Below are 120,000 nucleotides of genomic sequence, written 5' to 3'. Positions count from 1 at the left end.
ATCAGAACTGCTTGGGGGGATATTTTAGGGTGTTTGCTTTTTCAATTTGTATTACTTCCCCACTAATGTGTATATATATATATATATATATATATATATATATATATATATATATATATATATATATATATATATATATAAAGAAGTCTGATGTTTAACAAGGCTGTATTTATTTGATCAAACATACAGTTAAAAACAGCAAAATTGTGAAATATTATTACAATTTAAAATAACTGCTTTTGACAGTAAATTTCTTAATATTTAATTTATTCCTGTAATGACAAAGCTGAATTTTCAGCTTCATACTCCAGTCCTCAGTGTCACACGATACTTTAGAAATCAGTCTAATATGCTGATTTGGGGCTGAAGCCACATTTCTTATAATTATCAGTGGTGAAAAAAGTATTGCTTAATATTTATGTGAAAACCCTGATATATATATATATACATACATATTTATATATACATTTCTCAGGATTATTTGATGAACCTGAAGTTCAAATAAACAGTGTTTATTAGAATTTTTGTGTAACAATGTAAGAGCCAAGCCAGTATAAATTTGCAATTGGCCTGGCAATCTGATAAGTGCTATGTTGTGTTAGCATTAAAGATATGACACACCTCACTTAATTCCTAAATTTCTAAAGCTTATTTTAATGAAATTAGTGGCCAAATATATATATAAAAAAATAATGAAGGGTGGTCCCCCACCAGTGATGCCTTTGTTTCCTAACAACCAAAGTCAACATTCTCTCAATCTGGCCATTTTAACATAATTACTGTACTTTGGTTTCTTAATTAAGTTTCTTGTATCTAATTATTTCTTATTTTGTCTACCATGGTTTGGCCTTCATCTTCTGCTGATTTGTCAACAGGATGTGGGAGGGTTTGTCAAGTAAAAAAATAAACTGATTTGCCAACTTTGTCTTTCATAAATGTCCAGATGAGCACAAAGCATCGTCGTAAACTCAGAGAATAAACGGATTTGTAGTAATAAATGTCAAATACAGCCACTTGACATTTAGACTGACTCCCACAGTAAAACAGTCTTGCGTCTTTGACCAGCATGGTGCCGTATTTTGTACTTAGTGGTCCAGTGCACAAACTTTCCTCAATAGCAATTTGTCCAAATGAAACGCAAGTTTCATATTTTATTTTAGGCGAGTCTTGCTAAATTACAGAGTGGTCACTGGTGCCGAAACAAAAATGCTGCTTTTTGTGTGGTAGCTGCTTTTCTCAAACCTCTGTTGAAATGCATTGCAGTTTATCTAATCTCAGATCTCTGCGCGCTTTCTCCAATCATCTAAGTGAGTGATTTGTACATACGCCAGTTCATTCAACTTCCCATGAAAATGTTTACTGAGCCATTGCTAATCTTTGTTAGGTGAGTGAGCTTTATTTAAAACTTGGAAAAAGCAGTCCTGAAACATCTGAAGGAATGCATTTGTGGATGTATTGTCCATGTATGATTTATATTTTGTATGATAATCTTCTGCACTCATAGTTTTCCCATTGTCAAGTGAGAAAGTGCCGCAGTTTTCATACATTGTGAGTGCAATAATCATCCATTATGTTTCTCAAAAGTGAAATCAAAACAAAACCATTGTCTGAACGCCTGCTTAAACATCCCTGAATGCTGAGTGCGTTGTTTTCATAGCATGGATTTGTAGGAATCACAGAGCTGGAGCTCTTCTTAGGAGAGAGGATTAGAGGAAGAATGCGATGGCATTCCAGAGGTGTTGCTGTAGAAACTGAGGAGTTGGCCAGTGTAACGGGTCAGTAGTTTCTGGACAGGTGATGTGCTCACACAGCAGCGAGGCCCATAGAGACTCTGAATCCCAAAGTACACCTAGCTCTAACAATGGCCCACAAAGTCACGCATTTACCACAAGATACCCCACCCGGGGTGAAGGACGCAGCATCATTGGGAAATTCAATAATGCAAGGCAGCGTTTGATTTGACGGTTGACGGTTATACCTCCTGTTGTTCTCTGTTTCTTCAACTACGGGTGCTTTTATGTCCTGGGGTTGATTTCTATTAAAAATGTTCTTTGTCATATGATCTTGGAAACATTTTTTTTTCTTTTTTTCTTTTTAGATGCCTTTTATGTTTTGATTTTCTTTCTTTCTTTCTTTCTTGTTCTTATCATTTTAACTTTTTCATATTTTATCAGTCACAAATCAGACTTTTTGTCAAAGTATGAATTTTTATATTTTCATAAAATTGAAATGATTGAATTTCTTTGTACTCTGATAATCTACACTCAAATATTTATATTGTAATTTTTTTCTGTTGTGTCAGTATGAGACATTGCATAAAGAAAGCAGAAAAATCGAGGTAACTTTGACATAAGGAAATAATATTTTTGTTGTGCATTATTTCAAATAATTCAGTCATTTTGTCAAATTATAAAAAGTGCGCAAATGTCATTAAATGTGTAAGAAATGATGCCTTTGCAGGTAGTTGAAATAAAAAGGTTATAGTATGTTGAAATGGTTTTAAAATGGTTTTAATTTCAGTTTAAGTTTTAATTGTAGTTAACTACAATAACCCTGATGATAACTATGAAATTAGACCAATGTTTCAAATGTAATTCCCACCACATATCAAATATAGTAAATAATCTGAAATGTATTGGAATGACATTTGCTAGTTTAGAACAATGATCAAAATAAATTAGTGATAAATGTGGTGGTTTATTGCCGTACAAATGAAATAAACTAATGAGAGAGTGTAAAACATTTCTGAAAGTCCACATTGCCAGTAGTGCCCACAGTTGAGGGAACACCCAGCCTCTTTTCACTGGACAACAGAAAATGTCAAAGAGAATAATCTGGGATGTGTTTGGGAGGGTGAGGGTGAAGGTGGGGGCAAAAGTTTGGAGTTGTGCACGGTCTATCTGTCCTAGGTATTAATATGGGATTGGTGATTCCCAGTATTGTGCACCCCTCCAGAGCTACAAGATTAAAAGTGTCCTGCTCATTCAGCTACCGCTCAGGAGTCAAGAAGAGCGAGGAAAAAGAGTGATTACACTTTTATGGGAACTGGACTCTTCAACCTTTTGTTCTCACAAAGAAACTCTGCCTCCCAAGTCTGTACCTGGGGGCCCGGGAGACGGAGGGAGGTACCTGGAAAAAAAGACAGTGTATCTTGGCTAGCAAAACAATAATGGGAAGTCCAGTGTGGTTGTCCCTGTTAGGGGTCTTTTTCATATTACCAAAGACAAGGGCAAATAACAGAGGAAGTAAATTGACTTTCGCATCCTTCCTAGTGACAGCTTCATATACATTCTAGATTGATTTCACTGCGAATATGATTCTTAACAGTGAGAGCAAAAGAAACAATGCTCATTTACTGGAATCTGCAGAAGGGCCGACAGCTCACAGGAAGCCAATGAGGATGTTTCGACAGCCTCTGCTAGACTCTGATTCACCATTCCCACGCGGTTCAGTTGTTTAGGTGGGAACGAAGAACACATCAATTTGGGTTCCTGCTGTATGTACCTTGACATCAGCATTAATGGCCCTTGGCGTATTGCACACTAAATCAATATACTTGAAGATCAAAGGTTTACTGGAGGTGTAACACTCACGCTGTGTTTAGAAAAAGTGGTTTTTGCAGAGACTCGTCGCTAATGTGACAGTGACGTCCGGACTGGAGCTCAGGGGAGCACGGGTGCGGTCAGGCCTGCTTATGTTTAGCTTCCTCCCGAGTTGTCTCGATTCATGTGTACTCATAAACATGTGCTGACAAATAGTCTTGGCTCTGGACACATTTATGGGCGGTTTGTAGCATTTTATTATAAACAGATTGAAGACGTTTGTGTCAGATCAAGCTGAAAGAACACGGAAGATCTAGAAGGAGACGCACATAAATAAGCTTTAACAGTTGTTTGATTCACTAAGCAGTGGACCCAAATGTATTTGGCAATTCAAGTCACACTTAAATCATATTTACACGAACAAATTATTCTTTTTTTTTTCATGATTTAATATTTTATGTAATGCAATCAAACACAAATCAAATCAAATTTAAATGTTCGACTCATGCTCATGAAAACTGCAATTATTTTACCAAAAATACAGTAAAAACAATAATATTGTAAAATACTATATGAATTTTAAATAGCAAATTTTCTATAATATACTTGAAATGTCTTTTATTCCTGTAATGGCAAAGTTGTATCCTCTGTTATCATTGCTCCAGTCTTCAGTGTCACATGATCCGTCAGAAATCATTCTAATATGCTGATTTGCTGCTCAAGAATTATTTCTTATTATTATCAATGATGAAAACCGTTGTGCTGCATAACATTTCTGTGGAAACCACACATTTAAAAAAAATATTTATTTATGAATATAAAGTTAAAAAGAACATGCATCGAAGATTTAATTTCTTTTTTTCTTTAAATCTAACTAGGTAGTGTATGTTTGAAAATATGAAATGTTAAATGGCGCTGTTGATGTTCTTTTGTACCTAACATCTGAAATGTGTTTTTTTTTTAGTGTGTCCGCCAGGGTTGACTGCAGTGGCCTTCAGAGTGGGCACAGGGTTTTTTGATGGGATTTACAGTGAACTGCAGGTGTCGTGGCCCTGTGGGCTGTATGGTACTATTGTGAGAGGAACAATGGCGCAGAAAAGCTTGGGAACCGCTGCTTTGCTTTGTTCTCGTGTATTGTCTGTTCCCAGGATGTCCTTCAGGAAAATGACAAAAAAGGTCAAGCAACTGACACTCTACATTACCTTCCCAAGACGATGAAATGATTGGCAGGGGAAGACAAAGGAATATCTTGATTGTTTAATCTCAAGATTTATGAACGTAAGTTTTATTTCTGAGAGAGGTACACTGAAAAAATTTGGTTTTAAACCATTTACATGTTGAAATTGTTAGTAAACTTCAAGAAACAGCAAATAACATGTTGGAAAATATATAAACTAAAAAAAAAAAACTAAATATTTATATATATTCATTGATCAAAACTAACAGTAAAATATGTTTTATAATATTTTTATATTTATGTTTTATAGTATTTTCAACATTGACAATAAAAAGAAATCAGCATATTAGAATGTATATGTTTGCGTTTCATTAGACCAATGCAGTGTCCCTTAGTGTGACACTTAGGAATCCCTCAGTGTCCTTGCTTTTGGAAGTACTGAGCATTGTTAGAAGACCTTTATTTATACCGTTCTTCCATTTCTTTCTCCAAGGGAAATGATGCTTTTCACTCGTCAAAGCTATTTATGACTGTGACCGTTGCATGTTGAGGAAGGCAATTACAACAGGATGTGACCCGTGTCCACGTTTACAGTTCTCAAAGCAGGGCAGAGAGAGGCTCAAATGAATCAAAACAGTCCTCCCCAGTAACAAGTGCCTGAAACCAAAGCGCAGAGACTGGGACTGGGGTCAGAGGTCAGATGTTACAGTAAACAAATTTGAGAAGCTCATTATGAAAGAAAATGATGAAACATCAACTTCTGGGAACAGCTGACGGCACACATTTCTCAGCATTTTAGCATGGGATGTGTTACTGGCTGTTTTTTTGACCAATTTAATAATTAAATGAATAAATTCATTCTGGTTTTTTTCTTAATTAGTGTGTTTGTCCAAATATCTAAACCAGATATATATAACAGAAGATACATTTTTGAAGCTTAAATTAAATTAAAAGCTTGTTTTAGAAAATACATATTTAAAATATTTGTTTGATATGAATATGAAATGGAATCAGTGTCTGTTTTGTTTGATCCCCCTACAACAATTTAAAAACAATCATCCAGAATGCTATGTGTGCATAACGAAAGCTTGTGTAAAAGTTTTTATTATTATTTTTTTGTTATACAGCACTATGACCTTTAGCTTATTTGCACATTGCTGTAGACCAAAAGATGGCAGTCCCTTATTCAAGCACAAGTCATAAAACTGAAGGGCAAAACAAACATGAAAAGTTGTGGGCGACTGACCTTGCCAAACATTTAGGGAGAGACAGCTGGAACACTACTTGATGTCGTTTCAACAAAACCCCTTTAATTAGAAAATAGCAGCCTAAGAAACTGGATGGGGACATGGAACGTGAGCTTCGTTTTGTTTGAGGTCTTACGGGTTTGAGACAACATGAGGGTAAGTTATTAATTACATACATTTTGATATCTGGGTGAACTAACCCTTTAAACATTTCCTCATCGTGCATTTATTTTTGTATATTAAGTAGCACTAGGTTTCCATTCATAATTGTAAGGAAGGCTAACACGACAAAAGCATAAAACCTTAGTGGAAATTGATGCATCGGCGCCAAAGGCTGATGGGAATGCTGGGATACGCACCTTCGTCTGAGCTCTTGTTTGTGTCTGGCTATCATCAGTATCATTACAGTGCAGATCTGGGTGTGGTTGGCAGGAAGAGACTCGGCCCAGTGTACCCAAAACAAAGACTGGAGCAGCGAACCCTCAGCTTCAGCAACTTCAAAGCTGAAATCTGTGCGGTTGATGGGTTATTCCAAAACATTTTCTTCTGCATGCTTAAAAATAAAGCTTCTTAATGAGAGGTTTAACAGTCGTGCTGTAGAAGAGCCATTTCTTCTTGGTGTGAAGAACACGTCAGAACCTTTCCATGGATGTCAAAAGGTCTTCATGGAACTACCCATGAAGACGACAATGTAACATCAGAACGACATTGCATTTTGGTTAAGAATGGACGTCAGTATTTGACGCCAATTTGATGTGGATTACATACACAAATTAAAAACAACAAATATCAGTGTCAGCTGATGTCGGTATTGGACATCAAATTAACATTGACAATAGACGTTGATTTGGCATTGGATTGTGGTCTTATGACGTTGTGTGCCTTCTTGCTATGAATGCCATAACCAGAACTATGGATAAAGGACCTTTATTTTCAAGAGTGTAATGAACTAGGAATAAAGATGCTTGCCTAAGTGAATTTAGAGCATAGACACAGTTGCACACAGTTGGCCATATTATAAGATCAAATTATGGTAAACCAGTATAAATGCTGAAAATAGACAAGGAAAGGAGTCTATTGCAGATGTGAGATAAATGCTCTTCCTCTGAACGGAACTCATGGGATTAAAAGAGACATATTTCTGGTTTGATGGCAGAGCCAAACCCTCAGAGACAAACAGCACACCAAAAAAAAATTCAACAGCCTGTTGCACTTCCTCTCAATCTTTGCAGTCAGAGGATGAAGGGAAATTATGTATTGAATTCATGCACGTTCTACTTTTCAACTTCATAAATCTAAAGTGTGTTCTTTCTGCCATCACACGTCTTTCATACCCTGTGTTTTCTCATCTTTGACCCTTCTTTTCTTGATTTTTCAGTTATTCATGTCACTTCAATGACGTATGAAGGCATTCAATTTAAACAAATGCTGTTATTTTGAACATAACTTAGTATCAGTTATAAGTATCAGTATTATCAACAATAATATTAAGCAGCAACATCGATTTTCAACATAATAGGAAATGTTTCTTGAGCACCTCTTTCCTTACCACTTTGTGATTGTTTTCAGTATGATACTACTAAAGAAAAAATATTTCCCTCTGCTTTCATTAAAATAACAGCGATAACACTGTATCAACATGATAACATTGACATATTGGATGTTGTTTCACACAAGGGAGGCATGAATCAGACTTCGTAACATCCAGCTACATGACATAGTCGTCTACCTTGGAAACCTCCAAGGTGTATCTCAAAATCATTGGTCATGGCGTTCACTTTCATTTGCCTTCAAGAACATAGCTTAGACATGAGTTTGCCAAATGGTTACAGAGAGAAAATACCTTGAAAGTTAATATCAGTTCGTACTGATCTACTAAAATGACTTTTGGCAAACATGACCTTTGTGTGCTGTTGTGCTGTGAGTTGTGAAAACAGTGTGTCTCTGGTGGGGTCTGGCCATGATCTGACACACTGGGGAACAACACAAACCTCTGAACGTCAGAATTGCATTAGCTCTTAATGGGCCGAATTTAGCAAATTACTTATGGAACAAATGACAATAAACAACACAAGGTTCTTGGTGGTAATATTAGTGCAGTTAAGACGTCATGTTATTGTGCTATAAACAAATTGAAAAATAATTGAATTTAGATTTTATCAGTGAGGAAAACTTGTTCTCACCCTACTATCTCATTTCCAGCGTTGTTCTGACTTTCCATTGTGATTTACATGTGGCCAGGAAGGATTAAAATGAATAATTCTCCAGCAAAAGTCCTGTTTATTTTATTTGAGTGTATGCAGAATATGAAATATGAATGGGATCGGGGCTATTTTAACTCAGCACGTAACAGTGGTGTAAGCTCTTCAGTCACCAAGTTGTGTTCACCTCTTATTAAATCAGTACATTTCTGTGTAATTGGCAATTGGGACAAGCAAAATTTGATTAAAGTACATGACTGAAAATTAAATCATATAGCATTTCTTGGCTCCGTGGTTTACCTCTTCATACAATGGTACAGGAAGTATCCTGTAAAAACATCACATAATAATCATTTGAATTGAATCATTTAATCATTTGGAGTTTAACACGGAGTGGTTTTCTAAATTGTTCAGTGAAATCAAGATAAACTATCACAGATAGATAGATAGATAGATAGATAGATAGATAGATAGATAGATAGATAGATAGATGTAAAGAACAACAGAATGATAGACAGAACATTAGAGAAAACAATAGCTTGAACAAACAAACGATGGATGAATAGAGAGAACAATGGAATTATGAAACAGAATGAAAATGATGGATTGATGATGGATAGAAAACAATAGAGATAATGATGGACAATGGATGGATGCACAGATAGAGAAATGATGGATGAATGAATGGATGGATGGAAATAACAATAGAATGATAGATGGAACAATAGAAAACAGACTGAACAAAAGAATGAATGATGTTTGCCTAGATGGATGGATGGATTGAAAGAACAATAGAATGATAGAGAGAACGATGGATGGATGGATAAATGGCTAGATGGATGGCTAGAATTATGATGGACATAGAATGATGGATATATGGATGGATGGATGAATAGATACACAGATAGAAAGAAGTATAAATTGATAGAACAATAGAACAAAGGCTGCATGGATGGACAGAACAAAATAGAGAGAGAGAGAGAGAGAGAGAGAGAGAGAGAGAGAGATGTTAAGACAAGGACACAAGTTCATTTATCATTTACAGAGTGTTGTTCTCGCTGATGAGGGTTTGAAAAGAACAAACTAATAACATATAATAACAAATAACATAAAACAACATCAAGATTATTTTTGCCAATTTTCACAGGCATATACTAATTAAACTTTGCTCAGTTACAGTAAAATGGCAGGAGAGTTTTCCTAGCACATCAAATCTCAGAGTTTAATGAGTTTATTCCTCCCCCACTTTCTCTTTCTTTCTCTGTTTATGATTTCTGGTCAGTGCCGTGGAACTGTGTACATACAAACGGTTAATGTGTGGTGTCTCCCACACACGCACACGCACACACACACACACACACACACACACCAAACATAGCAAAGTGTGTCTGTTTGCTGTGGTAAGGGAGTGCTGACGTGTGTGGCACCAGTGTGTGAAGGACAGTGGGCTGAGTGTAGCCGTTCCAGTCAAGTGCGTACGAATCTGGGAAGGTAATGATGTGTCTAATTGGTGTTGTGTGTGTGTGTGTGAGAGTGCAGTCCAGCACGTTTAATGTACATTGTCCCTAGTGCACTCCTCTACACAAGTAGTTCAACTTCCTGCTACTGCTCCTCTGTGGGAAGAAAAATAAAGCCCTTCTGCAGAAAAGGCCATGGGGGATCTCGGGGTTAAAGACAGACCTTCGGGTTTGTAGGAAAGGTTGTTTACACATGCACAAGCATCAAGGCCAAAAGAAAGCAAATGCTAAACATTTGAAACTGTTCTTTGCCAATTCAATCCCCCAGTTCAAGTATTTGTTCCTCTTTTGGTGTTTTTTACAAGCTTTCAGAAGAGCAATTAAAATATTTGTTTAACCACTCACAATATAATTTAAAGATACCAACTTTCTTGTAGTGGTATTTTTGCACAGCAGAGTTTGAGGTTACAACTAATTGTTTGTCTTGAATTAATTTTGCTCAAAGACAATAAAGCCTGTTCTTAGGCCTTTTTTGTTTCTTTGTTTGTTTGACATTTTCACGATATTCAAGTATTTTTGCATTATGGTACTAATTGATGTTCTGCCCTTAATTTATATTTTATTTTAATATATTTTAGAAGATGAATGAATGAATGAATGAATGAATGAATGAATGAATAAAAATGTATTGTATTGTTTGGTTACACTTTAAAATAAGGTCGCATTTGTTAACATGAACTAACATTGAGCAATGTATGTTTGACAGCATTTATTCATCTCTGTTAGTTAATAAAGATACAATTTGTCTTTGATTATTCATAATAAATCACAAAACATTATGTTAACAAATACATAATGAAATTAACATCTCTTGAAACTAACATCATTAACAATATAAACATTTTTATTGTAATACATTAATTAACATTATTAAACGAGAGTCTGGATTTAGAATAATGGGGATTACAATAAATAAGTAAATAAATAATTGTTAAATTAATGTAATGAAAATTTGGCTGGATAATTGCACTGAAAATACAAACTCGATTCCAAAAAAGTTGGGACACTGTACAAATTGTGCGTAAAAAAGGAATGGAATAATTTACTAATCTCATAAACTTACATTTTATTCACAATATGTTTATCTGTGTTTGTGAATGCAGGGCATTTGTTGGAGAATGTTATCCCAGGACCTGTGAGGAATGGGGTGCTCTAGTTGTGTCTTTCTGTCCCCCATGAATTTAAGTGACATCTCTAGGGAAAGGCCATTTCAGTGCACAACCGTTTTGCAGATTTCTGCAGCACAAGCAAATGAAACCACAGTGAACAGACACAGAAATAGAACTCAAATGTACAGGCGAAAGAAGCACTGTCATTTGAAATCCCTGACAAAGCACGCCTTTAAACCTCTTCCCTGAAGCAGTCCAGTAACATTTACACAGACATCCCAAAGTCATTCCTGGTGAAAAAATATGGAGGCTTATTTTGGCCACCAGACCTTCTTGTCAAACAGTGAGCATGTGCACATCCTCTCTTATGAGGAGTGCTGGCGTAACAACACGTTGTCACTTCACGTTCCAGCGAATGTCAGGCATTGACATTGGCTTAGTTTCCTTCCCATTACTCAGAGAAACCTGATCCCAGGTCAGGTGCTGAAGGGAAGACGTCAACCAGAGAATTTGACATGCTCAGGAGATCTTGGCAGGACAAAAGTGTGTTTTCGGGATGCTAAAGCATCAACACTGTCACCCTTCTACTTTGCAACTTTTATATGGGACGTGAAATTGGGCCACGTATGTGTAGACAAGCTGTAAAGTGAGATCCAAAAGTCTTTTCCCTAGTGTTGCTGTAGCTTTATTAACATTCCAGTTACATTCTGGGAAAGTGCAGTTATTAAATGCTACCCATTAGTCGTGGAGGCAGGAGCCGAGGACTTTGCTAGTCTCGGCTGTTGCCTGGAGACGGCGTCTCCCGAGCAGCGGAAGCGGATATCATGCATGCTGGGGTTCGGTGTCAGACATGAGAGGGAGAACCAACACTAATTCTCTTCCTGTTGATTCCACTTAGGATTCCCAAACTGCCTCTTCCCACGTTGACACAAATACTTGGGCCCATGTGACATCCTGTGTGGAAGAGGTGAACAATAACGGACTCCTACGTCAAGACATGGGAACTGCTCCGTGAGAGACGTACCATCACACCTCAAACACATCAAGCCAGTTCCGCACTCGGCTCTTCAGTGTTTACTGTCTCGTCACCAAGGTTCATTTCCCGCAATACTGGAAAAAAATGTGTCAGTGCTGATCTTTTTTTTTCTCTGTGAATACTTCAGTGCAGTATTAAAAAAAATTAAAATAAGATAGAAAAGTGTATTTATTGTTTTACTTTGTAGTTTTATTTTTCAAAAAAAAAAAAAAATGTTTTCCTTACAATTTACTTAGCCACAATTTTTTTCTAGACTGTCTAAAGATATTAAATAAAATTAATAAAATAATTAAACATATTAAACAAACCTTTAGTAAAAAAAAATGTCAATAAAACAAATAAAAATAAATATAAATAAGATTTATAATATAAATAAAACATTTGAAATAATGTAATGTTATTTTTTCCTTCTGGTAACATGGGAATAACGTTGAATGTCAGAGCTCGACAAACAATTTGTTTAAGAAATAAGAAAATGCAATGAGATTAACTTGTCTTCACACCATGTTGCATATGGTATGACTTTAATTGCATAATACAGAGACAGGACAGGCCAAAATTAACATTTTTAATTTTAGGTTAATTTAATTGAATTGGTTTAATTGAATTGGTCATATATATATATATATATATTGCTTTAAAAAAATCATGGGACATTGTATATCATAATAATGAAAACTGCCAGGTGCATTATAATCACTGTAAGTTGTATGGGTAAAAAAAGAACAGATTTTATGCCTTAGTGATTGCTGAAAGTGTTAAAATGGTGAAAGCCACAGACCTTAACTACCCCTCACTTGTTGGTACATTGCTTAATGCACTAAAAACGTGTTAAATAACAGTGCTGGAGCCAGAGTACTTATGCAGTAGATTTTCTCAGGAGCAATTAGCTTTTTATGCTAGATTTGCCAAGATAAACAACCTAGTGCTTCATTTGTTTACAGTAGTGGCAGGTTTCTTTCTAGCCCTCTCTCTCTTTGTCTCGGATTCTCACTTTCTCTGTTTTGCTCTTGCTGTGCAGATGGAGTGGAAATAATAGCGCTGATGATTCTGTTGTATTTATTGAGACTGACTTCACCTTTGACCTCTGATGTCACCCATAATAATGTCAAAACTCAGGTGCTCACTCCGTATTAAAGGAATGGTTTACTGAAAAGATTCTGTCATCATTCACTCACTCGTGTTGTTCCAAACCTGACTTTAGTTTCCCTGGAAATTTTTTACATAATGTTCCTGCTGTTTTTTCCATTGAGAGCAATGCTGAACATTCACAACATTGTGAAATATTTTTTTTTTTTTTTTTTTTTTTTCATGGAAGAAAGTCATTCAGGTTTGAAATGACTTCCTTGCAAAACAGCACATTTCGTCTCAGTCTTATATTCTATTAATTTTAACCGCACTCCCATATTATACAAAAGGTAAGATTTATTTATTTAAAGACTTGTCCAAATAATTAGATCAGTAAAAATGCTAACATTTTTTTGTTTTTTTTTTCACCCCAGAGTCTTTTTCATCATCACAGCATGTCACATCTGAAGAACATATTAGCATCAAACAGCTCTACCCAGATCTGTTATCCAGATTTGAGTTGGCCTGAAAGAAGCTGCATTGCGTTTTTATCTTCAGTGTTGGAACATGATAAGTGGAAGCACATCTCTGCAGTCACGTCGTTGCAGAGTGAAGATGTGGCTTTTGGCTGCGATTCAAACCTCTGGCAGATGCAGATGACGTTGTCATTTTACATAACATGCAATTGCATTTCCTCATACTGGTATCATTTTGTAAAAATATGCTCTTTATAACAATGCAGTGGTGCCAAAAATTAGATGCTTTTGGCCATGACCATAAAGATGATTAAAGTTGAATTCCTTGGGAGCACATGTTAAGCATAACTCCATTGACTGCAGTTCATTAAATTATATACTAGAGTAATTAGTTCTAAGAGAAGCATCACTTTTTCTATTGCTTATACTTAGGGTTAGAAATTTCAACAAACCCTTAATTCTGAGTATTAAACTTTAGTGCATCAATTGTGGTGTGGACATAAAATCATGTGGCTTATTGGCAAGAAGTATTTTGCTACTTTTCTATGTTAAAACTGCTGATTGATAACACAGTAAACGATCCATTAGACTTACATTAATGGGGGGACTTGAAGCATATTTAGTGACTACAATATCATAAGCAGAGTTGCCATGTATTATGCTAGTTTGGCAGTAGTAGAAACACCAGGATTTAAATTCATTTTTAAGGGTTTGTGGTTCATTGCCACAACTTAAATAAATACAAAAAATAAATAAATAAATTCACCACATTTACTGCAATGTTGCAATAAGTTTGCATTTTTTAAATCTCATTTTATGCTATTAAATTAAGCTCCTCTATGCAAATGATGTTCTTCTAAATCAATAAAGTTTGTTGTAAACATAATTTAGTTAGCTGTTGCCATGAATCAAAAAGATTAATGTAATGTTGAATTTATTTATTTATTTATTTTAAGCCAGATGTTAGTGTTTATACTTTTTAATTGCTAGGAATAAATTTATTTACATCTACACCTTGAAAATGTATACATATATTTTTAGTGCCGTCAAACGATTAATCACAATTAATCGAATCCGAAATAAAAGTCTTTGTTTTAAAAATAAATCTGCATTGTTTATCCTTTTGATCTTTCATTCTAACTATTCACAAAATTATAACCTATCAATGAGGTAAAACAATTGAAAGTAGGTGGAAAATCTCATTGTGAAATAAATGCTTTCTCTAGTTCATGTTGGCCACAATTTTGTCCTTTTCCCAAGATAACAGCTTTTCAGAGTCTTCTCTTATAATGCCTGATGAGTTTGGAGATCACCTGGTAAAAGATCAGAGAGAATTCCTTCATCCAGAATCTCTCCAAATCCTTCAGATTCACAGAAACTGGTGCTTCTTCTCTTCAGTTCAGCCCACTCACTTTCTACAGGGTTCTGGTCACAGGACTGGGACGGCTGTGGCAGAAGCTTCATTTTGTGCTCAGTGACCCATTTTGTGTTAATTTTGATATTTGTTTTGGAATACTCACCTAAAGGAAGATCCAGACATGGTCGATTATACGATTTCTAATGGTGGCAGCCAGGTTTTGATTATTGATATCTGATTGAATCCATTATGCCGTGTGTCTGAACATGAGGTCCAGGACCTCCGGCAGAAAAACAGGCCCAAAACATTAAAGATCTAGCAGTATATTTAACCCTGGACGTGGGGTACATTTTATCCCTGTTTGTACTAAACCCATCTGGTGGGTTTTCTGCCAAAAAGCTGTTTGAAAAAGGGGCTCTTTGATATTTTTTTTTTTAGGTTTTCTGACCCCAAGACTCAACTACTCGCTGCGATTCTCCAGCTGTGATCCTTGGAGAGTCTTTGGCCACTCAAACTCTCTTCCTCACCGTGCATTTGGATGATATTGACACATGTCCTCTTCCAGGCAGATTTGTAACATCTTTAGTCGACTGGAACTTAGACTGGAATTATTGCTCTGTTGGAGGAAATGGGGATTTTCAATGCTTTAGTTGTTTTATAAAAGCCACTTTGTATTTTGTGAATCTAATTAATTAACAACAATCTTGTTCTGCACATCAGATCTTTATTTCTTGTGATGGATGATTAAAGGAATTTGGCCTTTGTGTTCCTTATATTTATAGTCCTGTGGAACAGGAAGTCATGGCTGGACAATTTCATGCTCCTAGTCACCCTTGTGTTTTAACAAAATGTAAATATGAATGGGAATATACTGCAGAAATATTTTACTGATAAGAATTTCTAAGGGTGTCAATAATTGTGGCCAACGTGCATTGGAGAAAAACATTTATTTCACAATGAGATTTTCTACCCACTTTCATTTGTTTTACTTCAATGATAGGTTAAAATTCTGTAAATTATTTAAATGAGAGGTCAAAAGGATAAACAATGCAGATTTATTTTCACAACCTCCTTTGGTCAAATTTACCAATAATAGTGGAAGACACTGTCTATGTGTGTGTACTGTGTGTAATTATTATGTATATGTACATACACACACATGCATGGATATATTTAAGAAAAATATGCTATGTTTATATATTTGAAATATTTATATATAATATCAATATGGAAACACATGTAAATATTTTCAAAATATAAATGGTATGTGTGCATTTATATATAAATGATAAATATACACAGTATACACACATACAGTATGTAAACAAAAACCTTTATTTTGGATGCTATTAATCGTGATTAATCGTTTGACAGCACTAATACTCGTAAATTGCTAGGAATGCATTATTTACATTAATTTAAATATGCTCTTTGAATGGAAACATAGCAAATGAGCAAATGCACTGAAAATAATTGAGTGCATAAACAATTATCGAAAATTGCTAGTAAATTTCACAAGTCATTACAAAGAAATGGCAAGTAACAATCCTTTTTATTCTTCAAATGTCATATATACTTTTCATTTATAGCTAAGTCTTGCATATGATAGTTCCTCATGTCTGACACAAGCTTTCTTGCAGTACTAGGTCAAGTTCTTCCAGTGTACTTCTCTCCAGTTGTGAGTGGACACCAGTCGGCTGGGAACAATCAGCCCAAGTGGTCAACAGCAGTTTGTATTGTGGTTGTTCAAGGGGCTTGACCCCCTCAAACCACAACAGCTGTTCACCTCAAATGTCCCTTCATTCCTCCATTCCAAAGCGAATGAACACAAGCACCAACAACAATGCTGTGCATTTCAGGATAGACATATAATCTTTTTATCCTGAGTACAATAAAAATGTTATTTTTTTTCTAAAATACAAAGCTGTAGAATGGGCTTTTCAAAAGAGTTTTGAGGAATAACATGCACATTTTCCCCTCACAGTTCTTTGTATCCTTGTCCTGTAAACATGGCAAAAATAAGCCTTTGATTTTAGGTTCAAAGTGAGAGGCGTACTGGACACAGTCTCTCAGCACCCACCTCAAGCCCACAAGCTTGGCATTAACAATAAAGGGAATCTACTCATAGCTATACAGTTCAAAGTTAGAAATGCAACATTTTTCGGTTTAAAATACCACAGTCTATTGCGCAAAGTGCTTTTACAGTAAAGGAGAACAGAAATACACAATCTGACATTACCAATTTGATCACGTTAATTAGTTTGGATTTGCTGAACTTCAAATTAACTTCAGTGGCTCTCTTTTTGTGTTTGAGTTCAAAAAAGCTCGTGAGGAGTTCTTTAAAGAACAGGAGATTTAGTGTTAAGATTGAGGATTAAAGCACCTCCTTCTGTCCTCCCGCCCCCCTCAGATACACTTTCAGACTGGCCCAGTGTCTACTGAACTGTTTCTTTTAAGAGGACAGAAGCGGCTTCTATTGCATGCATAGTACAGCAACATGCCTGAAGCATTGATTGTTTAAAACTAATAAGCCTATAGAGAAGACAAGAGTTGCGTGAACCAAATCAGTTGATAATATGGTTAATGCCAAACTGTTGTGAACACTGAACCTTACATGCTGAGTTTATGAAAGGAAATATGTTTGGTGCTTAAGAAACGTTTATTATTATTATTATTATTATTATTATTATTATTATTATTATTATTATCAATGTGGAAGACAGTTGTACTGCTTTATATGTATTTGGCATTGTGCATTTTTTTTTTATTGATTGTAATCTTTACTGTCATCATTATTTTAATGCATCCTTGCCAAACTAGTGTATTAATTTGTTTAAAAAAGCCACCTTTCTTAAAGCTTCAATATTTCATTAGTTATTAAAAGGTATAATGCACTATATATATATATATATTATACATGTAATTATACAGAATTTAGATCCATTACTCTAATATAGTCTATAAGCATTTCAAGAACACTGATAAATATAAGAATACTGTCACTGTCAAAATGATTAATCAATCAATGACTCAATCAATTCATTCAAAAGCACTTATTCACTGGAAAGAAACTGCGTTTATGAGCATGTCATTTAACAAAAACATTGATTTTGGAATAAAATCAGTGACTGCAAGTGACTGATGTAGTTGTTTTTGTAGAGTGAGTCATTAAATGACTGACTTTATGGAATTTTTTATTTTTTATTTTTTTCTGAAAACAGTGATTCATTTAGGAACAAAACATTATGCTGTGTTTATGCGTGGAACTATTCTCATGGACACAGCTAAAAGAAAACAAAGTAACTGTTGATACCGTGTCTAAAAGTCACTTAATATTAACTTTTTCATGAACTGTCGTCTAAAAGCAATATCACATACCAAATAATCACACTCAGAAATGTTTGATTATCATTGGTCAGTCACAGCATTCTGTGGTCAAATATTTTTGTGTGATGACCTTTATACGTGACCAATTTCCTAGTCACTTTGAATGGTCCTAAACACCCTGTCTGCGTTTGACTGTCCAGTTTCCCTCCCATAATTATAACCCAACAAGACCAAAAAATGCTGCGTTTGGATGATTCAGCAGCCAGCGCTGTAAAGCTCTCATAGCTAACATGATACTCCTCACGGTGTCAACCTTTAACTCTCTCTCCCACTTTTTCCCTCTCTTTCTCTCTCTTTTAAGCACAGAGCCCCTAGAAGGGGGATCACAGCCAATCCAAGTTCTTTTTATTTTCTGCTTGAACCACTGCCTCCTGTTTTAGTGACCAATTACATCAAGGCTGGATCAGCAGAAGTCCAATTTGGCGCCCACTTACTTAGCCTCGCATGTGAGGACATACTGAATAAATATGACTCTATGCCCAATTATAAGGCCAACTTTATAAAAGGATGCTTCTGAATGGTATGAGAAAATACCTTTAAAATCCCACTTACAGTATATCATCATCTGGGACCCTGGAGGTTTTTTGAAGTATGCGTTTGGAGTCACGAGGACGGGTGCTTTTAATTGTTCGTGGTCATTCACCACAATCCCAGCCAGGCCTGTTAGCCATCCTCTTTTTACTGTGCAGAAACGCTGGCCTATTGTTTGTCTCCAAGCTCTGGAAATTTCTGATCAGTTTAGATGAATAAGCACCGAGCAGCTCTCGTTCCCTATTGATTGTCGCATAAGCCAAAGGCAGTTAAAAAGAAATCCCTGGTGAACCAAATGAGGTGCAATTTGTTTGTTTCTCTTGAAGCTTGTAAAGTGGAACCATGTGAAACAGACTTATATCTCTGAAGACTTCGCAAATAATTGGAAGTCTCAGTTCCTGGTTACTATGTTTCAAACATAATTACTAGTTGCAGGCATAGTTTTTTTTGTCTGATGTGGTTCTTACATTTGCTTGCTGCTGTTTTCAGCCCCGAAATCAGCATCAATAAATTCAGTTTTTCATGTTTTATTTGTTTACCCAACATAATGCCATGGCATAAAACTAAAGACCAAACAAAAGCAACCTTTAATAGCTCACATAACTTACAACACACTCTTGAAATGCATGATTGCACTTTAGTATATTTTCTGCCAAAGAGCCTTTTGGTTGCCTGTATTCATACTGTGAGAACCATTAGAGAGTGAAATGCAGCACACAGAATTGCTTTCTGATTTGGTGCTTGAGCAGAAAATAGTGCGATCAGGTGGTCAGTGCTGACAGCAGTTGGGATGTAATGATGCAGAAGACCTGGAGCGGATGTTCTCCTCTTGAAATGAACGCTGTCATTCATAAAAAGTAAATTGACAATAGAATAGAATAGAATAGAATAGAATAAAAAACTGCATGGTGAATAGAAAACTGCATGGTAAATAAAACTGCAGCTTTGCAATATTCTAGAATAATTGTAAATGCATGAAACGTCATAATAGAATAGAAAACAATAATAGAATTTTACTATGGACGTTGCATGTGTGTTTTCAAAATGAGAGAATGAAAAGAATGAAAGAATTTGCCAATGATGATTCAAACGTAGCGCTTGTTGTTTGTAATTTTCCGATCACAAATACAGACATGGTTTCGTGTTTGCGTGGCGCAATGCAAAGCGTAAAAAGACAGTATAAGTCATTATAATCAAAAATTATGTTCTCACTGGATGCGACAAATGCCTGGTTTGTAATGGGTTTCATTGTTTTTGTCAGGAAGCAGCATTACAGTATAGTAAGGGGTGCTAAATTTCAGTCACGCTTGAGGTATTCGGCCAATCACCAGCCAATCAGCATACACCTCGCTTTTCAGAACGATGAGCTTTGTAAAAGTCTACTCGTTTCAGAAAGGCAGGGTATAGAGGATCAACAATAATGTACAGGTTGTGGAAAATAATGTGTTTTTGAACTTTTAAACACATTCATTACATCAAATAAACAAAATAATGTTCTTTTTAAACAATGTCATATGGCGCTTTAAAGGGATAGTTCAAACAAAAATGAAAATTCTGTCATCATTTACTCACCCTCAGGTATGAGTTTCTGTCTTCTGTTCAACACAAAAGACGATATTTTTTAATAATGTTGGTAGCTAAACAGTTGATGGTAGCTATACAGTTCCATAGTATATTTTTCCACTATGGCAGTCAATGGCTACTAATTTTTCCCTTGGTAGCTAGTTAATAGAAAATATGTTTCAATTAATGTCGATATCAAATAACAAAAATAACTTTTATGGTTTTAGTTATCTATAATGACCCTATTATATATAATATTAGTATATATTTGTATAATATTATATATGAACCCCACCCCATCATCCCCTTCCCCACGGTCTGTACAATCGAAGTCACTTCGTTGTATGGATAAAAATGCTTGAACAATTCTTCAACAGGAAAATAATAGAGTCATATAGGTTTGAAACAACATGAGTAAATAATGACAGAATTATTATTTTGATTGAAATACCCTTTACGTCAGAAATTAATCAGTAAAAATGGATAGTTACTTCAGGCAACAGTAGCTGGTTAGTGAAACATCATCATTCTTTAGCAATGATGCTAAAGTTTTCTAATGAACGCTATTTAAGGATCTAATAATGTTCATCAGCATTCACCAGCTAGGTGACTGCAGGCTTAAGATAAACGCCCCTGACAGGCTGATGGATGGTGTCTTTTTTCCTCAGAGGTTTCCCTCAACACAGGAAGAGGGTAATGGTGTGTGCAGCAGCCAGCGGCACTTACTGAAACCGATCATTTTCTTTGTTTCAGCTCCATAATGACTGCATGCAGGACAAACAGAGATCAGCTCTATTAAACAACCCCATGACCTTTTAGGAAGGTGTTCTGCATGAAACTCTGAAACGCAGCGATAGGCATCGGCCCCAGCAGGCGCCGAAACATTCTGCATCTCTGTCCTGAAACTGGTGGCTTACTGGATATCTCAGATCTAAGAACAAGAACTGCTCTACCTGGGTCCTCTAGGAGCTGTTTAAATCAGTTCACAGGGGACAAAGCAAAGATATTGGGATTTTTCTGTTGTCTGCAACATTAGCGGAGATTGCGTGTAATAAGGCCTTGGATGGCTCTGACAATCAGAGCCTGATTGCTTTGGCTGGTCATAAGAGTGCCAGTGCTGTTTGATGTGCTGACCGAAAAAAGGCCGGAGCTGCTCTCTGATGCCTTGCCTCATCACGATATGAGCGTTCAGCAATGTAGAAGTAATGGGGAGCTCTTGTCTACCAAGCCTCCAAAAGATAGAAACCAAAAAAAAAAAAAAACAGGAAAAAGTGACTTCTACATAATCTTTAGCTGTATTGTTACTGTATGCTGTTGTTGAAAGCATATAGGCATGCCTTCTGAGAAACTGCACGAGAGAAAGATCTTACTGGTGCATACAACTAATTAAAAATGTCAGGCTATATAGAGAAAATGTTTCTATCCACAAGGAAAATCCAGGATCTTGGCCAAAACGCAATGCCACACAAAGAGTTTGAGGGAAAAAAAATAAATGTTTAACTGAAAACAGATATTTGTCTCTGTGGCATCAATCAAATGGTCTGCACATATCCATGAGAACAGAATAGAATAGAATCCTAGAAAATTGCAGGGTAACATTTTACAATAAGGTCTTATCTGTTATACATTTAACAAATGTTTAAATAAGGAATGGTTCGCCCAAAAATGGACTACACAATCTCTTTCATTGAGAAGTTGCAGTAAAACAGTTTTGCAGTACAAAGTTGGTGTCATCTCATGGGCTCCCAAGTGTCTATGGTTTCCAAGAGGAATGTCTACAACAAGCAGAAATGGCTCCTCAAACAACATAATTCTTATTTAAAGGGCAGATCTCTTAGAATCACGAGGAAATGTATGTGTGCCGGCCCCAGTCCAGTTTACTGGAGAATCAAACATATTTAGACTATAAATCTTTGAGAAAGTCTTTGCATCTTTGTGTGTGCTGATGGATTGTGAGTGATTTAGGCTGCACATTTCTTAAATCAAGTGTCTCTCGAGCTTATTGTGTTGTGTTTCAAACAGACATGCCCTCAGTCTCTGCTGACCACTAATTTACAACCACATAAATGATGCCTGTAACGTTTAATCAAGCACAAAATAACTGCATTTAAAGAAAAGGCAAACTAACCCCATATATTTTGTAAGGATCCACTATTATAGCAGATTAACACATAGGCTTTTTTGGCATGTGTAACTATAGAGAAGCTGTTGTCAGGGGTTTTTAGCTTTAGTCATTAGTCATGTTCTTGACATCATAGTGCGTAATATGCTATTATCCTGTATTGCATAATTGTATGTTAGTATAGAAGCCAAACCAGGTAGACGTTACGATAACAGCTTTTAACTGTTTGTCTGGTGCCTCTGACTGCCCTGATTACTACTGAATAACAGATGGGAGTCTAGGGGAGTAAGACATTGTAAGCTGTGCCACTTTCTTTCTTTTTTTTTTTTGCATAAATTCTCCTTTAGACAAAGAGAAAGCTGCCATGCCGAGGGAACAGCTGTATTATATGTAAATAATTTCATCTAATTCATCTAAAATACTTAAATGAACATAAATGAGTTTATGCCAAAACTATCCCAGTCTAACGTGTAATTTAGCTAGACATTATTTGCCTTTCCTTAAATGTTCCCGAACCAGCCAGGAGATGTTTTAAAATTCCAAAACGCAGTTGCCGAAGAACATGTTTGGTTTTAGCAAACATAAAATGTTATGTAACTTTATGGGTCCTGATTCTTAGAAAACAAATTAAGAATACAAATTTAGAGTTTTACTGGATTCAATCTAAAAGTGCTGTGTTTCCACATTCTCACCAACAAGGTTAAAGGGGAATATGAAATGTTGATCCCTGTTTGCATTTCCCCCAACTGAGTGTGTCAATACATCATTTTGTGGGAAACAAATCCTTGGTTATTTACTTTGAAAGTTGATTATTTTCTTTGAAAGGTGGGACTCTCTTCATCTGCTTATTTATTGGTACTTCAAAGTGATAAGGATTCCGTTTCAAGTTTTTTCAACGACACCCTTGTAATAGTATCACCTGTATTTTGATAAAAAAAAAATCTTACCATCACTGCGAGTTAAGCCACTGACACATTTTACTCAGATGCAACTTTGACACACTTTACTCCATTTTGGAGAGAGAGAAAAGTTTATATGCAAGAAAAAAAGTTTTTTCTTTATAGCATTATGTGTGTGTATGAATATATATATATATATATATATATATATATATATATATATATATATATATATATATATATATGCACAAACACATACACAATTATGACTTTTATGATTTGGAGCCACTGTTGATTTTGAGTTATGAACACAACCAATATTTCGTTTTAGCAATTGTTTTAGCCACTCTTTACTTGCAAATAAGCATTGTATTCTGTGTTTAAATTGTAGTTTTGAAACCCATTTCCTTTCACATAAATAACACGTGCAGACAAGAATAACCGAACAAGCGTTTTCAACAGCCATCCGGTTTGCAAATGGTTTAACATCTTTCAAGTTACCAGCTTTCTCTCCAGTTGATATTCATTTTACATTTCACACTTTATAGCCATTTTATGCAGGCTAATTCTGCAACAGCTCCACAATTAACTGTTCAATCAATAAAAAGAGCTGTGAGGTGAGACGTGCCTGAGGGTTGACACACGGGAAGACCCGTTGTGGGCTGACGGAGTGGCATTCAATATTCCCAGCCTTAATTCTGGCTGGCCGCTTTTCCAAAGCCCAGCTTTCCCAGCAGGTGATATGGGTAGCTACTGTTTATTAAGCTGTTTTGTGGGCAGTAAAATGCAAGAAGTGGCCTATTAGGCCTTGTCTATGTCTGACAGACTGTGGCCAAGCAGTTCACTAATTACTGCTTATAAACGCTTTAATTTCATTACATATCGCTGAGCCCAGCAAAAAGGAAAGACATTATTTGTTCAAATCGACCAATACCAGTCATGTAAATCATAGATTACTCTCCTTCCATTTGTCCAATTAGGCACTCCTGGCTTGTGCTCAAATGACAAGCTGAGAAGCACGTTTGCCTGCTAACCTGTGTTAACCTGTGTTAAGTCCCATTCTTTCATAAAGATTTATTTTCCATGATGTGATGGCATGAGGCATCATCTGTTATTTTTAGTAAATGCATGGGAACTGCCAGATGACATGCTCATGCGTGTGTATGCCTTTAGACCCATTTAAATGTGTTTTCGTCAAAACACGGAACACCCAGAAAGTCACGTATCATATAATTTAGGAATTATAACTCATTTCATTTTGTCTGGGTTCAAGTGATTTCACTTAATTGTTTATGATTATAGCACAACAGCACATTACTATTAATCAGAAGCAAATGTTGTGGTTATTTAAGGGTTAGACATCAGCAAATCTCCAGAACCCACAAGGTTTCATATGGCATATTATATTCCAATAATTACTGTTGACGTGTGAGGAACTTAATCTCCTTTGTGTGCCAGACTGTTCTTGGTTGACTGAAACCGGATCATGCTTCAAACTGGTTTCCTTTAATTTTCATATTTATTGGGTTGTGGTTCAAACCATAACCACACTTTTTTTTTTGACTGACAAAGTCGTATTAACCACATTTTATGATGCAGAAGGGAATTCATGAGATTAATCATAATTATTCCGTTCGAACTGACAGTCATGGTCATTAGTGGTATAGAAAAATCACATTTAATATTTTACTCACACAGTATATTTGGGACTTCATACGTGAAGTTATCTTGTTTTCATTAGATTTTAATAAATTGTATGTCAGCGCATAATATTAAAAGCAAGCTCTTTAAATTCTCTGCAGTCATATGCAAGATGACCCCTTTGTAAAAAAAAAAAAAAACATAAATAAATAAAACGTGGATACACAAACATGAATGTAGCGCCTGTTTAAATTTTCGGACCGATATGCAACATAGCATTGAACGGCAGGGTATGGTACAAAATCCCTGAAGGCCGAGACTGACCAATCAGAGTTAAGTATTTTGGAGCAGTATAATAAAAGCATGTGAAAATGTTTTCTGAATGCAGCTTCAAAATGCAATTCCTGATCATTTGGACGATGGTTACGAGTGGAATTTGAAAAAGCACAACATAAAGAGAGTTTCTTGAATAGGAATACTTTGCATAGAAAAGTAATGTAAAGTAAAAATGTAAAGTTTATTCTGGATAAGCTAAAACGTTTTGGTCATGCTGCAGATTTTTGCCTATTTCATATGCCAAAAAAAAGTGCATAAAATGGTCCTATGGTGATTTGTCAAACCAAAAAAGACAAACTCATGTCCAGATTTCCAAATAAAGAATGTCATATAAAAGTATTCGACTTTGAAGAGATCCACACAAAGATTTTTTACAGACAGGAAGGAAGGACACAACATTGGAAGTAAAGGAAGAGCCAAATTAAACACTTGTCTGGTGCTGTTGGATTTAGCTATGGTAACAGAGGCTTTGGGATCATATCCACAAAAATGAGGGCTTTATTATAAAAAAAAACAAAAAAAACTGTACACAGTACATCCAGACTTCACTCGGACGATAAGAGTGTTTCTTCATGGGAATCTGTTTATACAGCCCTGTAGACCAACATCTCAATGGAGGTTGTTCATTATTAAAACGTTCTCCCAGGTGAGCTCATGGCTTCAAATGATCATGACTCAAACACAACACTTCAGGCATCGGCAATGAAATGATGTCAGCATCGAGCTGTGCATCGAGCGGACTTCATTGCTTCTGGGTTGCCTGTCTAATAGCCTCTTTAGCAGAAATAATTGCAATACAAATAGGCTGTGCTGATGAAATACATACTTTTGCATTTAAAGGTGTTTCTTTTAAAGCCTTCATAAAAACATCCAGAGCTTGGCACTCTGTTTAAGTACGTGTCAAACTCTTTGTTGCCAGTATTACAGAGCCAAACTCAGAAACGTGCAAAGCAGAATTGGGTTGCATAGGAACTGAATTCCTCCCACGGACTCATGTGGTGAAAATTTGAAAAAGCGTTTAGTTGTGTGGGTTGGAGAGCATGTCTTTTTGATGTTTTTCTCTTTGTCTTGTGTTGTGCAGCATTTAAAATGGGAGCACTGTGTATATAGCGAAGCTTTTTTAAATTTTCTTTCTCCAAATGCACAAATTCACCACCAGAACAGTGACACCGGTTTAGCTGGTATCGTTTGATTATTGGAGGTTTATCACTATTGCTCTCATTCAGGCACATATGAGATTTTAGACATTCATTATGAGCTCTGAAACTTGTGATCAAATGAGAGGTCAGCTGAGGGCAGCGCTGTACTGAAGGCTTTTTCTTTCAACTGTTTGAGCCCATAACCCTGTCCTCAACACAACCCCGTGCAAGCATTTGCATCAAGCCTTAATCCAATGTGTGCCGCACCAGAAGCTAAGAGTGCTTCAAATAGCACCTCTTTTCTGCTATTTTCGTTGGGGAAAATGGTGGAATTATCTGTTCTGGCTTGGATCATTAGCTTAGCATTCATCTTAAAAAAAATTTGCGCTCTTTGTTGGTTAGTAGCTCTTAAACGTTGTGGGAATTGCAGATTAAAAAGAAAAAGCTGCGGGGATATCAAAGTCCGCTCCGCTTAGCTCGATGCTGTGCCATGTCCAAGCTCCTAGTAAGAGCAGCCCGTTCCGCTGTGAGCTGATTGCTAATTAGCACCCTGTTCATTTTGTTTGTTGTTTTTGCTTGGCATGGTTACTGTGAGTTCTTTCTGCTTTGACGATGCAGAAACCTTTCCCAAATTCTCTTGTTTGGTTGCACTTAAATGTTTGCCTGCTAACAACTGTAGGGTTTATTTATAACATTTTTGCATCCTTCTCATCATTTTCAATTTGAAATTGTGTTGGGAATTTTTGCACATGGGGCTTCCAGGAAATTTAACAACCCGAGGCACCTTTTTTGTTGACTTGGACAAAACCAATCTAGAGTCTATATTGTGAAATAATTCCATTCATAACTGACTCTCCTTTTCATTTCCTCAGTGATGCATATCTTTTATCCATCTCTTTTTTTATTCTTCAATGTCTTTAATGTAGAAGCCTATTTTCTTTTCCCCCCTGTACAGATTGGCATTTGGCCAAAATTCTTGCAATCACGTAAAAAAAAAAACTAAGCAAAACAATAACATAACATAACATATATAAAATAAAATATTACATACATACATACTGTACATACATAAATTAAAGAACATGTAGTTGATTTATCATTTTTTGATTTAACTGAACCTTATTAATTCAAATTTGACATTAGTGACCCTTGAACACAAAACCAGTCTTAAGCTGCTGGGGTATGTTTTAGCAATAGCCAAAAACACATTGTATGGGTCAAAATTATCGATTTTTCTTATATGCCAAAAATCATTAGGATATTACTGTAAGTAAAGATCATGTTCAATGGGGATATTTTGTAAATGTCCTACTGTAAATATATCAAAACTTAATTTATGATTAGTAATATGCATTGCTAAGAATTCATTTGGACAATGTCAAAGGCAATTTTCTTAGTATTTAGACTTTTTTGCACCTCAGATTTCAGATTTTCAAATAGTTGTATCTCGGCCAAATATTGCCCTATCCTAATCAATTATTTATTCCGCTTTCAGATGATGTATAAATCTCAATTTTACATTTAAGACTGGTTTTGTGGTCCAGGGTCACATTATTATTCTGCTTTCTGCTGGTTGAGTCAGTTTACTTTACCAAGTTCCCTGCGGGTCTTTAAAAAGTCTTAAATTCAGTTCAGGTTAATTCCAATCAAATTTAAGTCCATAAATGTTTTAAATATATTTTATTTAATACCTTTGGGGACAGAAAAAAACAGGAATCACAATTTGGCATAATGTGATTATTAAACTTAAAAAAAGTTGTGATTAAATAAATGTTCTCCATGTTCAAAGTCAAAACATGGATTTGTTGGTTATCGCATTTCTTTAAACATATTTGACCCTTGACAACAAAACCAGTCATAAGAGTACATTTTTCGAAATTGAGATTTATACATCATCTGAAAGCTGAATAAATAAGCTTCCTATGGACAATATTTGGCCGAGAAGCAACTATTTGAAAATCTGGAATCTGACGGAGCAAAAAATAAATAAAAATAAAATCTAAATATTGAGAAAATCGCGTTTAAAGTTGTCTAAATGAAGTACTTAGCCATGCATATTACTAATCAAAAATAATTTTTGTTAGGAAATTTACAAAATATCTTCATGGAACTTGATCTTTACTTAATATCCTAATGATTTTGGCATAAAAGAAAAATCGATAATTTTGACCAAAACAATCTATTTTGGGCTATTGCTACAAATATAACTGTGCTACTTAAGAATGGTTTTGTGGTCCAGGTAACATATTAATATTGTTGACCTTTAATTTCTATGCATTGATATATTACTACATAAGCCTATGTCAATACTGTAGGTATAGTGAATAAAAATATGTCTTGAGCGTTTTAAACTTGCAGTTATCATGTATTGCTGACTTGCTGAATGTGTGTTGAAGCTTGTTTAATTAACTAAAAAGAATCTAAATTATATACATTTGTTTTATTTTGAGATATATGGGTTTGCTCTGTATGGACATCTAATATTAATTTCACTCGTGCAAGTCTTTAAAAAAATATTTAAAACTACTTAATTAAATTAAATTAAAATACTTTAAAACATTGTAGATACCCTGTTTACATTGGAAATATTTGTGTAAAATAAAATTATATAACATATTTCTGTTTAATGGTTTACCAGTGTTGTTACAAGCAGCTCATGATTTTAAGTATTTAAACTAGCAGCAGTTTCATCTAAAATTTGAATCAGTTTATCATTTCTTTGTGATCAGTTCATTTACTTGAACAGTTCAAATGAACTGATTCGCTATGCTAATCAGGCTAACCATTGCTACATATAAGAGCATTCTGGAACAGCATGCTCGATTTTTGTGATGTGATAAGAACATTCAAATTTAATGAGCAAGTTCATTTAGAGATCAGCTTCTGAATCAGGAGGAAAAGGGAAACTATTTCCTCTCGTGTGAGCAACAGTGGCCCCTGCCTATACGACAGTTTGAAATCTGCAAATTTGCAGAAGAGCAATGTGATCTTCAGACGGAACAAATGTGCACCTGTGTACAGAGACAGTTTAGATGTGAGATTACGCAGACGTTTAGAAGACAGCCGAGGAAAACTGTGATTCCTCATGAGCTTAGCAAGCTGCAGTGTTACATAAATGAGGAAACCCTCTGTCAGTGAATTGCAACCATCCTCAGTGCTCAAACAGCCATTCATCAAAGCCATGTTATATTACAATGCACATTTTGATATATAATCAAACACACAGTCAACACTGTCTGTTTTTACAATCACACCGGTTTGAGAACCTTGTATGTGCTAGCAGGCAAAATTAAACAAGAACAGTTTAGGAAGTTTGTGGACATGCACTTACGTTTGTTTGTTGAATGTGTCTATAGCAGTTAAACGAGTGCTATGTCATCCTCCCAGAGTACTATTTTTTATTTTTTCATTTCTGTCTTAGCAGCTTGCATACGCCTGAGGAGCACACGTTTCTGCTGATTTCAGAGTTCCTCAGCATCTGAGAGCCACTACTGCCTTGCCAAGTGTGCAGCCAGCAAAAGCGAACATACAAAGCCTAGTTTTTAACAAGGTTGTTAGCTGCTTTAGCATTCCTGATGCGATTGTAAACATGCTTGTGAACTTTTCTGGAGATGGAGAGGCAATGCAGTGGAGGTATGATCAAGGGCCGCATAGCTTAGAAAGAAAACCCAAAAGCGTATAGATTCTCACAGGGCTCAAATGTCCTGAACAGCAGTAGTGCAGCACGTCAGATAACAAGAATAACATTATTCTGAGTCCTGAAGTGTCCACAAATAAGAGGGAAGATCCCTCATGTGTGCATGGTGTAAATCTTAAGTGAAGTTTGAATTTATTTATATTTTTAAAAAATAAAATAATTTGCATTAGCATAACAAATTTGCCATCGAGCAAATTTGCCAAACATTTTGCATGTTTATCACACTTTTATTTACAATAAGTGGAATATAAATGCAAAATTTATATATATATATATATATAATATTATATATTATATATATATATAATTATATATATATATATAATATTATATATTATATATATATATATATATATATATATATAATATTATATATTACATATATATATTTTTATTTATTTTTTTTTTGCATTTATATTCCTCTTTGTGATACAATTACACAATTATTTTTCAGTCCATGTATTCCCTGAGAATCATGACTATGCTAGTGCAAAACACTTTCCTAACAATAATAATAATAATAATGATAATAAATGCATTCATTATCCATTAATTTAGATTATTATGAAAATGCAATCAAATAAATACATATAAAAAGACATTAGAAATGATCAAATTTAAAACAAAAACACTTTAAGCTGCTTTGATTCAATATGTGTGGTATTCAAAAGTGATACAAAATAATAGGGATGACAACAACAGCGACAATAAATTAAAATCAATTCATTACTTTTTAATGAAGATTGTCATGAACAGTCAATAAAATAAAATTAAAGTTTTGTGTAGTTTAGCCTACACAAATTCTCATTGCTAAGGGTTAATGCTGTTAATGGCATTTTATGGAGAGGTCTGCTTTAACCTGACCCACTAACTCCTGTAAATCCTCCTTGTTGCAGATGCTCAGATCTTACACTACAGTATGTTCTTTCCCGCTTAACAGCTGTTTAAGCATCTACAGCCCTCTAAAATTATAGCTATGGCAAATGCATATTGCCAAAAGAGCAGTGCTGAAAGTGATTCAGATTGCTGCATTCTTTGAATAGATTCTGGTTACAGTCAGGCGAATGAAATATATCTTATTCCCCATTCTTAGAATACTCCTGGCTTGATTTTCCCGATTTGGACCTCTCAGTGGAAAACCGGGGAGCATCTGGCTAAATTTAGAGTAATGACCATAGTCGAAATATTGGACGTTTTGCCGTAAGTGAGAGCTGGTGTGGAAGTGAGGGGAAAAAACGCAGAGTGCTGTTTTGGGGTGATGCATGGAAATATTTTGCTTATGCCAGTCAACCTGCTATTGACTTTGGATGTGGGCTGCATAGTTTCTTCTCTCCTGACCTCTCCATAACCGATGACAAGTCTTGTAATTTTAGCTTCGTTATGGACCCAGCGTGCCCTTCTTTCCGAACCCCATCCACCTCAGTTAGAGGTATCTTGCAGAGTCCTGGTTAACTTTGAAGTCTCTTGTTGAGACGCACAGGAGCTGGCCGCATTAACAATTTAATGGCCTTGACACTAGGACAGGGGAGCCGTAGAGCTAGTGCTATCAAAACAAAGGTGGCGCTGGGTTACAGAGAGCTGAGTGGACAGTGGCCGGACCGCTGTATAATGCATCCCACATGGCCGACATCCTGCTCCAAAAGCGACACAGACGCATGAACCTCATGTACCTTGAAAAAGAGACTCTGTATCTGTTCTTTCATCAAGGCCTTTGCTGATTCACTCCGGACAGACAGGAATATGCTGCATGTGCACATACGTCATGCAATATTGTTGCTTTTTCCCGCTGCTCATGTTCTGGATTTGCACTTCTTCCTTCCTAATTCTCTTCATCTGCCTCATTTAATTTGCATGCATTCCAGTGCACATCTGTCTGCTTTCTGAAGCCGTGCTCTGTTCTTGATATCTTTTACCGAGATATCAGCTACTCTTCAGTGTGTCTGATTTTTAGTGCTTGTGCTCATTTCCCGTCTTCCATTTCCTTTTTTTGTCTGTGTTTTGAGTCAGTCTCTGGTCTTTTCCTCTGTCTGAGCTATTGAGGGAGCTGAATCTGTCTCTCTCTGCCTTTAAATGTCTGCAAGACAGCTTTTAACAATAAGTGGTTTATGCGCCCTGAAATGAAGGAACATAAAATTATGGCTCTGTGTGTGTGTGTGTGTGTGTTGAGTGAGAGCAAAAGTATACAGATGAAATATGGCCTGTTGGAGAACCAAACTGCTTGCAAGCAATCAGCAGTCAGTATTTATATACCGTTTTTTTTTTTTTAAGTCACATGATATTTTAGCAAGATAATTGAGCAACTCCACTAAAAACACAGGTGCTTCATACTGATGACTTTTGAATGTAATTGGAAAAGAAATGAACTAAAGGATAAAAAAAAGGTTGAATAGTGCTTTCATAATCAGAAACCCATGGTACAACTGTGAGCTTTAATACTCTGCCTTGTTTTGCATGGAAGGAAATGGCAAGGCCTGGGGTCACGTGCCTCAGGTCTTCCTGCAGACTTCCTGTGAGTACTACAGAGGCCTAACCTAGCAGGGAGGAGCTCACATGGCCTACGGGCAACATGAATGCACTTTGAATAAACAGCAAAGGAGTAAAACAGGGTAATATATAAGGTGAGACTGAGACTCCTGACAGTGTCAGCTGATGATGCATTGAGAAATGAGAGTAGGAGAGAGTTAAATCCTCTTGCTGACAGAGAGAGTCTATTAGTGCTGAGTTCCTCTGACTCTGTGCATGTTCTCCAGCTTATTAGACATGTTTGGGAGCTGCTCGTCCATGTTTAATAAAACCACAGCTTTTCTCTCAGCAGTCCCGGTCCATCCAGCAGTGGAAAATTTCAAAGAAAAATGCGATGAGGATGAATCCAATTTCTAACCGCACGGAAAGCTGAGACACCATTTGGGATTGGCAGCTCTCGCCATAGTAAAATTGGAAGCATCCTATTGTTTTGCTTTGCTTATGCTTATATAAACAGCAGGGAATGGGCAGATCTCTCAGGAAACATGACTGTGCATGATATCCACAGTGCCTGGAAGTGCAACGCGGCCAGTCCGTGACTGCTGACCAGCTACAAAGTATTGCAGATTTTTCACACCCTGCACGTTTGATAGCCAGCATTCCACCACTCTAGCTGAGCTCCAGGAAGAGCCGGACCGTTTGCAGGAATCACATGTGATGTTTTAATATACCTATACCTGGAACTGCTGCCATATAGCAGCAGGAGAGAGGTGCATGCAGATATTGAATCACAATTCTGATCTAAGTGCTCTCAAGAAGATAATCATCACACAAACGATGCCTTTTAGAATTACGGCTTAAATTCACCAGAACATTTATTGCAATTTTGCTCTGCATGGCTATCGAGGGGGAAATGGTTTATTTCAGATTGTGAAAGACGTGTCATTAAAAATAAAGTCAGGCGGGTGTCCAATTTAAGATGTTACAAGAGAAGCACAGCAGCTGTTTTTATCAAACACGGGCGACGTTATATTAAAACGTCCATTGGCCATTTTTAGTCAAACTTAGCAGCTTTAACATGGATTCCCAGCACCACCCAGGAGTTGTGGTCTGGGTGGCAGTATGCGCACAGGAAATGTAACTCACACATCGAGCTTTCTAGTAGTCTGTGGGCACAAGCCTGCTGTGTGTCGATTTTGACACTCTTTACTTATGTCCCCATCTTCCTCTATGAAAAAAAAAAAACTGTACCTCAGACATGTTTATCCATCCCTTGAGCGGTTTCTCTGACGTCCCTTCTGTTTTATTGTTGAAGTATTTTGTGGTTCTAATTGTGAAAGCATAAATTGTGTAAAGGGAGAGAGAGAGAAAAATCTTTCTTTAAAATGCACTATTATTATATTTTTTACATTTTTTTTTTATTATGGTTTTCGTAAAAGTATTAAGCAGCACAACTGTTTTTAGCATGGATAATCACAACAATTTTTTCTTTAGCAGCAAATCGACATTCGACAAGGATCATGTCACACTGAAGACCGGAGGATCGATGCTGAAAATTAAATTAAATTTTAAACTATATTCAATTTTTTTTAAATAATTCACAATAATGCTGTTTTATAGTGTTTATAACTTTGAATGGTAATATATGTTTATAAGACACTGGGCTTCAAGTCCTTCTTTTTTTGCATCAGCTGATACTTTTCTTTTATCTTGTCTTGATGAAAACCTGCAGAATTGATCAGTTCAGCCTCTGGTATATGCAAAAGCACTGTGTGATAAATCTGGTTTAAAAAGATCTGCATTAATTAGCACTAGATCAAAGTCTCCTGCTTTTTTTTTTTTTTTTACGTTCTTCTGCTCTAGCCACATGTGGTTCACAGACTCAGCCCAGGCATATGGTTTTATTTAGCTTTGTGGAAAGGTTAAATAGGAAACTTGGATAAGAGAAAAGGCACTGAATCTTTTTATATGATGAAATTTTGAAAGTTTCTGGGGCATTTTAAAACATACATGTAAAAACTTATCAGTCTTTTGGTTTGCAAGGTCTTGGCGTAGACGGATCTTGGCTGTTACACTGCGTTTGCCTCTATTAGCTGTTTAAACACAGTGGTTTGTGTAGGGCTAATTCTCTTGAATAAAAAGCCTGCACCAGACTCCTTTAGATACTGGCACCAGACAAATTGCATTGCATTTTGTCTTTTTTTTTTTTTTTGTCTTTTCTGATTGTGAGCCACTCACAGGGTGCAAACAGAAAATACTGAAATGAGTGAATGTCTATTAGAAACACAGTTTGAGCATTAGTTTGGTCAAATAAAAGAGTTTGACTGAGACACACCAATACAAGATGACAAAGAAAAAAACCTTTATTGGTTAAATTGCTTTTTCACAGATTTTGATTAATGTCTGTTTTTGTTTGATAGCTCGGTTTTTCCACTGTCATGCGCATTGTACAACATTAGATTCCCGTGGAATTACATTACATCAGTTTTGTTCTGATTTATAACCCAATTTGCACTAACTTACCAGATGCAAAATCTTGCCTTAGCCACTCAACATTCCAAACCCAAGGATTCTGTGAGAACACTGTTTAAGTGTAGCGATTTTATGCCTCGTAGTGTGTTGTAAAATAAATTAGTTACGTGCATAACAGAGAACTTTTCGTCATTTTTTTGCATCAAATAACACCCTAGCCAAAATCTCAGTGCAAACACCATTGTAGCTGAAAAATCCATGAGCCTCTGCAAATGAGTACCAATGAACTATGATGCACAATTTGAAAAATCAAAAGAAAGAATGTCCATAATGAAATTTAATCTATTAGTGTTTGGTAGTTGTGGAGCTACGCTGGCATATATCTCTTAATATAACTGACTAAATATTAGTCCAGCTCTAAAAGCAGTCTTCTAAAAAAAAAAAAAAAAAAAAAAAAAACTCACATTTGTGACATGGTTAGCTTGATTTACAGTACTAAAACTCTATCTCTCAAGCAGCAATGATTACATTGAGTTAAAAAGGTCATTCACTTCAGAGTTAAGACGTTAATTCTACTTATTCTAATTCAAAACTAGTTCATTCCGTCTGCCCTCCAAAAAGAAACAAAAAGGAAATTAAAATGGATTTTTTTTTTAAGAGAACAAAAACAAGGCCTTTCTCTCGCACACTATTAAAGAAAATTTCATTAAAAATCGAAATGCCAAAAAGAAAATGAAGCCGCGTAACAGTGGGTACAGCAGCTCAGTCCACAAATAGACATTTCTGTCTCATACCACCACCCAGAAATCAACAAATATCATCAACTAACAGAAACCAACACCACATAAATTCAAAGTTTATCAGGAAAATGACGGTCCACTATGATTAATCAAAAATAAATGTATTTGCTGATGAATGTATTGCTGAAATTTGGATTATTGTCAATAAATATGCACTTGGATGGTATTAATTATGTAGCCATGACCTTGAGTAGTAGTCAATCTTCATCTAGTGGTGGATGTCCTGTTAATGGTAATGAATAAATAAATATTAATTTGTGACTGTGAACACTCTGTTGGACGATGTGGATTTGAGGTCATGTGATGTAATAACCGGGATGGCCTGTAGGGGGGTTAAAACACAAATCTACAACTAGTGCAACTTGTTAAAATGGAATTGTTGTGTGGCATTTTAATAAACCCAATACTAGTAAGCACATCAAAATCAATCACATCACCAAGGCATATTCTGGTGGGCAGAATTGAGAGATGCGCCAGGTATGGCCCCGTTTGTGCCCCTCAGAGTCCCCGCTGGCTGTTCGGTTGTTAGGACATGTTAGCTCTGCTAGTTTCAACATCATTATTAATGAATAGTACCTCCAGCAGTGTGAGTAATTTTATGTCTCTGTATCGACTAGAGTCAAGAGTGAGGAACTTGTGCGGATGAAGCCCCACCCCCTCAGTACAGGAAATGAGCGTGTCTCATTGCCTGGGTCAGTCCTCTAGTGTCGTGATGTGGCACAGCTAGACGTCCAGGTCATCAGGCCTCGCTCGACTGCTCATTCGGCTGCTGGCACGGCTGCATGGCCGCGCGTCTATCAACGCCAGCGGCTGCAGCTCGTGGCCCGGTGTCAGTTTCTTGTGCTCGTGAGTGTCGTCAGGGTACTCGAAGGCCTGAGCGTGCGAATTGGAGATGGTGCTGCCGTTCTGGCCCAGACGGTTCTGTTCTGTGCTGTAGTTGGCCCAGTTCTGCTCGTTGGCCTGCTTGTTGTAATTGCGACAAGAGTTGGTCCGCTCGCCGGTGGCTAGCTTGTAGCCCGGAGGCGACATTGGCGAGAGTGGCGCGGTCGGCGAGGAGCAGCCGTTGTAGTACGCGTATTTGGTCGTGGACAGTTCCTTCGGCGTGGGGCTCAGGGTGCCGGTGGGGAACTGGTTTTGGCGGCCTTTCACGCGGTCCTTGATCCGTTTGAAGAGCACGTAGACGAGCTCGATGATGTTGAGCAAAAGTGACACGAGCGAAACCACCAGCATGAAGACAATGAAGATGGTCTTCTCCGTGGGGCGGGAGAGGAAACAGTCCACCCGATGGGGGCAAGGCGAGCGCTCGCACGTGTACACGGCGGCCAGGCTGAAGCCGTAGATGTACCACTGGAGCAACAGGAAGCCCACCTCAAAGATGGACTTGAAAAGGATGCTGACGATGTAGGTGCGCAGCAGGGCACCCTTCATCTTCACCTTGCCGTGCTCCTCCAGGCCATGCTTGAACTTCTTGAGCTCGATCTTCTTGAGATGGAGCTCGACGTCACCGCCGTCGTTCTGCACGGCCTTCAGCTCCTCCTCCCTGCGGTTGAGCTTCTCCTCCTTGCGCATCAGATAGAAAACGTGCGCCAGGTACAGGAGCGTCGGCGTGGACACGAAGATGATCTGAAGCACCCAGAAGCGCACGTGCGAGATGGGGAACGATTTGTCATAGCAGACGTTCTCGCAACCGGGCTGCTGGGTATTGCACTTGAAAGCCGACTGCTCGTCACCCCAGGCCGACTCCACTGCCGTTCCCAGAACTAGGATCCGGAAGATGAAGAGCACAGAGAGCCAGATTTTCCCTCCGGCTGTGGAGTAGGCCTGCACCTTGTCAAGAAGTCTTCCCAATGCACTCCAGTCACCCATCTTGAGGGAGTTCTAGTGGAAAATAGAAAGCTGAGATGTAATAAAATGTATTTAGACACTTTTGGAGACTTCAGTGACACTTGTATGCCTGAATATCATCGCATTAGATGCAAAATACCAAAGTGACATGTCTGAACGGATAATATTTCACTTTGATTTTTTTTCTGTCATTTTTAATCAAACAGTCCATCACTTTTAGTGGATGTCATATTCGTATATACACACAGACACACATACACACACATTTGTTTCTGTGAATTGAGGTGAATTTCCATAGACTTCTATTACTTTTATACTCACCAAACTATATTTTTATCCCTTAACCCTAAACCTTCCCCTTACAGAAAACCTGTTTGCATTGTTACACTTTCAGATAAACATCATTTAATATTTTTTTTATATTTTTCCCTCCCTCGTGGGGACCGCAAAATTTCAGGTTTTACTATCCTTGTGGGAATATCCACATCCATTCGGTCCTTAAACAAGCACACACACACACACACACACATATAGTTATGTAATGCAAAGCAAGTGGCCACATGTAGTGTATTTTCCTGTATATGAAGCACATGATGAAAGTGTTAGTTTCAGCACCTGCTGAGGATGTTATTATGAAAATAATCATGACAGTGACCTCAAGATTATCATAATATAAACTACACCTGGTCTCAGATAGCTCAGATAACAAACATGTGGCTCACACACGGAGGGGTTCGGTTTGAGGTTGTAAAGATAACTGCCAGCAATGCGAGGATGTGCCGTCTTTTGCTTTGTGAAATACAGTATCTCAAGCAATTGCTACCATGACAGAAAGTGGCTCATTAACTGCTGATCAAAACCTTTTAAATGCCATGAAGAAAACATGACTAAGCTTCTAGGAAAACTGAGAATTTAAAGATCCTTGTTTATTTAGCAAGATGTTGGTCCCTCCAGTCACATCAGAGATGTTTAAATAATGAACAATAACATTCACTTGAAATCTGAATAGAATTGGGCTGCAAGTCTTTGATTAAATCCTCTGCGCCGCATGGAAAATCAAATATCATAAGGAACTGTTTAAAAAGTTCTAAAGAACCGCCTGATTCATGTGGTGCAGGCATGAAGCAGAGCATCACTTCAATATCCTGGACAATTTGTGGGTCTCGTGGCACTAATAAAAAGTTTAAATGGGGTATGTGGAATGTAGGCTATATTATAACAGTGTTAAAAGTACATAAAGACTTTAATATGTGTCTTCAATAGCTCAATGTCACATTCTAATGAATTTTGATCTTTATATAGTAAAGTATATAGAATAATAACTGTTTGTTGCATTTATTTAAACACATAAAAATCAAAGTTGTCATTACATCCACTGCACAAAATAATGTAGGAATGTTTGGGACTTATAGGTTAAAGTCCTGCCACAATCAAGCCGCTTAACATTGTATTGAGGGACTGAACAGCGCCCCCTACTTGGCAGCTTTCAGGCGAAACGGATCGTTTTTTTTTCACCAGAAAGTCCTATTACAGTTCTAAAAACAAAAGAAGAAAAGACCCACAGTTGTTTTTCGTCGTATTTTATGAGACAAAACTGTTGTTATAATTAGTTCCTATTAAATTAATGGTTTTGATTCCTGTTTACGTTTTTCTTCAAAACTTTTTGCCACACACAAAGTTTTTCTTTTTTTAAATATCTGTTATTTAATATTTTTTTTTAATTACTGAAATGCCTTTTAAATTACCTATATGAATAAAATGCGAAAATATGATAGATCGAACCATGTCACTATAATTTATTTTCATAAGATTTACGATAATCACATGAACTTCTGAACTCAAATGTTAAGTTCAAATGTAATATGATAAGAGGCATTTAAAACGTAAAAACTCTTTAAAAGTAACTTTCCATTGTGTTGCTCAGTTCTGCATATTAGTGCCGCTATGAATAAATAAATAAATAAATAAAAAGTTCTGAAAAGTCTTAAGACTTTCTGTAAAAACTTACATGGAGAGCAGTAAATAGAGGAGAGCCCTGTTATGGACTTACTCCGTCACTCCGAAGATCAGTCACCAAATCCAAGTAAGCGACTATGGAGAAACTGAGGAACACTTGTCAAACTTTCCCTGCTTATAAGAGACTCAGAGGGAAGAGAGTGGAAAGCAGACGCACAAAAAGTTTGGCAAGGTCACATGACTGGGTACGTCACAAGAAAGAGTTTTTGGATCCTCCTCACGCACTCTTTAGCTTGGTGAACTCAGACGAACAAATGTTTCTCTCGGAAAACTTGTTTTATAAACAAAAATTGACAATGATGATACAATATAAATTGCATATTAATAAATATCGCATACTATAATGGCATTTCTAACGTGATTGAATCTTTAAAGCAGGAGCAGTCGGGAATTTCTATGATTATCCGAATTTAATAATCCCTAAAAGGGAACATTTGATAGCCTACCTTAGAGAATATAAATATATGTCTATAAAAAAAAAAACATTACTTTAAACATTATTCTTGTTTACTGCTGTTTTAATTTGACATATTCAGTAAATATTAAAAGTAATTTAAGTGTTGTAATATGAGAAATATTTAATATAAAATATATTATAAATAAACTTATAGTGTTAAATATTACACAATCATGTGCGTGTGTATTTGCATGTTTATTAATAATTTAATATATTTCTTCTTGATGTCCCTTCTGTATAAGAAAACAACTGATAAACATTCATTTATTTAGTTATCTTACAATGTTTATTCTTAGTGCACAAAATAAAAGGTTGTTTATACATATTTCGTGTTGCATTGCTAAAAAAACATTAAAAAGGAAAAACTCAGACAAAAAAAAATGGCCTTGTAGTGACAGAAGTTAGGGGTTAGTGAGTGCATCTCAAGAAGTTTACAGCACCATCTAGTGTTCTTTTTAGCAAAAATTACAATCAACTTTTTTTTTCTTTTTTTTTTTTCATAAGCTCTGTTGGATATACAAAGTTGAATATGTAAGTTATGTGCATTTCATGTTACCACAATGACTTCTTGCCCTATGGCTCAGATTCTGCTTCATCATGGCTGCCTTTGCTTTGAGCCAATCTTTTCTGAAAGGCCATGTTTAACTCATTGTGTCTCATAGAATGAGCCGAATCAAGTTCTGCTGAAAAAGGTGAAGGATAATGGGAATCACCAGCATACGTTACATTTCTATATTTCTTATTTCTCCCACTTATCCTCTTACAAAGCAAATAGAAGATTTCTAGAACATTTAAGGCCAGAGACACACATGCCACCACCAACATGAAGATAATGAAGATGGTTTTCTCTGTGGGTCTAGAAATGAAACACTCTGTCTCCACCGTACATGGCGACTGCTTACAGTGGAACTTGCGCTCCATAATAAATCCAAACAGATAATACTGGCCAACGATGAAAGCCACCTCAATAATGATTTTTATAAACAGCTGGGTCAAGTAACTACCCAGCATGCTTCCTTTGATTTCAACCTTCCCTTTTTCATTCGTATATTTTGGAGACTTTGACATCGGGTTTCTTTTCTGCTCCTCTCTCAGTTTGTTCTCCTGGTGGATGACGTGCACCACGTGGCCCAGATACACCAAAGTTGGAGTGGAAACGAAAATGATCTGCATGACCCAGAAGCGAATGTGAGAGATGGGGAACTTCCAGTCGTAGCACAAGCTTTCGCAACCAGGCGTGTTGGTGTTGCACACTAAGTTGGATCGCTCATCACCCCACACGTTCTCCGCTCCTGCTCCCAGCACCAGGATCCTGAAGATGAAGAGGATGCTCATCCAGATCTTGCCGATGACGGTGGAGTGGGACTGTACTTTGTCCAGTAAAGCTGAGAGGAATCCCCAATCTCCCATGATTGTGTACTCAGTTGCTCAGGGCTTCCCTGGAGGATAAACAGCAGATTTACACTGAAGTGTCCACAATAGCTTTCTACATAACATCATGGAGATCAAAACAATTTAGAGGAGTTTTTTTTTCCAACTTTTTTGTTTTTTATTCCTCGTTATGAGCAATCTATGTTCTTGTTATAGTCAAAAAGGCAAAGGAATATGGAAATTGTCACCTTAAGACCACCATGAACATTACAGAGCAAATCAACAATACAGACCTGATCAAATCTATAATAGCACTTACAGCAACTGAGATTTTTTAATAGACTACTGCACACGGACCATTTTGCTTCTGCTTTCACTTTGCCAATATATTTCTACTTTATTGAAAGAGCTTGCTCTACATCTGATCTCTTAAACTTCATACTCACCAAATAATATTATGGAGAATAAATGCTGTCTTGTAATCTCAGAGTACTGTATTTGTTGCCACCCTATAAAAATATAAAATCATAATCACGGTTTAGAACAAGATCTCTTTTTTCAGAATCTTCTGAAATCAAAGTTTCGGTTTATTGACAAATTAATGAATAAATAATTGAAAAATAAATGAATAAAAACTCATTCCATTTAAGATCTTAAAATAGTTTTAACTGTAGAATATTTAAAATGTATTTCATTTGATAAAAAAAAATAACTTAATCTGAATGATTTAAATACATTTGATATTTAAGACTCAATAATATGAAGAAAAGTTACTTTTGAGTGATGTTTCTAAAACGTATAGGATTTAAAGATATAAAAGAATGCATATCTAAATTCTTTTATATATAAATATATTTAAAGAATTTAAGGATAAGATTGGGAATGCAGTTACTTACTCCAACAAATTCCAAAATATTCTTACCTGAACAAATGGATCCGGACGGTAATTTCCCGTAATGCTCTAACTGCTACAAATGATCCTAAATATTATTTAAACATTATTTATAAGCATGTATTTAAATTAACAAACTTCCTTATTCAGCTTCCTGAAATTTAAAATCAATTCCAAAACAAAACGAGATCACATGCAGACTCTCAGACAAGACTTAACCGTTTCAATCAATCATCTTCTCTCCGTGAAATGTGATTAACATATATGTGAAGGGACACTGGATGCTCCACCCATCTGTATGATAAGAAAACCAGTAAATCCAGACATTTCCACTTCTCTTTTCTACATCATGACCAATTCAGCACTTTATTTTGGAGTACACTTTCACACACTTACGAAATTCAGCGCAATCGGCAGCTTCGTTTACATTATGTCGCTAAGTGGAAGCGGCGTCTCTACGTGATGGTGGTGGTGTAGTGGCAACAGATCAAGCCTGGTAAGGTTGCTGGGTTTGAGTCCCATGAGTAACAATCACTATGGCCTTGAGAAGACACTTAACCACTGCTTTTTTTCTGTCCTGAACAAAAAAATAAAAATTTAAGCTAAATTAATGCAAATTAACAATATGTTCACACTTTTACATTTACATGCTTTATTGATAAGTATGCAAAATAATTTATATTTACCTTGATTTTCTTAAGCTCTTCATTGACACAGTGTATGGTGTATGTACACTGATTTTTTTTTTTTTGTACAAAAATAAAATAAATAAATAAATGAGGTGATCTAACTTTTGAGAAAACTGGTGCCAAACTTGGTAATTGTGTTGAAACTGGTGTTACAACTGAGTAAGAGTCATAATTTGTGAAATAGAGTATATATTTCACACACACACAATTGAACTCTTATCAATTTTGATCATTTTAAATGACATATGTTATAATGAAACCTTTAAATCTGTTAGTTTTAATTAAATGACAATAATAAATCAACCTAACAATTAAAAGGAATTTTAAATAAAAAGCACCATTCATATTACTTTGCCTAATTAGAAACACGCCTTTATGAATCCCAACATTTAATTCATGAAATATGGAGGAAAACATATATTTATAATTTTCTGCACAAACAACTTGACCCTGACAACCTCTTTCAAGTGAATCCCCCCAGTAAAAAGGAGTTTTATTTCTCAAGAATTGGACTTCTTGTTTCATTGTGGTAACTGTGGGAGAGATATTTGTGGATAGTCATCGTCACAGTGAACTTTTAGTCTGTCTCGAGTCTCTGAGTAATCTTATGAAACACTGAAGTGAGATCTAGGGGACAACTACGGGACATAAATAACGAACATTTTTACACTCGGGATCTGAAAAACTTCATTTCACCATATGCACACATCCATACCCAGCACAAAAATGTTGGAGCAGTTATGATCATTTTTGAAAATGTATGTTTGTGAGTTTGTGCAGTTTACATTGCAGAACAAAACGTCAACGTATCATCAAGTTATGTTTATCACAGGCTTTATTTTACTAAAAAAAAGGAAAAACCCCATTTTAAAACCCCATAGGCAGATCTCGAAGGAACCCGCAGCAAATTAATCTTCTGGGTTCTGAATTCATAGTTCCCCCTACTCTATTATCCTTTGCGGGCAACTTGATTGACAGGTGATCTGACCAATCATAACCCATAATTTAACATTTTTGTCTGACAAACAAACCAGACCAGACCAGAGAGATTAATGTCAGTGAACTTGAAAAATGTTGTGTATTGTTGCCTTTCCACAGACATTCCACATGATACCTTCTTATCATTCATGTTTATTTCATGCTACAACTAGTATAGAGGAAGACGTGATCACTTCACGTGCCGCTTTAACTGAGGCACTAACTTTTCTAACTATTCGAGTCGCTTAAGGCCATTTTTTGTATTTTTATTCATCACATATTTTCTTAATTTCTGTATAAATTAAGGATTATTCTAATATGTCCTTAACAGTTAGCCTATTTAATGTAATTGCAGGATATTTTTTCAAGTTTGAGGTTGTCACTAAATCATGAGTAGCTAGACTGATAAGTTACAGGTTCAAAGTAGCTTCTCCAACACATGGTTCTTTCAGATGCACAAACTTGGTCAAAAATGGATGACAACAACAACAACAGCAGCAGCAACAAAACAAAAGACATGTCTCATTTAAAATTAAAATCCCTGTTGCACCACACCCAAACTACATCTCCCATGAGTCACTGCATCACAATCACCTTGCCACACCTGCACCTCATTCATCAGCCAATTTCCTTGCCACACCTGCACCTCATTTACACACACATATTAGCACCACAATCACTCTCCCTCACTGCGAACTCTTGTTTAGCCCTGTCTACATTTCTGAGAGTTTTCCCCCTGTGTTTGTTATTTTTGTTTGGACCTTTGGACTGTGTATTCCGACTCTGATTCTATGCTGCCCGTCCCGATGTCTGCTTATTTCTGGTTACGATTCTGGTTATCCCTGACACACCTGACGCCATTCCTGATCAATTGGAATTGCAATTGGATCCGAAAGTCTCTGACTCTCTCTTCGTAACAATAAGACTCCACTTGAGCAGGACAAAGCAATCATTCAGTTATGATATTTAAGATGATCTGGGTGATCTATAAATGGGTGGTGAGGAAATTTTTAGTGCAAAATTTGTGTTTTCATGTGGCGTTTCTGTGTTTTTTCATTCAGTGGGAACAACCATATCTACACTGTACAACACCACTTCATAGAACCTCAAGAAAAGAATCCTGTTTTTCCCATTTTCTCCTATAATTATGGTTTCTGTGGAGAATGTAGGAAATAGCTGTGGTGTAACTGTACATGATAACTGGATAAAGTTCAGACGTGCATGTTACTTACGTTTACACTTGTAAACAGTTGCATTTTAATTTATTCATTTAGCAGATTAATTTATCCAAATGATTTCTTTGCTTTTGTATCACAGACGTTTATATTGAAATTAATACTACAAAAAATGCCATATCTGCGTATTTTTGAAACAGTACATTGTATGAACCTATGACAAAAACCAGCATAAAATATTGTAATGATCATGGGCTTGGACTGCATCTTTAATGCTTTGTATTATATAAGATATTTTAACAAACCGAATTAGCAAAATGCAAACTGTCTTTCCATTTAACATTGAGTTTATGTGTTTTCAAAAAGAACTTTCTATGGAAAATGTTTCATCACAGAATCTCATGCTCATGTTAAGTGGGAAGTGACTTAACATTTCTTGGTTTCGTATATTGCAACATCTCAAAGCTGGACAATGTAAAGGGTGATGTGTTGTAAAACTGTTTGCGTGATTTTGGACTGGGTATGAGTACGTGCTCAATGACCCGAAGTGATTTTTTTTTTTTTTTTTGTGGGTGGACACTAAATGAAACCTACACTTATAAAAATTACAAAACGCGTTGAAGGTCAGATCTTGAAAGACTGAAAGCTTTGATATCATCTTTTCATCTGCACACAAATAAAGAACAAGTGGACTTGTCATCATATAAAAGGTTAGTTTACTTAAAAAATGGAATAACTTAAACTGTTTTGATTATTGAGTATTGGAATTATTTTTAGAGGGGTGTGGTTGACTGTTAACTTTGATTAAGAATATCTCTTTGGATTTGAAACTTTAGTCTTTGCAACATTACAGATCTTCTTTATGCACCAATACCTTGTAACACGCCAAAGAGAAAGGAACATTTTAAATCACATAATCTAACTCCTTTAATATTCATGTAACTCCAGTTCTCCAATGTTCTAGTTTTCTTCAAAAGTCTTCTCATTTCCAGGTCAGCATGGGCGACTGGGGATTCCTCTCCAAGCTTTTAGATAAAGTGCAGTCTCACTCAACCAATATTGGCAAAGTGTGGCTGTCGGTTCTTCTGATCTTCAGGATAATGGTTCTTGGAGCTGGGCTGGATAAAGTCTGGGGAGATGAACAGTCCAGTATGGTCTGCAACATCAGAACTCCTGGTTGCTTGAACGCGTGCTACGACCACATCTTCCCCATTTCTCACATGCGATTCTGGGTGCTCCAAATCATCTTTGTGGCCACGCCAAATCTGGTCTACCTCGGCTACGTTCTGCACGTCATCCACAAGGAAAACAAACTGAGGCAGCAATTACAAAACGAGGCAGAGAAACGGGGGGTAAAAATGCCCAAATACACTGATGACAACGGGAAGATTTATTACAAAGGGAGTCTGCTTTGTGGCTATATGTTGAGTCTCATTGTCACCATTTTGTTTGAAGCAGGGTTCATTGTGGGCCAGTATTATTTAATTGGCCTTTGGATGCCCACACAGTTAGAATGTAAGGTAGATCCTTGCCCTAAGATCGGTCTGCATTGTTATACATCCCGCCCAACTGAAAAGACCGTCTTCATTATCTTCATGCTCATTGTGGCGTGTGTGTCTTTAGTCTTAAATCTAGGAGAGATGTTCTACCTGATGGGTCGTAGAGGCGAACACAAGAGGAGGACATCTGCAAGGTCTGAGATGCAGAAATTAACCCCCACCGAGACATTTTGCTGAATGAATCTTATTTACCATAAAACTTACTGTATCTACTAACTTTACAATGTCAGCACTTTTTACTTGTTAAATAAACCATATTTTGTATTGGTTTAAGGAAACAAATTATGCATTTACTCTAATCCAATTTTAACTGTTTACAACGACTATAAAAATGATGCATACATTTCTAACTATAATACCGGTGATTGTAGCAATTATTATAAACCCGCACAAATACAAATCCCCACACATTCTGAAAGATTATTGTTTTTCAAAGACCCCTGGATGTCTTCAGTCCCACCATAACTGCAGGTTGGTACCTTTTCAGAAGGTAGACTACACCATTTTATACCGTATTATGGTATAAAATACCATATTCTGCCATATTTATCCATAAAAATATGTGTGTTAAATGTTCATATTAGTACCTACATTCTTAAAAATAATGGCGCTTAAATGGTTCTTCACATCGATGCCATTCACTCAAATACTCTTTAAAGAACCATCTCTGTCTTACCTTTTTATAATCTGAAGAAGATTATAAGAGATTATTCTTCATGGAACCATTTAGACAAAAAGTTCATTTTATGGCATTGTGAAGCACCTTTGTTTTTAAGAATGTAAATGGTACGTTTTAGTACCTAAATGGTGCAGTATACTTTTTATAAGGTAGGCCTAAAAGGCCCAGTGACAAATTTTGTACTTTTTTTTCTGACAATGCAGCAATTCCTGCCATTATTGTAAATATATGTGAACATGTCATGTGTGCAAATATAAATAAAACATCAACCAAGCCTGTTGTTTGTAAGATGCATGAGAAATTACTAGGAAAAGTCTTTCCATCTTTCCACCACACGAGGGCGTATGAGGATTACAAATATTTCAAAGCTCTGGCAACTCAGACACCGGTGTATTTTCAATGCATAAAACATAACACTTCAGACAGATTAATACAATATTTATAGCCGTGATGAACTGAAAAAAATATTTTTTTAACATTTAGAACATTACACCATTTTTTCTATTAAAAAATATTTTAAAGATAAATGTAAAAAAAAAAAATCCTTACAAGTGTAGAAACTTACTTAAAAGTGTTTCTTTCTTCCATAGACCCCCAAAGGGAAATATTAGGCCAGTAACAAGACACCCGAGAAACAGTGTTGGCTTCATAATGTCAAATCTTCAGTGACTCGTGACACCCTATTTGAATATTTATGAGTTAAACCTTAAAATATGCACATATTCAAATAGGATCAATTAGATTCCAACAGCACATGAGATGTGTGAAGTGCTTTATGTGAGGAACAATGTGAGGAAAAAGGTGCCAATATATATGTTTGGATGCTCCTTTAATTTTTTGCTAAAATTAAGGAAACTAACAATTGCTGATATAGGCCTACACGTCGATCTGCACTACTCAGCAATACTTTAATATACCTTAACAAGAAAAAACATAGTAACATTATTTCAATTTTTAACACAAATAATGAAAACAGTTCATGATTAAAGCACAATGTTGTAAGTGATAAAATTAGCGTGAGCTATGCTTTTGTAAAACAAATAATATCATATACTAACACTGCTCTCATATAGTTACATGTGGTTTGCTTTAACCAAACATAGAGAGGAAAATATGAACATATGTAAATTTACTAAATGAACAATTGTCTAAGTGTTTTATGACAATTCAAAACAAATATAGTTTAACAAAGGTTTATAAGAAGAGATAAATAAGTCATATGACAAGACATAACTTTAATAAATGTTAAAGTTAAATAAAATTACCTGAAATGCCCTGCGGCACCATGCAGATGTTCATCAAAATTCATCCTGGTCAAACATTGTTCAAAATACATAATCATTTGACCGCAAAACAAAATGATCACAATGAATCTGAATACCCACACCCTACATTCATTAAGCTATGGACAAGCTTACAACATCAATCTTTGCAGCCTTAAGTTTAAGTAGACTTTAAAGTTCCTGTAATGTACATCTTAGATCCGTTTAAACCTGCCGAGAACGTGCTCATCTGTTTGCTACGATGTCTCTTTGACCTGCGGCATATCAGGTAGAACATCTCGATCACGTTCAGAAGCAGAGAGGTACACGACATCACCAGCATGAAGATGATAAAGATGGTTTTCTCTGTGGGACGAGACATGTAACACTCGACCGTATAAGGGCAAGGAGATTGGGAGCATTCTATCTTAGGGATCATTACGAACCCGTAAATATAATACTGGCCTACGATAAACGCAGCCTCAAGCAAGATCTTAGCAAACAAGCTTGCTAGGTAACTACCTAACAACTGGCCCTTGATTATAACTTTGCCATGATCGTCAGTGTATTTGGTATGTTTGAGGCCTTGCTTTTCCTCATGGCTTTCAATCTGTTGTCTCAGTTTCTTTTCTTTGTGGAGGATATGCAGAACGTGGCCGAAGTATAGAAGCGTTGGTGTCGACACAAAGATAATCTGAAGAACCCAGAAGCGAATGTGGGAGATTGGAAAGGAGTGATCGTAACACACGTTTTTACAACCAGGTTGCTTAGTGTTGCAGATCATTTTTGATTGTTCGTCACTCCACACCTTTTCAGCCCCGGCTCCGAGAACCATGATCCTGAAGACAAAGAGGACAGTGAGCCACACCTTCCCAATGACCGTGGAGTGAGACTGCACTTTGTCCAGCAGCTTGGAGAGAAAGCCCCACTCTCCCATGCTTGTGCCTTTAGTATCTTCTCTGCCTGGAAAACTAGGGGAGAAAAGACAGCATTTTGAGGTGCTGGGTTTTGATATATATATATATTATCTATTTGACCTATAAATGGATTTATTCAAAATCAAACCCCTTATGCAGTGAATAATAATAATAATAATAATAATAATAATAATAATAAATAATGATTTTCTTAGTCAGTATGTTATATGTGTTATATGTATACATATACATACATACATACATACATACATACATATATATATATATATATATATAGATAGATAGATAGATAGATAGATAGATAGATAGATAGATAGATAGATAGATATTTAGATATTTGTTATGAAAAACAAGACAAAAAAAAAAACTAAAAAGGAAATTCTAATTTTAGCAATGTGTTATTAGTTTTCAGTGAACTCAAGTAGAATTTTTATGCATTACGCAACTCCAAAAAGGAGGGATTCCCATCAAGGATAGTTCACTCAAAATATTAATGTTTTTTTAACACTGCATGGTTTTCTATTTTCCATAGGCAAAATTTTTGTGATTATTCAATGACCAATGCTTGCTGATTGCAATCAATTATATCATGAACTCAATAAAGTCATAAATATTTTGAATCTTCACACGGCCCACAGAGTATTGGTATAAAGGCAAGATTATCAGCAAATAATTAGATAATTCTGTATACCAAAAAAAAAAAAAAATACTTTTGTGGATTCTGATGTTCAGAAGATAAGAGCGTTCAAGATACAGTGTTATAAACTTAAATCACATTAAGCAAACAAAATATGAATTTGAATTGAACATCAAAATATGCTTAGAAAGAAATTATGAGTTGCACTTCAGTGGACAAAATCAAAACGACATTGATTGCTGTAATATATATCCTCAAGGGCTCTTTGACAATGAGGAATAGAATATGCAAATAATTAGCAAGCAGATGATTCAACATCAGCCTTCAACATAGAAAATGTTTTAACAATGTGAATGACTGACTTTTTCAATCTAGCATTCAGTTTGAAAGAGTGAATGGTTAACATTCAGAAATCACCAAAATCCGTCTGTATATCAGTACAATTTAACATGTTTAAATTATAATCAGTTTTGGTACATATTTAAAATACACAAGAACACATATAAAAGAAATACAGAAGAATTTTAAATATGGAAATTATATATTTTTACCTGTGACAGCTTGCGTCTCAGTGCGGAGCTTATTGACTGTGTTGCTCAATGATTAAATGAGATGTGTCAGGTGTAAAGATTGAACTTCAGTGCACTGGATTTCACAATGTCTGTTTTTTTTTTTTTGGCTGCCACCTTCCTCTTGACGTCTGATTAAAGTTCCATGGCCATATTTAGGATAACAGGATGAAATTGAGTCCAAAGTTAATTATTAATCTTGTTAGAGAATCTACGAGAGATACGTGAGACAAGATCCCTGTACCTTTATATTATCATGTACTCATGCATATAAAAGATACAGATAAATCCATCCAAAGGGGTTGATTTGTCATCACTGTGATTCATAACATTACTGAAATTTCTGAACACAATAAAAACTGTGAAGTAAAAGCCACTCTGTTTTGAATGTTTCATCATAAGAGAAGAGAACAGAATAAATATTCTCTTGGCATTCACAAGAGAAGGAGCTTTTATAACATAATGAATCTTTGCGTTTTAGTGCTTTAGGCTATTCATCTTCTATAAGATGCAGTTATTCTACGCTGAAGAACAGTGATAAAAATCAGCAGCGTGGTCATATTTGAGATATGCGAGAACAACACATATCAACGTAAAGATAACGCAACTTGCAGAGCAATACAAAGAGAATAACTAAAAAAAATGCATTTTTATGTGCATACAGTACACTCTCAGAAATAAAGGTACAACAGCTGTCACAGGAGTGGTAACTTTTCAAAAGGTACATATTTGTATCTAAAGGGTCCATGGTTGCACTTTATTTTACAGTACGTGTACTTACATGTACTTACAGTATGATGTACTTAAAGTGTATTTACAGTGTATTTATCTAAGAAAGTTCTGGTAACACAAGGTAACTACATGGGTTAGGGTTAGGTTTAGGGGTAGGTTCAGGGCTAGTACCTAGTTATTACATAGTTATTGTAATTACTATAATAAGTACGTAAATGGGGAACATGACTGTAAATTAAAGATTCATATTGGTACTTAAAGTGTACATATTAAAAACCTAATAGGTACAAAGTGTACCTTTTGAAAAATAAGTAAAATAAATAAAAGCACCAGCACTGCATTCATTGTTTGAATTTGTACAGAAATGTTAAAAAATTCTGTGTCTTTAAGGTAAAGAGCAATTACTAAGACAGTTATAAGTTGTTAGCAATCTTTAATTGTTCTTATTATTAGTCTAATTAAGAAATTGTTAATTCCTTAATAGTGTTATTTTCCACCACAAGGCAACAGGTTTTAAACAGGAGAAGATATTTTGCGGGGGAAAAAAGAAACTTCTGCTGATTTAAAAGTTTTATTTCAAAGAAGGATATTGTCATCATGCTCTCTAATGATCACAGACGCCAGTTTACATTCAGAATACACATTAACACAAATTAGTTTCTTTGTAACCTAAAATATGGCCAAATAAAATGACAACATCACACAAACAGACAGTGCTTAAGTCGCTTACTGACTCTTAATACATATATTTACACACAATATATACAATCATACAACAGTGAGTTTTTATATCAAAACTATCCAATTAAAAGTCAAACATGCACTGTGCACAAAATGATAAAATAATTAAATAACACTCAGTTTGAGGTGTATTATACTAATACTTCCTTTTTCAAGTGTGTAAATAATGGACCATAAGCTAAGGGCTACAAAAATCTAACTGTAGATATGTTTCTCTAAAAACTTGGCAGATTGGAGAAATTTCGGAGATCAAGTCTAAATCTAATTGTCTTCCATCAATTGTTTATCTTCTTTCGCCCCATCCAGGCTTCCTCCAAGACTCTGCCCGCTCTCGTACTGTTTGTTCAGTTTGTTTTGCTTCAGCGCATCTTCAGAGGTCATCCAGGATGATGGCAAACTTGCGGGGTTTTTAGCCGAAGTAATATTATGTGTGCGTTTCTTGCTGCTCCGGCATCCGACCCTGGTGCACAGCAGGTAAAACACCTCTATGACATTCAGTACCAGAGAAACACAGGCTACCACTAGCATAAAGATGATGAAGATGGTTTTCTCTGTTGGACGGGACATGAAACATTCTACAGTGTAAGGGCAGGGGGATTGGGAACATGTAAACTTGGCTACCATCACAAAGCCGTATAAATAATACTGTCCGACAATGAACGCAATCTCCAAAATGATTTTAAAAAACAACTGGGTTAGATAGCTGCCGAGCAGGTTTCCTTTAATTTTGACGTGGCCACTTTCATCTGTGTATTTGGGGGCCTTCAACTTGTGGCCCTCGCCGAGACGTTGTATCTTCTCCCTGAGTTTGTTCTCTTGGTGAATGACCTGCACTGCATGGCCCAGGTACAGCAAAGTTGGAGTGGATACAAATATGATCTGCAAGACCCAGAAGCGGATATGAGAGATGGGGAACTGCCAGTCGTAGCACACGTTCTCGCAACCGGGTTGCATCGTGTTGCAAACCAAATTGGATTGTTCATCCCCCCAGACGCTCTCCGCCGCTGCTCCCAGCACCAGGATCCTGAAGATGAAAAGGACGCTCATCCATATCTTGCCGATGACGGTGGAGTGAGACTGTACTTTGTCTAATAATGCCGAGAGAAAGCCCCAGTCTCCCATGTTTGCCGATACTCAGACTTTCCTATAAAAAAAAAAGACATAAGGAAGAAAAGGAAGATTAAATACAAAGTTCATTTTAGACGTAACTTAATCAATAAACCTTTAAATGATGTTCATCATTAATGGTATGCTCTTAATAGATTAATATACTTAATCATTAATAACTCCTTCAAACAAGTTGTCACTGTGCCCATAAAGTAAAGCAAAACATAAAAAAGGTTGTACGGTTAAAAGAGGTTTTATTAAGAAATGTAATAAATTAATAACAACAAACTTTAAATAAAGTATATATTTTATGAAACTATATAAAATGCATTAATGATTGTAATAAATTAACATATGGTGCAAGCATCTAAACGTACTACACAGTGTTTTTACTGGATCATGGAAATAACTTATTAATAATTATTTCTGAATCTTATTCATTGACTAAGCATCCGTGGCTACTGGTAAATCTAAAATACTTAAAAATGGATTTACATGAAATACATGCTCAATTTATCCTCTAAAACTTCACTCTGTCTATAAAACATTTACTGTATTAAAAAATGCAATTACTGAAATTGACTGATTGGATATTAGTAATTAAGCACCTAGCGTGATTAGTTGGATTCTAATGTTTTGTGTTTAATTAATTCTTAAATATTGTCTTTTCACTCCACAAGACAAACAGCTTTTTTATATGCTACATTATAACTATGTAAACTTGAACAAAAATGTACAATGTAGTATTGATTTCACACTTACCTTTAGTTAGTTGTACCTCTTCCTATTAGAATCTAAGCCGCATACCAAGTGATAGCTGAGAATAGTTGAACCTTGATTTTTGGGCTTTGCTAAGTTTGCGTAATACCTGAGACTGGCCTGCTGTCACGTTGTCCAACGGTAAAAGAACAAGATCTTGAATGAAAGTACGCAGGAGTGCCACATTAATGATTGAAAGGCTTTTGAACAATACTTAAGTCTCTAAACCAAACAACTAACATTACACTGTATTATATTTTTTTTTATACGTGTATATGATTTTAAGGTACTTTAATACTTTTATTCATCAGATATTCATAGAATTGATCAAAAATGACACTAAAGACATTACATAATGTTACAAAAGAATTATATTTCAAATATATGCTGTTCTTTTGAACTTTATCAAAGAATCCTGAAATAAATAATGATTTCAACAAAAATATTAAGCAGCAAAACTGTTTTCAACATTGATAGTAATCAGTTTTTTTTTTTTTTTTTTTTTGAGCACCAAAGCAGCATATTAAAATTATTTCTAAAGGATCATTTGACAGTGGAGTGGAGTAATGGCTACTAAATATTCAGGAATAAATTGTATTCTAAAATATAATAAAATAGAAAACTGACTTATTTATCAAATTGTTGTTGATCAAATAAATTCAGTTTTTATTATTTCCACCTTAAAAAAATATTTTTTCCCCTAAATACAGAAATGGAGCAGAAACAACAACAACAACGTCACAGTTTGATGCTTTACTTTTATTGAACCTTTCTACAGAGTACAATTTCAGACTTAAATGAGAAAAGAAGAAAAACAAAAACAGACAAGCATTTCCAGCAATACATTATTGATTTGTTAAACATAGAGAGAGTCATAGTGTGCTTGAAGTTGGGGGGTCTCGACCATGCACGAGTCTCTTGGATCAGTGGCTGTTTGCTCAAGTTGACCGTGTGAAAGCCTTTGTGTACAGAGACCTGCTAAACAGATATGGACTTTTGGCATGTCAGCACTGCGGTTCTCTGAAGCCACACTCTTTGCTGCCTCATTGTAAGCTCCCTCCTCTGAAGCTTTAGCTCATGGTGCATCAAGTATCACATGATCTGTAGTTTTGAAGTCCTTCCTGTTTACAACCGGGGTCACAGGAGTGATGGCATAGTCCTTTTTGCAACTGAGACACTCGTTGACATAAAGATATTAGATCTCAATCACATTAAGGAGTAGAGAGAGGCAGGCCACCATCAGCATAAAACCAAATGACAATGGTTTTCTCAGTAGGCCTCAACAAGTAACAGTCCACCTTGTGAGGACATGGAAAACGGCCACAGACATATTGGTGCTGAAGAATGAAGCCATAAAGGTAGTACTGGCCTAAGATGAAACCCATCTCTAAAAGAATCTTGCAATGCAAACTCAGAATGTATCATCTCAAGAGATGCCCCTGAAGGTTGACCTTCCCATTGTCCCTGCTGTACTCAGGAAATCCGTGGCCCAGGTAGGTCAGAGTAGATGATCTGCAGTAACCAGAAGCGGATGTGTGAGATGAGGAACACCTGGCCATAGCAGACCTTCTCGCAGCCCGGCTGCTCTGTGTTGCACGTGAAGTCCGACTGCTCGTCAGTATCATGTATCACAGTATCATGGCACCGGCGCAGAGGACTACAATACTAAACACAAACAGGAAAGTGAGACAGAATTTTCCCACCACCATTGACTGCGCATGGACTCTATCCAGCAGTCTTCAGAGAAAGTCCCAATCACCCGTCTTAAATGCTAATTGAATTCCCGAAAGAAAGGACAATATCGTTTATTGGACATTGCAGTTCGGCAATTTACATGCAACGATGCTCATAATTGGTTTTCACACATTTTATGCAAGCACTCTTTATGGATTCAGAAAATACTGTGTTAAAAGGTCTGGAGGCATAAGTTGAACATACATTTTCTTTTTCTTCTTCTTTTTGTTTTAACCATTTTTGCCATTCAAAAGTTTTGGGTTAATAAAACTCTTTCATGTTAGTGGAATAAGTCTTATAGTAACCAAGGCTGAATTTATTTGGTCAAGTATCCATTAAAACAGTTACAATATGAAATATTGTAAGAATCTTATATATTTAAGAATTTATTTCATTTCTGTGATGGCAAAGATGAATTATTCAGCATTATTACTCCAGTCTTGACTATTATCCACGTTGAAAACAGTTGTGCTGCTTACCAAGTTTAATAAGACGGAGATGAAGTTTCACCCGCTCAGTGAGGGCTCCAGGGAGATGGTGTAACAGGTTTTCTCAAACCCTCCTTTTCATAAAGAGGCAGCTTTTGAAACAATTATGACATTATCAGTGTGTGAACTACTACCAGTTTTCAGCCTTGACATCTGGAATTGGAAGATTTAGTCATGTATGTTCTAATGGGTTTTGTATGTAAGTTTATATGACATGCATTATATAATAGCTTTTGTTTTATATATTGTACTACACGTCTTTACATTCCTGCACTACTCCAATCTTAATATTGTAAGTAATTGTTTTCAAAAAGGTTTTCTAAACATACTCCTTTGCTCACCAGTCTTTCAGCCGCAAAGATCGGCGCCCCCTCCCCTCCATCCTGGACATTTTCACGGTACACAGTGCTCTATTCACCGTTTACCCTGAAATACCTCTTTTACACAATGTCATGTACAGTATTTATGTAAAGTACTTGTATTGTTTGTCTTAGATTATGTATAGTCAACTATTATAGTATACTGTATGTATAGTTAGATTACAGCTTTCAGTAGGTTTGCTATGTACTGCATAGGTTCAAAATAGTTTCTTACTTCTATTGTTGTATGTTCATATTTGTGTTTAATAATCTAGAACCATGGTCCTGTCAGACATTTCATTCCACTGTATGTCCACTCATAGCAGAATAACAATAGAACTTTACTTGACCTATGTTAATATTACATGAGTAAAGTGCATTACGTGTTCTTGGCAGTAGACTTTCTACACTTTCAAAGATAATACTGGCTGTGTGAGCATGACTGGAGTTTATACAATGGATTGTATAAACTCTTGTCATGCTGACAGCATATATAAATCTTGGACCTTTTATCTATTACGAAGTAATTTTACAACATTGATTTGATCTATTGCAAAACGCTTTCATGTAGTTTTAAACAGCATTACAGTTAATGAAGACGATATCAGAATTTAAACATTTGAGCTTTTTATTGATAATTTCATAGTTGCAACAAAGAAATTAGATACACTGTAGTAATATATACTCAATATCTACTGTATTGAGTATAGCCAGTACACTCAAAAACACTTGGAATCTAAAATAAATATTTAATTTAAAACTTCTTTTTTTAATATATGAATCTGACCTTTGCAAATAAATAAAGAATGGATTAAAGAAAAAGAAAAAAACAGTAGTAAATAAACATTATAGATTTGTTATCACGTTCCAACCTCTCGAGCAACTTTTTTATATTTGTGCAAACAAATATACTGAAAAAAATGAGGCATTTCACTCAGAACTCAGTATAAGGCGGTAAAGGGACTGGGTGAGTAGTTGATTTTCAGTTTCAACCCTTTCATCACTCATGTTATTCTGAGTCTGGTCAAAATCAACTTTGCAAAATCAACTTGGTCTTTCACATGGAGGGGAAACATCCCTGTTAGGTGGCCCTCGTGAATATGCGTGATCCCAGCATCCATACCCACTCTGGCATGCACTGCACCAGTCGAAACTAGAAAAAGAAAAGCACAGAAATACTAAATACACACATACCTTATAATATAGAAAGTTGTCTACAATGATTGCTTGACTACCTGTATGGCGTGAGGCCAGTATCCCGTGGTTCGGTGAGAGATGCCTAGAGTTGAAAGAGCATGGCTGGCATACACTTGTGGGCTCGGCTCCAGCCAGCCAACAGGACTGTAACCCTCAGATGCTTGAGATGAGACTCTAAAAGGCAGCAAACTCTGCACAAAGACTCCTCGATGGCCATATTCATAGTGCAGAGAGCGACTGAAGTTATCAAGAAAAGCCTGTGGGGGATTTAAAATGCGAGGGAATCATAAGACAAATTAAAACAGTGTACTGTATATAGAGTGCTGCAGAGATGACATTTTGGTAGGCTAAAAAACAACAACTCTGGTTCCATTGTCCTGATTCCTGAAGTAAAAGGTCATCATGCCAAACTCATCTACTCACTAGTCAACTTTTACAGTCTCACTGCGTTAATAGTCCCACTATAAACTACTCCAACTCAAACTTTCAGAGAAAAGAGCTGTTGTTAAAGTCATGTGATAAAGTCATGTGACCATGGTGTAGTTCTGTAGTTTAAATTCTAATGTGTTCATTTGTGAAGATTATCATGATTATCCAAACATGGAGAATCACTTTTTTAGTCACAGAGCTTATTTTCTGCAATAATCCAAAATCCTGTAAAATCCCGTTGGGGTGTTGTCAAGAAAACCATGGTAATGCTCACTTCCTGATTGGTCTACAAAAATACATTGTCATGGCAGGAAAACGAGTAAAGATCTGACCGTAGATGCAGAAAGAGCAGCCTTTCTGGAAGTCGGACACAAGCAGCGCCCATCAGAAATGTTGACCACTGCTCCTTTTCCCCTTTCCACCATATTGGGCAGTGCCATACGGGTGACAAGAGTGGCAGCTACTATATTTCTATTGATAGTGTCCCACAACATAGACTCAGATATGTCCATAAATCCTTGAGAGAGGTCCAGAGATCCATCCAGACTGTTAACAATAACTCCAATATCTTTACCGCTAATGGCATCTTTGATAGGTTTGCAGGCTGAGTGGCCCTGACTGAAATCAGCTTCAATTAAAATGGCCTCTACCCCGTATGTGTCTGAAATGGCTTTGGCAGTGTCAGCTAAGTTACTGGTGTCACTGCTGATCAGAATCACACAGATGCCATGCCTGGCCAGTTCCTCTGCATATGCCTTTGCTATTGCCTCTGAAGCACCTATTGGAAGAAGGGGTCATTTTTGTCAATTTAAGTTTGGTAAATATCAGTATGCAGTATTATAACACCAAGTTCAATGCATGAATTAGATAATCAAACATGATGATTATTCGCTTTTAAACCTACCACATATAAGAGCCCATTGTCCATACTGCTGACTAAGATCTCTATGGGAGACAAGACGAGGAATAAAGTGAAGCCTTATCAGACTATAGCAGTCCCTCATAAATATCACAGCCTTGCTGGCTGTGTAACACGCACCCACGAGCGCCAGCGTTTCCACATAACAACTGCACGATCTGGCAATTTCTCTATACAAAAGCTGGAAGCTGTCAACAGCAGCCATTATAAGCTGAAATGCTTACAATTATTTACTCTATATGAGTTGCCAACGAAAAATAATAATCTTTTTAATTCAACGAGTTAGTTTGCACTCAACTAGCTAGAGTACGTTTGTTAATACGAGTACTATTTCACCAGATTCTCCTCCTTGGATTTGTCACACAACGTGAATCAGGAAACCCGGAACATTTAAAAGTCACGTGATACACTCGCGTCACGTGACCAACGCTGGTGTTTTCAGTCAGCGTCACACAAATGCAAACATCACCTTTATTCGTATTTCTGCGGTTTTATATTATTTATTTTTTACAGTATTCGCTAACGTAAACGTTTAGACACCGGATATATTCTTACGGTTGCACTGTGAAGGTAATGTTTTGCAAATAACGGGTGTTTTAATGCGGATGATTTAGCTCAGCTGGGCTTGTTTCCATAGAAACGTGTAGTGCTAACAGATGCTAAGCTGATTTATACACAGCGCCGTGCTTTATGAAACGACTGATTATGAAAGATTTTTAATGTTATGGAAGCGACGTAGCTCAGCTGTTTGGACATGATGTGAAATTATTGCAGGTAATGTTTGAAACTGTGAGCTGTATGTGTAATCTATATTTCTTTATGAGAAAATATAAGCTTAATACCAACAGTTGAATTCTGAACATCTCAAGTTTAAGTACTTACATGATATTTAATGACATGGGATGGGATATGATGTAGCCTAAATGTTATTATCAGTGTATCCATGTTTGATATTATTAGGGATATTAGGTAGCCTTGTGTATGTAGATAAACCAATCAAATTTGAGCACACAAGACATGATTCTATGTTTCTTAAGATTTGGAAATGGCTTTCATGTTTGAAATTAGTTTTATAGACAAATGCAATTTGTAGCTACATATTAATTTGATCTTTAAAAAGTATTGTTTATTTTACTGTATTATGGAATGTGTCCGATACCAAAGGAAAAGCAGCAAACAATCCTTCAAAATCATTCCAGGAATCTAAACTTTGTGGGAATATATAACGCATAGATTGTCTATACTTCCCACCATTGTTACTACAGGTCAAGCACACCTTACTTAGCACCTTGTTTCACAAGGAGACCCCCTGTAGAGAAGAGCTGATCACACCCCTGAGAAGCGATGTCTCAGTTCTCCAGCGAGGATGAGGCGGAGCTCCAGAGCCTGCTGCGAGAGCTCCTGAAAAGTGTCAAAGATAGAATCTCAGGAGCACCATCAGTAGAATGTGCGGAGGAGATTTTGCTTCATTTGGAGGAAACTGACAAGAACTTTCATAAGTGAGAGACCTTTTTCTTCCAGTACATGTTAAGCCTGATTGTGATTACTGTTTGTTTGATCTGTTTTCATGACCTCTCTCTGTTTTCCAGCTATGAATTTGTGAAGTACCTGCGGGCATATGTAGAGAGCAGTTTAGGAACTGTTATTGAAGAAGAGACTGAGAATTTCACCAGGGGTGATGGTCATGCTATTGGGCCGGGACAGGACACCCTGGTCCACGCTGTTACGAAGAGGACTAGGGAGTCCGCACAGTATGTGTTTTTATGACTCTGGTTACCAAGTGTTTATTTTTTATAAGATGTTTTTGTGGATGTTTGCTCACTGCATGATGCAAACATATCTGAACCAATGCAACGGAGAAAGTAAATATTGTCAGGAATCTTTTGAAAATGAAAATAATGATGTAATGCTGTGATGAAAGTCAACGTACCATGTGTTTTCCCGATGTAACTAATAAGATGTTTTCTTAAACACTTCACTTTCTCATTTCATGATGCAAAAATCATTTCACATAATTTTCTCCATAAATATTTTCAAAGCTCTTTCAATAAAAATTCTAAGCCATGAATCAGACTAGCCATCTTCCGAATAAATAACAACATTACAGTCACTGATTTTAAACAGAGAACAGGCTCAAGACTATGTAAATAATGTCTTATAGGATAAAATTAACTATGGATCCCATAAAGCATTGCAAATTACATAAATTAATCTGCCAACAAGAGGATATATATATATATAAGTACAATAAAGTTAGGGGTAGGTAAGAAAAAAAAAAACATTTGTTCTTGTGCTTGCCAATCATTTACATAATATAAAAAAGGTAGTCTGCGTTAGTACATGATGTAACTACAGAAGAGTCAAGTTTTAAATAGGAAAACTATTGAAACTCTTTGGTCATTTTTGAGCTAGATGCTAACGGTCTAATCAGATTCAATGATCTATGCTAAGCAAGAAGTACTACCACCAGACCCAGAGATCACTTGAATGGATTCAAAATCGGATAAAACTCAGCCTATAATAAAAAAATAAAAATACAATACAATACTCAAGTAAATGCATTCCGTTACTGTCGTAACTTGATTATGATATTATGACTGATTCATGGGAGTGATTTCTGTTTTTATTGTTTCGGCGATATCTCCGAGTATGGGTAGTTAAGTACATCGTATGTGTTTTTTTTTTTTTTTTTTTTTATCTGTAGGTATAAACAGATGATGCAGACTTTGAAACAGACCATGATGGTGGTTGTGGAATCACTGATCAATAAATTTGAGGAAGATCAGCTGAAGAAAGAGGAAATGGACAGGAAGAGCCAACATGAGCAGTCAAGCAGTCATTACACTGACAACTGCTCTGACAGTGACTCTTCATTCAATCAGGTTGTTGTTATATAAGTTCAGATATGTTACAGAGGCTTCTATTGTTTCTTGGACAAGCCTATCATTGTGATTATCTCAGCCTTTTTCACTCTATGACTGTACATTCATACCATAAACTTAATCACTAAATGATTTCAACACGCAGAGCTATGCATTTATCAAGCATGAACAACTTCAAGTCATCGCCGAGAAGCTTGACCCCGGTAGACCACGAGAGGTGAAATCTATTGACACACCCACTTCCCATAGTTTCAATTGTAGAAAGAGAACAGTCATTCTGATTCAGAGGTGATGTGGTCATCCTGGACTGTTTAATTGCAGGTTCGCTTGGAAGCTTTGCAGTCTTTGTGCTATGCCCCTCCCTCTGATGTCCTGAGCTGTGAAAGCTGGACTGGCCTGCGCCGAAATCTCTCTGCTGCACTCACTGACCCTGACCCTGAGCTCAGCGTAAGAGATAAGTGCTAAATAAGCACTGACCTTAGCCATACCCTGAACAACAAAACAGTTTCCTTAGCTGCTTAATGTGGAAATACAAGGGCCAACATTTACAAGCAGTTGACAGAGAAGAGGTGTCATGTGAAAATGGGAGGCCATGACCTATTCTACTAACAGTATTACTTTAATATAAGTATTGTGAACCAGGGTTGTTATAATCAACTAAAACTAAAAACATGTAAAAAATCATTACTTGAAATAAAATAATTAACTGAAGTAAAATAAAACTTATTAGAAAAAAAATAAACGTTTTATTTAAGTTTAAATTGGTGTACTCCAGTAACTGAAACTAAGTGAAATATATACTATATACATTTTATTAATAATATAAACTATATAGAAAAAAATAGAAACACATAAAGAATTAAACTGTAATAAAATGTGATCAAAAATAAAAACAAATTCAGAATATGAATTAATACATATTATCAGGATGATCCTAAATAACACTGTTGTTAACATGTTGTGCTTTCACAGGATAAAGTCCTTCAGTTTTTTGCAAAAACATTTTCCTCTTCTCCATTAAATGTGACTAAGGATATCTACAGTACCATAGGTAATAGATTAACCTTATTTTAGCAGTATGAAGTATCTTTTAATATTCAGTATGTACAGTATGTGAACGTCAGTCCGTCAGTGTCAACGGTGTCAACATCTCTCTTCAGCTAAAAGCTTGGAGGCTCATTTCCTCTACCATAAGTTGAGTTTTCCCAGCGGCTCTACAAGTATTGATGCGAACAGACCAGATATGGCCCGTCTCCTCAAACAAGTATGTGACATTTCCTCCTCCTATGAATGAAGGGAAGTAAAGTTTAGCTAGCTTGGATACAAATATGAATAAAGTTTTGCTTGCTTGTATAAAGATGAGCTTCTTTCTGGTCATTCTAGATGAGATTAATAAATGACTTTCAGAAGGAGGTGACAACATTTTGGATACGCCATCCTGAGAAGTGAGCGTTCACATTTCCCAAATATTGTATGCTGTGTCTTTATTGTGTCAGATTGGCTTAAATAGAAATGATTTTTGTTCCCCTTGTGCTCTAGGTACATGGAGGAAATCATTGAGAACACCCTCTCTCTTCTCGCTCTGCATTCTGAACAGGGCATGAGCAGCCCCGGCTCAGAAAAATCCCTAGAGCCTATACACTTAATCTCTCTGCTAGATATCAAAGCCACCTGGTTTAAGAAATGGATGGTGAGCCAAGGTTTTATCAAAGAATAAACAAAACCAAAAAAACTAAACGCACATACCATTTTCGAAATAAGTATTTTTGAATTTTAACTTTATTTTTTTTTCATTAAAACAAAGGAATATATCTTGAGTTGATTTGTCTTATAACAATAACTACATTAGTCATAATGTTTTAAGGGTCGTTAGTGCAGGAACTCGTGGCCTAGTGGTTAGAGAGTTTGACTCCTAATCCTAGGGTTGTGGGTTCGAATCTCGGGCCAGCAATAACACATCTTAGGTTCCCTTGAGCAAGGCATTAAACCCCCAACTGCTCCCCGGGCACCGCAGCAGAAATGACTGCCCACTGCTCCGGGTGTGTGTTCACGGTGTGTGTGTGTTCACTGCTCTGTGTGTGTGCACTTTGGATGGGTTAAATGCAGACAACTAATTCTGAGTATGGGTCACCATACTTGGCTGAATGTCACTTCAATTTTAATTATTTTTTTTTTTTTTGCCTGACAATTTTGTCGTTATAGTCTGTATTTTAAAACTTTGAGTATTATTTATTGTTCTTGGTATGAACAGGTCTTTTACACTTAAAACAGGAAAACATTCAGTTTAGTTTACTCTGAAATTCAGTTTTGCTTTTCAAGTATATTTACCTTTTTTCAGGTTGTTTAGGTACATTTCCTGTAAAATAATGTATACAGTATGTAATTCTGTTAAAACGGATGTCAAATTATTGTCTCCTAGCATGGCTACTACAGCAGAACTGTTGTCTTAAGACTTCTGGAGAGGAAATACAAGACTTTGGTGAGTTACACCATGTAGTTATACCATGCAGTAAAAACTATAGTAGACTATAAAAAAATATTACACTACATTGTTGTCACGTGATTTTATGAGCATGTTTTAACGATGTACATCTAAAATATGCAATAGCACAGTATTCATTCTGTACATTGTAGAAATTATAAGTTATTTTGTCGTATTATAATTTTCTATTCCGAACATAATCAACATTCACTGTCTTAAATTTCAGATTAGTTTAAATGTAATTGGTGAAATGGACAGTTTTTCTTTCAGTGCTAATGATATAATGTATTCAAGTAATTAATAATGGATTTTATGGATCCTTTTCCCCAGATTGTTAATGCTCTGCAGCAGTGCATTTATTACTTCGATTCCTGTGATGCAGTTAGAGAAGAAACCTTGGAAATTATCCACAGCCTTGAACATCAGCAGATTGGTACGGCTGAACTTTTACCCACAATGTGCACATGGAGTCTCATACTTTATCTGACAGATGGCTTATGTTCCCCTGTATGCTGCTACAGACTGTCCTCTCATGGTCAACTAGCTAGATTATCATTGCCAGAGATAATTCCAAGAATTTGTGGATAGTGAAAGAGCTTTACGAGAATTCTGATTCTGTATTGTAGTTGGAAAATTCACATGAAAAACAAAAACAAATCACCAAAGCAAGCACACAGTATGTACTTGATCTTCTGCTGTATTCACCAGCCATAGCAATCAGACTTTCAAACCACCCACAGCTGTAAAACATTCATAACACATCAGCAGTATTCAAAAGATGCTTATCTAGTTTCTGTAATCAGGGTCAGTTTATGTTTGTTTCACAGTCACTTTAGTTACTCGTATAGTATTACAACAAATTTCAGATGTCACATTTCAGTGGAATCAATCTACCTTATCTTTAAAAGGTCAAAACACTTGTAAAATATCTAACTGGTGAATATCATAGAAACATACAGATGACATTTAAATAAAGGAAAAAAAGATATTCCATCATTATCATGGCAATTCAGCACATTTCCATTCACAAATTCTCAGTTGTTTAACGTACAGACATTTTAATGTTGCTTGTTTAAATTTACTTCTGCTCATAATGAGGATTCCGATTAGATGATTGCAGTTTATTTATTTTAATCAGCATAAATCAAACGTGGTATACCATCATATATCAGTACTCAAAAATCATAATTACGGTTTGGAGAATAACTTTTTGGCATTATGGGAGCCATTGGAGGAAATGTACTTACTGTAATTTGTCATGAGAATTACATTAAAAAACTCAGAATATTTTTTTATTTTATTTAAAATTAAATTAAAAATATTTATCTTTATGCTTTTCTATTTACAAAATATTATTTAATTGGTTTATAAATTTGAAGCAGTATTTAATTTCTTTCTTCTGATTATGGAATTCAGAAAAATAATCCTAACCACTCCACTTGTTCTCTAATGCTTTTTAAATATTCAACCTTTCTGCTCTCAGGTTTTTTTTTAAGATTTCAGTGCTAATTTAGAAACAGGAGGTCACATGCAAATGACTGAATCCATTTAGAGCATGCTCTAAGAATGAGATGTTCTTGTGTTTTGCCCCTCAGGCCCTGCTCGGAGAACTCTCTACACTTCTAAAGAGCTGGAGTTTGTTTACTTCATTCACTCGCTGTGTGTGCTCGGGAGGCTTGTGATGTACACTAATGGAAGGAAACTTTTTCCCATTAAAGTGAAGAAGCGGAGAGGTAGGTTCAGAGGGGAGGAAACATACTCAGATTGTGGATAATGTTTGAGAAGAACAACTCTGACTCACTAAACTATCTCTACATTTGTTGTCTGTTTCAGATCCGGTAACTTTGACCGACTTGGTGGTGATTCTGATCAATATCATGTACCAACACCCAAAACCATCCTGCGGTGAGATGACACATGCAGGTGCGTTATAAGAATACTAGAGAAATCAATTCTGATCGACTCTAGCTCAGAATCAACCACGCCTGTGTCTTAAAGTCTAAGCATGGGATCTTTATGACTTTTTATGTAGATGTTAGTGCTGATGTGGGTGTGTCAAATCAACCATCTCATAGTGACATTACTGTTAGTGCCAGGATAAACTTTTATTATATCTTCTTCTGGTTAATGTCCCTCACTTCTCTGGGAAAATAAATGACTCAGTCTTATCAAGAAAACTTAGTTACAGCATATTATTATGTGGGACTGATTATTAATTAGTTAAAAATATTAATCTGTCATCGTTTACTCAATCTTGTGTCATTCCAAACCTATATGACTTTCTGTCTAGCATGGAACACGAAAAAAAAAAATGCCTTTTTGAATAATATCCATGTCCCTTTTAATGTTTGAAACCTTCAATCCCCATCTATTGTAGTTGCATCGAAAACATTGACCCTCAGATTATTCAGCATTTCTCATTTTGGGTTCCACAGTGGAAAGAAAGTCTTACAAATTTGGTGTATATGATGATAGAATTCTCATTTTCAGGTGAACCAGGCTTTAACCAGGTAGCATAAAGCACAAATCACATATTGAAGCACATAATTTTTTAGAGAGAGGCTATGTTTTTTTTTTTTCCCATTTCTTTTTCTTATTGGGCAGTTTGTGCAGTACTTTAAATCATTCATTAACTGAGCTCTGCAGTAACACTTAAGGCCGATAACAAACAAGGTGTCCTGAAGCTCCTAACAAGTTTTCACAGACGTGTGTATGTGTGTCTTTGTTTGTGTGTATTCTCTAGACTCCCTGTCCCCCACTAATCTTGTGATGGAGGTGTTAAGGACCCTGTGTGACCGCACTGAGTGTGCTGTGGAGTGTCTCTACCAGGTCCCTGTCATAGAAACTCTGCTGGCTCCTGTTATCTCCCTGCTCAAAGGAAAGCTGGTCAGCACAACGTGAACACTCCCTTCAGCACGTAATCAAGAGTCTAGACATGATTATGAAATCATTCTAAACTAGGCCCTACTCTACAGTTTTATATAATTAAAAAAATTACATTGAATTGACATGAAAAACGCAGTCTTCACAAGTACTGTAGTTCACACTCCCGCAAAAAGAAAAGTTGCTGAATACTTTATAGCAATTGAAATACTAACATGGGAAGAATTTGTTAACATGACATCAGTTCCATTGGATTTTATTAATCTATTTTAACATTGAAACAACAATTTCCTGTGTAGCCACAGTATATACATTTAATTCAGTATATACATATTAGAGTGCAGCTATAACATTTTTTTGTTATTGGTTGTTGAAAGAAGTCTTCATTATCACATTAGATCAATTCAATGCATCCTTGTTGAATTTATTTAAAAAATAGAACAAAACAATCTATTATATATAATGTAAAATAACACGATCGATTCCATGCTAACTTTGTGACAGCACATATAAGAAAGGAGCTGATGCCATTTCCATGATGTATCTTCAAGGAAAACATAAACATACATTTTAATTTTTTTTTTTTTTTTAGATGTAGCACTACAGAAGAAGCCTGTTAATTTAAATATTGAAATAAAAGAGTAACCTTACATATAACATCTAATCAGAGACCTCATCTGCAGCCTTTTATATGCATTATACTGTTCACCCCCAGGATTTTCAATTTGTCTTTTGTTGCAGCCCAAATTAAATTCCCTAGAAAGTGCCTTGACTCACATAGCAGACACGCTGGCGAGGATCGCTAGCACCGAACGAGGTTTATCACTCCTGCTTTATGACAGAAATCTCGTCTCGGCCGAGGGTGAAAGGTAAGTAAATCTAATATTGCTCTCAGGTTACGTTCATTATTTCTTCTTCCTGCTAGTGTCACCTCGAACTAGTCGGCACTTGTGCCATATATATCATCAACATGCATAGATGAAAGAATGAGTTTCTTAATAAAAGAAGGGAACCTTTGACACCTGTGTCTTCAGTGAGATGAGTTGTAGCATACTTTGTAAAAGAAACAAAATGTGAATAGAATAGCATAGCATAGCATAGCCCAGGTTGTCATTGAATACAGTTGTACCACAATTCATTTGGAAAAACCAATTTCAGCAGTTAAAAGTGCAGTTTAAAACTATTCAGAGGTCCAAGTATTTTTAATATGGTATTATATCACTGTTTTGTAATATTTTGTTATTTTCACAGTATTTCAGCAGCACATGTGGTGGTACAGTTTACCCAGAGGCTGCTGGCAAAAGAGCTGCATGTGTTCAGCGAGCTGGAGATTCCTCCTGGTGTGAGCGGGGCCTTCATCTTTGTCTGTCGGCAGATGTACAACACCTGCGAGGGGCTGCAAGTCCTACGGCCATACAGCCTGCATGAGTGCATCGCTAAAGCCTGGAGAACGGTGACCTTTATACACACTAGCAGCCTCACTTATTCAGTTTACTCTTTAGTTGACTGTTCATTCCAGACTTACAATAAAATAACAACAGAGGTAGACCCTTTCAATTAAAATGGAGTGGACTGTCATGCCCTTGTGGGCTTTAAACCTATAGATGTTCGGTTATCCCGTCAGTGATTATAAAAAATCCAGAATTTCATCATATTTAGTCTTTTGGTGCTCTGTGGTTGTATTAATGTTATGGGGTCAGTGGCACAGAGTTTTTGGTGACTTTAAAAAGCAATCCTTTAACCGTAAAGTAACTTGTGTAATCTGTCCTTGATGTTGTCATGCTTATCACTGACTGGAACACATCATCTACTAAATTGTCTGATGAATTTTTGTCTGGGAATCTGACCCCTCCCTGTCTCATACTGACAAATGCACTGCTGTTCAAAATTTCCATAAGATTTTTTTTCAAATGATTTTAAAAGTCTGCTTTGTTCATCAAGGCTGCATTTATTGAATCAAAACAATCACCCGATGTGATTATTATCTTGAAAACAGTTGTGCTTAGTATTTTTGTGGAATCAAAAATAAATACCAAATAAATGGTTCAAAATAACAGCATTTATTTGAAATAGAAATTTTTTGTAGCATTATAAGTGACTGTCACTTTTAACAAATGGAATGTATGCTTTTTGAATATGAAATTATTTTCTTTCTTTTTTCTTTAAATAGATAAATAATAATGGGAAAAATTAAATAAATCAAAAACTTGCTGACCCCAAACTTTTAATCAGTAGTGTATCTCTTGGCACACAGCTTAAAACTTAATTTGTGTTCAAATATTTTTTTTTTTGTTTGTTTATTAATTCATAATAGCATTTCACTAAAACATGTTTAGTGAGACAAAACATGGAAAGTTGCCTTTTCAACTTTGTGTGGACAGCAGATTTACAGCCTACATACAGTGTATGTTCCCCAAGCAAAACAGTAATCATTTTGGAAGAACTACGTCCTTTTCTGTGGGCTGTGTGAAGAGGATTTGTAGAATACATAAGAAGCAGTAAAGTGATGCGCCGTCAGTAATGAAACCTCCCGGGGTTCCCCTGCCTTCATAAGGGCGAGTTGGAGCGGTGTGAAGAATCAACTTTGCATTCAACGCGTCGTCTTCATTATTTAGGCGAAGGGTATAAATGGCGTGTAGCAGTCCAGCCTGACAGTAAATTCTCTTCCCCCGCAGACAAGCTCCGTGTCGGAGAGAGTTCCCACTCCTGTTCCTGGAGCTCCCCCAGTGATCACTTCCCAGGAGCTGCAGAGCGTGTGAGTATGCCTCCATCACGCCTCCAGTGTTCTCTTGTTCCTACACAAGCTGTTTATTTCTGTGCTAAACTTGAGCTTGGCCTGCCAGCGCTGTTTTGTGGAAATAAATCAACAAGAACAAGAAAAAATGTGCATTCATGCTGAATCTTTTGTCTTTGTTCTGCAGGGTGGCCTGGGAAGAGATGCTGTTGGACAATCTGCTGAATTTCGCTGCCACACCAAAAGGACTGCTGCTCCTCCAACAGACCGGAGCCATCAATGAGTGCGTCACCTACATGTTCTCAAGATTTACCAAAAAACTACAGGTATTAAAACCAGATGCCACTTTCAAAAGTGCTTTATTCTGATATTAAGTGGCTAGTGATACGATAGTCCACCCAAAAAAGATAATTCTGGGATCATTTACTCACCCTCAAGTCCTTCAGTTTCTTCTAAAAGATGTTAGTGATAAAACAGTTTAATTTCCCATTGACTTTGATTGTATGACCAAAAAAAGTGTTGTCAATTTGGAACCAAAATTGGTTACCAAAATTCTTCAAGATGTCTTCCAAAAATAAGTAGAGGTTTGCAATAACATGAATTACATTATATAAAATAAACAATTTTACCTGTGATAACAATACATATTTTTGTCTATATTTTGCTGTTGGATCTGATGATGATCATGTGATCTCAATATGGTGGTCAACATATTGTTTTATCTTATAATATATGTAGCAACACTGCAAAGTGCCCTAGTATAGTGGTAATGAGTCTTGCATGTGCAAGCATTACTTATTTTAATTAGGAAAATACAAATCTGGTAAAAAAAAAAATGTATAAACAATTTGTAGCAAGCATTTGTTTTATTGCTTGTGTCTACTCGGTTGTCACGGGGCACAATGAATGTCATTATTATTTGAGAAGTTGCTAGACTCAGAAAGATAACCTATTACTGTGTATTTCCTCCATTCTTTCTCTAATGTCTAATGTTCTCAGGTCAGCAGGTGTGAGAAGTTTGGTTACGGTGTGATGGTGACCCAGGTGGCCGCTACAGCCCCAGGCATCACGGCCTTGCAAAGCTCAGGTAGCTAGAAGACTCATTTATGATCAATTTAATGTCCATCTTGAGAGTTAAGAGCAGCATCTTCTACATTTTCTCCTTATAGATTCAAACAGCAAAGGTCATGTTAAACATTTTCTGAATGTATTTTACACTGTTAGTGTTTCTGCAATCATTACATTTCCTGTTACTATATTGATTTAGGGCTTGTACATGACATTATTTACTGAGACAGCATTGCTTAAAACAGAGGCTAATGTTTTAACATGGAAATTAGGATCTGATGCTGTTAAACTAGTTAAACTTTGAGCGGATTTACAGGATTTGTCCAGACGATTGTGGTGGAGCTGTGGTCAGCCTTGGAATGTGGTCGAGAGGATGTAAGGGTGGTCCATCCAAAATCTACTCCAATGGACCCTATTGACAGGAGCTGCCTCAAGGTTATGACTCCCCCACTATTTACCTTGCAATAAATATTCAGTAATGCTTTGCTATTTACAGTTATTTAGAAGCAAATGACATGCTTCATTGAGATTTTATGGATTTAGATAAGGCTCTGATTTCCAGTTTCCACAGTGTGCCTGTAGAAGCTACACTGAGTAATTCCATAAATAAATCATTTTAGGAGAAGTGCACACAATCAACCACCGACCACTTGAAAGTCAACATGAAATTGCATTCACAACTCATTTTACTTGATTAACATTAACCAGTGGCAAATTAATACATTTTGATAAAAGCTTATAAGCCTTAAAAAAAAAAAAGTAAATTCCTCTTACATTATTTGGCCGAAAATATAAATAATATATTTTTTAGAGTGTCTATTTCAAAGTGGTTATGAGTGAGCTGTAGTAATTGTTGTGTGTGTGCGCAGTCCTTCCTCTCTCTAGTCAATCTGCTTTCTTCACCTCACGCTGTGTGGGAGCTGCTGGGACATCAAGCGCTTCCTAATAAGACCGAGTACAATCTGAGAGAGATGGCCACAGCAGTTATAGTGAGTACAATAGACTGGACAGTCTGCGTCTCAAACCAATACTGGCCTACATGTCTAGTCTCAACCCACAATCATGAGCCGTCCACAGTCTGTTCACTGATCTTGATTTATTGAGTGATTACTCAGTACAAGCAGACTAAAGGTAGAGAGTTATCCATAGTATATATACACTACAATTAAAAAATATATATATTCAGAATAAAGTGAATATTAACTGATGTTACACTGATCAAAAGTGACAGGTTATAGAAAAATCTGCTTCCAATAAATCCTAATCTTTTGAACTTTCTATTGATCAGAGAATCCTAGTAAAATGTTTCACTGTTTCTACAAAAAAGATAAAAAATAAAATAAATATGCAGCTGTTTTCAAGTGTAGTTAATAATAATAATAATAATAATAATAATAATAAAAAAAAAAAGAAAAAAAAAAAAATATATATATATATATAATATATGTATGTATATATGTGTTTCTTGAGCACCAGATCAGCATATTAGAATGATTTCTAAAGGATCTTGTGCACACAATAATGTCTGCTAAAATTCAGCTTTGCCATACAAGAATAAGTCATGATTTAAAATGTATTCATATATGTAATGAATGTGATTGTTTAAGCTCAGATTTTCTTTATTTGCAGTTCTAATTATGACAGTTTGAGGGCAGACTTTGATCTATGATGTACCACACATCCCAGGACTAGCTGTGGTCCTTGTAACAATTATTTTGAAATCATGCATTTTTGATAATCACTCACTCACTCTTCCCGTCAGGACCTGATGGACCGCCTCATCATTATTAACTCTGACGCAAAGATTCACTCCCTTTTCAACTATGAGCAGTCCCACACGTTTGGCCTGAGGTAAGATCAATAGTTCAGTCCTCTCTACCAGTAAATGAACAGGAAGGGCACAGAACTGATAGAGGGTCCTTATAGAGCTCTATTATCTGATTAGCCTTTTTTCTCTGGGGATCAGTGGCTGATTGATTCAGCCCTTTGTGTTCTCTGTGCTATGATTATTCTGAATTAATGCCAGACAGGGTGATACCAAGATATGAACAAGTTCTCAGGCTCTCAAAGGAAGTAGAATTGAAAGACTGGTGTAATCTACCTACTCATTTAAAAGGAGCACTGTTGATGCATTCGGTCAGCACGTATCAAGGAATTACCGTAGTTTAAAAATAAATTCTGTTTTTTAAGAAACAGAATGGGGTTAGCTCTTTAGATCACTTACCACAGGCTGAGATCAGATTTACATAGATAAACAGTGCTGTGGCGATTATTTCCCTTACCAGTGGTATTTATATTAAAAAGGATTATGTCAATATCACCACATTTCATAAAGAGCCTTTTTTAGAAACCTGAATCTAGGACTCTAAAAAGAAAAATTATTTGAGTATAAGGAACAAGGTAGTAGTAAAAATAATGTATTAATATTACCATGAACAGCTCAACTATATTATTTATTACATGATAGAACCTGAATTTTATATAGGCTCTCTTTTTTGCTGATTCACTGTGTGCTCAGATCCTGTTGTTTTTGAAAAACTCATCAGACTTTCAGTGGTTTCATGCTGGTTTCTCATTAGAAAAAACGCATTGTGGTCAGCGTAAACCATGTTTACGCTCTCAGTTAGTGAGCTTATTTATTTTATCGTGTTTTAGTTTGTCTCGTGTAGTTTTATTGGTGCTTTTCATGGATGAGGAGATTCCAAAGCAACCTGCCAATGCTGGCATCTACTTAATTAGTCCAGCGCCAAAATACTGTAGAGGTCAATACGATGTATGGCCTTTGACAGCAGAAGTTATTATTTGGTTCAGCTTTGTTTTTCCCTGTTGAGAACCACTGAGGTGGAGTACAACAAGTTTTTTCAATCTCAGAAGATTAGGTTATCTATTTAAATGTAAAAATGTAATGGATACGAAAAGGTGTCTTTCTTGAGTATTCAAATCATTTGAATTCACACTGTGGAGCATGACAGCTGAGATCTTGGATTAACATCTCAATTTTGATTGAGATTTTAAATAAACATTGTGTGTGTTTCTTAGCGTGTGTTTGTGTTATTCCGCCTGAATCTAAATCTTTATATGGCATTTCGCCTCAGTGCAGAGGAAGTTGCCTTTGGCAATCTAAAGATCGATTGCGATGATGAAACTGAGTGCTGTTCATTTGTTGCTGTCATGTTAGTTTTGTTGTCTTTCCCTTAATAAAGTCAAGATGTAAGGTATGAGATAGACCAGAGTGAGATCCTCAGGCATATTCTGGTAAAAATATATGTAAATGTAGCATTTTCATAATTACCCAGTTTATCTAGAACAGTTCATAATAATGCATTCAAAAGTTAGTGAGATGAATTGAAGGAGAGTAATACAGAGAAATAAAGAGGAAGTATCAATTACTAACTCGATTTTCTGAAGAAAAAAATGTGTGTGATGATGGTCTGGTCCTTAGATAAAGGTGTTGTCACATTAGTAAAATTCCATGAAACTGAGTGGGGGTGGGGGGGGGTGCCTTTTGTCAATAATGATGTATGAAGCACAGCTAATACAGAGATCACTTTCAAACCAAGCAACTTTCCTCTGTTCAGTGTGGTGAATCCACATGACCAACTTGAATACGTTGCGAAATCTGCACAGGGAAATCTTCAAGTCTGTTTACTAAATAAGTAATATTACCATTCCCCAGCAACCTTCCAGTTATCTGCCCACATCCACTAGGTTACATCATTCCAGAGGAAGGAAGTCTCAGAAAACATCCACACAGTGTTTGATCAGCACATACTGCAAGCTAACCAGCAACCAGAAATGAGTCAAGGTTCATTCTTTTGAATTCTTGTCTACTTATCTAAGATAACTCTTAAAGTAACCGTAAACTGTGATTTCCGCTAACAAGATTAAACGGATGACATTGCCTGGAGTAATGATAACCACAGCCAGATTTAATACAGTTACTCATTATACAAATAAGAAACCATAAAACAGCAAAACACAATATAACAAAACAATTGACTTGGCTAGATAAAAGCTATTGAAAAAAGATGTTAATTCAGTAATTAATTTAGTGTTAATTTAATAAGAAGCTGGTAAATTGTTCCATAGACTAGGACGAGTAACAGCGAAGGCTCGATCTCCTCTGCAATGGAGCCTCGATCTAGGAATAGGAGACCAAGATGAATTTTAGGGACCTATTTGGTTTATGAATCGAGATATCTGGCTGTTGGCAGGTGAACAGGCACATAAAACAACATGAGTTCTTGGACATGGGTCGGTGACTGTTGTGTCTGTGGAGAGAACCACATATATATGAACCAATCCCACACTCTTGTGTTTGCGAAATATCAGCATGCTGCTCAGTTACTCCGGGTGTGTAAATCGCCCCCTTGTGTCAGATTTGAGATTATGCAATATTAAAATATTTGTGGTTAACCAGTTTTGTTAGTTATGTATCCGACCTGTAAAGGTGTTAGATTTTTCTTTAAGATAAAAATGTAAACATTGATGTAGTAACTGAGTAATGGGTGCTGAAAATTCTGCTTTGCCATGACAGGAATATATATTATCTGATGTAATTATATATTATTATAACCTATGTTAATAGATAATGTATTAAAATCTTTTAATATAGACTGTAGACTGTCTATAGATTCTTGCAGAATCTGTGAAAATGTGAGTAATTTTAACAAAATAAGAGAGATCATACAAAATGCATGTTATTTTGTATGTAGTACTGTCCTGTCTAAGATATTTTACATATCAAGATGTTTTCTTCACTAATATTCTTGAAGGAAACACGATGCATTAAGAGCCGGGGGTGAAAACTTTTGAATTTAAGGATACACATAAATTGTACTTAATTTGTTTTCTGGGAAACATGCACATATCTTCTTTTGCTTTCGAAGGGCACTACTAAATGGAGAAATAAATAGAAAAATATGGACATCTTCATCCTGTTCAAACGTTTACACCCCCTGGCTCTTAATGCACCGTGTTTCCTTCAGGAGCATCAGTGGATGTTTGAACCTTTTTTTAGTAGTTGTGTTTGAGTCCGTCAATTGTCCTCAATGTGAAAAGATGGAGCTCAATATCATACAGTCACTGCTGGAAAGGGTTCAAATATGCAAGAGATGTTGGAAAACTTAAGATTCCAAAGGAAATGAAGGATTTTTCTGAAGAACGGTGCTCAGTTTAACTGTTCAGGACAAACAAGGGACTCATGAACAACCATCACAAAACAAAAAACTTTCATGGATCATCCAGGTAACCATACACATTAGAGGGTCCACAAACTTTTGAATGGGGCTATTTTAATTATTTTTGTGTCTTGTGGACTAAATGTAAACATTTTATGTAAAATAGCTTACTCAGGACAGTACTAATAAAAAAAATAACATGCGTTTTGTATGAGCTCCCGTTTGTTAAAATTACTCACATGTGATGTACAAATGTTTAAATTTTAGGCTTATTACCACTGCTGATGTATTTCTGACACATAATAGATTATCGAAATTCGTTTCTCTTGCAATTGTGAATCTAATCTAAAATCTTCTGGCCTTTGTGTTGCATCACAGAATCTTTCATCAGTGGAGCGTCAATACATATAGCATTGCCCAGACTTTGAAGAGCTGAGTGCTGTTAGGATTATCAGTATCCAAACATCTGACAGTTATTATGCTTTGGACAGTTCACTCTTGTGATCACAGCCGCTGTCCATTAGCAGAGAAGAGACTGCGTCAAGAGCTAAGGCTTAGCCAGAGGTTTTGTCTGAAGGCACATCTCCAGTTAACTGGTTTCAGGCATTATAACATCATGTCTAATGATCGAGAACAAACGTGAACTTTAGACATAGGTAATGTCTACTAATGAGTCATGACGTTTATGAATTAATCTACTCCTTTAAACATGCCATTTTTGCTCTTTCCACCTACCTGCAAATGGTTTATAGTTGGCTATGCATTTTTAAGCTGAGATAGGAGAATTTAAACATAAAAAAATGATTTATGAATTTTAAGGTGCTGTAGCAAGGTTATAAAACAGTTGCATCCAGTCTCAGTGATACAGTGTGGTAGTATGCTAATACTTGAACACTGCATGCTCAGTATTTATTTTCCAAGGTGCATAGTTTTGGGAATAGTATAGTATGCAAATAGGCACACAGCTAGAGTTTCTACCTTTACAGTAGATGGAGTTTGTATTAAGAAAATGTAGATTGAAAACGGTTGTAGTTTTTAGCTTCAAACGAAGCGCTGATGCTGCACTGATTCAATCTCTGTCACAGTACAGTGCCATTTAATGGCTGCATTGAAAACCCTCGACAATCAGCTTTGCTCAGCCGCATTGAATCCCATCATTAGAAACCATTAGAGAGGAAAATCTGTGTCACCTCACCATTCTAGCAGCTCAGTCCCTCTGGCTTCTCCAGAACGGATGTGTGTCACTATACTGTTTTCCACTCACACCGAATATCTTCATCTCATCAGTCCAGTGCAGGATTTCATGATTTATTACTCTCACAGCTTTCATGCTAATTTCCCTGGTAATGCGTCATGGAGTTTAAATGTAATATTCTCCAATAGTGTACACACAACTACTGCTGGCTGTAAACTTGATCTGAATTGACATTAAAATGATGCTCCACGTCTGATTTTAAAGGCAAATGTCATAGTTTTTTGCTACTGTCTTGAAGATGGATTGCTAAAGATTTTGGGAGATGAAAAACAAGCATTTTTGCACTTTTCAGCTATGTAAAATTGAAGTAATGTTGCTTGTTAGTTGTTTTCCGGTACACACTTCTCTGTTTCATCTGTGCTCTTTCAGGCTCTTGAGCGTGCTGTGCTGTAACCTGGATTCTTTTCTTCTGCTGGAGTCTCAGTATAACCTCTCTGAGTTACTGCTGCAGGGTCAGAGGGACAATGTTACAGAGCCGCCCTCAGGTGAAGGGTGAGTGACCGTCTCTCACTTTCCTTTATTTACTTGAATGTAGTTCAGCACGACACACTAATTCAGAGTCAACCAACAGTCACTTTCCAAAAGTAATAGATTTAAAAAACTTTTTTTTTTATTTACTGTAGGCTACTGTACATCATTTGAATTAACAATGTGAGCATACTTTAGATACAGTATATATTGATTCTGTATATTGTTTGTTCTTCAGGGAATTCATCATTGATGGACTGTCTGTGGAAAGAAACCATATCCTTGTTCGAATCGGTACAGTTGGTGGCCCATCTGAGAGGAGACTTCCTCCCAGAGCCCTGCAGAGAGTGAGAGCATCTCCCTTTTCCTTCCTTATCTATTGTATGTATAGTACAATAAACTGTGTTGAGTTGATCATGTTGTAGATATAATACCACGGAAGCAAAATGCCACCAGATGTAATTTGGTTGCAATACACATTATTTTACTATTTAAAAGCAGTTTTATATTGGATATTCAGTTCGGAAAAGGTATGTGAAATGAGATTTAATACGTTACTGAATGCAGGATGCTTTTTACAATTTTGCGGTCATTGTAATAGGCCCCAGTCAATATTCTAGTTTTAGATGCCTTATCTTCATCCTATGTTTTGAATGTGAGAAAACTAAATAGGGTCTAATATATCAGTATTCATATATCAACATAAACTCCATGGAGGGGTTTACTGCTGCATTGGCAGTTGCCTTATGTAGAATGTATATCAGATGTCTCAGGATTCATGTGAGGAAACCAAAATTATGCTTTTAAAAAGAGCTTTGCAGATAAAGCCTCTCTTGTAATGTAAAGAGATTTGTAAACAAGGCAGTAGATGCGTATGTGAAAGTTTGAGTGATGACAGAATATGACATTCATGACATATAGGATAAGGCTCTGGTTGATGACTCAACACATCTTTAGGTGATTGCAACGACTGGAGCTAAAAATAAACCTGCACACTTTTGTGTTTGACAAACAGGGCCCTGCTATTCCTTTGTTTTTCATGTGTTTTATACTGAAATTAGACTCTTGATTTGAAACTGCAATAAATATTTATTATTGTAAGAATAAAAAAAATGTGGTTTGGCACAATGAAATGGAATGCTTTTAGAAAAACAATTCCCTGAATAAGCTGTCATCCGGTGCTAGTGTCTGGCTTGTTTTAGACCGAAGGTTAGTGTGAAGATAAATGTGTTTTCTCCATATATTCGAAAAATGTTTATGTGGTAACAGTGTTGTGCTCACAACTATGATACGGCTACTGTATCATGTTTTACCAAATTAAAATTAAATTAAAATAATTTAAAATCCACTACAGTTACTACACTACAATTATTTTTTTTTTTTTTATGTTTTTGAAAGTTTCTTAAGCTCACGAAGGTTGCATTTATTTGATCATGAACGGTAAAACAGTAATTACTGTATTGTGAGAAATATAATTTATTCCTGTGATGGGAAAGCAGAATTTTCAGTATCATTAATCTAGTCTTTACTATTTTTCTGCAACACATTAAATAACAGTTCAACATAATATGACAAAATTACATTGTACAAAGTTATGTTATATACCTTAATAGCTTAAAAGTTAATAAGACCATGCGATTGTGCCTCCTGTAGGTTAAAAAATAATTATAATTGGAAACCACAGTATACCATATTTATGGAGAGTGCCCCATCTTTCCCATAGGGGAATGACCCTTACCCATGGCCAATGGTGTCTACATACCCCCTGCCTAAATATTACATCCTCGACATGCCCAAGACTCTACGCAATAAACAGGGTAAGAACAGTCTGTTTAAAGAATTAGATACTACTGTATATATGAGTTATGTGATATTTATGTAATTTATGAAAGCAATTCTCTTATTTAACTGTTAGTTTAATTCAGTGTTTTACATGGTTCTGCTTTGTAGTAACTTCAAGGACACATTCTCTCTTTATGACAGACTCATTTCTCTTCTTTACTGTTACAGCTATACATCTTAATTTCAATGTGACAGCTTTTTCCAGCTCAATAAATAGAGTCTAGAGGTTCTTAACATCTAGAAAACACCCTTCCTTCAGGAAGAAGCATCAGTATGTGGATGAAGGCCTATTCAGTGCCTCAGTGGTGTTTATTTCGGCCTGTCTTTAAATGTTAGGCTTGAGACAGTGTATTGTTATTTTGAAGGCCAAGAAGTTATACAGTTAGTAGTTACAAGTCAAAGTCACAGATTGCCAAAGGGCATGTAATAAGTAAATGCATTTGTTGTGTACTTTTGTTCAAATGTTTTTGCCAGAAGACAATCATTTCGACTGTTAAAAATGAACACGGTTTCTTCTCAGAGTCAGAGATCTGTGCTTTGTTGGCCTCGTCTAAAGAAACAGAGAGAGATGCTAGCTGGATGGAAGACTGCAGGAGACAGTTCTGCAAGATCATGGCTACAAAGTCAAACACCCTCACTGGATACGGTATGACCCACATTCAGCTCTGTCTGAAATTCACAGCAAGATGCCCAGCTTCTCTAATCTTATACTGAAGTTTTACTGCATTTGAAGGGGTCAAAATGAGGAATAAGATATCTGTTTAAAACAATATGTTTGGCCGGTCGCCGTGAGGGAATAAGGATGATATAGAATAACCAATAAGAGGGTCTCAGGCCCTGACCCTTCTTCTTAACGCCAGAAGAATGAACAGTATCCCATCCTTTTCAGCAGCTATCCTGTCCTACTACAATCCTATTCTTTTCAGCAGCAATTTTCAGAGCAAATTGTTTCGTGATCCTGTCATAATGCAATGCAGGCTTTGCTAAGAGGCTGTTGTTGAAGGATGGGGCTTGCACAAACTATATTGAGTTTGACAGCAAAGCCGCAGCTCGTGAGTCAGTGTTGTTACTCATTTCACATGCAAACAGGGCATTTACATAGAGGACCTAAAGGCACAACAGCACAAAACGGCCTGTTTAATTTTAAGGGTCAGAGAGATAGTGGAAAATAGTCATGAAAAAACTAAATTATGACTGCTGGAGGAAAAACAAATAAAATGATAAAGAAAAGCTCAAAACAGCTCTGTTGCATTATATGTTCCAACTTTTATTTATTTTGGAAAATAAAACTTATCAATTTATGCAGACCAATTTCTGTAAATTCAGAATAGATAATTTACAATATGAAGTGCACACTTGTTTTTAGAACAAAGTGATTTGAATTAATTTTTTTCCTTGAAATTTGCCTTCTGATTTCCACAGACTTTATAGACAATTGTTGTTGTTTTTTCAGTATATTAATAATAGAGCTGTAAAACCCTTTGAATGTGTGTTTTCTGGATTAAGATAGTAAAGTATTTCAAGGACTTTGTTATATTTTGAATGTTTACCATTGGCCAGTGTCTTAGTACATGCTGTTACTGTATGCCTGCCAATCTCTGATTCAGTATAACACTGTGTTAGGCTTTTCTGTCTTAATTAAAGTGATATTCAATTAACAGTCACTCATATTTTCTCACTGTGCAGCCTGAGTTTTAAGCATTGCTGGAGTTATGCATTTCAACAAACAGGAAAATACGTGCAACACTAAAGAAATTAGATTACAAGTAAACTTTTTCATGAAAGTAAACTCAGTGTACTGTAGCTCAAGACATTCTCTGATTTCTCTAGCATCGTCTCCTTATATGAAAGAGGGTCTTTTGCTGGAGATTTGAGGTTTGATTTCAAAGGAAATTGTCTTGACGGTTCACATATCTTTTCTCTCACAGTTCTTGCTGATTTTTTGGAGAGGGTCGTGCTGCATCTCTCGTCTTCATCCACTGACTGCTTCTTTCCACCAGCAGAATATAAAGGTCAGTCAACACCACTTTAATGTTTATTTCTTTTTCTTTTTTTATGTGACCAACTTGTAAACAGTTCACAATGAGATCATTCACTTCAGAGGGCATATATGGAATAAAAAAACACGCAAGGATATATATATATATATATACAGTATTGTTCAAAATAATAGCAGTACAATGTGACTAACCAGAATAATCAAGGTTTTTCGTATATTTTTTTATTGCTACGTGGCAAACAAGTTACCAGTAGGTTCAGTAGATTGTCAGAAAACAAATGAGACCCAGCATTCATGATATGCACGCTCTTAAGGCTGTGCAATTGGGCAATTAGTTGAATTAGTTGAAAGGGGTGTGTTCAAAAAAATAGCAGTGTGGCATTCAATCACTGAGGTCATCAATTTTGTGAAAAATCAGGTGTGAATCAGGTGGCCCCTATTTAAGGATGAAGCCAACACTTGTTGAACATGCATTTGAAAGCTGAGGAAAATGGGTCATTCAAGACATTGTTCAGAAGAACAGCGTACTTTGATTAAAAAGTTGATTAGAGAGGGGAAAACCTATAAAGAGGTGCAAAAAATGATAGGCTGTTCAGCTAAAATGATCTCCAATGCCTTAAAATGGAGAGCAAAACCAGAGAGACGTGGAAGAAAACGGAAGACAACCATCTAAATGGATAGAAGAATAACCAGAATGGCAAAGGCTCAGCCAATGATCACCTCCAGGATGATCAAAGACAGTCTGGAGTTACCTGTAAGTACTGTGACAGTTAGAAGACGTCTGTGTGAAGCTAATCTATTTTCAAGAATCCCCCGCAAAGTCCCTCTGTTAAAGAAAAGGCATGTGCAGAAGAGGTTACAATTTGCCAAAGAAAACATCAACTGGCCTAAAGAGAAATGGAGGAACATTTTGTGGACCGATGAGAGTAAAATTGTTCTTTTTGGGTCCAAGGGCCACAGGCAGTTTGTGAGACGACCCCCAAACTCTGAATTCAAGCCACAGTACACAGTGAAGACAGTGAAGCATGGAGGTGCAAGCATCATGATATGGGCATGTTTCTCCTACTATGGTGTTGGGCCTATTTATCGCATACCAGGGATCATGGATCAGTTTGCATATGTTAAAATACTTGAAGAGGTCATGTTGCCCTATGCTGAAGAGGACATGCCCTTGAAATGGTTGTTTCAACAAGACAATGACCCAAAACACACTAGTAAACGGGCAAAGTCTTGGTTCCAAACCAACAAAATTAATGTTATAGAGTGGCCAGCCCAATCTCCAGACCTTAATCCAATTGAGAACTTGTGGGGTGATATCAAAAATGCTGTTTCTGAAGCAAAACCAAGAAATGTGAATGAATTGTGGAATGTTGTTAAAGAATCATGGAGTGGAATAACAGCTGAGAGGTGCCACAAGTTGGTTGACTCCATGCCACACAGATGTCAAGCAGTTTTAAAAAACTGTGGTCATACAACTAAATATTAGTTTAGTGATTCACAGGATTGCTAAATCCCAGAAAATTTTTTTTTTGTGCAAAATAGTTTTGAGTTTGTACATTCAAAGGTAGACACTGCTATTTTTTTGAACACACCCCTTTCAACTAATTGCCCAATTGCACAGCCTTAAGAGCGTGCATATCATGAATGCTGGGTCTTGTTTGTTTTCTGACAATCTACTGAACCTACTGGTAACTTGTTTGCCACGTAGCAATAAAAAATATACTAAAAACCTTGATTATTCTGGTTAGTCACATTGTACTGCTATTATTTTGAACAATACTGTATATATATATGAATATAACTTTGCGTATCATAGTCCTGCTTCTTATACATTAAACATGAAATGTTATCTGATTGGGTGTGATCGTGAAAAAAAAAAATTAAAAATAGCTTTCTGCTTGAAACTTTCTGCATCCCACCTGGTTAAGACATGCTGTTAGTTCTCCGTTGTATGCTCATTGTAAAAATCCATCTGGACAAGATTTGTCAGCTTTCCATTCGCGCAAGCAGAATGATTTAGAAAACAAGCAAATAGTTGAGCCTCTGTGGGGTTTTCATTTATTAAACATAATGGTTCTCAGAAATAACATTTGGTCATGCTTTTTGTTTAAATCCCAGCTGCAAGGAATATATTCTGGCTTGCGCTTGAGTAGTGTGGCCACTTCAAAAGAATTATCTCAACCTATTAGTGTTTTAATATTTTATATACCTTTAAATGTATTATTTTGCTTTGTATTTGACTCCATGACATCAATTAAACATCTTTCAAAACGTCTACCCTATCAAAACATCACATTTTGTATTCCGTTTCAGAGAGTTAAAGTTTTTCTACTTTGAAATTCTTTGAAAACTCGTTTATTAAGTATGGTGAGGGTCAGGGGTCAGTTAACTCTGGAGATTATTAGTGGTTTTGGTTGTGGTAAGCTCATGAACTTTTAATTTAATGACAAGCATCCTCTTTCATTTATGAAGTCCGGAGTCGGAGACTACGAGTAAAAAATGTTTCTCTTTTTTAAATACATTGGTATTGAGTTTACTATAGAAAGAAGACATAAAATGTAGCTTCTGGGTAAAGTTTTGAATGATAGATTAATTGATGAGAATTTAGACAAATTAATCAGACTTCTCAATCGGATTTATGGGTATATTTATGGATGCCTGACATGGCAAGTATTATTGTGTCATGTTAATTTAGCATTCGTTTTCTCCTTTCGTCTGCCTCTAGGTCTGTATCCTCCCCTCTCATTTAGCAGAGGAGTAGGGGTGACTTGTCACACTTCATCTCACTTAGCCGTTCATGTCGTAATCACTGACTGATGTGAGCAGCAGGAAGTATGATTTGTCATTCCGCCTAAACCCTTCTCTCCTATTGGTTCATTTGCCAGCCAGTCAAGACCAGTCACTTCACTAGGTGCACATCTTTCTGCATTATGTCATCATTACAACCCTGATATTGTTGTTATATTAATGAGGATGGAGGAATGGCCCCATAATTATATCAGTAGGCCCATTTCCGTCTCACCAAGGGCGTTCACTCAATTAAGGCCATTCTTAAGCATGACGAATGTAGATCACGCAGCTGATGTTGATTTGTGGGTAAGCCGATGCTGAAATGAAAATGTATTATTTAACAGCACATTTTGCAGTGCTCTTTTGCTACTCTGTGCTCCATTTACTGAGATGAAATGGGTATTTGAAGAGGAGGTGCAAATGGGATGTGATTTTCTTTTCTATTTTTGGTTTCAGTGGTGGACCACAGTGTAAAGACTCGAAGCCTGTCGTCTGTGGAGCAGTTAGGTGTGGGGATATCCCTCAGGTAATATGCCATATCCAGGCTAAACGTAATGCTAGTGTTAGAGTTTGTGAATCAACTTTGAAGTCCTTTGTTAAAACACAAATGTATACTTAAAAAATATTTTACAATAGAAATGTATATTATTAAGGCTGGTAAGCGATTACAATTTTTTTATCTAATTAATTACATTATGTGGTGATTAATTAATGTAATTAATCGCACATCAAATCTGGAGAAATTACTCTTAAAAGATAATTTAAAATCATTGTTGTGCAAAGCATCAAACAGAGATTACAAAAAGTAGGTTCAGCAAGAAATACTTTGTTTGATAAAATTTATTACATATACTCTTTTGGACCGTGTGAGTAAATGATGACAGAATTGTCATTTTTGGTTGGGTGAACTATAACTTAAATAATTTGTTTTCTTAATTGTATTTTTATTACTATGAAAATATTCAATTATTTCTTTAATGAAATGATGCTCTAAGTAATAAACTAGAACTGCCAGTTGGTGATGGTTAAATGTCTTCAAGTCATTTATTCATTCGATTCGTTCAAATGTTTGATTGATTCAGGAGTGAAGTAAATGGTTCTTTATGAATGGTTCATTGAATCATTAGGCTTGTTCGACTTGAAGCGGATCATCACCATCAGACCGACCGGTGTGTGAGATCAAAGAAACGCAAGATCATAGCAGACGACTCCTTGTGCTTTTGAATCGCTCTCTCGATTCTTTGATGTCATGTGAGACAAATTTTCAAATGTGCATTCAGCCCCATATCTTGAATTTTAGGGATATTTTCTAGGCCCCATAAAACAGTAAGTTGTTGCCCTGCCTCATATTAGTCATCAATCAACTGTATGAAATGACAGATGATCCACATAGGTGTGGAGCGGAGCATTATTTTTCTCCATAATTAATTAATCTAATTAACCCATCAAATTACCAGCCCTAATTATTATGTATTGTATACAGGGTCTTAAAAAGTCTTAATTCTCCCTTTCACAAATAAAGGCCTTAAAAAAAGTTTTGCATCGAAGCAGAAAGTCTTAAATTCATAGTCATGGCAGTAAATGTTGCATGCATGCACTGCAAAAAACAGTGTTCATTACTGAACATAATGAAGTGATGCTTGAAACAAGAACACACATCTGTCAATGATGAACGAAATGCTTGTTTTCCTTTTGAATTATTTATTAGCCCATAGGCAGATTTTTGTTCTTATTTTAAATTCAATTTCCCCCACTTTTTATTTGAAGTTGTTTTGCTTCTGAAATAAATGTATCTGCTGGAAAACGAGATGAAAAATATGCAGGAAGAACAGCACGTGTTACACTGTGATCAGAATGTACAGTAAAAGTTATTTTCATATTCTGGTTAAGCTATTTGGGGGGGTAAAATTCATTTAAAAAGTAATTTAAATTTGCCTTCATAAATGCAGAAACATTATATTAGCGAGATATACAGAAATATTACATTTATATTTTATTATTATCATCATGAAAGTAAAACAATGTATTTAATATTAAGAAACGCATGTATTTTGCTTTAAAGATGTTCCGATATTTGTACTGGATGACAGGAAAAAAATACTGCTTAGGAAAGTGATTTTTGCAGCGTGAATATTCAGAAATGATTTCAGCTTCACTGAAAGCCACTGGCATTCTGCGGTATGTCAGCGCTCTAGTTAAACTCAATATGAACCCATTTAGATATTTTGTCTTAAGGCAATCCACAATGACTGTAATCAGGCAATGCATTCTAGTGCTCAGCACATTGGGATAATTGTAACTCCCTGTTTCTCAGGGAGAGACTGTACATGTGTGATAAAACAGAATTTAATTCGGTTGCAAAATTTGTTCTTATTAGTCGAGAAATATTGCCTTGAGAAATTTCTAATTATGTAAATGTGTATAAGTTGGTGTTTGGGGAAGAACATTTTAACAATGTATTTTCACCTTTGTTTAGCAAGGTCTTATTGAATGGGATATTAAATGAAGCTGCCATGTAAAACTGTGTGTGTGTGTGTGTGTGTGTGTGTTTGTGTGTGTGTGTGTGTGTGTGTGTAGGTATGGCAAGTTCCTAAAGCTATTGAGAGAAGATTCAGAGCAGGATCTGTGTCTTCTGCTCAAGCACTGTCAGGAGTTCCTCTCTCAACAACGAGTCAGTGTCACTTCTGAGCTCTGTATCCTTCTCATTACACTTTATAATATTAATCAAGCGAAAATTCAGACGTTACATGGGTCTGTGCACAATATTCTAATTTGCTGTAGACCACGTATTGATTTATGTTAATGTGGATGAATCATAATGATCAGCTGAATGCCATTTTAAATGTTTTCCTTTATAGACAAAAGTTTAGTATCAGATATGCATTAATCAAATAGTAGCTCCAAAATCTACCCCCATCCACTGATAGGACACATTTTCTGTTTTCAGTTTTTTTTTTTTATTACATTTTGAATAATTAGCCCAAAACATAATTGCATACGCAAGCCATTAAAAAAAAAAAAAAAAAGTATGAATGTATAAATGTCACTCACTTGAGATCATTGACTTTTATGTCTAAATACTTTTTAGCCAGTATTTTGCCATTCTAGATCAGCCTCTAGAATGTATTGAAGATTCCTTGACCCGACTGTCAGCCTGTTTTCAGGGTGGATATCCTGGTCACGATTGGTTTGCCGCCTCAGTTTTTCTGCTCATGCATGGCGACGTGGGTCGTTCTCTGAGTCTGCTCTTGCGTTTCTCCCGTCTGCTGCCGTCTGCCTTCCTGTGGCCCCCAAGACTGCACAGCTCTGTGAGTTACAGCCCGTTTCATTTCTCTCTTCTCATTCATGTCAACCTTTAGTACATGCTGGGGTAGCTGTCATCAAAAGAACCCTGGAAAAAAAACATCTGTTTTTAACATTGCAAATAATAAATGATGTTTCTTGAGCAGCAAATCCTTCATTCTGAAGGTTCATGTCACACTGAAGTCTTTATAAGTTGTTTTAAATTGTAATAATATTCCACAATATTGCAGTTTTTACTCTATTTTTGATTAAAGCAGTCTTGCTGTGTTTTGGGTGAACTATTCCTTTAAATGTCTTGCACTTAGCCCAGGTTGCAATTTTGTACTACTTTTAACAGCTGCATCCCTCTCATGTTTACTAATGTTCTGAATTTATATTATGCACATGCTTGTGTAGCTTTCATATCCATGTGCCGTAAACAAAACTCAGCATTTTGACCTGCATTATAATTCTAATCTCCATTTGCAGAAAAGTTAATACTGGGAGGAAATGCTGGATATCATGATATTACTGGGGCAATAGTCATTACAGTGGTTCCCATAAAATTTGGATGGAGCAATCTCTCTCTCTCTCTCTCTCTCTCTCTCTTGGAACAGCGGATAGTAAACAGAGCTCAGTTAATAGAGTTTCAGCTGTAAAAGTATGTGCGGGATATGATAATGCCCCCCCCCCCCCCACACACACACACACACGAGTTTGTCTGATTACAGTTCTGTATTTCTGTGCTGTCAGCGTGGCCATGCATGTAAATCATTTAGCTGAGAGACAATGATGACAATCAGGAAAAAGAGAAGACGCAGCCCTCACATTTGTCTCAGTCCTCTCGTGGTCCTAATGGTCGAGTCATTAGCATGTGTGGTGTTCTGTTGTTTTCCATGGTGGCCAGATCTCTTAAAGGAACAGTTCTGTCATTATTTTCTTTTAATCCAGAAATGGGCAGAAAGCATCATAAAAGTGGTTTTGTGTTTATGTTCGAATCTGATGAAGCGATATCATTGCTTTGTGTCAAGAACAGACTAAAATAGTCATTATTTACTGAAGATCTTGCCCTTTACAGATTTCTCAAATTTAACTTGCACTTCATGATCAGTCATGACACGTAAGAACTAATGCAGGAGCATAATGTCACTCCACCTTGCGCAATGCATCTTCATACTTTAATGGATTTTTTTTTTTTCATGTTTTTAGGTACATCTCCCTATAGAGATCGCTCAGTCGGGCATTCATCCCATCTACTCTTGCACTGCTCATTATGTCGAAATGTTGCTCAAGGCCGAGGTTCCTCTGGTTTTTTCTGCCTTCAGGATGTCTGGCTTCACTCCCTCTCAGGTGCTGTGTTTTAAGTTCTTCATTTTAAAATACTTCACACCAATCATCTCTGTTGGTAAACAACCAAGCAGACTTGCCAGTGCCAACATGCATTTTGTGTAGCAGATCTGTTTTTTTAGTGTTCCAGAACAGCAACCTTCTTCCCAAATTTGTAAAGAGAAGAGTTTATCAATTCATTGTTAACAAAAAAGAAGATTTAAGGTTTACATTTAATCAAAGCATTGCCAAAAAAAAAAAAAAAAAGACAAATAATGTTCAACAGCATGTCCTGTATTTAAGATCATCATATGTTACTTCATCACAAACCTCTGTGGTAGTTAAATCACTGATGGTGTGAATCGTGATCGCTCAGTGAAGGAGTGCAACACTGCCAGGGTAGGAATATAAAAATACAAGGATATTCTGCTTTGACCTGACTGACTGGCAATCTTCATAGACACATTCAGTGATTACTCAACACTGTGCTCTCTCTGGGGTTTATATGCATGATCTCAAATCTTTGCCTCAAGTCTTCTGTCTGATTGAGTCAGATATGACCTTTTTCTAGCAGTCAAGGACAAATATATTGAAGAGTAACTGTGTTTTCTGCATTTAGTTTATTTATATATTTTGATGCTTTATCCTTTGAACACTTTCAGTAGGCCTGGATCTTGTATAAATCCTCTGACATGACTAAAAACGTATTTCTCTTTGTGCCTGAAATTCACTACTGTTGTTAGATTGAAAGATGCTTTTAGTAGCTACATATATATATATATATATATATATATATATATATATATATATATATATATATATATATATATATATATATATATATATATATATATATATATAGTATTGTTCAAAATAATAGCAGTACAATGTGACTAACCAGAATAATCAAGGTTTTTAGTATATTTTTTATTGCTACGTGGCAAACAAGTTACCAGTAGGTTCAGTAGATTGTCAGAAAACAAACAAGACCCAGCATTCATGATATGCACGCTCTTAAGGCTGTGCAATTGGGCAATTAGTTGAAAGGGGTGTGTTCAAAAAAATAGCAGTGTCTACCTTTGACTGTACAAACTCAAAACTATTTTGTACAAACATTTTTTTTTTCTGGGATTTAGCAATCCTGTGAATCACTAAACTAATATTTAGTTGTATGACCACAGTTTTTTAAAACTGCTTGACATCTGTGTGGCATGGAGTCAACCAACTTGTGGCACCTCTCAGCTGTTATTCCACTCCATGATTCTTTAACAACATTCCACAATTCATTCACATTTCTTGGTTTTGCTTCAGAAACAGCATTTTTGATATCACCCCACAAGTTCTCAATTGGATTAAGGTCTGGAGATTGGGCTGGCCACTCCATAACATTAATTTTGTTGGTTTGGAACCAAGACTTTGCCCGTTTACTAGTGTGTTTTGGGTCATTGTCTTGTTGAAACAACCATTTCAAGGGCATGTCCTCTTCAGCATAGGGCAACATGACCTCTTCAAGTATTTTAACATATGCAAACTGATCCATGATCCCTGGTATGCGATAAATAGGCCCAACACCATAGTAGGAGAAACATGCCCATATCATGATGCTTGCACCTCCATGCTTCACTGTCTTCACTGTGTACTGTGGCTTGAATTCAGAGTTTGGGGGTCGTCTCACAAACTGCCTGTGGCCCTTGGACCCAAAAAGAACAATTTTACTCTCATCAGTCCACAAAATGTTCCTCCATTTCTCTTTAGGCCAGTTGATGTGTTCTTTGGCAAATTGTAACCTCTTCTGCACATGCCTTTTTTTTAACAGAGGGACTTTGCGGGGGATTCTTGAAAATAGATTAGCTTCACACAGACGTCTTCTAACTGTCACAGTACTTACAGGTAACTCCAGACTGTCTTTGATCATCCTGGAGATGATCATTGGCTGAGCCTTTGCCATTCTGGTTATTCTTCTATCCATTTTGATGGTTGTCTTCCGTTTTCTTCCACGTCTCTCTGGTTTTGCTCTCCATTTTAAGGCATTGGAGATCATTTTAGCTGAACAGCCTATCATTTTTTGCACCTCTTTATAGGTTTTCCCCTCTCTAATCAACTTTTTAATCAAAGTACGCTGTTCTTCTGAACAATGTCTTGAACGACCCATTTTCCTCAGCTTTCAAATGCATGTTCAACAAGTGTTGGCTTCATCCTTAAATAGGGGCCACCTGATTCACACCTGTTTCTTCCCAAAATTGATGACCTCAGTGATTGAATGCCACACTGCTATTTTTTTGAACACACCCCTTTCAACTAATTCAACTAATTGCCCAATTGCACAGCCTTAAGAGCGTGCATATCATGAATGCTGGGTCTCATTTGTTTTCTGAGAATCTACTGAACCTACTGGTAACTTGTTTGCCACGTAGCAATAAAAAAATGAAAAAAATGAAAAAATAAAAAAAGAGCATTTTTAAATTACCAAAGCACACACACATACTCATAGACTCATCTAAAAATATAAAAATACTTAAGCAATAAGCTTAAAATCTTCCTGAGCGACACGTTTTTCTTCTCCTTTTATTGTTTTGTAAAACAGAGGATGTAAGATTTATTATTTTATTTCACATGAGTTCATGAGAGACACTACTTGAACGATGGAAAAAAAAGTCTCTTTATATGATATATAAATGTTACCATCTGTTTAAAAATAAACATGACAATCCATGACAGAAGTTGTGACGGGAAAATGATTTATACCAGACCGAAGTATTGATCTGGTAAGGGCTGCAGTCGATATATGATTGAAGGTCATCAGTGTGGGATCTTTTACACAGCAGTATAATGCACAAAAACACTCTGCAGTTGCTACAAAAATACGTAAAGTTCTAAAACTTTAACTAGTTTTGAATGGGCAGAAACCGAAGGAAAGAAGATTTTCTGTTTTAAATTGAGTGTCACCTCCATCATAGAGGGCGTCCGTGTCTGTGCACTCGGGGAGAGTGTTTCGAATTCTAGACAAAGCAGGAAGAGTGTCTGAAAGAGAGACGCCGATGCTGTATAAATTGCCTGCTGGAGTTGTCTGAATGTACAGGAGGCATGTACGTGTGGCAGAACTGGAACCCCATCTACAATACCCCAGAATAATTGAACAGCTTCTAAGGGAGGATTATATGACCTGAACTTAGTTCACTGCCACAGAAACAAAACAGAAATGCATCAAGCCTGTAGATGAAAGGGATATCTGAATTATGATTTAAGAGACTTGATTTTTTTATATATATATATATTATGTCTGATCTCAAGAAACATTTTTCCTGTTATTCATACAAAGTAATTTCTTGTCTTGTTTTCCCGTGAAAATACTATTATAAGCAGAAACTAAGTAATTTTGTTAGATTTATATTTAAAACAAGATGGAAGTCAAAAATAAACTTTGGTACTGTTCAAAGGTTTGTGCTCAGTCAAATTTTCGAATGTTTTTGAAAAAAAAAAATTCTCATCAGGGCTCAAAATACAGTAATGACATTAATATTATTACAATTTAAAATAACAGTTTTCTTTGTAATATATTTTAAGTGTTACTTATTTATTTTATGGTAAGGCTGAATTTTCAGGAGCCATTATTCCAGGATGCTTCAGAAATCATTCTAATATTCTGATTTGCAGCTCAGGAAATATTTCTTATTATTACCATCAATTTTGATGCCCTTCTGCTTTAGATTGTTAGGTTTACTCTTTTATGTTTCATGTTGTATTTATACAATGTTATGCTCAGTATTCTTTGATAAACAGCATTTATTTTAAGCAATTACTTTTGTATCAATATTAATGTCTTCATTGACACTCAGATTGAATGCACCTTTGCTGAATAAAATGGAATATATCAAAAAAGAATATACACTTAAGAAAGTGATGCAATGATTTGGTTTTTGGTTTATTATGGCTCTTAACAAGTAATAGACTGCATCAGACCTCGAGGGCATCATGTTAGAGTTCGATACTCAGAAGTTTTTGATCTCTCATTTTATTTTTCCAACATCTCGTATCGATTGATTTAAAAGATTCATGGTGCAAACGTTGCTTCTTTTCTGTCTCTCTCTCTCTTTTCCTCACTCTGTTTGTCCTTCCACCTGTTATGCAGATCTGTATTCAGTGGCTTGGCCAGTGCTTCTGGAACTACCTGGACTGGTCTGAGATCTGTCATTATGTAGCCACATGCGTCATCATGGGACCAGATTACCAGGTGTACTTGTGCGTCTCTGCCCTCCGTCACCTGCAGCAGGATATTCTGCAGCACACACAGACACAGGACCTGCAGGTCTTTCTTAAGGTGCAGTATAACTTTTTAAAATGAAAATATATAATTTACTCATCCTCAGTCCAAACAGGTATGACTATCTTCTGTGGAACACAAAAGAGATGTTCAGCTGAATGTTCACACTGCTCATTTAATGAAAGTGGAGGAGGATCTGGGACAGTCAAGCTCCAAAAAGGATAAAAAGGCACCATATAAACTCATAAAAGAGCCCTATAGAGGAAAGTAAGTTTATTTTGAAAGACATGAGGGTGAGTAAATAGTGATAGAATTTTCATTTTTGCCTGAACTAGTCCTTTAAGGTGAGAAAATCCTGAGCCGGTGTGGTTTTAAAGGATACAAGCGTGTCTGCAGTAAATCAGATTAAACACTCTTGTCCTTGTTTCACCCTTAAAAGTTTCAACTTTTCAGTCTTTGTTTGTGCATCGGCGTACCCTGTACAATAGTGAAAGCATTTCAGACAATCCCTGAAAGGTTTCTGAGGATTTGTACATATACAAGATTACAAAACCTATCTGTATTTCATCTAAATTAAAGATCTGGAAGGAAATTACTCGTGACAATCGCTCCCGATGTCACTCTGAAGCTGAATGCTAGAGTAAATGTACAATGAATCCATTTTGGATGATTCAACACTGCAGAAATCAAACCCAACTAAAGTCATTCTTTGTTTGCAGGATTTCAAAAGCAATTGTCTGTCACTGCCGAATATCTCCAACACTTTGAAAACCATGACACAGTCTGGCTAGTGAGTTCAAAGCATCCTGCAGAACCATTTTAGGCCTTTTCTCTTTGTTTTTATCAGTAACAATAGGCAGGGGGAAAGTTTTAATGTCTTTAGATAATGGGTACTTGTAATTAAAATGTCATTTTTAGTGTTTCATTTTAAACACACCAGTGTGCAGCCATTTTCTAGTTTTGAATAGCTTTGTGGGCAAATTTTCTAGGGAAACATCTGGACTTTTCACAGTTTTGCTTCCTAAAGGCTCTGTGGTTTTATGTAGTTGTTTTGCTACTCCACAGCCCCCCCCCCTTCCTTCATGTCATTTCAAATTTCAGTTTTTGTTCTTCTACACATTACAAAATTTGATATTTAGCAGAATCTCCAAGCTGCTTTTTGACATACAAAAAAAGCCCAAAATGTAATATTCAAATTTCATCACACCAGGTTTGACATAAGGGATACTAAGCACCTCTGGTACTGATGTATCTAATTTTGTGTTCCTTGAAAGTAAGAAATTCTTTCAAGTTTGGACTGGCTTGAAGGTGAATTCATTTTTGGGTGAAGTATTCCTGCAAGTTCACCATAGAGTTGAGCTAATATTTTATGTCACAGTAGGTCATATGTAATCTAATTGTGATTGAGAAGATAGCGTACTGTTCATGATCTTTATTTTTCTTTAGTTTACTTTTTTCACATATTGTCAGTTATTATCTGACTATATTCAGCTGTACTGTATATAAATGCTTTGTATTAAAATGTATGGCATAATCTAGCTTTCATCAGCAGTGGAAGAAAGTTTTTGTAATAGACTTTTCCAGTCATTAGTTTTTTGTTTGCTCTTATCTATTTTGTTTGTGATTGTCATACCAACTGCTGTGGTCTGCGGTTATATCACAAAACTTCTTACACTGCAGGCGTATTTTATTTAATGCAGCAAACTCATAAAGATTTATTATCCTTTCTCTCATTTTCATCCATTCACCATGAGCCGAAGTGTCCTTCTGTAACTTAAGGCATGGCTTTAGGACTTGCATTCGCTGACTCATCGTAAACCAAATGTAATTCATTTGACTTTGTCTAAACAATATTATTTATCCCCAGCTAAATGTCAGAGTATATTAGGCGGTCCATTGTTTATTTAGTACCAGAATGTGTAGCCCCATCTCGCATAGCACCTCGTTTCATTAATATATGCCATTTGTTACTATAGGCACAATATTTATAATGTGTAAAACCTTGCATGATTTCATTCAGCAGTACACAATTTTCAGGGTGATTTTAGCCACTCTGTGTACAGGATAATCTGCTCGAAACAGATTGAGCGCAATCTATTCTAAAGCTGTTATAAACCTGTTCTACCTCTTTACCACAAACCGGCTCTCTCAAGCGCTGCTCATCAAATCTGTGCTTCTTTTGCCCACTTGCAGGAGGAGCCAATCCACGGCTTCAGGGTGAGTAATTACCTGGAGTACATGGAGGGGCTGGAACGCAACTACAGATCCATGGTGCTCTCGGACATGAGGAGCATCTTACCAAGGAGCAGCTAGAAGCAAATAGACCACCGAAGATCAGCAGGGACTGAAAGTGCTTGTGGTACAGAATAATACTGAAAATGTTGCAATGATTTTATAACACAACATGCTCTATGTGAAGACAACACTGTTTTATCAAACACATTGTGAATATATCCCACTTGCATTTACTCCCTTTGATAAAGTATTCTCACTCAGGGAATCATAAATATAAGAACACAAACTCTTCGAAGCCATATTGCCACTCAGTGGGATGCATAAAGCATAGTAAATAAATAAGTGCAGGAAATCGGTCAAAATTGATGTGCGAAAAGGATGATAAAGCAAACCTTTCTACATACCATAAGCATTATCAAACTTCCCTCCACACCAAAAAAAAGTGTTACATTTTGTTTTTGCTAAATTATTATATATATATTAGGCTTATATGTGGGTGCATATATAATTTCACATTTATCCTTGTTCTAGTCTACTTTTCCTTTTAGCCTTTTGCGCCTAAAGTACAATTTTCCTGCCCTAGGCTAATTACTGGACTCAAAGAATTTAATGGTTTATTAATCCTTTCCACGAACAAACTTCTGACAGCATATGTAATTTTGTATCTACAGTCCTGCTTGTAACTTCAATGTTGATGTTGGAATATGACACAATTGTGTCAATGCTATCAATCACTGTAAAATCTTTAGGATGTATATGTATTTCTTTTACCCAAGAACTCAGTGGGCTCACATTGTAAAGTCGTAGTAGTAATAGCATTCGTAGAGGGCAGACACATTTAGCTTTGTTCTGTAGTTTTCACTGGCAAATTCCAGTCATTTTAATAAGAATCCACATGATTGGTGTTTTACATGTGGGCAAATGTTGGTCACATGAGTCCGCAATCACCAACAAAAAGCTGCTTGACTTCTGTATGAGCTGTGCTTCATACATTGATTCAATAGATAACGCACTTTTTTGTCCCAAATTTCAATAATGCTGACCCCATGTATAGGTGCACAAGTTGTTTTCCAGTCTCAGTCTGTTTTATGACATCAGTAAATAAGGAAAAAATCTAAGCTTTTGATGCTTGATTGCTGTCTTAATAGACAATCAAACATGAAGTGAATGTGATATGTATATAATGACTTGACGCAGTGTTGTTGTGTAGTGTGTGTTGGATTTTTTATTTTTTTAAGTTATATATTTACATCTGCAGTCTCTTATTCCCATCCTAAGGAAGCTGTATGAGGCGGTATCACTTTGACAGGCCGTCATTAGCACATAGATGCAATCTCTTACCCTCGCCATCTGTAACTCACACAGTGAATAAGGAATTAGATCATTAGAGAGGTGTCTTTCTCCTTCACAAGAACTGCTAAATATTGCATACTGTTTACTCAGTAGGAGGCAGAAGCAGTTATAATTTTAAGTTGTAAAAAGTTCCCTCAGAGTGCATATTTTTTACTTACTTTCTCCATTGCATTACATTTTTTTTTTAAGGATCACCCGTAAACTAATGTGTTTATGCTCAGATAAACAAAAAAAGAATCTGTTGATTTTCATCTTTGTGTAATCATAACGAGCTGTGTGTTAATCAGGTTAATGATTTAATGACTGATTGTTGGCCAACAATCATTTGGAAAGATGTGTGTGTCTTGTGTTGGCTCGTTGTAAATTGACAATACAAGGCTTTTGTGACGTGGATGTTAATGATGTATCTGCAGACCAAAGTGGTAGGATAATTAGAAAAGGCTAATTATGGGTAATTAAACTGATTAACTGATAATTAAGACCCATCTGTATATGTATTAGGCTTGAGGAGTTGCATTAACTTGACTTCCTCTGGTAAATATGCTTTCTTATTCTCCTTCACATTAATTATCTCCCTCCCTTATGACTGCCAAAACCCATCTTTGTGAAGAATCTGCTTGACGAATGGGAGAAAGTCATACGAAAGTGAGCATTACTGCCCCTTACTTACTCTGAAAAGCACTTTAAAGTAATAAGAAGCGTGCAGGGTATTAAGGGCCGTTTACACCAAGGACGAGAGCTAAAGTTTTAATAATTGTCCTCATTCTGTAAAATGACAAAGAATAACTACATCTTTGGAATCAATTTTGGAACACTTTTTTTTTTTCTCCAGCTGATGTACGATAAAAACATTGACAGCCACTCAATCCACTCAACTCAAGCATTTACAGTTGCAACGACAAAACTTCAGTGTACGCTTATAATAAACAATGTTATTGTGCATTAGCGTTGACACTAACAACTAACTCTAAAGGCCCATTCACACCAAGGATGATAGGTATAAACATAACGATAAATAAATACAGTTAAAAAATTAATCATCAATATTAAAGAATAGTGAAACCCACACCTTTCAGAATCACTTTCAGAACGATTTCTTTCCAGCTGATGAATAATAAAAACTGTGACACCCAATCAGAATCCATCCTGCTATAACGAGCTTAAAGGGGGAGTGAAATGCTCGTTTTCACTCAATATCCTGTTAATCTTGAGTACCTATAGAGTAGTACTGCATCCTTCATAACTCCAAAAAGTCTTTAGTTTTATTATATTCATAAGAGAAAGATAGTCTGTACCGATTTTTCCCGGAAAAACACGAGCGTCTGGAGGCGTGATGTGTGGGCGGAGCTAAAGAATCACGAGCACGAGTAGGCTTTTGTGTTGAGAGCGTTTGGAAGCTGTGACTTTACTGTGAGGAAAAAAACATCCAAAACAAACCATGGCTAACAGTCAGATTCAGCCGTATATTTATGATCCAGAATCAGATCCAGAGGCTGAAATTTAACAAGAGCAGCATCAGCAACGACGTCTCTATGTGGTATGTACTGAAACTGTATATATTTGCTTAGCGGTTTTGGAAAATGACTAAGTTCCACTTTGTCATCTTTTTTTTTTTAAGCTGTACATGTGGAAAGTGCAGTTTGATGACAACATCGCATGTTGTTTACTTGATGTGCTTACGCGCCGATAGCTAAGTTAACAACACAGATATTTGAAGCAGTTTTACTCACCGCCTGCGGTTCCAACACACGATCGTGACCCTTTTTCGTTGGGACTGCATTATCCTTAAGAAATAAACGATGTGCAAATCCGGCGTCAAACTGGGCCTTGTTTGTAAAACAAGTATCTTCGAAATGCAGGGAACAAACAAAAACACTTGCACAACTCCATGGATGCTCTGTAAAAATAAACTCCATCCACTGGTCCCTTAATGCTGTTTCTCTTTTGGTAATCTGTGCAGGGTTGTCTTGCCCTGGCAACCAAAAACACACTTCTTTTGTGACAATTCGGTCTCTTGCTCTGATCAGTGAATGTCTGTTGTGCTCTCAGTGCTCTGCTATACGGGAGCGCGCTCTTCCGGCAGAAGTGCCCTTAGGACCCATATAAGGAAATTCCGCTCCATCTAACGTCACACAGACCCATACTCGAAAAAAACTTTCTGAAACTTGTGACAAACCGGAAGAGGTATTTTTGGAACAAAAATACTCCTACAAACGTACAACTTAATTTTTTAAACTTTGTCCATGTTTAGCATGGGAATCCAACTCTTTAATGGTGTAAAAAACTCAGTATGCATGAAATAGCATTTCACCCCCCCCCCCCCCCTTAAGAATTTAAAGCAGCAGACGAGTGTGTGCAAAAAATAAACAGATATCGGTGACTGGTCTATATGCTAATATAGGTATCTTTATAGTTATTGTTCTTGGTGTGAACGGATCTTAAAGATTACTATAAAGATATAGTTCTAAGAATCGTTCCAAATATTTAAGAATAGAGTCAACACTACAGCTATAATGATAAATGCACAGAGAAACGATGTTGTTGGAATCACTTTCAGAATGATTTTTTCCAGCTGATCAATGATCAGAATCAATCCTGCTATAATGATCTCAAATTTAAAGCAACTGACGAGCGTGCACTTAAACCAACAATGTCGTTCACTGGTGTGGATGCTAATTTTGTTATATTAATAATTATCGTTCTTGGTGTGAATGGGGCTTAAGATTTTAATAACTGTATTTTCTGACTGATTGTTTATATCTCAACATATACTTAAAGATGCAGTTCTGTCAGTAGTATTTTATTAAAATAAATGTTAGTCATACTTATTGCTGTAATTTTTGCTAACTGTCCAGTATTGAATTTGTCCTGTACTTCAGGTGAAGCTCTTGACGGTTGTTCTTTAGCACTGATGTTCAAGTGTCAGTCATTGGATATCTGCTTACTTTGTATTGATGGACACAATCAATCTGAGGGTCTTTGAAGAAGATATCACAAGCATTAGCCATCTCTATTAAACTCCAGAATCTCAAGGGGTGAGGGGATGAATCCATTTCTCTCTGTATCAATTCCAATCTGGACTGATTAGCGTGTGATTAGAATGAATGACTTTAATGCTCCCTGTCCGCTTATGCAAAGCCCAGTATAGAATCAACGATAGGTCAGCTAAATGGATGAGATGGTAGAAGTCAATTCTTGGTCCTTTTGGGATAGAATAGGCTTATGGATCAGGCTCAAACTAAAACAGTTAAAATCTACAGACTTTGTGCAAAAAAGTAAAACTCTTTTATGTTCAAAGTAGGCACTGAAGAAAGGAAGCGAAGAGGAGGAGACGAGAGGCAGAAGAAGATTACCACTCGAGCGAAACCCATCCATTCCCTGTCAGAAGAAGCCAATAATTTATAACACACATTATGTATTGTACACACGCTTCCTCAGTCATGCTGGAGCGCTGCTTTCATCACACACCATCAATACCACCCTTTTGAATCGTATCGCGGTTCTGCAGTAGCATAACATTGTCCTCTGGCTCCTTTCCTGATGTATTTGTAGACTCTTCTTTTCAGATATTCTCTTTTCGCTGTGATCTAAACCCATAATGACATCATCAGCACAAATTTCCCCTCAGGCCCACCTGACGAGACCATCGGGTTAATTGCAAAAAGTCTCATTAGCGTTATCATACAGGCAGCCATTTGAATTACCAGAAACACAATACTTACCAGAGCACAGAAGGAGTCCAATGAATCGAATATGAGAGTGTGATGATCAACTAGTGCAGATAATCCAGGCAAAAAAAAAAAAAAAAAAAACGGTATTATTCTTGAATGTCTCTGTCTTTAGAACCACAGGAACAGAGATTGAAGATAGTGTTTGAGTGAAGCTATCACAGCACAAGTGCATGTCAGAGCCAAGAATACGCAACTGAGGTGAGAGCGTTCCATTCTGTCTGCTGTCACACACTGTACCATTCATATCTATCTAGCTATCTATTTGAGTTGAGTTCAGTCATCCCTAAGCGTGAGAAGGATAAACGAGAGTCTGTGAACAGTAGAATCTATCAAGCTGGTCCAACTGGCCAGATTAATTATTTCAAGAATATTAGATACTGTAGTTTCTGCTGTTTTGGATTCATCATCGGAAACCAAAAATCAGTTACATTTTTCATCAGTCTTTATGATAATGTACTAATTCGTTTGATACTTTTAGACAGATTTTTCTTTTCAGTTAGCTTGAGGTCAAACTGGTATCCCACCACTTAACTGTGAAAAGGAAACAAAATCAATTTCAGTACAAAGAACAAGCCAAATGGAATTGTGGGTGTTGAAAAAAATCTGTACTGTCACATTGCGTGGACAGCTGAGAGATTTTTTTTTCATTGTCTCCTGCCTCCTTTATTAGTGTGAAGTGCCCATTATATTGGTCTTGATTTTACATAATGTATTGACACCTGTGTAGTGCATACACACGCGGCACAAACTGATGAAGCCATTTAATGGTGATGTGAGTTGGCATCTTTCCTTGCAAAAGTTCATTTCGTTCCTGCAGATGGGAGCTCAGTCAAAACACACACAGGTGTTACTGAGTGTGTTTTGCAGTAGATGGATCTGTTGTCTGATTGCTTTTTGCCTAGAATAACCCGTTGCATATTAATATACAGTATACCATTCTCTGGACTACAAAACAGGGGGAAAATGTGACTGGAACTTCCTGCCACAATTTGATAGTGCTTGAAGGTGTCGTTTCTACGTTATTGCTTATTGGCCCATATCAAAAGTGCCCACCCCCAAGACCTCATATCAACAATATATAGTTAAAAATAAACATGAGTGCTTAGAGACCGCATCCAAGGAAAGATAAGTGATGGGTGTAAATTTGTATGCCAGCAGCTTCTGTGGCTTTCTCCACTGAGCAGAACAAACAAGCTTCTGCTTAATGCTTTTCATTTATCAATACAGCACCATCAGCAGACAAGCAACAATCTCAATGGAGTGCTTGAGCTCTGAAACATTAATGACAGGCATCACCGCAGAAAGGTCTGAGACATGGCAGAGCTGCTAACAGAGATCTTCGGGATCAGACTGACAATTAACCCTGGTAACTGCACACACATCTACACTCCAGTAGTCATTTCAGTCTTCTGGAATGAGACAAAGTCTTCTTGGTTTTGATTTTAGTCCAGTTTAAAGCATTTTATACTATCAAGCAGACACTGATTCTATAATACTCTCTTCTGTTTATATTCATACATTAAAACCAAGTTGAACAATTTATAGAAAACAATAACAGCCATACAGTAACAATATTTTCTGTTTCTACTTCATTACCACTAACTGTTGTTCTGCTATTATTATGAATAGTCAACTCCTTTTCAGATCATTAGTCAGCAAATTGGCTGTAAACAGTGCAAAGTGTCATGAATGGTCAGAGGCGTTACAGATTTCACCAAGCTGAGTCATCGTTGCTAATATCAACTCAAAGAGTTCAAGTTCATTTGGAATCTAAAATCATGTCAAGTGAGTTAGTTGTTAACTTGGTAATTGGTCCATTTGAACCGATTTGACATTTTTTCTAGCTGATTTGCAGATTGCTATTATTTTTCTACACGCTATAAGAATACGGTTAGATCTATAAACTTTGGTGAGAGAGAGACCGTTGTTCCATTTTCTCAGAAGGATGTCTGTGATGAAAATACACTCCTAAATTCTTACAAATGGCCTTCTTGGTTATTTGTGACCGGCGTTGTTGTTTATTTCCTGTTGTTGGTGCCACGATACTAAATCATCTGCGGTTATGAAATCCTTGGGATATAATCATCAGAGCATTCTTTCAGATTAGAGCTGTGACTCAAAGAGCAATTTACTCTTAGTAAAAACTTGAGTAGACCTATAGCCTTGTACTACTGAAGCAGAAAAGACTAGATGGGAAAAGATTGTGGGATATTAGCCGCCAGATGTGCTAAGTATAAAACCTGAAATACATCAAATATGAAACTGTCATACATTCTCTAAACTGATGCATCTTTTCATTCCCTCAGCAGTTGGAAGTGATGATGGTTATGAGATTCAGAACTATGGTGCTTCGGGGGACAATGACAGTTGTTCTGTAACTTTCAGGTACAACGAGGCCTTGAAATAGATTCAACATGAGTTTAACCTTCAGAGACCTAAGTATTTATACTGATGATATGTTTCATTTTTGATGGCCACGTTTTATGCATATTTTGTTTTGGGGTGAATTATTCAAAAACGGTGCACAACATTGCAATACTGCATTTTTGAAGTTGAAAAATATGTTGGTTAACCTGTATTTAGTGAAAAATAGGTTTTAGTTAATAGCTTACAAGTGCTGTAATTATGCTTTGATGGGTCTTTAGGGTTAATGGTGGTTTTGAGGAATTTCTTACTTCGATTGCTCAATACATTCTGTGAGGCTGCCGCTTTAGAGATATTTTTGCATTAAACATGACCCCTTTAAACAGATCTGTTGGTGTCAGCTGTGAAACAACACCAGACAGGGCTGACATCTGACACTCAAAGAGTTTTTGGTTGTTGTTATTCTTTATGTTTTTGTGCTTTCCTCTGCACCATTGCCAGAGCTGTTCCACCCAAAAGTTGTTCTAATTTGTTATTCCAAGCATGCATTGCTTGTTCCCCCAAAAAGTGTTTGGACACTGAAGCCACAGAATGTCTCATGCATTATTTTAATAGTTCAGAGAAAAGTTCTATCATCCTATATTTGCAGAATATCCACCTTGTTTTATATTTTCATATTTAATGCGATACAATTCAGACATTTTGATGTGTGGCTTAAATATTCAAGTGCATTTTGGGGTCACTATATATCCTCAATAAAGAAGCCCTTTAAAGTTCACTAGACTCTTTTCTCATTGATCATGAAGGGCTTACTTTGATAACAGAAGCCATTTCTAGCATTTTATGAATTATGGTCCAATATCCAAAAGCGCAAGATAAATGACCGTATAATCTGAAATGTAATCAAAATGAGTCCATCATCAAATAAAATACTAAGCAGGAATAGCCCATTCAAAGCACACTTTCCTTTTGTCCTCTTAATCACATTTCATGAAACATAATCATCAGTCATTTTCAGACAATACTTATTCATGGTTGAAAATACATGAAATCTGTAATAATTGACATACATTTTGGTGCCAGCAGCACAAACCTTGGAAGGCCTGGAAAGGTCAGAGCGGGACACAGATTATTTCGGTGTTAATTAGTGACATGCCCCAGTGGCTGCACAAGCTGTGTTCAGAGTTTCAATGAGCTTTCATTAGCACAGCAACAGGAAATGCACACGCACACATGCACATTTCACAGAACAGGATTCTAACCAGGCCTGTCTGTACGGAAACTGTGTCTGCGGAATTCTGCTGTGCTATGTTTGATGAATTTGACAATGCATTTTAATACTTTTACCATATTTAAATCCATTAAATATTGTTGTTGTCATCATGCATCCAGGTGTTGTTGGTTCGTATGGACAGTTTGCCCCTGCTGGTAGATGTTGTAACTGTCAGGTGCTGTAATTTAATTTCTATAAAGCTGTTTTTATTTTATTTTATTTTATTTTTTCAACTTAATTGAATATATAGATTATATAACTTTTCAGATTTCTTCTTTAAATGGTTCGATTCACAGAGAATGAAATTAACTGAATGCATTGTAAGTTCTTCCTGTTAGCTCTCTCCGGGTATGATAGACATCTCTGCATCAGTCAATGGACTGTTTAAATAAGACTATAATTACAGTTAATGCCCTGTAGACAAAAAAACCGTTTAAAAGTTAAACGTAACTAAAGACCATAAGTCTATATGACGTATTGAGCTGACTTTTCATCTCTCGCAGCCTCATTTGTGTTTGCATCAAAGTAAATATCGTATTTTGAATAAAAGTGTATCGGTACTAACTTCAGTAAAGTGTTTTGTGTAGAAGCCCTTTTTATCATAGACTCCAGAAGTGATCCTCAAGTTTAACCTTAAAGGAAATGACACAGATGGCAATCTCAGAGAATTTCAGACTGCGACGGGGAAGCAAAATAGAAGCTTTATAATTGGACTCATTTAAATAATGCATTCAATGCACAAATTTGCATTTGCACAATATGAGTAATTACTGAGAAAGGTGTGTGGATCATAATTTCAGTCCTTCCTGCTGAATGTCACGCTCTCACCTCGAGGTGAAACACTCATTGAGACGCAAACCCATGTAAGCACTTGTTTCATACAGAGCTTTTCTTTATCTTGTTAGATCAATAATTATGCCCTTGCAGACGCTCGCACATTCATGGCTGAATTCTCAAGGTCTCAGTTGCACAGTAAAAGCCCATATGCTTGGAGAGCGCCTAATGAGGGTCTTTCAGTCATATTTTTCAATGTTGCATGCAGTATGGTAGTTGACTGCAATCTGAAAAGTAATTACGCTGCCGAGAGCCAGAATATGTATTTGTGCAGAGACGGCTTGCTAAACTAAGAGTCAAAAATCACTATTTGATATATTTAAATATGGTTCAATAAATCTTTGATTCAATAAATCAGAGATTGATTTACTTTGTTTTTCCATTTCGGGATTTGAAAACTGGGCGTCACAAGCTTTAAAAAAAAAAATGGTTGAATGAATGTTGCTTTTCAGCTTTCTGTTTTCAAATGAGTTTTTCGGTCTCTCTGTGTATGTGTGTGAGTGCTGTGTGTGTCTAGGTGCAGTTTTTCCTCTGTCGATTGGTGAACGCTGTACTTTCTGTGATGGATGTGTTTCTATCACAGCGAGAGTCTTATTTTCTCATCAGTCCTTACGGAGTTGGAACCGTAGGTCTTTATATTATGCTGAGAGAGTGGGTCAAGGCCGTCCTCTCCAACTGTGGAGGTATATCACTGCATTGTTTATTCTGCACTAAACCACGATAAATTCACTGGTATTTGTATTTTTCTATAGCATTGGATGAATGATCTTCAAAGCAAGTCACCCTTATTTATATACAGCTTTATACAATAAAGATTTTTTAAAGCATCCTAACAGTATTAAAAAGGGAATTAACAGAATCCGTGACGTGAACTTCATCAAATATAAGTAAAATCCAAATTATGCTCTAAAACAGCTAATAAACAACAGTTCATTATTCAATTTTTTTTTTAGTTCAGTGTTGATTCAGTTTAGTTCAGTAACTCTAAAGTATATAAATTATAAATATTCAGTTCAGGTCCACTTAAGACAGTGTTATTCTGCTCGATTCAATTTAATGTTGATTCAGTTGAGTAAAATAACAGAATCAATGTTGAAAGAATTAGTCAATTATGAACAAATTAAATTCAGCTATAAAGCAGCTTTACAGAAGACTCAGTTCAGTATTGATTTGGTTGAGTTCAATATCTGTCTAAGGTAAATCAATTCTAAAACAAGTGAATTTTTTTATTCATTCAGCAATAAATGGCTCAACTGAAGACAGTGACTTTTTATTCAGCTTGAGTCGGTTGGATGTTGATTCATTTCAGTTCATTAACAGTGTAGATGATGCAAAACTCATCAATTATAAACAAATTCGATTCAGCTATAAAGCAGCTTTACAGAAGACAATATCATTATTCAGCTCAATTCAGTTCAGTGTTCATTTAATTCAATTTCTATAAAGTATATCAATACTAAAATATAAGTTAAATTCAAGCAGCTCAACTGAAGACAGTGTCATTATTCACACACACACACACACACACACACACACACATATATTCATATATATATATATATATATATATATATATATATATATATATATATATATATATATATATATATATATATATATATATATATGTATATGTATATGTATATGTGTATATATGTGTATATATATGTGTATATGTGTGTGTGTCATATATCTCGAGATGGTTCAGTGATGATTCAGTATGGTTCAATAACAGTGTCAGTGTTGCAAAACTCAATTATAAACAATATCTGATTCAACTACAAAGCAGCTTTACAAAAGACAATAGTGTCACCCCCCCCCCCCCACACACACACACAAGTTAGTTGTTGATTCAGCTCATTTCAATACCTATAAAGTATATTGATTACAAAACAAGTTCAATTCTGTAATAATCAGATCAACTAGGACAGTTGTGTCATTATTCAGTCGATTCAATGTTGATTCAGTTCAATGTGTCAGTGTTGAAAAATTTATCAATTATGAACAAATCCAAATTCAAAACCTCAACCAAGGTGTAAAGATCCCAAACTCCATTTAGAGAAAGAAATGAGAGAAAAAAACAACAACAAAAAAACCTTTGGGGGATACCAGTGAAATGTCTGGTGAAATCACCTGCAAACTAAACTAGAACTCACCCTTCATTAATAAAGCTGTCGAAACTGCCAGTTCATGATTTTGTTGATTATACCCCATGCTAGATAATGACTGGTCTGGTGGAGCCAATGTCCTGGACTGCCAGGGAAGGCATTAAGCGACGGTGATCGAGCGGGGTTCGGTTTTATGTGAGGATGTTTTTGATTACATCTGGAGTCTCTGGTCTTAAAATATTACTTGTGAGACGGATGTAGAAAACAGGCCGGGTGTCTTCTGGCTGTGATTATGGTGGTTGGGGAGAGGTCTCCATTACTACCATTAATCTGCCTGACACTGATATAACAATACAAGAGTCAGAGGAACGTCTGGCCAGCAGCAACACCCCTGAGATACGGCCATTAATTCACACAACTGCAGACCGCTGTCTGTAATCTTTCCACGTTCCTCTGTAGCTGTGTGTGGTGAAAGCAAAGCAAAGATGTACAGGTCTTCGGTTGCACGGCTTGTTTTAAATTAAACATACATCACAGAGGTAGAGACAATTATTTTTGGACGCTTGGGCTGTTGTGAGACTTACGGTGTTCTAAACAACCCCAGGCAAAGTTTCTCAAAGTTATCATCACTGGCAAATAAATAATGAATTGCGATTCGACTTGGATCAAAAACTTCTCCACTATGGATTGGAGATGAATTAGTCTCTAAGTTGGGTGGATAGTTTGTTTGTTTTTCCTGAAAATGAAAACTTTCTCATTGCGCCAAACCTGTGTGACTGTTTCTTGCATGAAACATTTTTTAGAACTTTTCCAGTGTCATTTTGATTGACGAATCACAGAAAGTGTTTTTTGTCATTATTTCGTAGTCTTATCTTATAATTTTTAACACGAATCATATGAAGTTTTAAGTACATCCATTTAATTTTCAATTAAGAAATGTATTTATTAATTTATTTTAATATTTTATTTAACTACATTTAAAACATTAATTTAATCAACAGTTTTACATGTTTATTAATTAATCCGTTCAAAAGGTCATATTCTTCTTCTTCTTTCTTCTTCTTCTTCTTATTTTTATTTATTGAAATTGATTAGCCTACACATTCCTTCATTTTGTTTTCACAATTTTTTAGCAATACAGTACTCCTTACTACTTTACCCTCAGAGTTTATCTGCTTTTCATTAAGTTACCCTGTTTTCTTTCTTGCTCTTTTGCCTTTCAGAAGTTTAAGTCTCAAGGGATAATATCCAGGTACTGATCTAGGAACAGGAACAGCAAAGCAGATCACCTTGTGTGAGCCAAAATAAGATGATTACTTAGAAAAAAATCCCAAGTGGCCGACCTAATCAGTTTTTCCCCCTTTGAAGCATATGTTCAAAAATTAAATATTAATCCAGTATGGCTTAAACATGTTTTTAGGTCGTCTGCAGCACATTTGATCTGATATGTTGCCGAAAACCTACATGCATTCATATCAGCTCATGTACATGAGCTAAAACTTGCAGCTTTATACATGAATAATTCAACTCTTTTGAAAAAGAGGAAAGAGTTTACTTCTCACCGTTATTAAATTATATAGAGCACTGATGCAGAATAGCTGTGTTTTGCACCCACTGATCAAATAATCCATCTATAACTGCCATTCTTGGACATCCAAAAATACTCATGCTTTCAGCTATTTTATAAAGCAATCAATAATGGCTGATTGCATGCTTGTAGTCTACTGTTTAAGCCTGGATCATTAGATCTTGTCCTTTAGCTATTCAAGAGATTGTTAATTTCTTTCTCTCCTCCATTATAGACTTTGTGACCTTCAGTCTTTTTTTGTCCTGCAGTGAATTATCTGCTTTTGACCAGAGTCAGAGTTCCCTTTTCCTCTTCACTGTCTGAGGGTGATAAGCAGAATGGAAGCAGTGGACAGGGTCAGGATATGATAGGTAGGACTTGGAGTGCTGAAAATTATGATGAGAGAGAGTGGACTACACTGTAAAAAAAAGAGAAAAATAAAAATACATTGCAAATTACTAGAAATTTCCATTCCATTTCAAACAATTACAAAGAAACTGTGAGTAATATATTGAATTAAAAATGAGGTTGTTTTATTTATTTATTTTTACAACTTTGAAAAATTATATTTTTACAGTGTACACAAATCTCAGATTTTGCTGTTTTTTTATATTAAACAATCAAATACTATTTTAATACAAAACTTTGAAATTAGGATTTTAAGGAATTTAAGGAGTCTGGGGCTGGATTCACAAATGATTATTATTATTATTATATTATTACTTTTTTTTTTACTTTTTTTTTAATTGTTCATAAGAAAAACAATACAAATAAAGAAAATTAAGCAAAATCTTAAACATCCCCATAAATAACCTATTTCAGTATAACTGAAATAGTACATTTCAAATCATAATGCTTATTAATACCACAATATTTTACTTTTGTCGTCTAATGTACCTGTGTTTTAGAAAACCTTAAGGTGCTTGTTACATAAAAAAAATTATATATATATTTTTTTTTTAAAAAGATTTCACATTATTAGAAGTGTTCTTGCTGTGGGTCTATGTGTGTGTTTAATATAGAGATTTGCATTTGAAGAAAATGAAATCTAAATTCTTATGTATTTTTATTTATTTAAATATTAAACAGATCTAACTATTTCTAGATTTAACTACATTTCCATTCAAGTATCTTATTTGTTTATATAATATACATGAATTTGTATATATGCGAAAGAGAGAGAGAAATTATATATATATATATATATATTAAAAAAAACTTTTCTTGCTTACAAACTTATAAATCATCCAATTTTTTTTTTTCTTTTTTTTTTTACGGTTTTTGTGAATTCACAATCCAGCCCTGATTGCTCATTGGGAATGCGAGCGTTCAACAACCTTTCATATAACTGGTAATATCTGTGCACATAAGAGAGAGATATTGCTCTCATTGGGAGTTTCTCATTTCAGTAAATATGTGCTCTCTGGCCTCATTAAACTGGGATGCGCTCTTGCGGGATGGGAATTTGTTTGAGTGGGTGTAATATAGAAGCCCAGCATGAACCGAATGGAGGGAGGGGAGTGGGGCACACAGGGCATAAAAGTAGCTCATTTTTATGTGCGTGCGCCTTCCTCTTTGTACCCACATCACTACAGCTCTGCAGGGAAATAACATGCACACATGGACACACATCGAGGTGGGAGACTACGGTCATATTTCTTTCTAACTGTGGCAACAACTCTTGGTGGCCTGGACACAATGAGAAAAGCCACACTAGTGCACTCGGCTCTGACTCTGTGTATCCCAGCATGCTGGTGGTGCAATGCCCAATGAGTGACATCATTAATTATGTGCCTCTGACTTCAGAAATTCCAGCTGAGGAGGGAGGCATACATTTCATTCGCAGACTGTTCAAAAAATTGTCTTTCAAGCCGAGCTGACAGCATGCATTCCAATCACGAGCTCACCCAGGTCTGAAATTGCGGATAGTTCACCAGCTGTGAGGCGCTGGGTGAGTCTTAATGTGTTCGGTCTGTAAGCTCACTGAGATAAATTAGATCAGTGACATGATATATGAGAAAGATCTGTAATAATTTACAGCATTTAAATGGTGAAGCTCAGGGGCATATTAATCCGAATTGAATAGCAAAGTAGTCTTTTAGGAACAGGATTTTGACCTGAGGTTATTGTTGCCAGAGTATTTTTTTTTTTTTTTTTGCATGAGGTTATTGACCACCTAATGAGTTTTTATATATTAAAGCAGTAAAGCCATATGAGGCCATGCAATGCAATGATTTTTACCAGTGTTAAGGGGGTTTTATGCATGATGTGACTTCTGTTTAGAAAATGGCAACAGCAATATGATGTAATTACATTTTGCATATAAATGTATATAGTGCACTTACAGGCTAAAACATGTTTACAAAAAATAATTTTAGGATCATAAAATATTGAATTCATGGAATGAATAGGTTGATTTTAATCAATGGCATTAGTTAAATTTAGGTATTCAGTATTTCGATGTTTAAAAAATGTACACTACTGAAATTATAACTTTTATTCATTAAGGATGCATTAAACTGATCAACAAAGACAGTAATACCAACAACAAAAAAAGATAATAATAAAAAAAAAACTTAACTTTTCTATTCATCAAATAATTCATAGTCAACCTCTGATTATTGATCAGACTGGAGGATTCGTGATTGTGGGGTACATCGGCTGGCGTGATATACCCTGAGTGACATAGATTCCTAATGAATGAGTAAATATAAAGTAAAGAATTAACTAAAATAATCAAATGTAGTAGAATACTAATTAGAAACCGACAAACAACCAATTTGCATTTCAACCAAAATGAGAGAAGCGATTAGTAAACAGAAGAGATGGATGGCAGAGCATGAGTGTTTTGCTTAATACTTTGTAGAGCTGTTGTTTAAGTTTCTACTTGCTGCTAGGAAAGAATATTTTGTTCTCTACCTATTTCTACTTTGTATTTTTGTTACAGTTTGTATTTTTGATTGCACTTACGGGTAATTATAATAATTGCAGAGGCTAAGAAGGAGCCTGTGTTATTTGCATTGCTCTCTTCCTGCACTTAAGTGTGAACTGTAGCAATTGTCCTGCTATATGTGACCAGGCTAGGGCAAAAGAAGAGAGAGGGTCATCTGTACTGAAACCCGACTATGCCCCTCTATTATTTTACACTGAGAATAACTGAAACTAAGTTAAAGCACACAAGATTGTGCGCTAATATGGACCAGAGACATGAGGCCCATACAAAGTAGTTTTATTAATACATAAAACCAAGTCAGTAATACACAGAGTGGAAAGCCATGGCTATAGTTTGGACCATAAAAGAGTTTACACACAAAAGGAGAATTCATACAATCACTTGTCAAGGATTGTAACAAAATGACAAAAAAACACAAATCAACAACTCTAAATTACATATAGGGCTGAGGGCTTAGGACCGGAACACTATCAGTCTTCAAAGAACCAAGTCTCACTCACACCCCAATCCGTGCTCCATACTGCAACACCCCACTCAGGTATTCAACCCACCTCCATCACGCAAATGGATCAAGAGAAAACTCCTGCCTGGAGCCCTCAGCTCCTGCAAGCAAAACCCAAACACACACACACACACACACACACACGTAAACAAATTATCACAAGTATGAATCTGTATAGACAAACCTACGTGTATAACATCATAGATCAACCACCCAACAGTCTTATACAAAAACAACAACAACAACAAAAAAAACAATAAGCGGTATTTCAACCACTCTGACCTCGAACATATAAAAAATAAATATATATAATTTGCTTACAATAATAATTAATTTTGCACAAAAAAAAAAACAGTTGCAAATCAGAACCTACAAACTGACAAAAAATTAAAACAATAAATGTCTGGAACACACCGGCAATAAGCAACATGAAACATGTGTTCCTTCCATCTTTAATTGCAGAACAACAGCAACTCCCCACAACTACACTAGATGAACAAGCTTGGACATCTTAGTCTAGCACGCCGAATGATCACGCTTCCTTATTGTTTGGTTAAGTTTGAATCCCGAAGCCTCTGGTTAAGTACGTTGCATACAGGTATGTCTGAAATATGCTAAAACAATATCCATGCTCTAATGAAGTGATTACATGCACAGTATATCAAACTTAAGAATAGAACTTACCAGAGAGGATTGCCATAACAAGATCGCACATGGTAAGAGTGAAGTGGAGAATGACAAAGTGCCCGTAGAATGCTAGCGGAAAGGGCAACCCATAGGACAATGGGAAGTGACGCGCCATGATAGAAACTTGAAAAGACTTTATAGACGGGTAATTGCTTCTAACTGCCCTGCCTTCTATCCATTCAAAACTGGAGGGATAAACCATCCAGTCACAATCAAGCTATTGGCTATGCTAATAAGAAGGCAGCCACAGCTTTTTGTTTTCACTTTAGTCTCCTAGACTGTATATTTCTTCAATGTCTGTGCACTGTTGATAAAGAGAAGGGAAACCTTCCTAGAAGAGCTGGATGGGCTGCCCCTTCTAAATTCTGGTTATCCAGTGTTCTTTGTGAACATCGGACCAAAATCAGGGCAGCAGAGAGAAAATGCCGCAAATTAAAAGATCCGTCAGACCTGAGGATGAATCAGTCTCTGTTTGCTTTAATCTTTCTCTGCTGAAATCCATACTTTCAAATCTTTATTATTCCACATCAAGATCCAAAGTGCTCAAGACACACGCAATCTCTACAAAACATTTATTTCTCTCCTCTGTCTCCCTCCACCACCTCCCACCCCTTCTATAAAAGCTGATGATTTTGCCACATTCTTCACAGACAAAACTAGAACAATCAGTAGTCAGTTCTCAGCCCCCCACACACAGCACCTCAAAGCAACCACACCCACTGCTAAAACTCGCATCTTCTCCTTCTGTTCCCTCACTGTATCAAAACTTCTCCTCTCCAGCCATCCTACAACATGCCCTCTAGATCCAATCTCCTTCCACCTCCTCCAAACAATCTCTCCTACACTCTGACCAGCACTCACACACATTATCATCATATCTCTCCTCAAAGGCACTTTCCCCACTGCGTTCAAGCAGTCTGGGGTAACCCCACTGCTAAAAACCTACATTAAACGCTTCACGTACAGATAGCTGCATACCTGTCTGTCTCCTTCCATTCATAGTGAAAAGCATCAAACTGTTTTTTTTTTTTTCAACCATTTATCATTGTTTCTTTCACAGAACAAATAACTGGACACAAACCAGCCAGGTTTCAGGAATGGCCATTCGACTGAGGCTGCACTACTGTCAGTCACGGAATCTTGCAAAAGCTGATTCCAAATCATAAGTTCTTATTCTGCTGGATCTATCTGCTGCTTTTGACACCGTCAATCATCAGATCCTCCTGTCTGCCCTCTCATCAATGGCCATCACAGGGATTCTACTTTGCTGGTTTGCATTCTTATCTCATTGGTAGGTCTTTCAGGGTGGCTTTGGGAGGTGAGGTATCCAAAGCACATCAGCTGGTCGCTGGGGTTATTCAGTGTTAAGTTCTTGGACACCTCCTCTTCTCCATATACAGTACACTACATCACTAGGTTCAATCATAAAGGCACATGAATTCTCCTACCATTACTATGCTGATAACACACAGCTCTTTCTCTCCATTCAACCAGATGATCCAATGGTAGCTTCACAGATTCCTTGTCAGGCTGCCTTGCGGACATCTCGGCGTGGATAAAATCATCACCTTCAGCTCAACCAGGCAAAAACTGAGCTTCTTGTCTTCCCTGCCACTCCAACTCTACAGCGTGATTTCACCATCCAGCTACTTCGGTCAGAAATCTTGGTATAATATAACATTTGTAAAATAAATATAATAATCTTTTTAATAATTTGTACAGCTGTGCATAAGTAAATACTTCTACATTTTAGATGCTGTAAATACAACCGCTTTGTAGTTTTCAGAGCACATTCAACTGCACAAAAAGTGCAGAAGTTGCACACGGAATTCATAAAAAAAGATCAATAAAAGTCAACTAGATTCAAAATGACTTCAATACATCGAGTACTATGAACCAAGCATTAAAAGCATAACTGGAGTACAGAGTTGTTCAGCTTGTAATCTTAAAACCTGGAAAAAAAATAGCATTTTTGATCCATGGGTTTCCAAAGGGTATTTGAAATAGTGTTTTTAGATTGATGAAAAACATGTGGTCTGATAAAAATTACTTGAAGTGACATGTTTTGTTGTACAACATAAATGAAACCCAGTCAACCTTAGAAATGAATTTTGAATTTGAACTTTATTTAAATGTTAAGGTGACATAAGGATTACAACTTTTGCAAATGTGAGTTTACATGCTTGATGAGTCAGATTCTTATGCAGCAATATGTGTTTTTATAGGGAACATATGACTGTACACTTTAGTGAAATCATTATGCAGAGTATAAAAATGAATTAAATATACTGTAAAGCCCTTGGGATTTCTTTATCGTCCCTGTGCAATGATCCTAATAATAGGTTCTTCATGCTGTGTAATTCCAATCTCGCAAAGTTACCGGATTTATTTTGGATCCCCGTCCTGATAAATCTCAAGGAATTCTTCTCTCTGTTTGTTTATGTGTTCATTCAGTTGGATAAAGCTATTTGCATTATAAATGAATAAGCCAGTGATGGTTCTGAAGGACCAGTGGTTTTCTCCATGCGTGAATTGTGAGCAGTAATAACTCTTGTAGCGGGATTGCTTAGATTTCGTACATGTATTTAATTATTGAGCAGTTTCCAATAGAGTTTAATATTTCTGTGCAGTGGTTGGGGCACTCATAACTCATGGATGCTCTCAGGTCCCACATATTTCTCCCCTGGCTAATGTAGTCTTCAAGCTACCTTGAGGCATGGAATAAAAACCTGATGTGAGAAGCTTAAATAAAGGGATACGTTTGTACTAGGATTCCTGTGGGTCTTTATTCTTGCTCTGGTTTCATTGCGTAAACCAAAGGCCTGTTAAATCTAGGCTGCAAAATTTATAATTTTTGCCAGTCAAAGAATTGTCATTGTCCTTCATTAATTCACGGCATGACTTTGGCAGAAATGTTCATATTTACAGATACCGCTCCACTGGCGAAATGAAATTTGAAAGGTTGACATTTGCAGAGAGATGCTTTACCGAGACATTAGGAGTGTAAAACTGTAGATCAGGCCGTCAATAGACCGAAAACCTGCCGGATTCAACTTCAAGGTCTGTCTGATCTATATCGCCCCATCTCTGGTGATTATGAGTTCTCATCTGTGCACTGTCCCATAGGGAATTTGCTTTACAAAGGGAAAGGATCAAGAGTCACACTCCAGCAGTTCCATTTGCAACACTATTCTGATCTGAGACTTTCTATCTTGTAGTTATCATTAGTACATGACTGCCAGGGGAGCAAGACGTATAAGGAAGGGATTGTAATTCCACTGGTGTCCTTTCGCAGGGTGGCTGTTTCACATCTTGTCTTGGGGTTTGATTATATGGCAAAGGACCTAAGAATTTATATTTAATTGTAATTTATTTGTAATATTAGTTATTTATCATTAAAATTGTATTCTTTTATTATTTATTTATTTATTTATTAGGTTTTTTTTTTTTTTGCATAATTGCATAATTTAAATGCTGAACGCATAATTAATAAATTCAAGATGTGGAGTTTTTTGAACAACAGTAATTCATATATGCTTGTATTGTAATTGCTTTTTTGCAAATGTCTTCACCGACAACAATTCAGTGCTTAATATGCTGACAAAATCAAAAGTATTATATTTCAAAATTAATTTCCTTGACTGGTTTAATTTACAAATTTGTAAAGACGATTTTATAACAGTCTTATTTATCACTTCAAATGATGGTTTGTTATTTCTTGTTAAAGACAAACTATAAAATGTATTAATTTTTGTATTATTTTTATTTTATTTTATTTTATTATCTAAATTTTGTTATTTTATTTATATCTTCCCCTAACTGTTTTTAAACACCACAGTGTTCCTTGAATTATTATTTCATAAATAATCATGAATTTTCTCCAAACTGTTTTTGAACGCCACTATCTTCACTTATAATTAAGAGGATCTCACTGCAAAGTGGATGATTGTGATGGGACATATAGAACATTTCATCAGTGGTTGAGCTCTATTTGAGATATACAGTCTCATGTGGACATAATCCCACCTCTGAGGGTGAGTCCCATCATCAATTAGTATTCCTCTCCTCTGACAACACACTTCATCAAGTGGTCTTGTCTCATCAGACTCGAGGAGCCCTCGGCGTGGGCAGCATCTTCATAAATCTCACTTACTGTTATTTTCTCTAGCTGCATACATTTTTGCACTAAAATTATATTCGTAGTCGTGGGAGGATGAACCTCTGGGATCTCTTAGAAATGAGAGGAGCGTGTCTCTCAAACAAAACATCACAAATTAAACCACAATTAATGAAAGCATCCTTTTTTTATTTAATATCTTGACACCATTGTAATTTTAAATGATGGCTTGAATATATAATTCCTCTAACCTGATATTGAGAGCACTCCGAAATAGAGTTGCTGCTTGTTTGCTGAACTCAGCTGCACCTAAGCAGCACAACTTCTGAATTGTTGTTGCAACTTAATTGAGTTGCATGAAAAAATAATTTCAATTTCCTTTTGCATTCGCATTGACTTGACTTCATGAATCATTTTCATTCATTTGAGCATGGGATTCCCAGTTCCCAGCATGCTCTGCATGCGACTGAATAGGAACAGTAAATTTTATTCTACCTATGTGTTTTAAAGCAGACGAGAGTTCAATGTTCTCTATGAATTTGGATTTAGATTAATTTCTGCTTTTAGGTTTGCCACTAAGGTTAAGAGTGGAGCTTTCAATTGCAAACAGGCTAATGTTTATTAAGATTATATAACATGTTTTATCTTCCTTGTGTTTCCACTTCGCTTGATTGCTTGCTGAATGTCAGAAGAATATTGTATTTAGTAGTTTGCCTACTTTTTTTGCATGGGGTTGACTTGAGTTCATTTTTGATGAAGGGCTGCTTGTTTAAAAGAAACGAAAAACACAATAACAGCTTTAAACAAAAAGATTTCGCTTAATTGTAGATTTTTAAAAAAGTTTCTCAAAGCAGTTCAGAGGGATGCATAGACACCGCACACATTAACCTGCCTAACCCAGTGGCTTTACTGTGATATATGAGCCTGCAGAATCACTTTCATGTGGTATTAATTACACACCTAGTGGACCTTGATTTTCATGTGGAGAACCTAAATTGTGAGACGGCTGAATACATCAAGCCGGACTGATTAGCATACGCCGTATCTGTGAGATTTATTTGCTCTCATTTGCTTTGAGATAAAACAGAAACAATTAAAAAAGGTTGGAGAAGGAAAAACGTCCACTTGTGTTGCCAGTTCACTCATCTGGGAATACAGTGTTCTTCTTAACAGTGATTAAATACATTTTAAAGTAAATTCACACAGTGCCCACAGATGCAGAGCACGGCTGACGGTCACCAGACATTCTAAGACCAGACAAATGCATATTTAACACATTCAGTTGGAGTTTGTTGGGTTGTGTTATGTCTAAAACAAGTGCTGACCAACGCCAACAGATGCCAAAGGGGTGACACACTGATCCTACAAAACCTGACAAACATGTCTGTTGCTGATTGCCTGCGTCAGTCATTGCACTCTGAACTGGCCTTTACTCTAAATGCCAGACAGATCTAGAAGCAAATAGTCATGCTCGGTAGTTTTTATTTTATGTAATGGAGTTATGTTTACTTATATGCTTTGTCTCAGATGTTTCTTCTAAAATTCTCAATAAAAAATATATATACACAAGTAAGAATATTTTGACAAAGTAAGAAGGAACATTGCTATGAATGTGGATAGCATTGTGCAGATGATTTGGTTTTAAAATAATTTCAGGATAATTTTTCAGTCTAATCCTATTGTTGAGATCTCTGAAACTGAAGGAGAAGTGAGATTAAACTATACGGGATATTTGATAAGTAGATAGATGGAACAATAGATGGATGGAATGATGTATGGATGAATGGAACTATGGATGGAACAATGGAAAGATACATGAAACAACAGAATGATGGATAGATGAATGAACTGGATGGAACTACAGATGGAAGAATGGATCAATGCAAAGAAAGATGGATGGATAGATGAATGGAATGACAGATGGAAGAATGGATGGTTGGAATGATGGATGGATGAATATATCGATGGATGGAACAGTGGATGGATGACTAGAACTATGTATGGAACAATGGAAGGATGAATGAAAAGAAGGATGGATGGATGAATGGAACTATAGATGTATAAATGAAACAACAGATGGATAGACGAATGGAATGATCGATGGGTAACTGGAAACAATAGATGGATGAATCGATGGTTGGAATAATGGATGGATGAATGGATTAATGGATCAATGGATGGATGGAACTATGGAAGGAATGATGATGGATAGACAAATGGACAAATTGAATGATGGATAAATTGAAAGATTGATAGAAAACTGTAAATGATAGATTGATGGATGAATAGAACAATGGATAAATTAACTGAACGATAGATGGGACAAAATATGGATGGATGAAACGATTTATGGATAACTAGAAAAGACAGAGAGACAGACAGATAGATAGATAGACAGACAGACAGACAGACAGACAGATAGATAGATAGATAGATAGATAGATAGATAGATAGATAGATAGATAGATAGATAGATAGATAGATAGATAGATAGATAGATAGATAGATAGAT

At 36.1% G+C, this 120,000-nt stretch overlaps 7 protein-coding genes, 2 long non-coding RNA genes and 1 pseudogene across 9 annotated transcripts in view; 4 read left to right on the top strand and 6 right to left on the bottom strand.

Annotated features, from left to right (window-relative positions):
• LOC127984317 (uncharacterized) overlaps positions 1-5,577 on the top strand; it is a 16,013-nt gene extending 10,436 nt beyond the window's left edge. Inside the window, exons 2-3 of the long non-coding RNA XR_008160571.1 lie at positions 4,507-4,820; positions 5,213-5,577. This is a non-coding gene — a long non-coding RNA (uncharacterized LOC127984317). The remainder of the gene's footprint in view (positions 1-4,506; positions 4,821-5,212) is intronic.
• LOC127984316 (uncharacterized) overlaps positions 1-12,112 on the top strand; it is a 69,780-nt gene extending 57,668 nt beyond the window's left edge. The window contains exon 5 of the long non-coding RNA XR_008160570.1: positions 11,692-12,112. This is a non-coding gene — a long non-coding RNA (uncharacterized LOC127984316). The remainder of the gene's footprint in view (positions 1-11,691) is intronic.
• A 22,734-nt stretch (positions 12,113-34,846) lies between these two features.
• LOC127984328 (gap junction alpha-1 protein) lies at positions 34,847-39,824 on the bottom strand. The gene is made up of 2 exons (XM_052586919.1): positions 39,634-39,824; positions 34,847-37,658 (listed from the first exon to the last, which is right to left on the bottom strand). The coding sequence occupies exon 2, from the start codon at positions 37,644-37,646 to the stop codon at positions 36,504-36,506; it is 1,143 nt and encodes a 380-aa protein (XP_052442879.1). The 5' UTR covers positions 37,647-37,658; positions 39,634-39,824; the 3' UTR covers positions 34,847-36,503.
• A 524-nt stretch (positions 39,825-40,348) lies between these two features.
• On the bottom strand, positions 40,349-42,619 carry LOC127983418 (gap junction Cx32.2 protein). The gene is made up of 3 exons (XM_052585597.1): positions 42,392-42,619; positions 41,916-41,978; positions 40,349-41,537 (listed from the first exon to the last, which is right to left on the bottom strand). Exon 3 carries the CDS (start codon positions 41,506-41,508, stop codon positions 40,672-40,674), a length of 837 nt encoding a protein of 278 aa, XP_052441557.1. The 5' UTR covers positions 41,509-41,537; positions 41,916-41,978; positions 42,392-42,619; the 3' UTR covers positions 40,349-40,671.
• A 2,105-nt stretch (positions 42,620-44,724) lies between these two features.
• Positions 44,725-47,715, top strand: LOC127984417 (gap junction Cx32.2 protein). The gene is made up of 2 exons (XM_052587057.1): positions 44,725-45,913; positions 46,196-47,715. The coding sequence occupies exon 2, from the start codon at positions 46,202-46,204 to the stop codon at positions 46,937-46,939; it is 738 nt and encodes a 245-aa protein (XP_052443017.1). The 5' UTR covers positions 44,725-45,913; positions 46,196-46,201; the 3' UTR covers positions 46,940-47,715.
• A 538-nt stretch (positions 47,716-48,253) lies between these two features.
• Positions 48,254-50,966, bottom strand: LOC127984416 (gap junction Cx32.2 protein). Its single transcript, XM_052587056.1, has 2 exons — positions 50,830-50,966; positions 48,254-49,674 (listed from the first exon to the last, which is right to left on the bottom strand). The coding sequence occupies exon 2, from the start codon at positions 49,638-49,640 to the stop codon at positions 48,885-48,887; it is 756 nt and encodes a 251-aa protein (XP_052443016.1). The 5' UTR covers positions 49,641-49,674; positions 50,830-50,966; the 3' UTR covers positions 48,254-48,884.
• Positions 50,967-52,137: 1,171 nt separating this feature from the next.
• gja13.1 (gap junction protein alpha 13.1) lies at positions 52,138-54,340 on the bottom strand. The gene is made up of 2 exons (XM_052585563.1): positions 54,190-54,340; positions 52,138-53,464 (listed from the first exon to the last, which is right to left on the bottom strand). The coding sequence occupies exon 2, from the start codon at positions 53,440-53,442 to the stop codon at positions 52,582-52,584; it is 861 nt and encodes a 286-aa protein (XP_052441523.1). The 5' UTR covers positions 53,443-53,464; positions 54,190-54,340; the 3' UTR covers positions 52,138-52,581.
• Positions 54,341-55,042: 702 nt separating this feature from the next.
• Positions 55,043-56,036, bottom strand: LOC127983504 (gap junction Cx32.7 protein-like; annotated as a pseudogene).
• Positions 56,037-57,385: 1,349 nt separating this feature from the next.
• Positions 57,386-59,689, bottom strand: hsdl1 (hydroxysteroid dehydrogenase like 1). Its single transcript, XM_052586597.1, has 4 exons — positions 59,298-59,689; positions 58,726-59,171; positions 58,003-58,221; positions 57,386-57,920 (listed from the first exon to the last, which is right to left on the bottom strand). Exons 1-4 carry the CDS (start codon positions 59,515-59,517, stop codon positions 57,849-57,851), a joined length of 957 nt encoding a protein of 318 aa, XP_052442557.1. The 5' UTR covers positions 59,518-59,689; the 3' UTR covers positions 57,386-57,848.
• Positions 59,690-59,857: 168 nt separating this feature from the next.
• Positions 59,858-97,827, top strand: tbc1d32 (TBC1 domain family, member 32). Its single transcript, XM_052586596.1, has 34 exons — positions 59,858-60,086; positions 60,578-60,811; positions 60,902-61,063; positions 62,017-62,194; positions 62,340-62,411; positions 62,516-62,641; positions 63,167-63,245; positions 63,355-63,458; positions 63,578-63,639; positions 63,734-63,884; positions 64,614-64,673; positions 65,007-65,109; positions 66,272-66,409; positions 66,510-66,599; positions 67,420-67,562; positions 68,301-68,428; positions 68,811-69,012; positions 70,235-70,314; positions 70,481-70,619; positions 71,293-71,380; positions 71,678-71,796; positions 72,231-72,350; positions 73,124-73,212; positions 78,166-78,288; positions 78,503-78,611; positions 79,988-80,081; positions 80,627-80,752; positions 82,035-82,118; positions 85,352-85,421; positions 87,473-87,588; positions 88,049-88,203; positions 89,387-89,527; positions 93,633-93,821; positions 95,958-97,827. Exons 2-34 carry the CDS (start codon positions 60,657-60,659, stop codon positions 96,075-96,077), a joined length of 3,915 nt encoding a protein of 1,304 aa, XP_052442556.1. The 5' UTR covers positions 59,858-60,086; positions 60,578-60,656; the 3' UTR covers positions 96,078-97,827.
• The last annotated feature ends 22,173 nt before the right edge of the window (positions 97,828-120,000 follow it).

Source organism: Carassius gibelio, chromosome B20, assembly GCF_023724105.1.
Source record: "Carassius gibelio isolate Cgi1373 ecotype wild population from Czech Republic chromosome B20, carGib1.2-hapl.c, whole genome shotgun sequence".
Taxonomy (NCBI): domain Eukaryota; kingdom Metazoa; phylum Chordata; class Actinopteri; order Cypriniformes; family Cyprinidae; genus Carassius; species Carassius gibelio.
The sequence above is the reverse complement of the archived record's forward strand: the minus strand, read 5'-3'. Positions and strand labels throughout refer to the sequence as shown.

Excerpts from the sequence above, each read along its gene's own strand:
- gja13.1 (XM_052585563.1), bottom strand. The coding sequence starts at position 53,442 with ATGGGAGACTGGGGCTTTCTCTCGGCATTATTAGACAAAGTACAGTCT.
- hsdl1 (XM_052586597.1), bottom strand. The coding sequence starts at position 59,517 with ATGGCTGCTGTTGACAGCTTCCAGCTTTTGTATAGAGAAATTGCCAGA. Across the intron at positions 58,222-58,725 it reads CTGCTCTTTCTGCATCTACG|GCTTTTCTTGATAACTTCAG; the intron begins GTCAGATCTTTA and ends AATCCCCCACAG. Across the intron at positions 57,921-58,002 it reads ACTGGCCTCACGCCATACAG|TTTCGACTGGTGCAGTGCAT; the intron begins GTAGTCAAGCAA and ends TTCTTTTTCTAG.
- tbc1d32 (XM_052586596.1), top strand. The coding sequence starts at position 60,657 with ATGTCTCAGTTCTCCAGCGAGGATGAGGCGGAGCTCCAGAGCCTGCTG. Across the intron at positions 62,412-62,515 it reads ACCCCGGTAGACCACGAGAG|GTTCGCTTGGAAGCTTTGCA; the intron begins GTGAAATCTATT and ends GTTTAATTGCAG. Across the intron at positions 88,204-89,386 it reads CCCCAAGACTGCACAGCTCT|GTACATCTCCCTATAGAGAT; the intron begins GTGAGTTACAGC and ends TCATGTTTTTAG.
- LOC127984417 (XM_052587057.1), top strand. The coding sequence starts at position 46,202 with ATGGGCGACTGGGGATTCCTCTCCAAGCTTTTAGATAAAGTGCAGTCT.
- LOC127984328 (XM_052586919.1), bottom strand. The coding sequence starts at position 37,646 with ATGGGTGACTGGAGTGCATTGGGAAGACTTCTTGACAAGGTGCAGGCC.
- LOC127984416 (XM_052587056.1), bottom strand. The coding sequence starts at position 49,640 with ATGGGAGAGTGGGGCTTTCTCTCCAAGCTGCTGGACAAAGTGCAGTCT.
- LOC127983418 (XM_052585597.1), bottom strand. The coding sequence starts at position 41,508 with ATGGGAGATTGGGGATTCCTCTCAGCTTTACTGGACAAAGTACAGTCC.